Source organism: Tiliqua scincoides, chromosome 11, assembly GCF_035046505.1.
Source record: "Tiliqua scincoides isolate rTilSci1 chromosome 11, rTilSci1.hap2, whole genome shotgun sequence".
Lineage (NCBI taxonomy): Eukaryota > Metazoa > Chordata > Lepidosauria > Squamata > Scincidae > Tiliqua > Tiliqua scincoides.
In genome coordinates this window covers 7504547-7648054 of record NC_089831.1, presented here as the reverse complement: position 1 = coordinate 7648054, position 143508 = coordinate 7504547, and the positions used below count along the sequence as shown (strand labels likewise).

Genomic DNA, 143508 nt, shown 5'->3' with positions numbered 1-143508 from the left:
CAGAAGGCTCTGGGGAAGGCTGCAGAGGGCTAAAGGAGGGTGACAGGGATGAACGGTGGTCAAGGCAAAGGAGCAAGGAGCTTTTGGGTTCGAGGCAGCAACCAGAGGAAACATCAGTGAAGAATCCTCAGCAATCCCTTCTCCTTTCCTACAAACTCTCCCCCTGTGTGGCACTTCCACCCTGATGGATTGGTGTTCACTGGAATGGCGTTGAACCCGCCTGCAAACTGAAGCTAGACCACCTCCTGGATGATTTCTGATTTCTCATTCCTGATGTTTAATTTCTGCTTTCCGTTTCCTCTCCTGAACTCGGATCTCAGGGGGCCTGACTGCAGAGGGTCAGCCCAATGAAGAGACCAACCTCTGTTTTGACCTGCAGGTGCACCTTTGGGCGTACGTTGAGGAGCGTGAAACAGACGAGCCCCCTGCCAAGAAGAAAAAGCTGGAAGAGGTATGGCTGCAGATGCTCTAAGACAGGGGTCTCCAAACCCTGGCTTGGGGGGGCCACATGCAGCCCGTGGTGAGCCTCTATCCAGCCCACAGCCAGCCTCTGGTCCCCTGAGAACCTGTGGTTCACTCAACCGAACGTGACGAGAGCTGTGCTCCGGTCCAATCCGGAGGGTGTTCCGAGGGCTGCATGCAGCCTCCCTGGCCATGAGAAGGCCTTGGAAAGGTCTGAAAACCTCACTTCCTGCTTTTCCTGAAAAACCAGAAGTAACGTTTGGTGCCCTCTGAAGGCCTTCGAAGGCTTGCTGAGGGTCGGGAGACCTCCTGTCAATTGAAGTAAGCTGCCTGGGAGGTGGGGAAAGGGGTCCATTTGTCCATATGCTTCATTTGTGTGGTCTGTGTTGGTGCTTGGAGAAATCCTGGGAACGTCCTGTGATAGGCTTTTCTATTTTCTCCTGTACATTGAAGTAAGCTGCTTGTGGGGTGAGGAAATGGGAGTCCGTTTAAGTGTGTGATTTATTTCTCTAGTGTGTGTTGGTGCTTGGAGAAATCCTGGAAATTGAGCCCATTCATTCATTCGTTCATCAAAGTTCCACCTCTAATGTGTTTATTTAAATTTTTTATTTTTTTTTTAAAATTTTTTTCTGGCCCTCAACACCATGCCAGATATTTGATGCAGCCCTCGGGCTGAAAAGCTTGCAGACCCCACTCTAAGAGACAGCTCAAGAGTGGGGTGAGAAGCTGCCAGCACTTCCAGGCTCAGAAGCCTGAGTCTGGTCAAAGTGGCCCTGGGGTGGGCTTAGGATGGGGTAGGGAAGGGTCTCCAGGAAAGGTTATCCAGCACAAAAATCTTTGGACTTCTCTTCCCAGTTCCATAGCTAAGGGAGTGCTGGAGGTAGCAAATTTTTTTTTTTTGGGGGGGGGGGGGAACAAGCAGAGCTTGACACTCATGGCCAACATTGTGAAAACCTTGGTATGTACAAATAATACCTTCATGTTCTATATCGGGGTGCCCAAACCTGGGCCCTAATGTGGACCTCAGGAAGCCCCCGTCTCCAATGAGCCTCTGGCCCTCCACTGGCTCGATGCAACTGCTCGCAACGTGAGGGTGACTGTTTGACCTGTCACATGAGCTGTGGGATGAGGGCTCCCTCCACTTCTTGCTGTTTCACGTCTGTGATGCAGCAGCGGCAGCAAAAGAAATGTCAGCCTTGCTTTGTGCAAGGCCTTTTATAGGCCTTGAACTATTGCAAGACCTTCATTCATTCATATAAGTTTGCCTTTCATATATTCATTTATGTTAACTTATGTAAATTTATTCAAATTTTAAATGTAAATTAATCCTTTTTACCCGGCCCCCGACACGGTGTCGGAGAGCTGATGTGGCCCTCCTGCCAAAAACTTTGGACACCCCTGTTCTATATCGTAGGAAAAGTCATTTAATGCAGAATGCAATCAGACCAACCACACTGGAATATCTGCATTCAATCAGAAGTCAAGATCAATTAACCAGAATGTGAAAACACAACTGCCTTATGGAACAGAAAGTGGATTTTTAAAACTCAAATCTGACCTATGAAGCTGATAGATCTGAGAGCCAATGAGATGTTGTTACAATGCAGCATGGAACCAATAAGGTGTTTCTATGAGTTAGCTCTCATTTCCATGCGCCTTAATGCAGTTACCCCTGTGAACTGTGTAGAGGCGCTTTGTCATGTGTTGCTCCTCTTATATTATATATTTATATTTATATTTCATGTGTTGCTCCTCTTATTATAGCCAGGGGGAATAACTGTCCTTTTCATCCCAGGACAGTGTCTCTAACCAATGAGCACACTTTTTATTGATTTACTTAATTAATTTGATATGATTTTGTCATGGAGGGGGGTGCTACAAAATCTTCTTTCATCCCAGGAAGCAGATCAAAGTCTTAGCTATACCGCTGGCTGGGGGGAAGTGGCAGAACTAGTGGGTTGTGATCTACTGGGGGGGGGGTAGTAGGTCTTCCCCTGTGGGACTGCCCTGCCCTGTGGGACCAACTCCTCCCCTTCCTCTCTCTGTTTCCCTCCCACCTCCTCTCACCTGGAGCTGCCAGGGTTGTTCCTGAGAGGGCTGGGAAGGCTGCTGCCTCTGCTCTGGTGTCTGGCTTTGGGGGGTGGGCTGGCCCTGCCCACCTGGGTCCTGTAGCACTGCAGACGATGTCGGCAGGTCCAGTTGTGGGCCCCCGATGTCATAGCCAGGTGCCCTGCCCGGCAAGGCAGGTCCCAGCTGGCTGGGCGAGGGAGTGCTCCCCTTTTCCCAGGAGGTGGGGGAGGGGTGGCTGCCCAGCAGCCAAATGGCCTGCGTCCTGACTCCCCCCTCCCTCCTCCAAGGTGGAGGGAGAAACGGGGGGTTCAGCGTGCCGTGTTCCTCTGCTGCGCTTTGCCACCTACAGGAATGCCCAGGCAGCATATGGGGAGGTGGCCCCCATGTTTCACCGGCTTCCTCCCTGATCCTCTGGCCCAGAAGCCTTCTCCCCGCGTAAGCTGGGGACTTGTGGGAGGAGGGGAACCCCGACAATTCATTTATGTAAACTTATGTAAATTTATTCAAATTTTAAATGAATAATTCTTTTTTTCCCCCGGCCCCCGACACTTCCTCAGTACACTTCCTCTGACAGAGCTGATGTGACCCTCCTGCCAAAAACTTTGGACACCCCTGTTCTGTATCGTTGGAAAAGTCATTTAATGCAGAATGCAATCAGACCAACCACATTGGAATATCTGCATTTGATCAGAAGTTAAGATCAATTAACCAGAACGTGAAAACACAACTGCCTTATGGAACAAAAAGTGGATTTTTTAAACTCAGATCTGACCTATGAAACTGATAGATCTGAGAGCCAATGAGATGTTGTTACGATGCAGCATGGAAGCAATAAGGTGTTTCTATGAGTCAGCTCTCATTTCCATTCGCCTTAATACAGTTACCCCTGTGAACTGGGTAGAGGCGCTTTTTCATGTGTTGCTCCTCTTATATTATATGTTTATATTTATATTTCATGTGTTGATCCTTTGGCCCAGAAGCCTTCTCCCTGCGTAAGCTGGGGACTTGTGGGAGGAGGGGAACCCCGACAATTCATTTATGTAAACTTATGCCCCCGACACAGTGTTGGAGAGCTGATGTGACCCTCCTGCCAAAAACTTTGGACACCCCTGTTCTGTATCGTTGGAAAAGTCATTTAATGCAGAATGCAATCAGACCAACCACATTGCAATATCTGCATTTGATCAGAAGTTAAGATCAATTAACCAGAACGTGAAAACACAACTGCCTTATGGAACAAAAAGTGGATTTTTTAAACTCAGATCTGACCTATGAAACTGATAGATCTGAGCGCCAATGAGATGTTGTTATGATGCAGCATGGAACCAATAAGGTGTTTCTGTGAGTCAGCTCTCATTTCCATGTGCCTTAATACAGTTACCCCTGTGAACTGGGTAGAGGCGATTTTTCATGTGTTGCTCCTCTTATATTATATTGCTATATATATATAGCAACACATGAACTATATATATTTCATGTGTTGCTCCTCTTATTATAGCAAGGGGGAATAACTGTCCTTTTCATCCCAGGACAGTGTCTCTAACCAATAAGGAGCACACTTTTTATTGATTTACTTAATTAATTTGATATGATTTTGTCATGGAGGGGGGTGCTACAAAATCTTCTTTCATCCCAGGAAGCAGATCAAAGCCTTAGCTATACCACTGGCTGGGGGGAAGTGGCAGAACTAGTGGGTGGTGATCTGCTGGGGGGGGGGGGCAGGTCTTCCCCTGATTTTCACTCTTTTAAAAGCCTGGGCATGACATCACTTCCGGTTGTGACCATGACTCCCAGGGCATCATTTTGAGCTTGGCACCTGGTTACATGATCATCAGCTACCCCACTGCCCGAGAGTTATATTTCTGAAGAACAGGAGAGAACTCTCCCTTGGCAGAACTCTCCCATGGAAGAGGCATGTCACAAACAGAACCCGACCAGCTCGAAATTAGCGGGGCCATAAACCCACCAGCCCCCACCAAGCACGCTTGGCTTCTGTTTACTTTCCCCCAATTTCTTAATTACCTTGACCAATAACGCCCTGCAACCAAATGATGAAAAATCCAAGATTGTGGTTTTGGGGCACTCTTGGAAACCATAGTCTTGGTTTTACCATGGAAAATCAATACAGCAGGTCAGGGAATTCCAGTATCTTGGTCTCCGGTTTCACTACCGGCACTCCTGGACTTCCCATTGTCTTGCTATAATTAATTCATCTAAACTAGTTGTTGGGGCTGTAACCCGTTTTCTCTTCTCCTGGGGCAACTCATTCATCCCAGCTGCTCTCCAAGCTTTTAATGCCAAAGTTACACCTCAAATTTTGTACGGCATCCCTGTATGGATGCCAGAATTAATTGATTAGATTGAAAAGCTCCATTCAAACTTTCTGTGCAAAATTCTCGGCCTACCGCACTGCGTCCCCAATGCTGCACTCTGCCTGGAGACAGACCAATATAGGCTGGAGTTTCTAGCCTGGTTCAGTTTCTTAAAATACTGGGCCAAAGTGTGCTTCAGGGCTGACCAAAACCCATTGTTAAAGGGGCTACTGGCTGACCTGTTGTCATCTCCTTGCCTAGCTCTATTCTATAAGAAAATTAGACAAATGGGTCTTGATGAGGATCTACAAGGATCTTCTACTCTTGTGGCTTCCATTAGGCTCCTGACAACTAACCGAGATAGAAAGGCAAGAGATTTTGGGTGCAGCACAGAAAAAATGTTCCCCTCTGAATGTTCATCTCAGCAATACATTTGGTCAACAGACAAAGTATCTGACCTTTCTAGAGTGCCCCTTTGCGAGGAGGGCTTTCACATGAGCCCACTGCAGTGTGTTGCCTTCTAAAGAGCAGGTTGAGAAATGCCCCAAGGAAGAAGGCTTCTGTAGTTGTGGCCTTGGAGAGGTGGACTCCCTCACTCACCTTGTTTTGCACTGTGTTGGTAATCAAGTGCTTAGAAACCAGTATCTTTCCCCATTGCTAAGAATTCAAAAAGGTCTTTGAATTCTTTGTACAATTCTTTGTACAACAATGCTTTGTACAAATTCTGCTGGCAGGTAATTCTGAGCCTCTATACTTTGCAGTTGCAAAATTTTGATATTTGAGCAGTTTGAAGAGGGCTGTTGGTCTTAAGCAACATGGAGTCAGTTTGCAAGCAAACGGTTGTGTTTTTAACTTTATTTTTTATTTTTAACATCTATCTATATATTAGACTGTCTGGAGTTGTTATCTGTAAAACTCTATGTTTGATAAATGTTTGTTGAGTTGAGTTAATTACCTTCTGGGTAGCTGAGAACTGAGCCAAAAATGAATCAAGATATAACCAGAGCCCCTCTATGTTTCCAATGAAAACACATTTGTGGATAGAAGGGATTTATTTTAGAAATAACTCGAACACTCAGCAAAGTATAACTTACATCTAGTCCAAAGATCAGAGCTGCCTAGGCCAAGATGTGTGGCCAAAGCTCAGGTCGACAAAGCGAGACACAAGCTAGGATGAAGAGGGTAGCAAAAGGGACCCAAAAGACTCTCCAAAAGATGACTCCTGCACCTGAGGCTGGCCCATTAGCCAATCAAAAGTCAGGCCCGCCCACCATTCGAGAATGACTATGTACTACAGCACTGTCCACTCTTGGTGGCATTCCTCCCTTTCTGAAATGCACAGCGACTGCATATCAGGCCATCAAGGTGTCCTTGAGCCAGTTAACTGTCATCTATGTACTGGCTAGTTGCAGAGAATGGGATGGCTGCTCCCAATCTGCCAGCAACAAGTCTACTGTGATGTACCTACTGAGGAACTTTCTCACCCTTTAACGACACCCAACTAGTTAACAGGATGGCTCTGTGCAGAGGCCTACAATTGCCTTTACCCGTTTTGGTCACAGGCAGCATCAAGACTCCTCCAGTCATCCCTCAGACATTAGTCATCCTAAATGTTTTCTCCATAACATCGCACCCTAGTTCCTGGGGTGTCCATGGGGCCTTGGGAGCCCACAGCAAGTTGAAGAAAGAATGCAAGGTGTCTTTTGGCAGAAAAGCTTGGCTGTGGCATAGGTGCCACCAAGACGTTCCGTCCCGTTCTCCTAACTCATGTTTTGGAATGAATTCAGGGGGTGGGAACAGGTAGAGAGTAGCTGCCCAAACCCCAAGAGTTCGAATCCATCAGGCACAGACACCCAGCCACCCCCTGCAGGAGCAGACGGAACGATCATTCCTGTGACACGTACTTAGGGTGGAGGGACTAGACTTGCCTTGAAGAGGGAGTTGTCGGGTTCAGATCGTCAATATCAGGGAACAGGATCTTGCTGAAACCGAACGAAGGCCAACCAATGAGGGTGGATAGTGAAGCGAGAGCTCCTCACAGATGTCTTCCATTTCCCAGGTCCCTGTGCAAACCCAGAGGCTGAAGCCGTGGCAGATTCCTCTTCTGCCCTTGAAGAAACAGGAAGAGGTAAGGAACAGCATCCAGTCTGTGCCTGCCTGGGAGGAAATTGGTTGTGAACTGAAGGGAGGTCACTTCACAGGTGCCTTTCCTTTCTTCTCTTGAACGCAGGTTCATGAAGAGGCAGTAGCCGAATGGCTGGAGAAGATGAGGCAGAGAGAGAAGAGGGTAAGACCATGGATGCTGCCCACCTTCAGCCACACTGCATTGCTTTGACTGGGACAGGTCCTCCTTTCCTTTTCTGGATTTTCCTGGCCAATCTGGCTGATGCCGCCAGAGCCTTCGAACAGCCTGCAGTAGCAGAAGAGCCCCTTAGAAAATGCCACTCGGATGAGGAGTGGACAACCAGCCAGCTTCAGATTCTTCCAAGAGGATGGAGGGAAAAGTTGGCCTCAGTTGAACCAAACATGCTTTTGTGAACAGCCTCAATAGCTGTTTTTATGATATCCACTTGCCCCAAAACACTCCGTGGGCTGCAGGAGATTCCTTGCCTCGCCTTGTGGCAGTTTCCCTGCCTCACCTTTCTGGCTGTGGAGGGGCAGAATTCTGGTCGCTCCCTACCCCTGCCCCCCAAACACCTTCTCTTCCTGCCTCCCAACACTTGCAACTTCCTGTCAAGGCTCTTGTGCCCCCAAGTACTGGTGCCTCTCCCTTGCCCCCTGCTGCTCTCACCCGCTCCTTATCTTTCTGATGCATTCAGGCCTCAGAGAAGATCAGGTCTGCAAGACTGAGAAGGTCTTGGAAGCGCCCCCAGGTTGAGGCCGAGGTAAGGAACTGCTCCTTTCCGTCTGCAGCACATCACAAAGACATGTGAGACGTCTTCCTGCACTCGCTCAGGAACACACATGGGCAGCCCCGAAACAGACACTGTACAAAGGGACGCACACGCTCAGCAACCATGTCAGCGCCGAGCAACCGCTAAGTCAGAACTCCAGTGGCTCGTCTGCTGAGGGCAGTTCTGAGGAGGAGGAGAACGAATGGGGGGAAGCCCCCTGGGATGGGCGTTCACCCGTATCCGGGGTTTCCGGTATCTGCAGGGGTTCCTGAAAAGAACCCCTGTGGAGAAGGGGGCATGCCCGTGCATGGATTTGGCTTGTTGGTTTGAATCCCCTTCACTGATGTTGTTTCCACTGTGAATCTACAGCAGCACCGGTGGGCATCCTTGGAGGAGCACGAAGCAGAGGGGCCCCCAGCCAAGCCAGTGAGGCAGAAAAGGTATGGCTGTGGAAGCTGCAAGAGGCGTCTCCTCAGTGTGGGGACGGGGGAGAAATGGCCCACCCTTCCAGACCCAGAAATCTGAGTTTTACCCAAGGCTAGATCCTGAAAAATGACCTGCCAGGAATTATTCCTGAAGAACTGTACAGTCTCTAATTTAGTAACAATATAATGAAAGATCATAAGATATATTTTTATGTATTAACTTTCTATTCTGACACTGAGGAAGTGTCAGAGGAAGTGTCAGAGGAAGTGTACACTGTCAGAGGAAGTGTACTGTAAACAGCGAATCAGTAGAACCCTCAATCAAATCCTTTTTGAAGGTGCCTGGTGTGTTAAGCCAGAGGCTGAACGTATAACGTACAACATAACTGGGAGTGTGCAATTCAATTCGCAGCAGAGAGAGAAGCAACAAGGAATGAGCACCAGCAAGTGCAGCTACACATCGTTGCAAACCAATTTACTCAGAAGTAGACCCACTGCTTTCCATAGGTGTTCTTCTTAAGTAATGGTGCACTGAATTCTCGCCTGGCACTTTTGTTTCCGATGGAAATGGGGCAGTGTGAAGGGTCTTCTCTTTGGAAGTGGAAGCTGGTGGTGATGGAGGAAGGAGGCTGGTGGGAGAGAGATGTTTCAAGCAGGGGCCATGAGGAGCCTTGTCTGTGGCAAGAGGGACTTCTTAGGGAAAGCTGCGTATTCCCGTGATGTGTGTGAGTATTCCCCTGAAGGGTCTGAGTTCCCCTTTGGGGAAGCTTGGAGGAATCCTCAGATCTCTGGCTCCGTATTCCTCTTCTTCCTTGAAACGTGGACATCTTCTGAGCAAACAGTGGTTCAACCCTCCAGTTGCTGACTACAACTTTCGTTCACAGAGCACAACCAAACACGGGAATCTGGACCTGGGCCGCCCCAGCCATGCAGCCAAGCAGCTGTTCCACAAGATCTGGCAGGTAAATGCTCTTGCTTCCAGTGCTCTGGTATTCTGTTCAGAAGAGAAGCAGCCAAGGGAGCAGAGCCCCAAAGGAGGTGGTTTCCTCTCCGGAGTGTTCTGGAGTTGAGACAGAAGGGGGCACTTTCTCCAGGGCCTTTATCTAGCAGGGGGAGAGTAACTGTCCCCCCCTCGCCCCGGCACCATCTCTGCTGGTGGCTGCTGCTGGGGCTTCTTTGGCACCTCTTTGGAGATGGTGAGCTTTGTGGGACAGGAAGCCAATGATTTCTTGGTTGGGGTCTGGAAACTGCTTTGTGAACATTTTATTGAAGAAGCAATATGAAATATGATTGTTATCCAATGGTGGTAAAACACCTGGGTGAAGGAGGGGAATTAACCCATCAGGGACTGAAAAGGGAGCTGGAAATCGAAACGCAGGAGCAGACAGCTCTGCGTAGATCCCAGCGGAGCACAGAGAACGTACCTCCTAAGCGGTACAGCCCAAGCGAGGCCACCCAGGTCACAATTTACAATTTGTTTAACAAAATACCAGGAGGTGTTGCAGTTGCCCAAGGCTGAGAGGCAGAAGTGGGCATCTGCCAGGGAGGAGGGACCTGAGTGCAAAGGCAAGGTGCCGGGTCATCCCTGTGTGTCCAAAAAGGTCTGGAAGTTCCCAAGCTCGGCATGAGAGTCGTACTCAGACAGACATTTGGAGGGGTGTCAGGATTATTGGGTCAAAGACCCCTGGGGAATTTACTGTCTGAACAGAGCAAGGCCTATGAATGCAGACCCATGTATATGCATGTGCGACCGCGTGTAACTCTTTGTGTCCCACGTGAGTCCTGTGTGTCCAATGGAATGCAGCTGTTGTCAAAGTGTCCAGCTGTTTCACTGGGTTCTGCCCACTACTGATCTGCCCTCCATTGCTCCAGGCAGGGGCCCAGGAGGAGACTTGTCTGTGACAGGGGCGCGTTCTTTGGAAATGCTGAGCGTTCCCATGATGTCTCCGCAGTTTCCCCTTTGGGAAGCTTGGGGGAATCCTGAAATTCTGTGGCTCATCCTTCCTCTTCTTCCATGAGATGCTGACGTCTTCTGTCCCAGTGATGGCACATTTGTTCACAGGTTGGTAGCAGATGCTGGAACCTGTGCCTCGACTGCACCAAACATCTTGTGGAAAAGATCCAGCAGGTAAATCTTCCGGTTCTCCAATGTGCTTGAAGGGGAGAGAATCAGTCGAGGTGGCAAACCCAAAACAAGGAGGCTTCTTTTCCATTGCGTTTTGGGGTTGAAATAGAAATGGGTCTCCCAAAGGGAGAGCGGTTTAGCACATTCTTATCCCCAGAGGGCTCTGGGAAGTTCACTAGTACCTCTTGTGAGTTTCATTTCCCAGTTTCAACAGGTCTAAGCTCACTGAGAGGAAAGACAGAGCCGACTCTCCTGTGAACTGACCAAGTATTGATCCTTTTGATCACAGACGAAGTGGCGACAGAGGAGGCTGCGGTCTGCCGGATCAAGAAAAGGGGCCCAGCAACCAAGTGCACGGCCGGCCACCCGCAGTCCTTCCCAGGTAACACCTTAGAGGAATTCACACACCTTACAGAGCAGGAAGCCAAAGGCCAACCCTAAGGAGGTGGCCGCTGCCTTTCAATAGAACTCACCATGTTTTTTCCCTTTCCATATCTTAAACCCCCCCCCCCTTATATAGGGGCTATACAATGCCACACACAATTTCTGGCAGACATCTCAAGAGACCCTCCCCCAGTCAGATTCTCCCAGTCTGAAAGGGACATTTAACTATTGAAATGCGGTTCTAAGGATAGTGAGTGAGAGAGTACTCACTAAGAGAGTGAGAAGTCGCATCAGAAACAAGAAAACACACCAGAATAGTGCTAGATACATCATACTATGAGAGAGCCTCACACTCCATCACAAACCACTATGTCCTCCATGCTCTCCAAAAGGGGATCAGGGAGGGGTGGGCCTCCCTTCGGAGAGCATCTCACTGTGATGCTGCCATGACCCCAAAGTCCCTGCTTGCTGGCCCACCATATTCGGAAAGGGGCAGGAGAACCTGGAGCTGGAGCTTGGAAGCCATGGGAGGAAAGCTGGTGCAAAAGCACCATAGATAGGCCGGGCCCTTAGAGATCTATACCATTTTGACCATGAGCCTCCTGTGGAAGCGCAGTCACGGCTTTTGTAACACACACTGCATCTCCCACTCTGGCTGAAGCTCTGGGGGATTCTGGGGGACACCTAAGCCAGATCTCCTCTCAGTGTCTTCCATTTCCTCTTAGGTTCAAGAAGACGTGCCAGGAGAGAGGAGTGCTGACGACCTGGTGGCACTCCTTTGTCAGAGGCCTAGAGTGCCCCTGATAAATTTAACGGGCTGCAGAGAAAAGAAAGAGGTAAGGTTGTTGGTGCCCCGAGAGGTAGGTGTGAGACAGTGGGCAAGAGGTGGCCAACGCCTCCGGGCTCAGAAATTGGCGTGGTGTCAGAGAGAATTCCTGCTCATCTCCCATATAGCAATGTGGGGGGGGGGGCGAGGGGGGGGAAGATTTCCCAGCCAAGGTCCGAGCTGTCTGAGCCATTTGGGGCAGTGACAGCAACACATTGCATGTTGCCGGTGCTGCCCCAATGGCAAGAGGGGTGGGCTGCTTACACAGCATGTGGCAGCGCTGGCCGTACTTCCTGCACTTAGAGGGGGTTGCTTTGAAGGACATCAGGCTCACCCCCCTGCTTTCAAAAATGATGTCTTTGCACCAGGAAAGGCCGGCCAAAGAGTTGGCATCCCAGTCAGTGCCTGGGAGGGTCACTGCTGCACGCTGGACGAAGATGGCCTCACAGGTGTCTGTTCTTTCTCCTCTTGAACCCAGGCCCGTGAGAAAAGACTCCTCAGCCAACAGGAAGACAGGGGGAAGATGGAGGCGACAGAAGGTAGGATGATTCCACCTGTCCTGCAATGGAGACTGCGAGGAAAGCAGAAGGTAAGACATGGATGCTCCAGGAGGTGGGCCTGACTGTGGTGGGGAAAGGACAGCAGCAGCCCAACAAGATGAGTGCACTTGGAGAAAGAACCACCATCTCTTCCTGGCTTCTTGCCACGGATCTTCCCAGCCTCGAGAGCCATTCTCACTCTTTCCGACCTTCCCCCAGCTCCTTCCTCTCTTCCGCTGCTTCCAGGGTCACTTCCCCCCGGAATCCCTTCTCCTTTCTCTACATCTCCTCTCCCCCTTCATGCTTGCACCGTTACACCAGAGGTATCACAAGCGTGTATTGCACCTCGTGCAGCGCTTGTCTTGCGGAGCTCAGGGTTCCGGAAGCTTAAAGGTGACCTGCAACATCATCACCCTGCGGCCCCAACTCATCCTTCTTTTTCTGTTTGTGAATTCAGGCATCAGAAAAGGAAACACCTGCAGGAGTGGGAGGGTCTCTGCCCCTGCCCATAAAACACCATCCCTGCCTGCCTCCCATTCCTCAGGCAGTCGGAACTTCCCGGCAAGTCACCTGTGCTTTTCCCTCACCCCCTGGGCTGAGGAGTTCAAGGAAGCGACCCCTAGATGAGGCCAAGGTAAGGAACCGCTTGCTCTTCTCAATCTTTAGCACTGCCGCAATGACCTCTGAGACATTTTGCTTCACTTACTCTAGAATACAATGAGTGGCCCCCAAACAGGCACCTTAGAAAGCATCTCTATCCATTAGTCATAGCAAACTTAGGAGGAATGGGTGGTTAGAGGGATGGTTAGGTCTTCTTCAGGGACCCACACTCTTGGCAAAGATGTCATGCTGAGCAAGCCACAAGATGGCTCTCCAGCGGCTCACCAGCTGATAGAGATTATGAAGAAGAGGAGAATGGGATGTGGAGGTGGAGGATAGAAAAAAGGAGGACTGAGACCGTTCTAGGAAGAGGCCAGGAAGGGAGAGAGAGCAGGTTGGAAGTGGCAGGGAGATCAAGCAGTACCCCCAGGGTGGCAACGTGGCATTCCATGTGCCTTTCCCTGATTTTGCTCTGTCACTTTCTTCCTTGTACATAGTCAGAGGCCAGCTGTGCAACTAAGTACAGTTTAGTGGCCAGCACCAATAGGCATTCTAGAAAAGCCTCCTTGCCCCCAAACCCCCACTGGGGTGCAGGAGAGACAGCACTTCACGTTGAGCAGGGACAGAAGAGCAAATATGCCTCTCCCTCACCCCCGGCTGCCCCAACTCATTCCTTATCTTCCTATGTGTGGATTCAGGCATCAGGGAAGAACACGCTGGCAGGACGGAGGCAGTCAATGAAGCGAACCCTGAATGAGACCGAGGTAAGGAACTGCCTGCTCTTTTCAAATCATAGGCACGGTTGCATTGGGATCGGCTTCTCACTGCACTTGCCCAAGAATATGAAGGGGCCCAAATGAAGGGACCCAAAACAGACACTTCCAAAGGATCTCTACCCATTAGTCCTGGTACACTCGGGAGGAATGGGTGATTTAGAGGGATGGCAGCCACTTGACATGGCCTCTTCAGGGACCCAGGCTATTCCAGAAGGATGGCTGCGGAAGCTACAAGAGATGGTTCAACAGGGGGTTGAGATGTTGCCACTCCTTCCAGGCTCAGAAATCCAAATCCAAGTGGTTCTGGAGTGTGCTTAGGATGGGGTAGGGAATGTTCCCAGGAAAGGTCGCTCTTCCAAGGGGTTATGTGCCTGAAGCAGAGAAGGGAGCGCACCGACGGAGGCAGCATCAGGACTCCTCCACCCATTTCTTTGTCCCCTTAATATCAATCCCCGTAAAGCTCTTCCCCATAACATCACACCCCAGTTAATGGGGTGGCACCTCCTGGCCATGGGATCCCACAGTAAGTTGGATCAAGCAAGTAGAGACAAGCTGTTGAAATCCCAAGAGTTCCTCCACAGTGAACCAAACTCCTTTTCCCTCTTCCCAAAGGTTGTACCATCACCCAAGAAGAAGAAGCCCGACGACACAAGAGCCCTGGATGACATCGAGGACCTGTGTCAGAAGCTCAGGAAGCTGACACTGCGGGTTCTGCCCGCAGGTTTCTGAAACTTGGGTTCCCTCGGTCCCTGGGGGGAGTTGTGTGGGGGTCAAGACACTTGGGTATGCCCCTCCCAGTCAAGACCCTTGGGTATGCCCCTCCCACTCCAATGTGACTCCTCCCCATGGAAGGAGGGGGGCCTTGCCTATTCCAGAGCTAGTCCCCTAGTCCGGCCCTACCTATTCAGGAGCTCAGTCAGTTATTGGCCGTGCTCTGAACCACAGCCCTTTTTAAGTCCAAGAGAAGTTTTATAGAGATCCTTCTGTTCTTCGGAAGTAGGATTGTTGAGGCATGGAGGAGGCCACAGCCATTCCAGCGTAGGGCCCTGTAGCTGGGCGGACTGAGCAGCAGTTTGTGTGCCTTGGTCCCTCCCCAAGATTGCAGGTAGCCGAGGGAAGAGGGTGGAGTGGAGAGAGGCCGAAAGCTGAGGGGCAGAGAGGATTTGTGGTTGTTGGCGGAGGAGCACGCCTCCTTGTAGTCCAGTGACACAAGTGCATGCCAGCAGCCAGGCTCCAAGAGGCTTGGCGTCCAGAGCGTGGTGAGCTCTGACCACTCCCTGCATGAGGGTGGCGGAGGGGTTTGGAGGGGTGCTTGTGCTCCTGTCTCCCTGACTGACCTGCTGACCGTCTTAGAGCAGCAGGGAGGGTGCTTGGCGAACCTTTATTTTCCCACCATTTGGATGCAGTGCTGGAGCCTGAGGCAGCAGGAAGGGCACCCCAGGAAGAGGGCGAGGGGTGTTCCACTGCTGGAGAGCAAGCAGGGGAGGGCATCTGTAGGGAACCTCCTGCAGAGCTGGCAGAAGCACCAGATTTGGGAACTGGTCAAGGAAGCATTTGAGGAGGATCAGACCAAGGAGTTGGGACAACTCGGAAAGAGGCACCCGAGAAGGGGGGCAAGACTTGAAATCCCTGCTGACGAGGCTTCCTCTTACATGGAGGGAGGAAACTGCAGGCTTTCAGGCCTCTGCCCTTCAGAGACTTGAAAGACTTGCTGCCCTTCTTGGGTGCCTCTCTGTGAGTTGTCTCTAACTTCTCCAGTGCTTCCTTGAGCAGTTCACAAGTCTGGTCCTTCTGCAAGCTCTGCTGGAGGTTCTCTTTCGTTAAGAGCCCTTCCCCGCTTGTTCCGTAGCAGTTGAACGCCCCCCGCCTTCCTCCTTGGATGCCCATCCTGTTACCTCGAGCTCCAGCACCGCATCCAAAATACTGGGAAGATGAACGTTCGCCAAGCACCCTCCCTGCTGCGCCAAGATGGTCGGCTGCTCAGTCAGGGAGACAGGAGCACGATCGCCCCCACCGCCACCCTAGCACAGGGCCCAGTCAGAGCTCACCACGCTCTGGACCCAAGGCCCTCGGAGGCTCGCTGGCAGCACAGACCTGCGGGGGTGGCCTACTGAAAGGCATGCTCCTCTGCCAGCAGCTGCAAATCCTCTCCTCAGCTCCCAGCCTCTCTCCACACTGCCCTCTTCTCTCAGCACCACCCACAATCTCAGAGAGGCACCGAGACACAAAAACCACCACTCAGTCCGGAGCCTCAGTCCAGAGGGTAACACCAGGTAATCTGGGGCAGGTGCTGCTGGAGGAAGGCTGAGAGGACAGGGAAGGTTGAAGGGACAGGCAAGGAGGGCAAGGAAGGAATGGAAAAGATCTCCTCAAAAACTTCTCTTGGAATTTAAAAAGGGCTGTTGATCAGAGCACAGAGTGTTTCTCCCCAAGTTTAGTTGTTTGATTCAATAAAGTGACCTTTTCTTCCAAAGCCTCTGCCTTGTGTGCTTCTTGAGGGTTGTGTGGGAAAGACATCGGAGGTTTTGTGGGCTCCAGGAAAACGTGGAAGCAGGCAAACCCATGGAGAGTATATATCTGGACTTTCAGAACACATACCGTCCCTCACCAAAGGCTGCTGAGCAAACTCCATAGGGAATAAGAGGGCAGGTCCTCTTATGGATGAAGAACTGGCTGAGGACCAGGAAGCAGAGAGTGGGTGTCAATCGGCTGTTTTCACAGTGGAGAGAGGTGAAAAGCAGTGTGCCCCAGGGATCTGTCCTGGGACCGGTGCTTTGGAACCTGTTCAGAAAGGACCTAGAGACAGGGATAAGCAGTGAGGTGGCTAAGTCTGTGGATGACACTGAATGTATCTGGGTGGTGAAGACCAGAAGGGACTGTGAAGAGCTCCAGAAGGATCTCTCCAGACTGGGAGAATGGGCAGCAAAATGGCAGATGCATTTCTATGTCATTAAGAAGAAAGTAATGCCCATTGGGAGAAAACATCATAACTTCCCCTATAGACTAATGAAGCGATTCGTAAACCTTTAGCACTGGGACCCACTTTTCAGAGTGACAGTGTGCCCGGGACCCACTGGAAGTGATGTCATTAGCCTGGAAGTGGTGTTATGCCCAGAAGTGACATCATAAGGCAGGAAGCGCTTTTGGCTGAATGAACACCTTGCACGCCTCTTCGCCTGACCTTCCACAGGAGCCAATGACACGTTCACTTACTCACAAGGAAGCGTGAATGTGTAGCTTGGTTTTGCTTTTCAGAGGACTCAATGTATTCATCAGCATGGAGGGAGGGACTTCCTTCTCAGTTGTTTTTGGATGGCTGTGTTTATCGGATTGGGACCATTCTGGTGACAGTGGATTCCTCTCCGCCTGTCCTCTGCATTGGACCCAGGCATGCTGACCTACTCACAAGTAAATGCACAGTATCGCTCAGTTTCACTTTCTGTAGGGCTCAATGCATTTTGCTTGTCTGCTCTCGGCTTGTCAGTTGCAGCTTCGTGACCCACCCACAATCAGGTTGCAAGCCACCAAGTGGGTCGTGCCCCACAGTTAGAGAAACTGTGGGTTCTGAGCTGTCTGTGAAGGATCAGGAAAGGGTTCTTGGGGTGCTGCTAGGCAGCTCAATAACAGTGTCGACCCAGCATGCAGCAGCAGTGGAGAAGGTCAGTTCATATGCTCAGGGTAATTAAGAAGGGGATGGAGAATAAAACGGTCAGTTATTATTGTTATTCTAATGCTATTGTAACAAATGGATGGTAAGGCCACATCTGGGGTATTGTGTCCCATTCTGGTTGACACATCTCAAAAAAGGTCATAGTGTAAAAGAGAATGACCACAATCTGCAAAGTCATTTAAGAAGTTTGCAAAAACATTTATTTTCCTGTTTTAAAACACCTTATGAATACCTCAATTTCCATATATACAAACATACATACATGCACAATGCGTGACCAGTTGGCCATATAAATATAGAGAGCCCGCCCTGTGTGTGAAGGCAGTGGCGGTGTGCTCAAGGATAAGATCAAGAGTGTCAAATCACTAGTCCGAAAGGCAAAAAATAATACCAAAATCAGGCATGACCATTAAATCATTTCACAGTCTGCAACACAGGGATTTCCTGCTGGAGATGAGGTGGCAGAAGACTCTAGGAAGAAAAATCTCAGCGCCTTCTTCCTTGCTGACTTGCAGCTTCCTGAAGTAGTGGGTGCCCATGGTCCCAGCTAGCCAATGAGAATGCAGCCTCAGGAAAGCAGCACAATGAAGGGAAACCTGCCCTAGTTATAGTACAGTAGGGATGCCTGTAGAATAACATGTGGGGAGGGCATGTCTGAGGCACACCTAAAACCAGCTCACTCTAGTGGACCAGCCTCAGGTGGGAACTGCCCCAAACAGAGTGCAGAGGATTAAAAAAACAAAAAAACACAATGGTTGGTGAGGATTAGCCAGGAAGAAGGGATGGAAAAGGAAGAGAACAATTGCCCCTGAAACTCAGAGGAGGGAGCACAAGCTCACAAGGTTAGCTCCCAATTTGCAAACCACAGCTTCCGGGGTCAGCAATGCATCTATCTGCATTCTATGGGATGAAACCAACTAGAGACGTCTGAATTGGGCTCTTGCTTCCCTAACTTGCCTGGAAGTCTCTTCCTCCTTTTTTCCTCCTCTCACACTGCAAAGGACTTAAATCCCACAAACATCACCGAATCTAACAGAGTGCCTTAGATCCGGACCGGTACATAAGGAAGGACAGTTAGTTCCAACTTGAGTTTGCAAATCCATTGTGTCTCCAAGAGGTCCTGCTGCTTCACCACATGGAAAGAGGATTCGATCTGTGTTTCTTTGCCCCCAGGGTGGGCAGAAAATGCCGTCTGGGGTGGGATCCTTGTCTGTCCGTCACAATGTCTGTTCTATAAGGGAAACAGAGAAGGGTGAGGAAGATAGATGGCAGAACATCCCTTCTATGGGGATTTTGCAACATGCAAACTGCTAGACAGTCACTCGTAGAATTTCATCCCTTACACCTGGGTGAGCTTAAAAGGCAGCAGTTCACCCAAAATGAAACACAGAATCAGCTAAGAAAAAGAGAGCTCATGTTTCCAATCATGGATGAATATGGACTCGATTTAGAGTCCCTTCCTACTTTTATTTCTAATGAATTCAAGCAGCTGCTTAAAGAAATAATTAGCCTTTACTCTAAGAGCATGGATTTAGGTATTATTTCCCAAATGTCATCTGCCCTTTGGTTTCAAGTTTATAAACATCTTTTGGTTTGGAAAATTATTTTATGAATTTCACTGCTGCTCCGTTACGAAAAGCATCGATGGCCCTCCGCTTTCAATGTATGCCATCGACCTGGCTAGAGGGAAGATATAGTAAAATCTCCTTTCATCAAAGAGTTTGTTGATGTGGAGTAGGGGGAATTGATATCTTTCACTATTTATTCAGTTGCTCTTTGTATGAACATCCTAGGAACCAATTTCTTGCCAGTACACTTAGATTATTGTATGATAGACCCTTGCGAGTTCAGCTCGTCATCCATCTGGTGACTTTGGGGACTTTGGTTGGAAAGCAATATATAAATCTTCTCACTCATGGAAATGATTTGATCATAACTCTGCTGCTGTTTCATTGCACTGAACCCAAGAAGAGCCCTGCTGGGTCAGGCCAAAGGCCCCTCTAGTCCAGCTTGTTTGCTGGAGTCTCTTTTTCTAAATAAAAATTGGAAGTCTTTTGGGGCAGGGAACCAGGCTTTCATTCATCCGGTCATATCAACCAATTTGTGGACTTTGGCTGGAAAGCGCTATATAAATCCTCTTACCAATACAGGTGGGACCTCGACATCCACTGATTTGGTATCCACTGATTTGACTCACCACTACTACCAAGGTCCACCTTTAAATGCCTTGTCTTGTTACTTTGGAGAAAAGTATGCTTTCCCATACGCAGAGGTGCCCACGTCCCTGATCCGCAATCTTCTCCACATATCTAAAGGAGAGACCTGGTTTCCCAAGAGCCAGGGTTCAGGGAGCCTTCAGGGTTCAGGGGAGGCTAACTGAGGGATGCTCAGTGCCAGGGAAGGACCTCAAGCAATACTGCCTGGTCCCTTTGACCAGGGTCTGGCCAAGGGCTCTGTTGGAGGGAATCTGGTTCCACTCTACCAGATGGTTTTTTGGGCTGTACAACTCTTTGTCCAGTTCCATTGCCAGGCTCTTGGGTCATTCAAGAGTTTGCCCTCTACACAAAGTTCCCATGAGGCTCTGTGTTCCCCACCTTCAGATTGCTCCTCGCCAGGTGTAAAGGTGTTGCAACATCAATACGCAGTTTCTGCTTTTGCGTTACAGGTTTCTTGGCTGCCTCCTGGATCTCCATCCTCTTGCGGACGAAGTTCAGATCCGGCTTACGTCCAAAACCAGCAAATCCATGAGGGCCTGAGACTCTGCGACTAGCTCATGAATTCTCTTTGGTGGGACCTTGTCTGCCATCTTTTCAGTCCTCGTCACGGGGTCAGCGAGGGAGGCGGCTGGGTCTGTGGAGCAAGCAGAGTCAGATTCAGAGACCAGGAACCCCCTTCGTTCCCCCCGCCACTCACTCTTTTGCAAAGGCAAGCCTTCCAGAGACAGGAGAGACAGCTCCCCCTCTGCCCGGGTCTTCTCCTTCTCCAGGACAGGTGGAAAGACTTCTCCGTCTTCAAGAGAAAACAAAGTTATTTCCGGTACATGGATTTCACCTAGTTGTTAAAATCATCTCTCTTGATTTAGTCTGTTGTTTCATTCAATATTACTGACAACTTCAGACTTGCTCTCCAGCAACTCTGGGGAAAACTTCTCGTCCACCCAGGCCTGCAAGTCCAAAGCAGACATCAAGGTGACCCAGACTCTGTGGCTCCCTCCATGCCTTTGTCATCCTCTGATCACCCTCCCTAACACACAATGAGAACCCTACGAGGGCTCCACGAGGGCCTGAGACTCTGCGAGCAGCTCACAGATTCTCTGTGGTGGGACCTTGCCTGCCGTCTTTTCAGTCCTCGTCACTGGGTCAGTGACGGAGGCGGCTGGGTCTGTGGAGTAAGCAGGCACTTCCGGGAGGGGTCCATCATAGACGGTGGCATTCCAGGTCTCGGTGGAGAAGCTGTTCCATATGGAGGACCCGAGAGGGGCCCACTTGCAACCCTGCCACAGGCATCCGGACACCAGACCGCATCCCAGGGTGTTGGAACTGAGCTCCAATCCCCACAGGTCAGTACGGGGTGGCCCCGGCCAGGCTGGGTCCTCGCAGGAACTCACCTCCTCCCAGCCCCAGTCGGAGCAGCCTGTGAAGAAACAGAGACAGAGCTCCTGTTAGAAGGACTTTCTACAGGGGGTGAAGACCTCATCAAGATTCAGCTGTTTTCGCTCAGCAACCCATAAGTCCCTGCACTTCTCCCGGCACCCAGGGCAGGGCAGGGCCGGAACCGGGAGACAGGTGCACTCAGCTTGACACCCCCCAGAGCCCACCCCCATGCCCTCAGACTTTCCATGATCCTTCCTCTCTTCTTCGGCCTCCACTTTCCCTTCGTCCACCCACAGCCTCCTTAAGCAGCTCCCCTAGGGCACCACCACAGAACCAAAGGCAGGCTCCCTGGATCCCTCCCGATATTCCACCTCAGTGCTCTCTCTCTCTCTGTATGTGTGTGTATGTGTGTGTGGGGGGGTTTCTTTCTCACCTGGGGTGCTTGCCTCCTGTTCTCCAGTGCCAGCCACTTGGCCTCCGCTCTCCTCACACAGAACTTGGACCTCCTATTCTTTTCAAATAGGAGGCCCAAATCCTCTGCCTGGGGGACCTGCATGAGATAGAAGAGAAACTGGTCAGGAAAGAGACAGAGGCAGTGCCCTCCAACAGAGAAGTGCCCCCCCAGAGCCCTTGGCCAGACCCGGCAGTAGTGCTTGAATACTCACTGGAGGTGCCCAGCCGAGGTGGAGTTTCCACTTCCAGGTCCCTCCACCCGAACGGCCGCAGAGTTGTTTACACAGCAGGCTGCATCTGCTCTCCGGCTCGGAAGTCTGCAAGGGGAAACAGAAGCCATTTTTGCCATATTTACTGAGTGTAATATTTACCCTCCCCCTTCAGAAGAAGAGCCCTGCTGGATCAGGCCCAGGGCCCATCTAGTCCACAAATCTGCCCAACCCCATTTTCAAGGTATCTAGGCCAGATGGCATCACCACATCCTGTGGCAAGGAGTTCCACAGACTAATTACACGCTGGTTAAAGAAATATTTTCTTTTGTCGGTCCTAACTCTCCAAACACTCAATTTTCAGGGACGTCCCCTGGTTCTGGTGTTCTGTGAGAGGGAAAACAGCATCTCTATCCACTCTATCCATCCCCTGCATAATTTGGAATGTCTCAATCATGTCCCCGTCCCCCCCCGGCACCTCTTTTCTAGTCTGAAGAGCCTCAAACTCCACAGCCTTTGCTCATAAGGGAGTGCCCCTAACCAGAGACTTGTTAGGATTGCGCCCTTCATTTCTCTGCAAGTCCTCTTTTGTCTGTCCCTTTCCTCTCTCGCCATCTAGTGGGCCAACGGCCTCTCCAGCAGATTTCCTTCTAAGATGCTTGAAGAGGTTTTGTTCCTCCCCTTCATGTTGCTGGCCGTGTGTTCCTCAGAGTCTTTCTTGGCCTTCTGAATCACCTTCCTACATTTCTTTTGCCCAGTTTCTGTTCCTGTTTATTCTCCTCCTCTGGGCAAGACTTCCCCTGATGGAAGGAAGCTTCCTTGCCTTTTACAGACTCTCATTAGCCGTGCCGGCATCCTCTTGGACTCAGTCGAGCACTTCTTTCTATGCGGTACACACGTCTGCTGGGCCTCTACCACCGCTATTCTCAACAGCCTCCCTGCACTCTGGAGGGACTGGACTCTTTGGACCTTTCCCTTTCTTTCCAACAGCCTCCTCATCTGGGGCAAGCCCTCCCTTTGGGATTTGCTTGGCTCTCTTCCCCAGACATGCCTGACAAAACGGATTGCAGCAGCGTCACTGTTCCCCAACGGCTCAGTAACCATTACAGCTCTAACCAGGTCCTGAGTACTGCACAATATGAAATCCACAGTCACCTCGTGGCTCTTTGGTGGGCTCCATGACTAGCTGCTCCAAGGCACAGCCAGTTAGTGTGTCAAGCAACCCGGTCTCTCTTTTGTGACCAGAGCAGGCATTGACTCAGTCGGTATGAGGATAAATTGAAGTCCCCCATGATGACAACCCTGTCCCTCCTCGACACCTCCCTGATCTGTTTTCTCTTTCTGAGGTCCCCTTCAGGTTTTTGGTCTAGAGGACAATCGCACGCCCTATGACATCGCTCTTCAGGCCTGGTATTTTACCCCCCAGCAGTTCTGTGGTGGAGGCAGTCCCGCCTTCCATTGCAACCCTGCTAGATTCTACCCCTTCTTGGACATACATGGCCACCCCATCTCCATCACGCTCCTCCCTGTCCCTCCCATAGGGTTGATAACCTGGGATTGCTGTATGTCATTGGTTCTCCACATTCCACCAGGTTTCCATTCTGCCCACTATATCAATGTTCTCCCCGGCCACCAAACATTCCCGCTCTCCCATCTCTGCTCGGAGACTTCAGGCATTTGCATAAAAGCACCTGTATACAGAGTCCCAGAAATATTTGTGCCTTGATCCCCACAGCGTCTCATTTTGCTGGCCTGGTTGTCAATGACCATCACGCTTCCATCCTGATTCGCACTCTGTCATTTGCTTGTTGTTCTCTAACCGCCATAACCCCTACAGATGAGGAGTCCGGAACCAGCCGCCCCTCGGCTCTTGTCGGCTTTCCCCCAGGGTTCAGCAGAAAAGCTGCTCTGCCACCTTTTTCATGTTACGTGCCAGCGGTCCGGCTCCATTTTGGTCCAAGTGAAGACCTTCCCTTTTGTACAGGCCCAACTTGACCCACAATGCTCCCCAGTGCCCAGCAAATCTGAACCCTCCTACCAACACCACTGTCTCAGCCATGCATTAAGACCCCTGAGCTCCGCCTGCCTAACTGGCCCTGCACGTGGAACAGGTCGCACTTGCAAGAATGCTACCTTTGAGGTCCTGGCTTTGAGCTGACACTGGGCTAGCTCCAGCGCTCCGCCAGCGCTGAGGACTCGCAAATGTGCTTTACAGCACATTTCCTACTGTGCGTGGTGGAATTGGCACTCAGTCACTTACCTGGGCACTTGGTCCCAATGAGGCACTTGGTCCCAGGAGGCACCCAATGCTCGTCTTTCCAGCACCTCCACAGAACCACTCAGTCCACCCAGAACCTCCTTAGGCAGCTCCCATGCAGCACCTCCACAGAACCCAAAGGCAGGCTCTCTGGCTCCCTACCGATTTTCTACTGAAATTCCATTTCGGTGCACTCTCTCCTTCCGTATGTCTGTGCAGGAGGGTTTTCCTTCCTCACCTGGGGTGTTTCCCTCCTGCGCTCGAGCAGCAGCCACCGCGCCTTGACGCTCCGGAGTCTGCACTTGGACCTCCGTTCCTTTATGAAAAGGAGGCCCAGCTCATCACCCTGGGGAACCTGCAGGTGACAGAAGATAATCTGGTCAGGGAACAGACAGAGGCAGCGCCCTCTAGCAGGGAATTGCCCCCCAAAAGACTCCTTAGCCAGACCTGGTCAAAGAGACCCAGCAGTATTGCTTGAGGTCTTCCCCGGGCTCTGAGCACCCTTGGGCAGCCTCCCCCAAACCCTGAGCCCTGGCTCTTGGGAAACCAGGTCTCTCCTTTAGATGTGGTGAGACGATTGCTCCCCAGGGGTGTGCACACTTGTGTGTGTAGGAACGTGTTCACTACCCATCCTAGGGAGATGCTGGAGAGGAAAATCTCCCTTGAGGTCCCCGGCATGTCCAGCATTTCCAGAACATCCAGTATAAGCATACTTACTGGTGGTGCCCAGCCGAGGTGGAGTTTAGTTCTCCACGTTCGGCCACCCGACCGGCCGCACAGTCTTGGTCCCGGGTGGCCCCTTTGCTGCCTGGAAGACTGCAAGAGGAAAGAGAAGCTGAGCCGTTTTTGCCAAATTTCTGAGTGTAATTTTTACACACTCCTTCCCAGAGGCAGACCCACCTCCCTGGCTGTGTCCAAGACCAGCAGTCCCTCCGTTATCAGGCGCTCCGGGACCCTGGCCCTCAGGACACAGCACTGGGTAGGGAGTCACTGTCAAACCTTCCCAGCTCCTGCTCTGTGAGCTATACCTATGGGTGGCGACAAAGGCTGCAGTCCTGACCTCACTGTCCTGGAAGTAAGTCCCATTGAACACTAGAGGACTTACTTCTGAGCAGACCTGCTTAGGATTGTGCCCAAATGAGTCAGACTGCTCCCCACCTTTCCCCTGGGGGCACCTCTGCTGCTCCTTCCTCCTGGCTTTGAAAAGAAAGAAAGAGGAGAGGAGGATAGCTTGCTAGGGCAGGGGTCTGCAGACTTTTCACAAAGAGGGCCACACCGTGTATTTTACTCATTTTCTTGGGCCACCAAAAACCCTGCATTCTATGGGGAGGAGAGGAGGGATGTAAAGCACACATTGCAGAACCTGGATGGTGAGGACTTGTTGACGTGAGGAAAAGGACACTCTTTCCTCATTACCATCCTTTTAAAGCACTGTTGGAAAGTCAACCTGCGGAAACCTGATTTGAGGCAGGCAGAACTGCACATGTCAACTTTCTGACCATGTGGCTGGGAAAAAAATGGCTGTGGGCCCAATCAAATTTGGTGGCAGGCCAGCTGTAGCCTGCCACAGCTGTAGGCCCTGGTTTGGAGACCCTTGGCTAGGGTCAAGGGTGTCGCTTCATCTCCACCCTCCTCTTGGCTTGCTCTTCCATTCCATCCCCTGTTCAGGGCTCAGTGCAACGCCATGTGCAGGACCCTGAGGGGCAGCAGGCAGGGGGGCCAGATGCTGCCTCTCTGCTCCACTCGGATCTGTGGAGGCGCTTCCCACGTGGCCACCTTCCTCTTTCTCTCCCGTCCTGGTTTGCACTGTCAGGCACCTTCCCCAGGAGCACTGCCCGGCCAGCATGGAGTCCGCCAAGCCAGGAGGTTTCACACAGCAGTGCTCCCAATTCTGGGACAGGCATTCTTCGTTGGGGATATGCGTACTACTTGGTGATCTGTGGTGACCAAATGATGGGACTATAGGAGGACTCCATCTCTGACCAAACTGTCAAAAATGGTTGTTAGCTTAGATCAGGGTCTCCAAACTTTTCGGTTCGTGGGCCACATTGTATATTTTACACATTTTAAAGAGTAAAAAAAAAAATCAGTTTTATAAATGAATGAATTAAAAAGTAATGAATGAAGAAGTTTTACTTGGATCTTTTTTTAATGGGCATGATGTGATTCAGAACCAAAGAGGAATGTGGCAATGACAAAGAAAAAACACCTGCTTAAACCGAGAAATAAACCATGAGTACAAATGTACATTAGCAATTAGTACATTAGCAAATGCTGAGAAAAAGTTAAGTTTGTCGCATGGTGGAGCAAATCTTGCGGAGGGCCAGATTAGGCCCCCAGCCGTAGTTTGGAGACCCCTGGGATAGATGATTAACCTTCAGCATTCTCAATACGGATTGAGGCGTTCTGTTCCCTACTATCCATACGGAACCTAAAACCAAGCTAAGCTACTGAGATGTTTTTAAGTCATACTGGCATCAAATAGGACTGGTGGTGATGATGGTTTTGACAGTCTGGTGAAGAGGATATTATTGGGCACTGTATTGGGGAGGGGGGGGTCCTGTAAATCATAAGAGGTTGAGGACCCCGGTCTAGGTCCTGTGCTACTACCAACTGAGCTGTGTATTTTGCAAAGTGTATTCAAGGTTTTTCTTTGAAAACTTCTTACTTCCTGGGTTCGCATTTTAGTTTAAGGGGCAAAGGAATAGAGATGGATGAGGAGGAATCGAAAGAGCCCTGTGACTCTGCTTCAGGTTGTTTTGGACATCTTCCAGAGACAGGAGGGTGATGTTCACCACCCTGACCCTTCAAGCATGGTAAACAGAGGGCCTTTTTACAACCACCACATAGAGCAGTGGTGCTCAAACATTTGAACACTGGGAACCACTTTTTAAAATGACACTCCATTGGAAACCACCTAGCTTGATGCAACTTTCAAAAAGGGTGATCTAGTATGAAAATATTTTTATTTATTTACAAATCATATTTATTTATCTACGAGTTAAAAACCTTGATCTATATCTCGTGATGAGGCAGCCCTAATGAACAGCCTCAAGGCTTGAGGGGCTTCCTTCTGTGACCCAGCCTTCTCCTGCCCTGACGACCTGTCCTGGACAGACTTGGAACAAAAAACACACCAGAAAAAAAGACGCTCCAACATTGATCTTCCTACATTTCCAACAAACTTGAAACTGAGCAGCAGCCCAGTTCTTTGCACGGCTGTTAGCAGCTATCTGGTTACTGAATAGCCTCAGGGCTTGAGGCAATGAAGAAACTTTCAGTCGCCCGTGTGTTCACTGGAGGCTCTGAGGAACCCACCAGAAATTGGATCACGACCCTCCAAGTGGGTCCTGACCCACAGTGTAAGAAACACTGAATAGAGTACTTGGTCTGGTAACACACTTCCTTCTAAAACACTCAGTGCACTCTGAGTAAGTGATTGAACGTGTATCTGTGTGTGTCTGTTTGTGTCTGTCTGGGGGGGCGTTTCTTCTTACTCACCTTTGGTGCTTGCCTCCTTGCTTCAAAGGAGAGCAACCGGGCCTCCGCTCTCTCTGTGGCGAACTTGGATCTCCTACTGTTTTGAAGTAGGAGGTCCAAGTTGTCAGCCTGGGGGACCTGCAGGTGATAGAAGAGAAACTGGTCAGGGAACAGCAGAAGTAGCGCCCTCCAACAGAGTAGTGCCCCCCCCCCACAGAGCCCTGGGCCAGACCTGGTCAAAGAGACCCAGCAGTATTGCTTGAGGTTCTCCCCGGGCTCTGAGCACCCCTCGCCCAGCCTCCCCGAAACCCTGAAGGATCCCCGAGCCCTGGCTCTTGGGAAACCAAGTCTCTCCTTTAGATGTGGGGAGAAGATTGCTCCCCAGGGGTGTGGGCACTTCTGTGTGTAGGAAAGTGTTCACTACCCATCCTAGGGAGATGCTGGAGAGGAGAATCTCCCTTTCATGTCCAGCATTTCCAGAACATCCAGTATAAGCATACTTACTGGTGGTGCCCAGCCGAGGTGGAGTTTAGTTCTCCACGTTCGGCCACCCGACCGGCCGCACAGTCTTGGTCCCGGGTGGCCCCTTCGCTGCCTGGAAGACTGCAAGAGGAAAGAGAAGCTGAGCTGTTTTTGCCAAATTTCTGAGTGTAATTTTTACACACTCCTTCCCAGAGGCAGACCCACCTCCCTGGCTGTGTCCAAGTCCAGCAGTCCCTCCGTTATCAGGCGCTCCAGGACCCTGGCCCTCAGGACACAGCACTGGGTAGGGAGTCACTGTCAAACCTTCCCAGCTCCTGCTCTGTGAACTATACCTATGGGTGGTGACAAAGGCTGCAGTCCTGACCTCACTGTCCTGGAAGTAAGTCCCACTGAACACTAGAGGACTTACTTCTGAGCAGACCTGCTTAGGATTGTGCCCAAAGAGAGGCGGGCTAAGGCCAACTGCTCCCCACCCTTTCCCCTGGGGGCACCTCTGCTGCTCCTTCCTCCTGGATTTGAAAAGGAAGAGGGAAACGGAGTGAAAGAGGAGGACAGATGCTGAGGGCAGGGCTCTGCAACCTTTTCAGAACGAGGGCCACACGGTGTATTTCACTCATTATCTTGAACCACAAGAAGTCTGCTTTCTATAGGACAAAGAGGAGCACTGCAAGGCGCACAGCCTGAGCGTTGCAGAAGCCTGGATTGCGATGATACGTTTACGTGAGGAAAAGGACACTCTTTCCTCACTGCAATCGTTGTACAGCATGGTTGAAAAAATCAACCTGCAGAAACCTGATTTGTTTCCTCGGCAGGGGTGAGACGAACCGTGACAATTTACGATTGGATGGTCTTAAAGCTTATGGCCCATCCGACTGGCAACGGGTCGCCAGCCTGACACCACTCTGGCCATTTGGAAAGGAATGCGGCAGACAGAACTGCACACGTCAACTTTCCGATCACGTGGTTGGGAAAAAGTATTTTAAGTTGCTGCAGACCGTGGCAGGTCAGATCTGGCCCCTGGGCCATAGTTTGGAGACCCCTGGGTTAGATGGTTCACCATTACCAATGCGGATTGAGGCATTCTGTTCCCTACCATCCATATGGAAAGGAAAACCCACTGAGTAAAAGCCACTGAGATGTTTTGAACTCATACTGGGACCTAGTAGGACTGGGGTGATGATGGTTTGACAGTCTGGTGAAGGGGGTGTCATTGGGGACATTGTAGGTACTGTGTTGGGGAGGGGTCTGTGAATCATAAAGAGGGGAAGGACCCCAGTCCAGGACCTGTGCTACTCCCAGCCGAGCTGTGTACATTGCAAACTGTAGTCAAGGTTTTTCTTTGAGACCTTGCTATTGCCTGGGCTCCTAGTTTATTTTTAGGGGCAAAGGAGTAGTGGAGGAATCGGAAAAATATTCTTCTGCTCTGTGACTCTGCTTCAGCTTGTGTTGGGCGCTGTCCTGAGACAGGAGGACGATGTTCACTGCCCTGATCCTTAAAGAGTGGTAAACAGAGGGCCTTTGCACAATAAGCAAACAGAGCAGTGGTACTCAAAGATTTTGGCACCAGGACCCCATTTTTAAAATGACACTCTATGACAGTGATGGCAAACCTTTTAGAGACCGAGTGGCCAAACCACAACCCAAAACCCACTTATTTATCGCAAAGTGCCAACACGGCAATTTAACCTGAATACTGAGGTTTTAGTTGAGAAAAAAACTTTTACCTACTATTACTTGTAACCCATAATGAACATTTCCTCTGGAAATTTGTCCAATCCCTTCTTAAAGGCATCTAGGCAAGTTGTCATCACTGCTTTCTGTGGCAAAGAGTTCCACAGACTAATTACATGCTGGGTAAAGAAATATTGGCAGGGAGGGAGTGACTGCAAGACCTAGCCACTGCTCATTTTCTCAAACAATAAAATATATATTTTTTAAAAAAAAAACCACCCACAGAAGTGGGCTCTAAGGCTGCAATCCCAGCCACTCTTTCCTGGGAGTAAGCCTCATTGACTCTAATGGGGCTGACTCCTGAGTAGACACACACAGGAGCGGGCTCCAAGGCTGCAATCCCAGCCACTCTTTCCTGGGGGTAAGCCTCATTGACACTAATGGGGCTTACTTCTGAGTAGACACACACAGGAGCGGGCTCCAAGGCTGCAATCCCAGCCACTCTTTCCTGGGGGTAAGCCTCATTGACACTAATGGGGCTTACTTCTGAGTAGACACACACAGGAGCGGGCTCCAAGGCTCTACTCTCAGGCTCTCTTTCCTGGGAGTAAGCCTCATCCACTGTAATGCGGCTTACTTCTGAGTAGACACGCAGGACTTGTCTCTGGCTGCGCTGCTCCCCCCCCAGCTGTGCCTGTGCTGTGGAGGAAAAGCCTCTCCTGGCGCTGAGTGGGGACCTGCTCAGGGAAAGGCGGGCTGCAAGGGCTCACAATGGCTGAGGAGGAGGGCGGCTCAGGATTGGCTGGTGGTCAGCCAGTGAAGGGCCCTGAGCCATTCCAACTGAAAAAGCCAGGAGCCTGCTGGATGCTGATTGGCTGAGCCTGCTGGAGAGTTGGGGAAGGGAAAAGCAGGGACCTTAAGCCTGCAGAGCGGGCAAAACTGAAAAGGGAAACAAACTTGGGGCAACGGAGCGAAGGGAGAGGAGGGCAGTGAGCTCAGGGGGCAGAGGGAAGCAGCCCGCCCTCCCTGCCCACACAAGGAGTCTCAGAGAGAGCCTCCATTTTCTTTAGAGCGACAACAGCTTCAGTGCCCCTCTCCAGGCTGTCTGGCTCAGAGGCGTGCCCACAGAGACGGCTCGGAGTGCCCTCTCTGGCACACGTGCCATAGGTTCGCCACCTCTGCTCTATGAGAACCCACTCGATGAGACTTACCAAAGGGGTGATCTCGAAAAAAGTAATGTCTTTATTTATTTGCTAAAACCTTGATCCATTTCTCCTAATGAAGCAGCCCTAATGAATAGTCTCAAGGCTTGAGGGGCTTAGTTCTCCTTCCCCCACCACCTGGCACTGATGGAAAACACACGCCAGAAAAAAGACTTTCCAGCATTGATCTCCCAAAATTGACTCAGGCCTGAAAACTGCAGGAGCTCAGCTCTTTGCAGGGCACACAGCAGCTATCTGGTTTTGGAACAGCCTCAGGGCTGGAGGCGTGAGTTATCTTTCGCTCACCCGTGTTTTCTTTGTAGGATCTGAGGGACCCAGCAGAATAGGGTCACACCCACCAAGGGGGTCCCGACCCACAGTTTGAGAAACAATGAATAGAATACTTAGGCAGGGAACACATTTCCATTCAAGACATAAGAACAAGAAAGCCCAAACAAGCAATAGTGTCCACTTCAGGTCCTCTGGCACTTTCCCAGCCCAATCTGGCATCCATGACCACCAATCTCCAAACCAGTTCTCTGCCTTAGCCATCCATCCCAGAGATGGCTTGAGGCCCAAAAGGGAGTGACAAGGGCCAGGGCAGGGCAAAGACTGCGGGGCAGAGGTTTGGCACATCACATGAGCAAAACCACCAGAGCAGTTCTGGTGAGGGCCAGTATAAAGTGGAGTGGCACATACACGATTCTGTACTTCAAAAGTGCCATGTGGCCTGCTGGGGATTTGCCACTCCTGATATACCGTAACAGACGAAGGTTGCAGTCATGAAATTGTAAGACGCTTGCTTCTTGGGAGGAAAGCTATGGGAAGCCTAGACAACTTAGTGCAAAGCCGAGGCATCACCTTGCCGACAAAGGTCGGTATAGTCAAAGCTATGGTTTTCCCAGTAGTAATGTTTGGCTGTGAGAGCTGGACCATAAGGAGGGCTGAGCGCTGAAGAACAGACGCTTTCAAATGATGGTGTTGGAGAAGACTTTTGAGAGTCCCCTGGACTGCAAGGAGACCAAATCAGTTCATCCTACAGGAAATCAACCCTGACTGTTCACTGGAAGGACAGATGCTGAAGCTGAAGCTTCAACGCTTTGGCCATCTCATGAGAAGGGAGGACTCCTTAGAAAAGACCCTGATGCTGGGAGAAATTGAAGGCAAAGGGAGAAGGGGACGGCAGAGGATGAGACGGTTAGATAGTGTCACGGAGTCAATGAACAGGAAAGGACAAATTCTGGCAGTTAGTGGTAGACGGGGGGCCTGATGTGCTGTGGTCCATGGGGTTACGCAGAGTTGGACACGACTTAACGACTGAACAACAAGTTCCAATTTGAAAAGAAAATCAACTCTTTTCCCCCTGCCCCCAACCTAGTGTCAGAGAGATGATGTGGCCCTCCTGCTAAATATTTGCCCGCCCCTGCGAAAGGCCATTCCACGTCATCGGACTCACCTCCATGATCCCCGATGACCGTTTCTTGGCCCACCAGTATTCAGAAATGACTGCTAGTACTGGACAGGACCGGACCAACTGCCAGGACTGATGGCACTGGAGTGAGCTCACTGCCCAGTGATCTCCTGTAGCATCGTTTGAAGTTCTTGGTCTCCATGGATGTCGGAATCCTCGCATTGTGACACGGGTCTCTGTCAGAGCTGGGGGGGAGGCTGAACTCTGGCATCAGAGGCTTTGTTCGGGGCTGCTTGAATTGAAGCGGAAATGCCCCTTTGGACAGGGAGGGGAAAGAGGCAGTGACCAACCCATTCTCCTTTCATGGAGACTTTGAGTTTGCCTACATTGTGAAGCCTCAGGGTAGCCCCTGCGGCCTGGAACTTTGGTTCTGCGTTGCAGAGTCCACTCTCCTCGGGGCTGAGTTTGGTTATCTGAGCAATGAACTCTTCTATGCGGAAGACCAAATGACCCACCACCTGACTCCATTCCTGCCACCCCCAGTGCCACCCCTTCAACCTCCCTTGGCTGACAGCTGGGGGGGGGCAAATCCTCCAGATCGGGCCTCCTGTTGCCATTTCACAGCACCCAGAGTTGTTCAGATGCCCGATCCCTGCCAAGCGAGCAGAGTTGGGTTCCCAGGGTAGAAAAGGATGGGAGATCTGGTGATATTTAATAAAACATCAGAACTCCTCCCACCCCCGAAAAAAAATAGTTGCCTGTATGTCTCTGAGGATGTTCAGATGAGCTGAATTGCCCCCAAAGCTACCAGGGGAGCGATGGTTTTGTACCGGATCAGGTGCTGAGAGTCTTCTTCCAAACCAGTCACATACTCACTGAAAGAGGCAGAAAGCAAGCAGGCTTACAGCACAAGCCTAGGCATGTCTACTCAGAAGTAAGTCCCATTGTGCTCAATTGCACTTACTCCTAGGAAAGTGGGCATAGGATTGCAGCCATAGATGGCAATCCCAACCATGCTAATTTGGGAATAAGCCCCATTAAACATCATGGGACTTTCTTTCAATGGGGGTTGCAAATCACACCCACACACACATTGTATTTTGCATGTTTTGGTTCCATGACTGGGTTGCATGTTTGTTACTGAGACTTTAAAAAATTCACTTTGGGCACAATCCTAACCCACTTTCCAGCACTGTGCCAGTGGGGCATGTGCTGCATCCTGCACTTGGGGGGGGCAGTCATGGAGGCCCCCTCAAGGTAACACAACATTTGTTCCCTTACCTCGGAGGTGCATTGCCCTTCTCTCAGTCAGTTGGTTAGGATTGCAGCCTTTGTCTCTCTGCCTCACCAGCCTCCGCTTCCCACACACACACACACCCTCCCAGGATGGCATCCATCATAACACAAACACACCTGTGTTCAGATTTGGGACTCTCCAAAAGTCTCCAACAGACTCAGCCCCACCCAAGTGAGAGTGAAAGCTGGTTTCATGATGTGGATGGATTCAGATCCCTTGGCCAAAGCAATCTGGGGCAAGGCTGGCATTCACTAGCCATCTAAAACAGCCATTTTCATCTCACAGCACACTCTGAAGGCGCTCAAAATGCTCAAGGCACATCATCGGTTTTAGGACACCGCACTGCCGGTGGGGGGCTCACATCCCCCCGTGACCCTACTAATAAATGACCCTCCTACAAACTCCCATGGCACACCAGCAGACCATTCTCCGCACACTTATGTGCCGCAGTAGTGTGGCTGAAAATCACTGATCTAAAAGCTCAAAGGGGTGAAGCCCAAGAACCATGTGGTTTTCTGCATCAAAGGTGCCCATCTGTCCCAGCTTCTGACCTCTGCTCATCGGTCTCCGGCTCCACCAGGATGTTCTCTTGCTCCTCCTTCACCCGCAGGGACACAAAGGAGTCCTGGTCAGGCTTGGGAACTGCAAGGAAGAGCGAGGAGCACAAACACACACGCACATGGGGAAGAAGGTTCTGCTGTTTCACTGCATTGACCCAAAGAAGAACCCTGTTGGCTCAGGCCAAAGGCCCCTTTTGTCCAGCTTGTTTGCTGGAGTCTCTTCTTCTAAAAAAAAAAAATTGGAAGCCATTCAGGGCAGGGAACCAGGCTTTCATTCTTCTGGTCATATCAACCACTTTGTGGACTTTGGTTGGAAAGCAATATATAAATCCTCTTACCAATACAGGTGGGACCTCGGCATCCACTGATTTGACTCACCACTGCTACTGGGATCCACCTTTAAATGCCTTGTAACAAGGAGAAAAAATCCCTTGTTTTTCCCATTTGCCAAAATTTCCCATTTCCCATTTCACAAAATCCCATTTCCTACCTTTGTGCTGTGAAATAATTAGAATTTCATTCCACTAGATTCCATTATTCACCCCATCTAGTGGCTGAATGCAGTTTCTCAAACTGTGGGTTAGGACCCACTAGGCTTCCAAGTGGCTAGAGCCCAGGGGGGTGGGTATCTTGGTCTTTTTTTCCTATGTCTTTTGCCTTGTCTCTTGGTGGTAAAGGTGGTGGGTGCACATCCTGCCCCACCAGGACCATGTGGCCTCATAGGTAACTGGGCTAAAGATCTACAAAAGAAGCTGACCCGGGCGAGAGTTAGAGAATAATAGAGATAGCCAGTTAGTTTTATTATTTTAATGCTGATATGTTTCTAAGAAGTTTTTATGCCTCTAGCATTTGCTGACTTTTGTAACTTTTGTAACCCTATGTACTTAATAAAGTAAAAATCCTTTTACTATGTTGTTTCATTGTCTGTTGGGGACAAAGGTTCAGAATCCTGCCTAGCCGTTCAGCAAGCTAACAAAAATCCTCATTGTGGACTAGTAACTTGAGGACTGAGACTTTAAGTAAAGAAAGTGTTCAGTGCCTACAAGGGATATAGTTAAGCCTAGAGGGTCTCAGTGTTCCTGGACTGAGGCACTAGCACATACAGGGTGGTGGCAGTTCTACCAAACAGGGGTTCTTGAGGCTCTAGGATTCAGGAATCAAGAACTCTGAGCACCCAAAACCCTGGGAGTGTAAGACGAAATATATGACACACATGTTATCATTCATACAGGCACCATGTGAGCCTGTGGGGCAACGTTCTGTATGGTGTCTTGACTGTTTTTTATTAGGCTAATAAAGTTTAAAAAATAAAAAAAAAATATTTTAGTGCTTCTGGAGAAGACCTGGGCTGCATTTCCACTACAGCTTTAATCCATGGTCAGTGCACTTCTCTCCCTCCAATGCATTCTGGGGGGACTGTAGTTTGTTGAGGAATCTGAGACAGTGGCAGACCACCCAGCTCCGTGCCTCGGGGCAAAGGCCCATGATGCTGCCCCCCACAGGATGCTGCTGCCCCCCAAGCGTAAATTAGCTCTCATTTCCATCCACCCAGCCAGAATTGTGCAACAATCAAATTCCAAACCAGTCTTTGTGGATACAAAAAACTTGGGAGCCTCCGAACTGACTTGAAGTCAATCGGACCCACATCCACTCCCGGCAGCCCAGACAGAGACCCTCTCAATGTGGGTCTCCTCACCCAACGGCCTCTGTTCAGGGGTTATTTCTTACAGGAAGCGCTCTCTGCTCACGCCCCAGGTGACATCCTGCTAATTACCTAGACAGGTCAGCCTTCCCTACATTAGACCATGGCTGCAATCCTAACCACACTTTCCTGAGAGTAAACCCCATTGAACAAAATTGGTCTTACTTCTGAGTAGACCTGGTTAGGATTGTGCCCCATCTCTCTGACTACCCTTTCCTGCTTCTTGGGTAAGATGAATTCTGAAATGTTACATGTTCAAGGGGGGTTATGTCCTTGCAGAGGTGGATCTGGAAGGGAGCAAGTGGGGCAAAATCCCCAGGTGTGAGGCCAGGCTAACTGGAGAGGGGTGCTGATGCAATGCACCCCCCCCCACCAGCGTGGATCCCAGTTTAAAACAAAAAAAAATTGGTTGTGTTGGCGAAGCGCTTGTCTTTGCAGCTTTTTTTTACAAGCCGCAGCATGTTTGGGGCTTAGGGAGGCCAATTTGCTTTTCCCCGGCCCCTGAGCCACGGAGCTTCCATCCTGCAGCCTCACTGGCCCTCCTCAGCCTTCTTTGCAGCTTTCTTCCAAGCCACAGTGTGTTGAGGGTTGCCTTTCCTGCTCCTCCTTCACCTGGATGGTCCAGTGTTTGCTTTTTTGTCAGTGCTCAGGTGCTCCTCTGTTCATCAGCCAATGACATGTATTCAGACGTGCTTTCCCCTGCCCCCTGACCTCCTGTTCCCATCCTGCTGGCATCCTTTTTTACTTCCTGGCACCAGAGCATTGCTGGAGTTCAACAGAAAGCATCACCCATCCTGTAAGCAGGAGGAAAGAAACCTGTATTTCCTTTCTTGGGAAGCGGGTAGAGGCAAGATGGAGCAGTGCTTTCCATGCTGGTGTCTCTGGACACTCAGTGCTTTTCCATGCTGGAGTCATCTAGCAGGACTCTTCCTCTGTCTTATGTCTACTGCTGGACTAGATGGGCCTTGGCCTGATCCTGCTGGGCTCGTCCCTCTGCTCTTCAGTGAACCATCCACACAGATCCGTGTTGCTCTCAGTCTAGGTGCTTTCCAATGCTGGTGTCTGTGGACCAATCCAGCAGGGCTCTACCAATGCTCTGATGTGAACTGTTCAGGCCTATTATTTGGTGCTCTCAGTGCTTTCCAAGCTGGTGTCTGCACCAATCCAGCAGGGCTCTTCCTATGTCTACTGCTGCAAATCTAGCCTTTGGTGCTGTTGTGCTGCTTTTCAGTGCTGCGCTGTGTCCCTTTGGCAGCTCTATGTGGGAAACCTCTGCAGCTGCAAAACACAGGACCATGTTGATGTTTTCCCCAATATTAACATTAACAGCACATGCATGCTGGAGAATAATGCAACTACTCAGAAGAATTCTCATTATGTACGCATCCTGCAGACATCTATTCGTGATACTCAACAGAAGGGTCCATCAAGTTCCATATTCTTCATTTTATTCATTGAAAATTAACTTAACATCATACATGGTGTGTTTTTAAAAAAATAAAATCACATAGTTTTAAATCACAGTAACACAAAGAAAACATTTAATTAATTAATTAAATGGAGGACTCCAAAATTTTCCACTCCACAAGTGACACTGCCCCAGCCGACAAAAGGGTCCCCTATATCACCAATAAAAATAACCCATAACCCAGGTAAATGAGAGAGGCCATCTGATTGCGCAGAGCAGAAATGGCCAGTGGAACGGAGAGGTCGACATCTGTAGCCAGCTTCCAGTGTTGATCTTGAAAAACTTGGACCTATTCAGAATGCATCAGAGGAAGAAGTTCAAAGAACGGAGGATGGAGGCCAGGTGGCTCAGAACTGCGGTGCGAAGAGAAATGAGTGAGGTGAGGAAGATATGGAGTTCCTAAGAACTAAGAGAGTCAGGGACCATCTTGCATGTGGCCGGCGAGGGGGGGGCGGGGGAATGCTACATTTGATCAAGAGGGCAAAGAAGGCTAAACATCTGTTTCCTCTGCCAGTGTTCCAGACCCAAAAAAACCAAAAGCCAGGTGGGTCATCAGAGTGCAGCTGGTCTGGTGGGGGAACCTAGGGTTCTTTTCTCCACCTCGGTGGGCACCACCACTGAGTCTGGTATGCTACAGGGTAAGGGGGCATCATTTTGCATACCACCTCAGGCACTGGGTGCTCTTCAGCAAGCCCCCTGCATGCTCTGCTATTCACCATCCATTTGCCCGTCCTCACAGAGGCGCAAAATCATTACTTTGCGATGCATGGACTCAAGTTAGGTTTGGGGGAACAGTGTGCATGACCATGTGCGCTATGGGCAATTGCACAACTGTGAGCTATGGACCAGCGAGTGTGGAACAGGATAGGCATCATGTGGGGTGTCCTCTACTCAAAGATTCTCTTCTCCAGCATCCAAGAGCTCTCAAAGGGGCAGGATGCAAACCCTTTCCTGGACAGGAGAAGACAGTGCTGCTGGGGGAGGCAGTGTTCTCCTCACAGCTAAAAGTCCTGGTTTCCCAAGAACCAGTGACCGAGGCCCCTGGCTGAATATCCAGCTTTCAGCGTACGGGAGAGGGTGGCAAAGAGGTAGCCTGTGCCAGACATTGCCCTCAAGCAAGAATGCTGGGTCTCGTTGTCCCAGGAGTCCTCTCTCCTGTTCCATACCCTCAAATTTCCCATGGCAGGAGTTGTGGTCTGGAGGTTGAGTTGTTGCCCTGCCTGAAGGAGCTAAGTGGGAGTAACTCTTGTCACAGCTTGGATGGGGGACTGAATCTGCAGAGTGGCCTTTTTTAGAGAACAGAGCCATGAGGAGTCCCTGTGATAAGCTGCCAGGAGACGGTGGAGTGTGGTGGTCCTCAGCTGCCAAGACTGAATAACAGCCTGGCTGATTTGCCACTGCTCCCGCAGGAAGCTTGCTAGGCATGTGAGCTCTGCAGCAAAAAGAAGGATGACCCCACCCTGAAGGGAAACATCTGGAAATGAAGGGATCTCGGAAGTTCTCTTGCCAGCCAGGGGGAGGAAGGAGGAATCTGTGACTCTGCCTCTGGAAAGGGGTGGTCAAATTCATACTCGATCAATACAGCAAAAATGGCTCAACTCCTGTTTGCTCCTGCAGACTTCCTGGGAGCAGAGCAAATGCGAACCCCTGTGCAAAAGACTGTGCATAGAATGGGAAATGAACACTTTCCCATACGCAGAGGTGCCCACGTCCCTGATCCGCAATCTTCTCCACATATCTAAAGGAGAGACCTGGTTTCCCAAGAGCCAGGGTTCAGGGAGCCTTCAGGGGAGGCTGACTGAGGGATGCTCAGTGCCAGGGAAGGACCTCAAGCAATACTGCCTGGTCCCTTTGACCAGGGTCTGCCCAAGGGCTCTGTTGGAGGGCATCTGGTTCCACTCTACCAGATGGTTTTTTGGGCTGTACAACTCTTTATCCAGTTCCATTGCTAGGCTGTTGGGTCATTCAAGAGTTTGCCCTCCACACAAAGTTTCCATGAGGCTCTGTGTTCTCCACCTTCAGATTCCTCCTTGCCAGGTGTAAAGGTGTTGCAACGTCAATACGCAGTTTCTGCTTTTGCGTTACAGGTTTCTTGGCTGCCTCCTGGATCTCCATCCTCGGAGATCTCCCTCCTCCATGGAGATCTCCATCCTCCATGCCACAGGAGAGGGTGGCAAAGAGGTAGTCTGTGCCAGACACTGCCCTCAAGCAAGAATGCTGCGTCTCGTTGTCCCAGGAGTCCTCTCTCCTGTTCCATACCCTCAAATTTTCCATGGCAGGAGGTGTGGTATGGAGGTTGAGTTGTTGCCCTGCCTGAAGGAGCTAAGTGGGAGTAACTCTTGTCACGGCTTGGATGGGGGACTGAATCTGCAGAGTAGCCCTTGTTAGAGAACAGAGCCATGAGGAGTCCCTGTGATAAGCTGCCAGGAGACGGTGGAGGAGTGTGGAAGTCCTCAGCTGCCTGAATAACAGCCTGGCTGATTTGCCACTGCTCCCGTAGGAAGCTTGGAAGGCATGTGAGCTCTGCAGCAAAAAGAAGGATGACCCCACCCTGAAGGGAAACATCTGGAAATGAAGGCATTTTGGAATTTCTCTTGCCAGCCAGGGGGAGGAAGGAGGAATCTGTGACTCTGCCTCTGGAAAGGGGTGGTCAAATTCATACTCGATCAATACAGCAAAAATGGCTCAACTCCTGTTTGCTCCTGCAGACTTCCTGGGAGCAGAGCAAATGCGGCCCCCTGTGCGAAAGACTCTGGGGCTAACCAGGTGGAAGAATGTGGAAATCATTACTCCACCTTGGCTGGGCGACACCAGTGAGTATGCTGATGCCCGATGTTATGGTAATGAGTGGGATAAGCTGAGGACAGACAGGAAGACTCTTCTCTCCAGCATCTCCATAGAATGGGAAATGAAGACTTTCCCATACACAGAGGTGCTCACATCCCTGATCCGCAATCTTCTCCACATATCTAAAGGAGAGACCTGGTTTCCCAAGAGCCAGGGTTCAGGGAGCCTTCAGGGGAGGCTGACTGAGGGATGCTCAGTGCCAGGGAAGGACCTCAAGCAATACTGCCGGGTCCCTTTGACCAGGGTCTGCCCAAGGGCTCCGTTGGAGGGCATGCAGGTCCCCCAGGCAGATGACTTGGATCTCCTATTCCAAAAGGATAGGAGGTCCAACTTCACAGCAAGGAGGGCGGAGACCCAATGGCTGGCATTCAAGGGCAGGAGGCAAGCACCAAAGACATGGAAGAAAAAACATCCCCCCCCCCCCACACACACACACATTCACTCACTTGCTTAGAATGCACTGAGAGTCTTGGATCAAAACTTGTTACCCGACCAAGTACTCTGTGTCAGAGCTAGAAAAGATAACCGCCTCTATGCCTTTATTTCTACTGGTAGGAACACGGTAGCCTCCATGTAATTGGTTTTAATTACTCTTGTATGACTGGACACCATTTTGTCATTTTTCAAAAGAACCGCACTAGAAGCATGCTTGAGGCATGCTAGAAGTGTCACTTCCTCCTATCTCTGACCTATCTCTCCAGCATCTCCATAGGACAGGAAATGAACAATTTCCCATAAACGGAGGTGCCCCCATCCCTGATCCGCAATCTTCTCTTCACATCTAAAGGAGAGACCTGGTTTCCCAAGAGCCAGGGCTCGGGGAGCCTTCAGGGTTCAGAGGAAGCTGGCTGAGGGGTGCTCAGTGCCAGGGAAGGACCTCAAGCTGTACTGCCGGGCCCCTCTGAGTGGGTCTGGTCAAGGGATCTGTTGGGAGGCACTGCCTCTTTCTCTTCCCTGATCTGTTTTTCTTCTATCACCTGCAGATCCCCCAGGCTGACCTGGGCACCCCAGGTATATATATATATATACCTCCAGGTATATACCACCCATAGGTATAGTTCACAGAGCAGGAGCTGGGAAGGTTTGACAGTGACTCCCTACCTAGTGCTGTGTCCTGAGGGCCAGGGTCCTGGAGCGCCTGATAATGGAGGGACTGCTGGACTTGGACACAGCCAGGGAGGTGGGTTTGACTCTGGGAAGGAGTGTGTAAAAATTACACTCAGAAATTTGGAAAAAATGGCTCAGCTTCTCTTTCCTCTTGCAATCTTCCAGGCAGCAAAGGGGCCACCTGGGACCAAGACTGTGCGGCCGGTCGGGTGGCAGAAAGTGGAGAGCTAAACTCCACCTCAGCTGGGCACCACCAGTAAGTATGCTTATGCTTGATGTTCTGGAAATGCTGGACATGCTGGGGAGCTAAAGGGAGATTCTCCTCTCCAGCATCTCCATAGGATGGGTAGTGAACACTTTCCTACACACAGAAGTGCCCACACCCCTGGGGAGCAATCTTCTCCCCACATCTAAAGGAGAGACCTGGTTTCCCAAGAGCCAGGGCTCAGGGGATCCTTCAGGGTTCGGGGGAGGCTGATCGATGGGTGCTCACAGCCCGGGGAAGACCTCAAGCAATACAGCTGGGTCTCTTTGACCAGAGTCTGGCTAAGGAGTCTTTTGGGTGGCAATTCCCTGCTGGAGGGCGCTGCCTCTGTCTGTTCCCTGACCAGTTTCTCTTCTATCCCCTGCAGGTCCCCCAGGGTGATGAGCTGGGCCTCCTTTTCGTAAAGGAAAGGAGGTCCAAGCGCAGACTCAGGAGCATCAAGGCGCGGTGGCTGCCGCTCGAGCGCAGGTGGGAAACACCCCAGGTGAGGAAGAAAAACGCTCCTGCACAGACGTACGGAAGGAGAGAGTGCACTGAAATGGAATTTCAGTAGAGAATCAGTAGGGAGCCAGAGAGCCTGCCTTTGGGTTCTGTGGAGGTGCTGCATGGGAGCTGTCCCTTGGGGACCTCAAGGGAGATTCTCCTCTCCAGCATCTCCATAGCATGGGTAGTGAACACTTTCCCACACACAGAAGTGCCCACACCCCTAGGGAGCAATCTTCTCCCCACATCTAAAGGAGAGACTTGGTTTCCCAAGAGCCAGGGCTCAGGGGATCCTTCAGGGTTCTGGTGAGGCTGGTCAGAACCCGGGGAGGACCTCAAGCAATACAGCTGGGTCTCTTTGATCGGGTCTGGCCCAGAGCTCTGTGGGGGAGGCACTGCTCTTTTGGGGGGCCCTTCTCTGTTGGAGGGCACAGCCTCTGTCTGTTCACTGACCAGTTTCTCTTCTATCATATGCAGGTCCCCCAGGCTGACGACTTGGACCTCCTACGTCTAAAGAGTAGGAGATCCAAGTTCGCAGCACAGAGAGCGGAGGCCCGGTTGCTCTCATTTGAAGAAAGGAGTCAGTCACCAAAGGATTATGAAGAAACGCCCCCCACACAGACACACATAGAGCCTTCAGAGTACAGGAGAGGCAGGCTGTGGGGTGCCCAGTGGCAGGGAAAGACCTCAAGTCTCCCTGCATCTTCAGCTGGTAATAGATTCAATTGTCTCATGGATCTTGACATCCATGGATGCTGTTTCCTGCTGCTTAGAGGTGGAGCCAAGAAGTTGCTCATTTGGGCCTTCAAAGGATCATCCACCTCCACACCACTGTCTCAGCAGGCTGGCTTTGTTGATCATTACGGTCCACACTGATCACATAACTGATGGGATCTGGGTGTTGTGGGAGCCCCACCGGTTTCCTGGGGATCTCAGAGAATCACATGCAAATACAGCCAGAGATCTGGTCAAACTCCTTCTCAAAACTGTCTTGGAGCTTGTTGTGTTTGATGTCGAGCCAGAGGGCCTGCATGATGCTGGCACGTGTCTGAGTGTGAACGCCCAGCAAGCGAGCCAGACAGGTTCCTGTTTGTACTGTGCAGGCTGGTGGTCCAGCCTGAGCAGCAGGGTGCATTAAACCTTGACACTGCCTGGGCACTTGCCCTGGAACCCATCTGTCTCTTGTGGGCATCTGGTTCCACTCTACCAGATGGTTTTTTGGGCTGTACAACTCTTTGTCCAGTTCCATTGCTAGGCTGTTGGGTCATTCAAGAGTTTGCCCTCCACACAAAGTTCCCATGAGGCTCTGTGTTCCCCACCTTCAGATTGCTCCTCGCCAGGTGTAAAGGTGTTGCAATGTCAATACACAGTTTCTGCTTTTGCGTTACAGGTTTCTTGGCTGCCTCCTGGATCTCCATCCTCCTGCAGAAGATGTTCAGATCCAGCTTCCATCCAAAATCAGCAAATCCATGAGGGCCTGGGACTCTGCGACTAGCTCACGAATTCTCTGTGGTGGGACCTTGTCTGCCATCTTTTCAGTCCTCGTCACTGGGTCAGCGATGGAGGCCGCTGGATCTGTGGAGCAAGCAGGTACTTCCGGAAGGGATCCATCACAGACGGTGGCATTCCAGGTCTCGGTGGAGAAGCTGTTCCATATGGAGGACCTGAGGGAGACCCCACTTGCAATCCTGCCATCCGGACACCAGACAGCATCCCAGGGTGTTGGAACTGAGCTCCATTCCCCACAGGTCAGTATGGGCTGGCCCCGGCCAGGCTGGGTCCTCACAGGAACTCACCTCCTCCCAACCACAGTCGGAGCAGCCTGTGAAGAAACAGAGACAGAGCTCCTGTTAGAAGGACTTTCTACAGGGGGTGAAGGAACAAGACCCCATCAAGATTCAGCTGTTTTTGCTCAGCAACCCATAAGTCCCTGCACTTCTCTTGGCAACCTGGGCAGGGCACGGCTCGAACTGGGAGACAGGCGCACTCAGCTTGACACCCCCCCAGAGCCCAGCATCTGGGATGCAGCCCCTCAGAGACCCCCATGCCCTCAGTCTTTCCATGATCCTTCTTCTCTTCTTCGGCTCCACTTTCCCTTCGTCCACCCACAGCCTCCTTAAGCAGCTCCCCTAGGGCACCACCACAGAATCAAAGGCAGGCTCCCTGGATCCCTCCCGATTCCCTGCTGATATTCCGCCTCAGTGTACTCTCTCTCTCTCTCTCTCTCTCTGTATGTGTGTGTGTGGGGGGGGGGGGGCTTTTTCTTTCTCACCTGGGGTGCTCGCCTCCTGTTTTCCAGTGTCAGCCACTTGGCCTCCGCCCTCCTCACAGAGAACCTAGACCTCCTATTCTTTTCAAATAGGAGGTCCAATTCCTCTGCCTGGGGAACCTGCATGAGATAGAAGAGAAACTGGTCAGGAAAGAGACAGAGGCAGTGTCCTCCAACAGAGAAGTGCCCCCCCCCCACTGAGCTCTTGGCCAGACCCGGCAGTAGTGCTTGAATACTCACTGGTGGTGCCCAGCTGAGGTGGAGTTTCCGCTTCCAGGTCCCTCCACCCTGCTAGATTCTACCCCTTCTTTGACATACATGGCCACCCTATCTCCATCACGCCCCTCCCTGTTCCTCCTATAGGGTTGATAACCTGGGATCGCTTTATGTCATTGGTTCAAGAGACATAAGAACAAGAAACCCCAAACAAACAATAGTTTCCACTTCAGTTCCTCTAGCACTTTCCCAGCCCAATCTGGCATCCATGACCATCAATCTCCAAACCAATTCTCTGCCTTAGCCATCCATCCCAGAGATGGCTTGAGGCCAAAAAGGGAGTGACAAGGGCCAGGGCAGGGCAGGGTAAAGACTGCACAGGTTCAGCACATCACATGAGCAAAACCACCGGAGCAGGTCTGGTGAGGGCCAGTATAAAGTGGAGTGGCACAAACACATTTGCCCAGTGTTTTTGCACCTGTTTACTTCAGTCAGCCAGCCTCCCCTGAACCCTGATGGCTCCGCAAGCCCTGGCTCTTGGGAAACCAGGTCTCTCCTTCAGATGTGAGGAGAAGATTGCTCCTCAGGGATGTGGGAACCTCCATAGATGGGAAAGTGTTCATTCCCATTCTATGGAGATGCTTGAGAATAGTCTCGGGGCTTGAGGCAATGAGTAATCTTTCACTCACACGTGTTTTCATTGGAGGCTCTGTGGGACCCACCAGAACTTGGGTCAGGACCCACTTTGTGAGAAATCCACAGTGTGAGAAACCCTGACACCCACAGTGACCCACAGTGTGAGAAACCCTGACATCAAGTACTTGGTCAGGTAACACATTGCAATCCAAAACTCTCAGTGCACTCTGAGTGATTGATTGAATATGTATGTCTGTTGGGGAGGGGGGGGGCGTTTCTTCTTCCTTACCTTTGGTGCTTGCCACCCACCAGGCCTCTGCCCTTCTTGCTGTGAACTTGGACATAAGAACATAAGAACGGCCCCACTGGATCAGGCCATAGGCCCATCTAGTCCAGCTTCCTGTATCTCACAGCGGCCCACCAAATGCCCCAGAGATTCATATTCATTTATGAATATGAACCCCAGGGAGCACACCTGAGATAACAAGAGACCTCATTCTGGTGCCCTCCCTTGCATCTGGCATTCTGACATAGCCCATTTCTAAAATAAGGAGGTTGCGCATACACATCATGGCTTGTACCCCATCATGGATTTTTCCTCCAGAAACTTGTCCAATCCCCTTTTAAAGGCATCCAGGCTAGACGCCAACAACAACAACTACAGTATTCATATACCGCTTTTCAACAAAAAGTTCACAAAGCGGTTTACAGAGAAAATCAAATATCTAATGGCTCCACATTATAACGCCAGCACCACATCCTGTGGCAAGGAGTTCCACAGACCGTCCACCTGCTGAGTAAAGAAATATTTTCTTTTGTCTGTTCTAACCCACCCAACACTCAATTTTAGTGGATGTCCCCTGGTTCTCGTATTATGTGAGAGTGTAAAGAGCATCTCTCTATCCACTCTGTCCATCCCCTGCATAATTTTGTATGTCTCAATCATTTCCCCCCTCAGGCGTCTCTTTTCTATGCTGAAGAGGCCCAAACACCGTAGCCTTTTCTCATAAGGAAGGTGCCCCAGCACCATAATCATCTTAGTCGCTCTCTTTTGAACCTTTTCCATTTTCACTATGTCTTTTTTGAGATGCGGCGACCAGAACTGGACACAATACTCCAGGTGTGGCCTTACCATAGATTTGTACAACGGCATTATAATACTAGCCGTTTTGTTCTCAATACCCTTCCTAATGATCCCAAGCATAGAATTGGCCTTCTTCACTGCCACTGCACATTGGGTCAACACTTTCATCGACCTGTCCACCACCACCCCAAGATCTCTCTCCTGATCTGTCACAGACAGCTCAGAGCCCATCAGCCTATATCTAAAGTTTTGATTTTTTGCCCCAATGTGCATGACTTTACACTTACTGACATTGAAGCGCATCTGCCATTTTGCTGCCCATTCTGCCAGTCTGGAGAGATCCTTTTGGAGCTCCTCACAATCACTTCTGGTCTTCACCACTCGGAAAAGTTTGGTGTCGTCTGCAAACTTTGCCACCTCACTGCTCAACCCTGTCTCCAGGTCATTTATGAAGAAGTTGAAAAGCACCGGTCCCAGGACAGATCCTTGGGGCACACCACTTTTCACCTCTCTCCATTGTGAAAATTGCCCATTGATACCCACTCTCTGTTTCCTGGCCTCCAACCAATTCTCAATCCATGAGAGGACCTGTCCTCTATTTCCCTGACTGTGGAGTTTTTTCAGTAGCCTTTGGTGAGGGACCGTGTCAAACGCCTTCTGAAAGTCCAGATATATAATGTCTACGGGTTCTCCCACATCCACATGCCTGTTGACCTTTTCAAAGAATTCTATAAGGTTTGTGAGGCAAGACTTAGCCTTACAGAAGCCATGCTGACTCTCCCTCAGCAAGGCCTGTTTGTCTATGTGTTTTGAGATCCTATCTTTGATGAGGCATTCCACCATCTTACCCGCTATGGATGTTAGGCTGACCGGCCTATAGTTTCCCGGGTCCCCCCTCTTTCCCTTTTTAAAGATAGGCGTGACATTTGCTATCCTCCAATCTTCTGGCACCGTGGCCATTTTGAGGGACAAGTTGCATACCTTAGTCAAGAGATCTGCAACTTCATTCTTCAATTCCTTAATAACTCTTGGGTGGATGCCATCAGGCATTATTGATCTTTAATTTATCAATGAGGTCTGAAACATCTTCTCTTTTAACCTCTATCTGACTTAACTCCTCGGTCAGGAGGGGCTGTTCGGGCAGCGGTATCTGCCCGAGGTCTTCTGCCGTGAAGACAGATGCAAAGAACTCATTTAATTTCTCTGCCATCTCTAAGTCTCCTTTTATCTCCCCTTTCCCTCCCTCACCATCCAGAGGGCCAACCGCTTCTCTGGCGGGTTTCCTGCTTCTAACATATTTGAAGAAGCTTTTATTATTCCCCTTAATGTTGCTGGCCATACGTTCCTCATAGTCTCGCTTGGCCTCCCGTATCACCTTCTTACATTTCTTTTGCCACAGTTTATGTTCCTTTTTATTCTCCTCATTAGGGCAAGACTTCCATTTACGGAAGGAAGCTTCCTTGCCCTTCACAGCCTCTCTAACTTGGCTGGTTAGCCATGCGGGCACCCTCCTGGATTTAGTGGAACCCTTCTTTCTTTGCGGTATACACCTCTGCTGGGCCTCTATTACTGTTGTTTTAAGCAGCCTCCATGCACTCTGGAGAGATTGGACTCTTTTTACCCTCCCTTTCAACCTCCTTCTAACCAGCCTCCTCATTTGAGGGAAGTCCGCCCGTCGGAAGTCAAGGGTTTTTGTTAGAGATTTGCCTGGTATTCTTCCCCCAACGTGCATGTCAAAACGGATGGCAGCATGATCACTGTTCCCCAATGGCTCAGTAACGTTTACATCTCTAACCAGGTCCTGCGTACCACACAATATTAAATCCAGAGTCACCTGCCCTCTTGACTAGCTGCTCTAAGCCACAGTCATTTAGCACGTCAAGAAATCCGGTTTCCTTATCATGACCAGAACACAAATTGACCCAGACAATATGAGGATAATTGAAGTCCCCCATGATTATAACCCCATCCCTCCTTGTCACCTCCCTGATCTGTTTCCTCATTTCAAGGTCCCCATCCGATTTCTGGTTTGGAGGACGATAGCACGCCCCCAGTATTACATCGCTGCACAAGCCTGGTAATTTAACCTACAGAGATTCTACGGTGGAGTCGGATCCACCTTCAGTCTCTACTTTGCTGGATTCTATCCCTTCCTTAACATAAACAGCCACCCCACCTCCAACACGCCCCTGCCTGTCCCTCCTGTAGAGTTTATAGCCCGGGATTGTGGTATCCCACTGATTCTCCGCATTCCACCAGGTTTCCGTTATGCCCACTATGTCAATGTTTTCCATTGTCACCAGACATTCCAGTTCTCCCACCTTTGCTCATAGACTTCAGGCATTCGCATAAAAGCATTTGTACACGGAATGCCCCAGGATGGGCTGCTTATTTGCTCCTTTGTCCCCGCATCCTCTCATTGTGCCAAACCGTCTATCACATCCCATCACTCTACCTTTCCCAATTTCTTCTCCTACTCTGCCTTTCTCTTGTTGTTCTCTAACCTCCCCATCCTCATCCCATAGGGATGAGGAGTCCCGAACCGGATGCCCCTCGGCTCCTGTCGGCCTTCCCCCAGGGATCAGTTTAAAAGCTGCTCTGCCACCTTTTTAATGTTATGCGCCAGCAGTCTGGTTCCATTCTGGTTCAAGTGGAGCCCGTCCCTCTTGTACAGGCCCCGCTTGTCCCAAAACGTTCCCCAGTGCCTAACGAATCTAAACCCCTCCTCCCTACACCACCGTCTCATCCACGCATTGAGACCCCTTATCTCCGCCTGCCTAGCTGGCCCTGCGCGTGGAACAGGTAGCACTTCAGAGAACGCTACCTTTGAGGACTTTGAGGTCCTGGCTTTCAGCTTCCTGCCTAAAAGACTAAATTTGGCCTCCAGGACCTCCCAGCTACACTTGCCCACGTCGTTGGTACCGACATGCACCACAACCGCTACCTCTGCCCCAGCACTGTCTACCAGCCTGTCTAGATGAGAAGTGATGTCCGCCACCTTCGCACCAGGCAGGCAAGTCACCATGCGGTCCTCACATCCGTCGCAAACCCCCCCTCTCTATGTTTCTAATAATCGAATCCCCCACTACAAGAAGCCCCTGACCCCCTCCCGCCGAGGGGGATGATGTCCTCCAGCACCAAGACTTCCCACCCGGGCAGCTGAGGAGCTGCACGCCTGAGGTTGGGACGAAGCCTGATCGTCCCCGGAAGTCTCCCCATGGTCCTCCTCTGCCTGCCTGCGCTTCTTCAGGTTGCCCACCAAGGCTTCAAGGGAGCGGATGCGTTGCCTGAGACCCTGGAGCTCCTTGCACCGAGGACACACCCATGACTTATGCCCCAGAGGCATATAATCATACATGTGGCACTCGATGCAGAACACTGGATAGCCCCCACCCTGCTGCTGGCTGTCTAACTGCATAGCTTTTTTGTTGTTGTTGTTTTATTTAGGGGTACTTTTAAAAAACCCTACACTGGTTAGCAGCCCTTTTCTCAAGGGAAGAGGAAGGGCAGTGTATGGGGCCCTGGCCTCCTCGCCTTGCTGCTGAACCCGCCCAGATGCTAAACTCTCAGTTTACCTGGTACTTAGTTCCCAGAGGCACTTGGGGTCCCTGAGGCCCCACACGTCTGCAGAGAGCCTCACGCGATGGCAGGCCTAGCTTTATACTCCTGGCTGGCTCCTCCTCCCTCCTTCCTTCCTGATTGAAAGGGGGGGCTGGTCTTCCCAGGTGAACTTACAAAAGCTCAGGAAGACAAAAGGCTGCTGATGGGCATAACCTACTCTGCAGGCTCCTGAGTGGAGTGCTTGGATTAGCCTAATGGGGCTCTTATCACCTCCTAAAGGTGGTGATGCTGAATTTCTAAAATGGACTCTGCCTGGGTGGTTGGGAATTGGCCCTTACTAGGTTCTTTCCCTCCTGTTCTCTTAGGCTGGACTGTTTTGTAACCTCAAGCTAGTTTTTATTTGAGTTTGTTTAATTATTTATTGCTCTCTAGATCCTGTGTCCCAATTTGCTGAACTGTTTAGGTTATGTTCTAACTTAGATTAAGTTTAACTTGGGTTAAGTATAGGTTTAATTTAAAACAAAGTAGAAAAACCTGCTTTCCACTTTATCCTCCTCCCTTCCTTCGATTAGGTGCTAACTTAGGTGCAGCTAACTTTCAACTTTGATTTAAGTGCCTGACCCTTGGACTCTGCTCCTGCTCAGAGTAGACCTATGTACCTCCCTTAGGTGCTAACTTTCAATTTTGATTTAAGGTTGATTTAAAGTTAAAGTTAAGGTTAGAAGACAGGGAGTTAGAAAGACAAAGAGTAGAAAGAGTACACTTACCCTCTTGTCGTCTTCCTCGTCTCCTTCTCCAAAACTCAGAGGTCTACTTGCCTTCTCCTTGCCCAGATGCTAAACTCTCGGTTTACCTGGCACTTAGTTCCCAGAGGCACTTGGGGTCCCTCCTATTCTTTTGAAATAGGAAGTCCAAGTCATCAGCCTGTGGGACCTGCATGTGATAGAAGAGAAACTGGTCAGGAAAGAGACAGAGGCAGTGCTCTCCAACCAAGAGGTGAGCCCCCCCCCCCCACAGAGCCCTTGGCCAGACCTGCTGAAAGGGACCCGGCAGTATTGCTTGAGGTCCTTCCCTGGCACTGAGCACCCCTCAGCCAGCCTTCCCTGAAGGCTCCCCAAGCCCTGGCTCTTGGGAAACCAGGTCTCCCCTTCAGATGTGAGGAGAAGATTGCTCCTCAGGGACTTGGGAATCTCTGTATATGGGCAAGTGTTCATTTCCCGTTCTATGGAGATTTTGGAGAGGAGAGTCTCCCTATATATCCCCAGCGCATCCCATACCTTTCCATAACGTCTGGCATTGGCATACTCACTGGTGGTGCCCAGCCAAAGTGGAGTAACAATTTCCTCATTCCTTCACCTGGCCAGCCACAGAGTCTTTTGCACAGGGGGTCGCATTTTCTCTGCTGCCAGGAAGTCTGCAAGAGCCAACAGAAGTTGAGCCATTTTTGCTATATTTACTGAGTGTAATATTTATGCCCTCAGACTTTCCCTCCTCCTTTCTCTCTTCTTTCTGCCTTCACTTTCCCCTAAGTCCATTCAGAACCTCCTTAGGCAGCTCCCCTACAGCACCACCACAGAACCCTATGGCAGGCTCTCTGGTTCCCTACTGATTCCCTACCAATATTCCTTCTCAGTGCAAACTATCGGAGTAGTCAAACATAAGGCTCATGAACCGAATGTGGCCCCCGGAAGCAATTTATCTGTCCCCTGTTATAATTGGGCTGTCCCAGCTTGATAATTGGGCTCTCTCATACAAGATTTGCACATTTTCTCTTTTGTCATTTGCAGATAATGAGTTTCTATTTGAGAACAAAAAGTTTATTTCTGGCCACCATCTGCTTAATGACAACACTTTCTCCTTAATGACATCACTTCCAGCCCTCAGCAGGCACCATGAATGCTAACTTTGGCCCTCTATATGAAATGCTTTTGACATCCAAGCCTTATATCAGTGGTTCCCAACCTGGGGTACGGATACCCCTGGGGGTACTTGCCAGGACCTTTAAGGGTACTTCAAAAGGAAATGAATAATGGCGGGAAAAGGCAGGTCTGAATTAGAATGCCTTGAAAGGCTGGCAAGGAAGGAAGATAAGGAAACAGATCAGGGAGGTGTCAAAGAGGGACAGGGTTGTAATCATGGAGGAATTCAATTATCCTCACATCAACTGGGTCAATTTGTGTTCTGGTCACGAAAGAGGGACCAGATTTCCTGACATTCTAAATGACTGTGCCTTAGAGCAGCTAGTTATGGAGCCCACCACTCTGGATTTAATATTGTGCAGTACTCAGGAATTGGTTAGAGAGGTAAACGTTACTGAGCCATTGGGGAAAAGTGACCATGCTGCGATATGTTTTGACATGCACGTCAGGGGAAGAGTACCAAGCAAATCTGATGCAAAACTCTTTACTTCCGACGAGTGGACTTCCCTCAAATGAGGAGGATGGTTAAAAGGAGGTTGAAAGGAAAGGTAAAAAGAGTTAAATCTCTCCAGAGTGCACGGAGGCTGCTTAAAACAACAGTAATAGAGACCTAGTAGAAGTGTATACCGCAAAGCAAGAAGGGCTCAACTAAGTCCAGGAGGGTGCCCGCATGGCTAACGAGCCAAATTAGAGAGGCTATAAAGGGCAAGGAGGCTTCCTTCCATAAATGGAAGGCTTGCCCTAATGAGGAGAATAAAAAGGAACATAAACAGTGGCAAAAGAAATGTAAGAAGGTGATATGGGAGGCCAAGAGAGACTATGGGGAACACATGGCCAGCAACATTAAGGGGAATAATAAAAGCTTCTTCAAATATGTTCGAAGGAGGAAACCCACCAGAGAAGCAGTTGGTCCTCTGGATGGTGAGGGAGGGAAAGGGGAGATAAAAGGAGATTTAGAGATGGCAGAGAAATTAAATGAGTTATTTGCATCTGTTATTTGCATCTGCAAATGAGTTATTTGCAGATGTTGGGCAGATACTGCTGCCTGAACGGCCCCTCCTGACCAAGGAATTAATTAGGATAGAGGTTAAAAGAGAAGATGTTTCAGACCTAATAGACAAATTATAAGACACTGGGCCCTGATGGCATCCACCCAAGAGTTATTAAGTAACTGAAGAATGAAGTTGCTGATCTCTTGACAAAAATATGCAACTCATCCCTTAAAATAGACACGGTACCAGAGGAGGATAGCAAATGTCACACCGATCTTTAAAAAGGGAAGGAAGGGGGACCGGGAAACTATTGGCTGGTCAGCCTAACATCTATTCCAGGTAAGATGGTGGAATATCTCATCAAAGATAGAATCTCAAAACACATAGATGAACAAACCTTACTGAGGAAGAATCAGCATGGCTTCTGTAAGGGTAAGTCTTGCCTCACAAACCTTTTAGAATTCTTTGAAAAGGTCAACAGGCTTGTGGATGCAGGAGAACCCATGGATATTATATATCTGGACTTTGAGAAGGTGTTCGACACAGTCTCTCACCAAAGGCTACTGAGAAAACAGTCAGGGAATTAAAGGGCAGGTCCACTCATGGATTGGGAACTGGTTGAAGACCAGGAAACAGAGAGTGGGTATCAATGGACAATTTTCACAGTGGAGGGAGGTGAAAAGCAGTGTACCCCAAGGATCTGTCCTGGGACCAGTACTTTTCAACCAGGTTCATAAATGACCTGGAGCCAGGATTAAGCAGCAAGGTGGCTAAGTTTGCGGACGACACCTGACTTTTCCGAGTGGTGAGGACCAGAAGCGATTGTGAGGAGCTCCAGAAGGATATCTCCAAACTAGGACAAAGGGCAGCAAAATAGCAGATGTGTTTCAATGTCAGTAAGTGTAAAGTAATGCACAATGGGGGCAAAAAATCAAAACTTCATATATAGGCTAATGGGTTCTGAGCTGTCTGTGACAGATCAGGGGAAAGATCTTGGGGTGGTGGTGGACAGCTCGATGAAAGTGTTGACCCAATGTGCAGTGGCAGTGAAGAAGGCCAATTCTATGCTTGGTAAGAAAAGCATAGCATCTTTCCTATGCCAGAGCAAATGCTCAAGTTGGCTTACAGTTCAAGAACTAAAAATATACAATATATGAAACAAGAAATAAAATCATATGGTAGAGGGCAACTATTTCTACTGAAGCACTGCTATATAGACACAGGGGACAGCCAATGGCACATCACCCTAATGCAGGATGCAACACAATGGTTTTGAGCTCTCACCAAAAGACCAGGAGGTCTTAGTTCCCCCAGTAGAGAATTTCAGAGTTTTGGCTCCACTATAGTCTCATCCCCCATCCCTTTAACTTGGGATAATGGCAGCACTTGAAGGATGACCTAAAAGAGTGGGCTGGAATGTATAGCAGACCACGAGGGAATGGGGAAGTTCTTCGTTCCCCTGGTAGGGAATTGCATTGCTGTGATGCCACTATAGAGAAGTCTCACCCCCTGTGCCACCATCCCTCTAACTTGGGATAATGGCAGCACTTGAAAGAGAATCCGTCAGAGAGGGATTCTCTCCCTAAGAGAGCAGGCTGTAATGTATGGACGAAGGCTGTCTCTCAGATAACCTGGACCTAAACCATGAAGGGCTTTAAAGGCCAATGCCAATACCAAATCTATTTGGTAAAATTTGGTGATTTTACTGATGTTTTATGTGCCTGTGTTTCTGCAGCCATCAGTGCCTGCAGTTTCATGTGCCAGCAATGTTTCTGCAGCCTGACCATGCCATGGCAGTCCCATGCTGAGATATTGTGATTATTCCACACCCAGCTGTGCCAAGCTTATGGTTAGGATGAAACAGGCATGTCATTTAAAGCCCCCTTTTGTTCAGAATGAGATGTCCAATGGGTGCACAAACGCACCACTGCTGCATCTAGCCTATGGTGACATTCAAAATGTTGGGGGTGGTGCATAGCACCTCCCCTAATTGTCTCCCCTAATTTTTATTTATTTGAAAGATTTCGATTCCATCTTTCCTTTAACAGAGCAAACGGTTCACAATTCAAGATTTAAAATGTACAATAATGTACATAAATGTACAATATATAAAACAACTTTTAAAAAAATCAGAAAAGCAATAGCAACTTGGAGGAGGGCAATGATTTAAACCAAAGCACTGTTGTGGTTGTGGCGGCACTACAGAGGCTTGCTGTAAATATATACATATAAATATATATTTCAAATATAAATTTGAAATAACAGCAACTTTATGAATTACAAACATTTCACTAATATGAGGAGTACACAGGGGAAAAAACATTGGGAACCACTGCCTCATGTGATGCACTGAGTGCCGGACCTTTCATTCTAAGCCTTCAGTTTGGTTCTCCCTCAATGCCCCCTCTCTCTTAACGGTTTTTCCCGCCCTTTTGAGCCTGAGGCAACAGGCCTGCCTATACTGCACTCCTGAGGGGAAAGGCAGCCATTTTGGACCAAGGTGTGCCTTCTGGGTTTAACCAACACCTGTGCAAAACTCAAAAACTTCTCCCAAAGCAACCGTTTTCCATAGTCAAAGAAAAACACAGCTCTGTGGAACAATTGATTGATTGAATGATTGATTGATTGATTGATGTCCTGCCTTTCCTATGGCATAGCAAATGCGACCTTGAAGCAGCTGACAAGCTGAGCCGAGTTATTCCATCTGCTCTGAGTGTGGGAGGATGGAGGCCAGAATGTGAAACCAGATCAGAAAGAAACATCTGAATGTTGTGGTTCTTGAAAGATAGAACCTTCTTTCAATTTGTAAAAATCCCTACGGGGATTTAAATAGCCTGCCTATGTAGACCGCCTTGAATAAAGTCTGAGGAGAAATCTGACGACCAAGAAAGGCAGTATATAAATACCTGTATTATTATTAGTAAAATGCTCGAGGCGGCTTGCAATTCAAGAACTAAAGATATACAATATATAAAACAAGAAATAAAATCATATGGGCAACATATAAGTTTCTGTGTGAGAACAAAGAGCTTATTTCTGACCATCATTTGCTTAATGATGTCACTTTTTGTTTAATGACATCACTTCCGGGCCTCAGCAGGCACCATGAATGCTAACTTCAGCCCTCTGTATAAAACGTGTTTGACATCCATGCCTTATATCAGTGGTTCCCAACCTGGGGTACCTGTACCGCAGGGGTACTTGCCAGGACCTTTAGGGGTACTTGAAAAAGTACTGAGTAATGGCGGAAAAAGGCAGGTCAGCATTAGAATGCCTTGCGGGGCTGGCAAGGAAGGAAGGAAGGAAGGAAGGAAGAGAGGGGGCTGCAAAAGCCTGAGCAAGTGCTAGTTTCTGGACATCAATTCGTGTATTATCAGATATAGATCAGCTGTAAAAAACATAAATTTGATGTATTGGTAACTATATTAATTACGAACATTTTGCTAATATGGAGGATACACATGTGAAAAAACATTGGGAATCACTGCCTCATGTTAATTAATCTTAACATGATTAATTAACACTGCCTTAATTAATCACTGCCACTGAGTGCCGGACCTTTCATTCTAAGCCTTCAGTTTGGTTCTCCCTCAATGCCCCCTCTCTCTTAACGGTTTTTCCCGCCCTTTTCAGCCTGAGGCAACAGGCCTGCCTATGCTGCACTCCTGAGGGGAAAGGCAGCCATTTTGAACCAAGGTGTGCCTTCTGGGTTTAACCAACAAAGGCACTGTACACTCATGCAAACACTCAAAAAGTTCTCCCAAAGCAACTGCTTGCCATAGTCAAAGAGAAACACAACTCTGGGGAACAACAAGTCTGTGATTTCACCCAGAGGTGTAACTAGGTCATTTGACACACAGAGCCCATACAATTTTGTCACCCCATATGATATAATTCATTCATTCATTCATTCATTCACATTTGTGATTGTGGGGGGATCCAGGCTTGGAGGGGGGAGGAAGGGAGATTGTGGGGGGACCCAGGCTTGGAGGGGGGAGAAAGGGAGATTGTGGGGGGACCCAGGATTGGAGGGGGGGGAAAGGGAGATTTGTGGGGGAACCCAGGCTAGGAGGGGGGAGAAAGGGAGATTGTGGGGGGACCCAGGATTGGAGGGGGGAGAAAGGGAGATTGTGGCGGAATCCATGCTTGGAGGGGGGTAAGGGAGATTGTGGGGGGACCCAGGCTTGTAGGGGGGGAAAGTGAGATTGTGGGGGAATCCAGGCTTGGAGGGGGGGAAAGGGAGATTGTGGGGGGACCCAGGATTGGAGGGGGGAGAAAGGGAGATTGTGGGGGGACCCAGGCTTGGAGGGGGGAGAAAGGGAGATTGTGGCGGAATCCATGCTTGGAGGGGAGAAAGGGAGATTGTGGGGGGACCCAGGCTTGGAGGGGGGAGAAAGGGAGATTGTGGGGGCACCCAGGCTTGGAGGGGGGGAAAGGGAGATTGTGGGGGAACCCAGGCTTGGAGGGGGGAGAAAGGGAGATTGTGGTGGAATCCAGGCTTGGAGGGGGGAGAAAGGGAGATTGTGGCGGAATCCATGCTTGGAGGGGAGAAAGGGAGATTGTGGCGGAATCCATGCTTGGAGGGGAGAAAGGGAGATTGTGGCGGAATCCAGGCTTGGAGGGGGGAGAAAGGGAGATTGTGGGGGCACCCAGGCTTGGAGGGGGGAGAAAGGGAGATTGTGGGGGCACCCAGGCTTGGAGGGGGGAGAAAGGGAGATTGTGGGGAGACCCAGGCTTGGAGGGGGGAGAAAGGGAGATTGTGGGGGGACCCAGGCTTGGAGGGGGGAGAAAGGGAGATTGTGGGGGGACCCAGGCTTGGAGGGGGGAGAAAGGGAGATTGTGGGGGCACCCAGGCTTGGAGGGGGGAGAAAGGGAGATTGTGGGGGCACCCAGGCTTGGAGGGGGGAGAAAGGGAGATTGTGGGGGAACCCAGGCTTGGAGGGGGGAGAAAGGGAAATTGTGGGGGGACCCAGACTTGGAGGGGGGAGAAAGGTGCAGCAAGAAGGTGCAAATCTACTGCTGCAAATCTACTGCTGCAACAGCCTTTTGTGCTGTTGTGCTGCTTTTCAGTGCTGCGCTATGTCCCTTTGGCAGCTCTATGTGGGAAACCTCTGCAGCTGCAAAACACAGGACCATGTTGATGTTTTCCCCAATATTAACATGAACAGCACATGCATGCTGGAGAATAATGCAACTACTCAGAAGAATCCTCATTATGTACGCATCCTGCAGACATCTATTCATGATACTCAACAGAAGGGTCCATCGAGTTCCATATTCTTCATTTTATTCACTGAAAATTAGCATCATACATGGTGTGTTTTTAAGAAAATAAAATCACATAGTTTTAAATCACAGTAACACAAAGAAAACATTCAATTAATTAAAATGGAGGACTCCAAAATTTTCCACTCCTCGAGTGACACTGCCCCAGCTGACAAAAGGGTGCCCTATATAACCAATAAAAATAACCCACAACCCATGTAAATGAGAGAGACCATCTGATTGCGCAGAGCAGAAATGGCCAGTGGAACGGAGAGGTCAGCATCTGCAGCCAGCTTCCAGTGTTGATCTTGAAAAACTTGGACCTATTCAGAATGCATCAGAGGAAGAAGTTCAAAGAAAGGAGGATGGAGGCCAGGTGGCTCAGAACTGCAGTGTGAAGAGAAATGAGTGAGGTGAGGAAGATATGGAGCTCCTAAGAACTAAGAGAGCCAGGGACCATCTTGCATCTGGCCGGGGAGGGGGGGCAGGGGAATGCTACATTTGATCAAGAGGGCAAAGAAGGCTAAACATCTGTTTCCTCTGCCAGTGTTCCAGACCCAAAAAAACCAAAAGCCAGGTGGGTCATCAGAGTGCAGCTGGTCTGGTGGGGGAACCTAGGGTTCTTTTCTCCACCTCGGTGGGCACCACCACTGAGTCTGGTATGCTACAGGGTAAGGGGGCATCATTTTGCATACCATCTCAGGCACTGGGTGCTCTTCAGCAAGCCCCCTGCATGCTCTGCTATTCACCATCCATTTGCCCGTCCTCACAGAGGCGCAAAATCATTACTTTGCGATGCATGGCCTCAAGTTAGGTTTGGGGGAACAGTGTGCATGACCATGTGCGCTATGGGCGATTGCACAACTGTGAGCTATGGCGCCCCCTGCAGGATGCTGCTGCCCCCCAAGCATAAATCAGCTCTCATTTCCATCCACCCAGCCAGAATTGTGCAAATTCCAAACCAGTCTTTGTGGCTTTCCACATGCGCTGCCTCCGACGCTTTCTCGGCATCACCTGGCAGGACAAGGTTCCAAACAACACAGTCCTGGAACATGCTGGAATCCCTAGCATGTATGCACTGCTGAAACAGAGACGCCTGTGTTGGCTCGGTCATGTCGTGAGAATGGATGATGGCCGGATCCCAAAGGATCTCCTCTATGGAGAACTCGTGCAAGGAAAGCGCCCTACAGGTAGACCACAGCTGCGATACAAGGACATCTGCAAGAGGGATCTGAAGGCCTTAGGAGTGGACCTCAACAAGTGGGAAAATCTGGCCTCTGAGCGGCCCGCTTGGAGGCAGGCTGTGCAGCATGGCCTTTCCCAGTTTGAAGAGACACTTGGCCAACAGTCTGAGGCAAAGAGGCAAAGAAGGAAGGCCCATAGCCAGGGAGACAGACCAGGGACAGACTGCACTTGCTCCCAGTGTGGAAGGGATTGTCACTCCTGAATTGGCCTTTTCAGCCACACTAGACGCTGTTCCAGAACCACCTCTCAGAGCGCGATACCATAGTCTTTCGAGACTGAAGGTTGCCAACACTTTGTGGGTACGAAAACTTCGGGAGCCTCCGAACTGACTTGAAGTCAAACGAACCCACATCCGCTCCCGTCAGCCCAGCCAGAGACCCTCTCACTGTGGATCTCCTCACCTCTGTTCAGGGGTTCACCTCTGCAGACGCGTGTGGCCTCTGGGACACCAAGTGCCTCTGGGAACTAAGTGCCAGGTAAGGCACAAGAGTTTAGCATCTGGGCGAGGAGAAGGCAAGGAGACCTCTGAGTTTTGGAGAAGGAGAGGAGGAGGAGCAGGAGGAGGAGGTAAGTGTACTCATTCTAACGCTTTGTCTTTCTAACTCCCTGTCTTCTAACCTTAACCTTACCTTTAAAGCAACCTTAAATCAAAATTGAAAGTTAGCACCTAAGGGAGGTACATAGGGCTACTCGTGAGCAGGAGCAGAGTCCTACTCGTGAGTAAGAGCAGAGTCCTACTCGTGAGTAAGTGCCCAAGGGTCAGGCATTTAAATCGAAATTGAAAGTTAGCTGCACCTAAGGTAGCACTTAATCGAAGGAAGGGAGGAGGATAAAGTGAAAAGCAGGTTTTCTACTTGTTTAAATTAAACCTATACTTAACCCAGGTTAAACCTAATCTAAGTTAGAACATAACCTAAACAGGTCAGTAAATTGGGACACAGGATCTAGAGAGCAATAAATAATTAAACAAACCCAAATAAAAACTAGCTTGAGGTTACAAAAACAGTCCAGCCTAAGAGAACAGAACTAGGAGGGAAAGGACCTAGGAAGGGCCAATTCCCAACCCATTAAGAGCCCCATTAGGCTAATCCAAGCAGTCCATTCAGGAGCCTGCAGAGTAGGTCACGCCCATCAGCAGCCATTTGCCTTCCTGAGCTTTTGTAAACTCACCTGGGAAGGCCAGCCCCCTTTCAATCAGGAAGGAAGGAGGGGGGAGGAGCCAACCAGGAGTATAAAGCTAGGCAGGCCATCGCGTGAGGCTCTCTGCAGACGCGTGTGGCCTCTGGGACACCAAGTGCCTCTGGGAACTAAGTGCCAGGTAAGGCACAAGAGTTTAGCATCTGGGCGAGTTCAGCAGCAGGGCGAGGAGGCCAGGGCCCCATACACTGCCCTTCCTCTTCCCTTGAGAAGAGGGCTGCTATCCAGTGTACGGTTTTTAAAAGGACCCCTAAATAAAACAACAAAACAATAACAAAAAAGCTATGCAGTCAGACAGCCAGCAGCAGGGTGGGGGCTATCCAGTGTTCTGCATCGAGTGCCACATGTATGATTATATGCCTCTGGGGCATAAGTCATGGGTGTGTCCTCGGTGCAAGGAGCTCCAGGCTCTCAGGGAACGCGTCCGCTCCCTTGAAGCCTTGGTGGCCAACCTGGAGAAGCGCAGGCAGCCAGAGGAGGACCGTGGGGAGACTTCCGGGGACGATCAGGCTTCGTCCCAACCTCAGGCGTGCAGCTCCTTGGCTGCCCGGGTGGGAAGTCTCGGGACTGGAGGACGTCATCCTGGAGAGGAGGGAAACAATCCCCTAGGTGGGATCCCTTCTCCAGGGGATGGGCCCGTATCCGAGTGCACTCGGGATACTCCTCGGCGGGAGGGGGGTCGGGGGCTTCTTGTAGTGGGGGATTCGATTATTAGAAACATAGAGAGGGGGATTTGCGACGGATGTGAGGACCGCATGGTGACTTGCCTGCCTGGTGCGAAGGTTGCGGACATCACTTCTCGTCTAGACAGGCTAGTAGACAGTGCTGGGGGAGAGGTAGCGGCTGTGGTGCATGTCGGCACCAACGACGTGGGCAAGTGTAGCTGGGAGGTCCTGGAGGCCAAATTTAGGCTTTTAGGCAGGAAGCTGAAAGCCAGGACCTCAAAGGTAGCGTTCTCTGAAGTGTACCTGTTCCACGCGCAGGGCCAGCTAGGCAGGCGGAGATCAGGGGTCTCAATGCGTGGATGAGACGGTGGTGTAGGGAGGAGGGGTTTAGATTCGTTAGGCACTGGGGAACGTTTTGGGACAAGCGGGGCCTGTACAAGAGGGATGGGCTCCATTTGAACCAGAATGGAACCAGACTGCTGGCGCATAACATTAAAAAGGTGGCAGAGCAGCTTTTAAACTGATCCCTGGGGGAAGGCCGACAGGAGCCGAGGGGCATCCGGTTCGGGGCTCCTCATCCCTATGGGATGAGGATGGGGAGGTTAGAGAACAACAAGACAAAGGCAGGGTAGGAGAAGAAATTGGGAAAGGTAGGGTGATGGGATGTGATAGACGGTTTGGCACAATGAGAGGATGCGGGGACAAAGGAGCAAATAAGCAGCCCATCCTGGGGCATTCCGTGTATAAATGCTTTTATGCAAATGCCCGAAGTCTACGAGCAAAGGTGGGAGAACTGGAATGTCTGGTGACAAGGGAAAATATTGACATAGTGGGCATAACGGAAACCTGGTGGAATGCGGAGAATCAGTGGGATACCGCAATCCCGGGCTATAAACTCTACAGGAGGGACAGGCAGGGGCGTGTTGGAGGTGGGGTGGCCCTTTATGTTAAGGAAGGGATAGAATCCAGCAAAGTAGAGATTGAAGGTGGGTCCGACTCCACCGTAGAATCTCTGTGGGTTAAATTACCAGGCTTGTGCAGCGATGTAATACTGGGGGCGTGCTATCGTCCTCCAGACCAGAAATCTGATGGGGACCTTGAAATGAGGAAACAGATCAGGGAGGTGACAAGGAAGGACAGGGTTGTAATCATGGGGGACTTCAATTATCCTCATATTGACTGGGTCAATTTGTGTTCTGGTCACGATAAGGAAACCGGATTTCTTGACGTGCTAAATGACTGTGGCTTAGATCAGCTAGTCAAGGAGCCCACCAGAGGACAGGTGACTCTGGATTTAATTTTGTGCGGTACGCAGGACCTGGTTAGAGATGTAAACGTTACTGAGCCATTGGGGAACAGTGATCATGCTGCGATCCGTTTTGATGTGCACGTTGGGGGAAGAATACCAGGCAAATCTCTAACAAAAACCCTTGACTTCCGACGGGCGGACTTCCCTCAAATGAGGAGGCTGGTTAGAAGGAGGTTGAAAGGGAGGGTAAAAAGAGTCCAGTCTCTCCAGAGTGCATGGAGGCTGCTTAAAACAACAGTAATAGAGGCCCAGCAGAGGTGTATACCGCAAAGAAAGAAGGGTTCCACTAAATCCAGGAGAGTGCCCGCATGGCTAACCAGCCAAGTTAGAGAGGCTGTGAAGGGCAAGGAAGCTTCCTTCCGTAAATGGAAGTCTTGCCCTAATGAAGAGAATAAAAAGGAACATAAACTGTGGCAAAAGAAATGTAAGAAGGTGATAGGGGAGGCCAAGCGAGACTATGAGGAACGCATGGCCAGCAACATTAAGGGGAATAATAAAAGCTTCTTCAAATATGTTAGAAGCAGGAAACCCGCCAGAGAAGCGGTTGGCCCTCTGGATGGTGAGGGAGGGAAAGGGGAGATAAAAGGAGACTTAGAGATGGCAGAGAAATTAAATGAGTTCTTTGCATCTGTCTTCACGGCAGAAGACCTCGGGCAGATACCGCTGCCCGAACGGCCCCTCCTGACCGAGGAGTTAAGTCAGATAGAGGTTAAAAGAGAAGATGTTTCAGACCTCATTGATAAATTAAAGATCAATAAGTCACCGGGCCCTGATGGCATACACCCAAGGGTTATTAAGGAATTGAAGAATGAAGTTGCAGATCTCTTGACTAAGGTATGCAACTTGTCCCTCAAAACAGCCACGGTACCAGAAGATTGGAGGATAGCAAATGTCACGCCTATTTTTAAAAAGGGAAAGAGGGGGGACCCAGGAAACTATAGGCCGGTCAGCCTAACATCCATAGCGGGTAAGATGGTGGAATGCCTCATCAAAGATAGGATCTCAAAACACATAGACGAACAGGCCTTGCTGAGGGAGAGTCAGCATGGCTTCTGTAAGGGTAAGTCTTGCCTCACAAACCTTATAGAATTCTTTGAAAAGGTCAACAGGCATGTGGATGCGGGAGAACCCGTGGACATTATATATCTGGACTTTCAGAAGGCATTTGACACGGTCCCTCACCAAAGGCTACTGAAAAAACTCCACAGTCAGGGAATTAGAGGACAGGTCCTCTCGTGGATTGAGAACTGGTTGGAGGCCAGGAAGCAGAGAGTGGGTGTCAATGGGCAATTTTCACAATGGAGAGAGGTGAAAAGCGGTGTGCCCCAAGGATCTGTCCTGGGACCGGTGCTTTTCAACCTCTTCATAAATGACCTGGAGACAGGGTTGAGCAGTGAAGTGGCTAAGTTTGCAGACGACACCAAACTTTTCCGAGTGGTAAAGACCAGAAGTGATTGTGAGGAGCTCCAGAAGGATCTCTCCAGACTGGCAGAATGGGCAGCAAAATGGCAGATGCGCTTCAATGTCAGTAAGTGTAAAGTCATGCACATTGGGGCAAAAAATCAAAACTTTAGATATAGGCTGATGGGTTCTGAGCTGTCTGTGACAGATCAGGAGAGAGATCTTGGGGTGGTGGTGGACAGGTCGATGAAAGTGTCGACCCAATGTGCGGCGGCAGTGAAGAAGGCCAATTCTATGCTTGGGATCATTAGGAAGGGTATTGAGAACAAAACGGCTAATATTATAATGCCGTTGTACAAATCGATGGTAAGGCCACACCTGGAGTATTGTGTCCAGTTCTGGTCGCCGCATCTCAAAAAAGACATAGTGGAAATGGAGAAGGTGCAAAAGAGAGCGACTAAGCTGATTACGGGGCTGGGGCACCTTCCTTATGAGGAAAGGCTACGGCGTTTGGGCCTCTTCAGCCTAGAAAAGAGACGCTTGAGGGGGGACATGATTGAGACATACAAAATTATGCAGGGGATGGACAGAGTGGATAGGGAGATGCTCTTTACACTCTCACATAATACCAGAACCAGGGGACATCCACTAAAATTGAGTGTTGGGCGGGTTAGGACAGACAAAAGAAAATATTTCTTTACTCAGCGCGTGGTCAGTCTGTGGAACTCCTTGCCACAGGATGTGGTGCTGGCGTCTAGCCTAGACGCCTTTAAAAGTGGATTGGACGAGTTTCTGGAGGAAAAATCCATTATGGGGTACAAGCCATGATGTGTATGCGCAACCTCCTGATTTTAGGAATGGGTTAAGTCAGAATGCCAGATGTAGGGGAGAGCACCAGGACGAGGTCTCTTGTTATCTGGTGTGCTCCCTGGGGCATTTGGTGGGCCGCTGTGAGATACAGGAAGCTGGACTAGATGGGCCTATGGCCTGATCCAGTGGGGCTGTTCTTATGTTCTTATGTTCTTATGTTATGTTCTTATGGGTTATTTCTTACATGAAGCGCTCTCTGCTCAGGCCCCAGGTGACATCCTGCTAATTGCCTCGTCAGGTCAGCCTTCCCAACATTAGACCATGGCTGCAATCCTAACCACACTTTCCTGAGAGTAAGCCCCATTGACCAAAATTGGTCTTACTTCTGAGTAGACCTGGTTAGGATTGTGCCCCATCTCTCTGACTCCCCTTTCCTGCTTCTCGGGTAAGATGAATTCTGAAATGTTACATGTTTGAGGGGGGATTAAAGTGATATGTCCTTGCAGAGGTGGATCTGGAGGGGGGCAAATTCCCCAGCTGATTGCACAGAGCAGAAATGGCCAGTGGATCAGAGAGGTCGGCATCTGCTGGCAGCTTTTCCAATGACGATCCTGAAGAACCCCAAACTACAGCAGCAGAGACACCAAGTGGGAGGAAAGTCACCCAGGAAATGGGAAGGAAGGAGGACAGTGCTGGACTTGATGCCTGTGGTGTCTCCTCCCAAAAGGGCAGGCCTATCCTATGGTTCTGATGCATGGCCCTCAGGTGGGGGTGCAGGAGCACATGTGCTCCATAAACTACTCCCAGTGCCCCAGAGCTTTTAGTCCGTCAGGTGGCCCTTCCTCCTTCTCATTCTGCTCAGAAGCCAGTGGCTGCCCTGCCAGGGGCTGTTCCCTGACCAGCTGCTCTCCTGTTCACACAGGGCCCCCAGGAGAAGGACTTGAACGTCCTATTCCGATCTCTGCAGTGCTCTGTGCAGCACAGACAAAATTTGGGAGGAACACAGGTTGTGAGCTTCTGTGCTGGAGGATGAATCTTCTCCCCATCACCACTCAAGACATAAATACCCAAATGTGCGTTCCTGCTGCCCCCACACCTCACCCCTTTACCCCCGTGGAGAGTTAACATCTGGTGATGGCCAGAAAATGGCAGCTCTTCTCCAAATGGCTGCAAAATATTGCTCAGGGCAAGTGGGCTTGACACACAGAGGTGGCGCTCAGCATGTTTCAGGTGAGGCACCAGGGAAGGCTGTGCCACAGACAAAGACCCTTTTTCTGTGGTCTTGTTCTGCACTCTGGGCAACAAGTCTCATGGCACAATCCTTTGACCATGGTGGGATGCAAAGAAGATGGCACGACTGCCATGCCATTTTGAGGAAGGGCCACAGAGCGGTTGGAGGTGATGACCCCAGCGCTGTGGATCCCCGACTGTGCCAGGACAGGAGAGGCGGGGGCAAGGGTGCGATGTGGTGGGGAGGGGGAGTTTCAGGGCGAGGAGGGGTAAATCTTGGCAACACTGCCTCCTGGCTCTCCCTAGACTTACAATAGAAATATGGCTGGCAAAGGTCCTCGGAGACCCATCCTTAGAGGTCTCTGACAATAGTAAATGCAAAATAACACCATATAATACAACATTCACCCCCCCCCCCAAAAAAGGAGAAATAAAATCATCTGAAGTAATAAAATGAAATTTTGCTCCCTCAACACTGACACTTGGTCCTGTTTCCTTCCCAAAAAAGTTGCAGAGGCCTCTTCGTGGCCTCTGAAGGCAGGAGAGATCCAGCAGGGCATCAGGGGTTCCTTCACCTTCTTGGCGCAATACCGGTTTCCAGCGCTACATACCTTCAGCTGGCATTTCCCAGAAGGCACCATTCCTCTCCAGGGGCTAATTCTTATCACCCCATTCCCCAGCGGCAAGAAGATGAGGTGCTGGGCCTTGCAAGCAAGCGCACAAGCTATGGTTGTAGGATGAAGAGAGCATGACCACTTGATGCTGGAACAATTCTGGGCTGTGGGCCACTGTGAGACACAGGAAGCTGGACAAGATGGGCCTCTGGCTTGATCCAGTGGGGCACTTCTTATGTTCTTATGATGCGTGCTGTGAATTCCCCCAATAAATACTGAAGAATGTGGTGTTGGCTGATGTTCTGGGTCTCAATCTGGGCTGTCCTCTGGGATGTTGTTCTTGCGGCTTGCCTGCTTTGGCTCCTGTTGGACTTGATGATCCTGAAGTTTGCTGCCACATGCCATTCTTTGAGTCACAAGATGGGGCACATGTACAAGGCAAGGAACAGTGAATCCCCCATTGTCCAGGTCATCTCACCCCAGAGCCATCTTTGGTGCAGAGAGACAAATGGGCCCACGTACCTCCAAAGGGAAGGGCCTCAGTCCCCCACTTCTGCTGTTCAGCCAATTATCCCTTTGTTGCCCTTCATGCGGCCTGAGTCGGGCCAAGCGCTTCTCAGAGAGTGTCAGACTGTGGCCAAGGCTTCCAGAGATTTGCAACACCTCTGAAGGTCCCAGTTTTCTGCTCAGTCAGCCTCCAGGATGGGCCAGCCCTGTGTGCCCCTCAGAGAAGAAGCACTTAATGAGAAGTCTCTGCACAAATCCTGTTCAGCTGATGTACCATCTGTGCACAGTGGTACAGGTGACAGTCAATATGGATGCACATGTGCTTATGTTATGTCAAAGACATAGGCGTTCTATCGATGTTGAAGAAGCACATGTAGTCTCTAGATGCTTGGAAGGTCTAGTCTCCATGTTAACTGGTGCAATGAACACAGACAGACATTCATGCAAAAGAAACACATTGACCAGGTGTCTCCCACATAAGCGCACGTGACACTGTATTGGATGGACATGAAGACCATACTTACTTATTGTACAGCCGGACAACAATCTCACTGCCCAAAGATTGGGGTGCACTGCCAAAATTCTATTCAGAGCACATCTGAGTAGGCTACCCAGCCTGGGTGCCACCCCAGGGTTCCGACACCCATGGCGACAGGAATTCCAAATGATGCTTCAGGAGGCTTTTGGCTTCAGAGCGGAATCCGCATCCCAGACAGGGAGACGGAGATGGGGACGGTCAGGCAGTCCCAAAACGGCCCTGGAAAGCCTTCACAGGCGGTAAGAAGGATCACATTTTGGGAAGTGGAAGCTACTGGTGTTGGAGGCTGCTGGGAGAGAGGGAGGTGGGCACCGGGAAAGGAGGAGGGGATCCGGTTCCCAGTGGAAGCAGGCGACTGAATCGGATTTCCCGTGGACTTAAATTGAACTTCTGGGAAACTAGAAGTACTGTCTCCGATTGTGTCGGGAGTCTCAGTAGGGTACCCATGTGTATGGTAGGGTAGGGTACCCTGCAGTTGTGTGGGCTCAGCGCCGTGCCAAGTCCACCGCTGTGCGTGGAACCCTCAGACCCTTCTGCAGCTCCCCCTGAGACGCTAGACTGCCCCAATTTGTGATCAAGAGCTACTTCTGGACCCAACTGAAAGTAGCTCCTGAGTGCGTTTGGAGGGATCAGAAGCAACATCTGATAATCATTTGTGTGAAACCTATCACACTACTAGAGGAGTAGGAAAATGTGTAGGTGGGAAGACAAAGAAAGGGGGACCAAGACTGTTAGAGGAGGTGGCCCCAGAAGGGAGAATCTAAGGAGACAAGTCAGTTGGCAGTGGAAGGGGAGGTGAAGGAATGTGAGGTCCAACTGGAGCTGAGAGGAGAATGAGGAAGTGGGAGGAAGATGGACAACAGCCGCTGAAGACCCAATGAGATAGAAGAGGTGGAATCAGGACCGAATTTGAGGAATAAGAGGCCAGATTTGGGGCAAGGGTGGTGCTGGTGAAGAGGAGAGGGCCCAAATGCAGAAGGCTCTGGGGGAGGCTGCAGAGGGCTAAAGGAGGGTGACAGGGATGAACGGTGGTCAAGGCAAAGGAGCAAGGAGCTTTTGGGTTCGAGGCAGCAACCAGAGGAAACATCAGTGAAGAATCCTCTGCAATCCCTTCTCCTTTCCTACAAACTCTCCCCCTGTGTGGCACTTCCACCCTGATGGATTGGTGTTCACTGGAATGGCGTTGAACCTGCCTGCAAACTGAAGCTAGACCACCTCCCGGATGATTTCTGATTTCTCATTCCTGATGTTTGATTTCTGCTTTCCGTTTCCTCTCCTGAACTCAGGATATCCCCTGATCTCAGGGGGCCTGACTGCAGAGGGTCAGCCCAATGACGAGGCCAACCTCTGTTTTGACCTGCAGGTGCACCTTCGGGCATACGTTGATGAGCGTGAAACAGACGAGCCCCCTGCCAAGAAGAAAAAGCTGGAAGAGGTATGGCTGCAGATGCTCTAAGACAGGGGTCTCCAAACCCTGGCTTGGGGGCCACATGCGGCCCGTGGTGAGCCTCTATCCAGCCTACAGCCAGGCTCTGGTCCCCAGAGAACCACTGGTTCACTCAACCGAACCTGACGAGAGCTGTGCTCCGGTCCCATTTGGAGGGTGTTCCGAGGGCTGCATGCAGCCTCCCTGGCCATGAGAAGGCCTTGGAAAGGTCTGAAAACCCCACTTCCTGGTTTTCCTGAAAAACCAGAAGTAAAGTTTGGTGCCCTCTGAAGGCCTTCGAAGGCTTGCTGAGGGTCGGGAGACCTCCTGTCAATTGACGGAAGCTGCTTGGGAGGTGGGGGAAAGGGGTCCATTTGTCCATATGTTTCATTTGCGTGGCCCATGTTGGTGCTTGGAGAAATCCTGGGAACGTCCTGTGATGGGCTTTTCTGTTTTCTCCTGTACATTGAAGTAAGCTGCTTGTGGGGCGAGAAAATGGGAGTCTGTTTAAGTGTGTGATTTATTTCTCTAGTGTGTGTTGGTGCTCGGAGAAATCCTGTAAATTGAGCCCATTCATTCATTCGTTCATCAAAGTTCCACCTCTAATGTATTTAAGTTTTTTATTTAAAAAATTTTTTTGTCTGGCCCTCAACACCATGCCAGATATTTGATGCAGGCCTCGGGCTGAAAAGTTTGCAGACCCCACTCTAAGAGACGGCTCAAGAGTGGGGTGCGAAGCTGCCAGCACTTCCAGGCTCAGAAGCTCAAGTCTGGTCAAGTGGCCCTGGGGTGTGCTTTGGGTGGGGTAGGGAAGAGTTCCCAGAAAAGGTCATCCGGTGCAAGTATCGTTGGACAACTCTTCCAGGAGCAGTGGCATAGCTAAGAGGGTGCAGGGGATAGCAAGTTTAGCGGAGCTTGACACTCATGGCCAAAATTGTGAAAACCTTGGTATGTTCAAATGATACCATCAAGTTATATATCATTGGAAATGTCATTTAATGCAGAATGCAGTGAAACTAACCACATTGGAGTATCTGCATTCTCTCAGAAGTTAAGGTCAATTAACCAGAACATGAAAACACAACTGCCTTAAGGAACAAAAAGTGGATTTTAAAAACTCAGATCTGATCTATGAGACTACTAGCCCACACTAAGCCTGGTTGGCTTCTGTTTCTTTTCCCAACTTGCTTTATTAACTTTTGGGTAGCTGAGAACTGAGCCAATAATGAATCCAGATATAACCAGAGCCCCTCTACAAAAGCATATTTATGGAAAGAAGAAATTTATTTTAGACCTTAGAGAGGTTACACAGACTAAAGGAAAGGCACTTATAAGATTTTAAGAGCATAAAGAACATAATCCCAAACAGCAACTTAAAATAATAAAAACTCTGACTCCTAACTCTAACACTCACCAAAGTATAACGTATATCGAGTAAAAATCAGAGCTGCCTAGGCTAAGATCAGTGGCCAAAGCTGTGCTCCAGTCACATCCAGAGGGTGTTCCGAGGGCTGCATGCAGCCTCTCTGACCCTGAGAACGCCTTTGAAAGGTCTACAAACATCACTTCCTGGTTTCCCCCCAAACCAGAAGTAACGTTTTGTGCCCTCTGAAGGCCTTTGAAGGCTTTCTGAGAGTCAAGGAGACCTATCAATTTCAGTAAGCTGCTCTGGAGATGGGGGTCCATTTGAGCATGTGCTTCATATGTGGGGTGTGTGTTGGTGCTTGGAGATATCCTGGGAACTTTCCTGTGATGGGCTTGTTCTGAGATATTTACCAGTGTACATTTAAGTAATCTGCTTGGGGGTGGGGGAATGGAAGTCCATTTTAGTGTGTGCTTTATTTCTATACTGTGTTGGTGCTTGGAGAAATCCTGGACATTTGAGCCCATTCATTCATTCATTCATTCATTCATTCATTCATTCATTCATTCATTCATTCATCAAAGTTCCATCTCTAATATAAACCTTGGTATGTCCAAATAATACTTTCATGTTCTATATCGGTGTGCCCAAACCCCGGCCCTGGGGCCTCGAGGCCTCTCAATGCGGCCCTCAGGAAGCCCCAGTCTCCAATGAGCCTCTGGCCCTCCAGAGATTTGTTGGAGCCCACACTGTCCCGATGCAACTGCTCGCAGCGTGAGGGTGACTGTTTGACCTCCCACATGAGCTGTGGGATGAGGGCTCCCTCCACTTCTTGCTGTTTCACGTCTGTGATGCAGTAGCGGCAGCAAAGGAAAGGCCGGCCTCGCTTTGTGCAAGGCCTTTTATAGGCATTGAGCTATTGCAAGACCTTCATTCATTCATTTAAGTTCCTCTTTAATATATTCATGTGAGGCCTCCCTGTGGGGGGAGGGGAGGGCCCGCCCAGCCTTTCCGAGGGGGACCCCCTTGTGAAGGCCTCAGAACAGTTCACCAGAAGAAGGGGGGGTTGTGTCACCTGGTTCCCCCTCTTTGGGTTGGCAGCATTTGCCAGTCAGGAGCAGGGGCTGCTAGTAGCAGATCCTCCAGCCTGCTCCTCTAACTCCCAACTGCCTTGTCATCCCTGGCCTCCAGGTTTATGTAGGGCAGACCCCTCCCCTTTGGCCCCTCCCCTTCCCTCACAGGGATGGTACAAAAGGGCGTGTCTGTGGGACTGCCCTGCCCTGTGGGACCAACTCCTCCCCTTCCTCTCTCTGTTTCCCTCCCACCTCCTCTCACCTGGAGCTGCCAGGGTTGTTCCTGAGAGGGCTGGGAAGGCTGCTGCCTCTGCTCTGGTGTCTGGCTTTGGGGGGTGGGCTGGCCCTGCCCACCTGGGTCCTGTAGCACTGCAGACGATGTCGGCAGGTCCAGTTGTGGGCCCCCGATGTCATAGCCAGGTGCCCTGCCCGGCAAGGCAGGTCCCAGCTGGCTGGGCGAGGGAGTGCTCCCCTTTTCCCAGGAGGTGGGGGAGGGGTGGCTGCCCAGCAGCCAAATGGCCTGCGTCCTGACTCCCCCCTCCCTCCTCCAAGGTGGAGGGAGAAACGGGGGGTTCAGCGTGCCGTGTTCCTCTGCTGCGCTTTGCCGCCTACAGGAGTGCCCAGGCAGCATATGGGGAGGTGGCCCCCATGTTTCACCGGCTTCCTCCCTGATCCTCTGGCCCAGAAGCCTTCTCCCTGCGTAAGCTGGGGACTTGTGGGAGGAGGGGAACCCCGACAATTCATTTATGTAAACTTATGTAAATTTATTCAAATTTTAAATGAATAATTCTTTTTTCCCCCCGGCCCCCGACACTTCCTCAGTACACTTCCTCTGACAGAGCTGATGTGACCCTCCTGCCAAAAACTTTGGACACCCCTGTTCTGTATCGTTGGAAAAGTCATTTAATGCAGAATGCAATCAGACCAACCACATTGGAATATCTGCATTTGATCAGAAGTTAAGATCAATTAACCAGAACGTGAAAACACAACTGACTTATGGAACAAAAAGTGGATTTTTTAAACTCAGATCTGACCTATGAAACTGATAGATCTGAGCGCCAATGAGATGTTGTTATGATGCAGCATGGAACCAATAAGGTGTTTCTGTGAGTCAGCTCTCATTTCCATGTGCCTTAATACAGTTACCCCTGTGAACTGGGTAGAGGCGATTTTTCATGTGTTGCTCCTCTTATATTATATTGCTATATATATATAGCAACACATGAACTATATATATTTCATGTGTTGCTCCTCTTATTATAGCAAGGGGGAATAACTGTCCTTTTCATCCCAGGACAGTGTCTCTAACCAATAAGGAGCACACTTTTTATTGATTTACTTAATTAATTTGATATGATTTTGTCATGGAGGGGGGTGCTACAAAATCTTCTTTCATCCCAGGAAGCAGATCAAAGCCTTAGCTATACCACTGGCTGGGGGGAAGTGGCAGAACTAGTGGGTGGTGATCTGCTGGGGGGGGGGGCAGGTCTTCCCCTGATTTTCACTCTTTTAAAAGCCTGGGCATGACATCACTTCCGGTTGTGACCATGACTCCCAGGGCATCATTTTGAGCTTGGCACCTGGTCACATGATCATCAGCTACCCCACTGCCCGAGAGTTATATTTCTGAAGAACAGGAGAGAACTCTCCCTTGGCAGAACTCTCCCATGGAAGAGGCACGTCACAAACAGAACCCGACCAGCTCGAAATTAGCGGAGCCATAAACCCACCAGCCCCCACTAAGCACGCTTGGCTTCTGTTTACTTTCCCCCAATTTCTTAATTACCTTGACCAATAACGCCCTGCAACCAAATGATGAAAAATCCAAGATTGTGGTTTTGGGGCACTCTTGGAAACCACAGTCTTGGTTTTTCAATGGAAAATCAATACAGCAGGTCAGGGAATTCCAGTATCTTGGTCTCCGGTTTCACTACCGGCACTCCTGGACTTCCCATTGTCTTGCTATAATTAATTCATCTAAACTAGTTGTTGGGGCTGTAACCCGTTTTCTCTTCTCCTGGGGCAACTCATTCATCCCAGCTGCTCTCCAAGCTTTTAATGCCAAAGTTACACCTCAAATTTTGTACGGCATCCCTGTATGGATGCCAGCATTAATTGATTAGATTGAAAAGCTCCATTCAAACTTTCTGTGCAAAATTCTCGGCCTACCGCACTGCGTCCCCAATGCTGCACTCTGCCTGGAGACAGACCAATATAGGCTGGAGTTTCTAGCCTGGTTCAGTTTCTTAAAATACTGGGCCAAAGTGTGCTTCAGGGCTGACCAAAACCCATTGTTAAAGGGGCTACTGGCTGACCTGTTGTCATTTCCTTGCCTAGCTCTATTCTATAAGAAAATTAGACAAATGGGTCTTGATGAGGATCTACAAGGATCTTCTACTCTTGTGGCTTCCATTAGGCTCCTGACAACTAACCGAGATAGAAAGGCAAGAGATTTTGGGTGCAGCACAGAAAAAATGTTCCCCTCTGAATGTTCATCTCAGCAATACATTTGGTCAACAGCCAAAGTATCTGACCTTTCTAGAGTGCCCCTTTGCGAGGAGGGCTTTCACATGAGCCCACTGCAGTGTGTTGCCTTCTAAAGAGCAGGTTGAGAAATGCCCCAAGGAAGAAGGCTTCTGTAGTTGTGGCCTTGGAGAGGTGGACTCCCTCACTCACCTTGTTTTGCACTGTGCTGGTAATCAAGTGCTTAGAAACCAGTATCTTTCCCCATTGCTAAGAATTCAAAAAGGTCTTTGAATTCTTTGTACAATTCTTTGTACAACAATGCTTTGTACAAATTCTGCTGGCAGGTAATTCTGAGCCTCTATACTTTGCAGTTGCAAAATTTTGATATTTGAGCAGTTTGAAGAGGGCTGTTGGTCTTAAGCAACATGGAGTCAGTTTGCAAGCAAATGGTTGTGTTTTTAACTTTATTTTTTATTTTTAACATCTATCTATATATTAGACTGTCTGGAGTTGTTATCTGTAAAACTCTATGTTTGATAAATGTTTGTTGAGTTGAGTTAATTACCTTCTGGGTAGCTGAGAACTGAGCCAAAAATGAATCAAGATATAACGAGAGCCCCTCTATGTTTCCAATGAAAACACATTTGTGGATAGAAGGGATTTATTTTAGAAATAACTCGAACACTCAGCAAAGTATAACTTACATCTAGTCCAAAGATCAGAGCTGCCTAGGCCAAGATGTGTGGCCAAAGCTCAGGTCGACAAAGCGAGACACAGGCTAGGATGAAGAGGGTAGCAAAAGGGACCCAGAAGACTCTCCAAAAGATGACTCCTACACCTGAGGCTGGCCCATTAGCCAATCAAAAGTCAGGCCCACCCACCATTCGAGAATGACTATGTACTACAGCACTGTCCACTCTTGGTGGCATTCCTCCCTTTCTGAAATGCACAGCTACTGCATATCAGGCCATCAAGGTGTCCTTGAGCCAGTTAACTGTCATCTATGTACTGGCTAGTTGCAGAGAATGGGATGGCTGCTCCCAATCTGCCAGCAACAAGTCTACTGTGATGTACCTACTGAGGAACTTTCTCACCCTTTAACGACACCCAACTAGTTAACAGGATGGCTCTGTGCAGAGGCCTACAATTGCTTTTACCCATTTTGGTCACAGGCAGCATCAAGACTCCTCCAGTCATCCCTCAGACATTAGTCATCCTAAATGTTTTCTCCATAACATCGCACCCTAGTTCCTGGGGTGTCCATGGGGCCTTGGGAGCCCACAGCAAGTTGAAGAAAGAATGCAAGGTGTCTTTTGGCAGAAAAGCTTGGCTGTGGCATAGGTGCCACCAAGACGTTCTGCCCCGTTCTCCTAACTCATGTTTTGGAATGAATTCAGGGGGTGGGAACAGGTAGAGAGTAGCTGCCCAAACCCCAAGAGTTCGAATCCATCAGGCACAGACACCCTGCCACCCCCTGCAGGAGCAGACGGAACGATCATTCCTGTGACACGTACTTAGGGTGGAGGGACTAGACTTGCCTTGAAGAGGGAGTTGTCAGGTTCAGATCGTCAATATCAGGGAACAGGATCTTGCTGAAACCGAACGAAGGCCAACCAATGAGGGTGGATAGTGAAGCGAGAGCTCCTCACAGATGTCTTCCATTTCTCAGGTCCCTGTGCAAACCCAGAGGCTGAAGCCGTGGCAGATTCCTCTTCTGCCCTTGAAGAAACAGGAAGAGGTAAGGAACAGCATCCAGTCTGTGCCTGCCTGGGAGGAAATTGTCTGTGAACTGAAGGGAGGTCACTTCACAGGTGCCTTTCCTTTCTTCTCTTGAACGCAGGTTCATGAAGAGGCAGTAGCCGAATGGCTGGAGAAGATGAGGCAGAGAGAGAAGAGGGTAAGACCATGAATGCTGCCCACCTTCAGCCACACTGCACTGCTTTGACTGGGACAGGTCCTCCTTTCCTTTTCTGGATTTTCCTGGCCAATCTGGCTGATGCCGCCAGAGCCTTCGAACAGCCTGCAGTAGCAGAAGAGCCCCTTAGAAAATGCCACTCGGATGAGGAGTGGACAACCAGCCAGCTTCAGATTCTTCCAAGAGGATGGTGGGAAAAGTTGGCCTCAGTTGAACCAAACGTGCTTTTGTGAACAGCCTCAATAGCTGTTTTTATGATATCCGCTTGCCCCAAAACACTCCGTGGGCTGCAGGAGATTCCTTGCCTCGCCTTGTGGCAGTTTCCTTGCCCCACCTTTCTGGCGGTGGAGGGGCAGAATTCTGCTCGCTCCCTACCCCTGCCCCCCAAACACCTTCTCTTCCTGCCTCCCAACACTTGCAACTTCCTGTCAAGACTCTTGTGCCCCCAAGTACTTGTGCCTCTCCCTTGCCCCCTGCTGCTCTCACCCGCTCCTTATCTTCTGTGTGCATTCAGGCCTCAGAGAAGATCAGGTCTGCAAGACTGAGAAGGTCTTGGAAGCGCCCCCGGGTTGAGGCCGAGGTAAGGAACTGCTCCTTTCCGTCTGCAGCACATCACAAAGACATGTGAGACATCTTCCTGCACTTGCTCAGGAACACACATGGGCGGCCCCGAAACAGACACTGTACAAAGGGACGCACACGCTCAGCAACCATGTCAGCGCCGAGCAACCCCTAAGTCAGAACTCCAGTGGCTCGCCTGCTGAGGGCAGTTCTGAGGAGGAGGAGAACGAATGGGGGGGAAGCCCCCTGGGATGGGCGTTCACCGGTATCCGGGGTTTCCGGTATCTGCAGGGGTTCCTGAAAAGAACCCCTGTGGAGAAGGGGGCATGCCCGTGCATGGATTTGGCTTGTTGGTTTGAATCCCCTTCACTGATGTTGTTTCCACTGTGAATCTACAGCAGCACCCGTGGGCATCCTCGGAGGAGCACGAAGCAGAGGGGCCCCCAGCCAAGCCAGTGAGGCAGAAAAGGTATGGCTGTGGAAGCTGCAAGAGGCGGCTCCTCAGTGTGGGGATGGGGGAGAAATGGCCCACCCTTCCAGACCCAGAAATCTGAGTTTTACCCAAGGCTAGATCCTGAAAAATGACCTGCCAGGAATTATTCCTGAAGAACTGTACAGTCTCTAATTTAGTAACAATATAATGAAAGATCATAAGATATATTTTTATGTATTAACTTTCTATTCTGACACTGAGGAAGTGTCAGAGGAAGTGTCAGAGGAAGTGTACACTGTCAGAGGAAGTGTACTGTAAACAGCGAATCAGTAGAACCCTCAATCAAATCCTTTTTGAAGGTGCCTGGTGTGTTAAGCCAGAGGCTGAAGGTATAACGTACAACATAACTGGGAGTGTGCAATTCAATTCGCAGCAGAGAGAGAAGCAACAAGGAATGAGCACCAGCAAGTGCAGCTACACATCGTTGCAACCCAATTTACTCAGAAGTAGACCCACTGCTTTCCATGGGTGTTCTTCTTAAGTAATGGTGCACTGAATTCTCGCCTGGCACTTTTGTTTCCGATGGAAATGGGGCAGTGTGAAGGGTCTTCTCTTTGGAAGTGGAAGCTGGTGGTGATGGAGGAAGGAGGCTGGTGGGAGAGAGATGTTTCAAGCAGGGGCCATGAGGAGCCTTGTCTGTGGCAAGAGGGACTTCTTAGGGAAAGCTGCGTATTCCCGTGATGTGTGTGAGTATTCCCCTGAAGGGTCTGAGTTCCCCTTTGGGGAAGCTTGGAGGAATCCTCAGATCTCTGGCTCCGTATTCCTCTTCTTCCTTGAAACGTGGACATCTTCTGAGCAAACAGCGGTTCAACCCTCCAGTTGCTGACTACACTTCCTTTCGTTCACAGAGCACAACCAAACACGGGAATCTGGACCTGGGCCGCCCCAGCCATGCAGCCAAGCAGCTGTTCCACAAGATCTGGCAGGTAAATGCTCTTGCTTCCAGTGCTCTGGTATTCTGTTCAGAAGAGAAGCAGCCAAGGGAGCAGAGCCCCAAAGGAGGTGGTTTCTTCTCCGGAGTGTTCTGGAGTTGAGACAGAAGGGGGCACTTTCTCCAGGGCCTTTATCTAGCAGGGGGAGAGTAACTGTCCCCCCCTCGCCCCGGCACCATCTCTGCTGGTGGCTGCTGCTGGGGCTTCTTCGGCACCTCTTTGGAGATGTTGATCTTTGTGGGACAGGAAGCCAATGATTTCTTGGTTGGGGTCTGGAAACTGCTTTGTGAACATTTTATTGAAGAAGCAATATGAAATATGATTGTTATCCAATGGTGGTAAAACACCTGGGTGAAGGAGGGGAATTAACCCATCAGGGACTGAAAAGGGAGCTGGAAATCGAAACGCAGGAGCAAACAGCTCTGCGTAGATCCCAGCGGAGCACAGAGAACGTACCTCCTAAGCGGTACAGCCCAAGCGAGGCCACCCAGGTCACAATTTACAATTTGTTTAACAAAATACCAGGAGGTGTTGCAGTTGCCCAAGGCTGAGAGGCAGAAGTGGGTATCTGCCAGGGAGGAGGGACCTGAGTGCAAAGGCAAGGTGCCGGGTCATCCCTGTGTGTCCAAAAAGGTCTGGAAGTTCCCAAGCTCGGCATGAGAGTCGTACTCAGACAGACATTTGGAGGGGTGTCAGGATTATTGGGTCAAAGACCCCTGGGGAATTTACTGTCTGAACAGAGCAAGGCCTATGGATGCAGACCCATGTATATGCATGTGCGACCGCGTGTAACTCTTTGTGTCCCACGTGAGTCCTGTGTGTCCAATGGAATGCAGCTGTTGTCAAAGTGTCCAGCTGTTTCACTGGGTTCTGCCCACTACTGATCTGCCCTCCATTGCTCCAGGCAGGGGCCCAGAAGGAGACTTGTGTGTGACAGATGGGCGTTCTTTGGAAATGCTGAGCGTTCCCATGATGTCTCCGCAGTTTCCCCTTTGGGAAGCTAGGGGGAATCCTGAAATTCTGTGGCTCATCCTTCTTGTTCCGTGAGATGCTGACATCTTCTGTCCCAGTGATGTCACATTGATTCACAGGTTGGTAGCAGATGCTGGAACCTGGGCCTCGACTGCACCAAACATCTTGTGGAAAAGATCCAGCAGGTAAATTTTTCGGTTCTCCAATGTGCTTGAAGGGGAGAGAATCAGTCGAGGTGGCAAACCCCAAAACAAGGAGGCTTCTTTTCCATTGCGTTTTGGGGTTGAAATAGAAATGGGTCTCCCAAAGGGAGAGCGGTTTAGCACATTCTTATCCCCAGAGGGCTCTGGGAAGTTCACTAGTATCTCTTGTGAGTTTCATTTCCCAGTTTCAACAGGTCTAAGCTCACTGAGAGGAAAGGCAGAGCCGACTCTCCTGTGAACTGACCAAGTATTGATCCTTTTGATCACAGACAAAGTGGCGACAGAGGAGGCTGCGGTCTGCTGGATCAAGAAAAGGGGCCCAGCAACCAAGTGCACGGCCGGCCACCCGCAGTCCTTCCCAGGTAACACCTTAGAGGAATTCACACACCTTACAGAGCAGGAAGCCAAAGGCCAACCCTAAGGAGGTGGCCGCTGCCTTTCAATAGAACTCACCATGTTTTTTCCCTTTCCATATCTTAACCCCCCCCCCTTATATAGGGGCTATACAATGCCACACACAATTTCTGGCAGACATCTCCTCCTCCAGTCAGATTCTCCCAGTCTGAAAGGGACATTTAACTATTGAAATGCGGTTCTAAGGATAGTGAGTGAGAGAGTCACTCACTAAGAGAGTGAGAAGTCGCATCAGAAACAAGAAAACACACCAGAATAGTGCTAGATACATCATACTATGAGAGAGCCTCACACGCCATCACAAACCACTATGTCCTCCATGCTCTCCAAAAGGGGATCAGGGAGGGGTGGGCCTCCCTTCGGAGAGCATCTCACTGTGATGCTGCCATGACCCCAGAGTCCCTGCTTGCTGGCCCACCATATTCGGAAAGGGGCAGGAGAACCTGGAGCTGGAGCTTGGAAGCCATGGGAGGAAAGCTGGTGCAAAAGCACCATAGATAGGCCGGGCCCTTAGAGATCTATACCATTTTGACCACGAGCCTCCTGTGGAAGCGCAGTCACGGCTTTTGTAACACACACTGCATCTCCCACTCTGGCTGAAGCTCTGGGGGATTCTGGGGGACACCTAAGCCAGATCTCCTCTCAGTGTCTTCCATTTCCTCTTAGGTCCAAGAAGACGTGCCAGGAGAGAGGAGTGCTGAAGACCTGGTGACACTCCTTTGTCAGAGGCCTAGAGTGCCCCTGATAAATTTAACGGGCTGCAGAGAAAAGAAAGAGGTAAGGTTGTTGGTGCCCCGAGGGGTAGGTGTGAGACAGTGGGCAAGATGTGGCCAACGCCTCCGGGCTCAGAAATTGGCGTGGTGTCAGAGAGAATTCCTGCTCATCTCCCATATAGCAATGTGGGGGGGGCGAGGGGGGGGGAAGATTTCCCAGCCAAGGTCCGAGCTGTCTGAGCCATTTGGGGCAGTGACAGCAACACATTGCATGTTGCCGGTGCTGCCCCAATGGCAAGAGGGGTGGGCTGCTTACACAGCATGTGGCAGCGCTGGCCGTACTTCCTGCACTTAGAGGGGGTTGCTTTGAAGGACATCAGGCTCACCCCCCTGCTTTCAAAAATGATGTCTTTGCACCAGGAAAGGCCGGCCAAAGAGTTGGCATCCCAGTCAGTGCCTGGGAGGGTCACTGCTGCACGCTGGACGAAGATGGCCTCACAGGTGTCTGTTCTTTCTCTTCTTGAACCCAGGCCCGTGAGAAAAGACTCCTCAGCCAACAGGAAGACAGGGGGAAGATGGAGGCGACAGAAGGTAGGATGATTCCACCTGTCCTGCAATGGAGACTGCGAGGAAAGCAGAAGGTAAGACATGGATGCTCCAGGAGGTGGGCCTGACTGTGGTGGGGAAAGGACAGCAGCAGCCCAACAAGACGAGTGCACTTGGAGAAAGAACCACCATCTCTTCCTGGCTTCTTGCCACGGATCTTCCCAGCCTCGAGAGCCATTCTCACTCTTTCCGACCTTCCCCCAGCTCCTTCCTCTCTTCCGCTGCTTCCAGGGTCACTTCCCCCCGGAATCCCTTCTCCTTTCTCTACATCTCCTCTCCCCCTTCATGCTTGCACCGTTACACCAGAGGTATCACAAGCGTGTATTGCACCTCGTGCAGCGCTTGTCTTGTGGAGCTCAGGGTTCCGGAAGCTTAAAGGTGACCTGCAACATCATCACCCTGCGGCCCCAACTCATCCTTCTTTTTCTGTTTGTGAATTCAGGCATCAGAAAAGGAAACACCTGCAGGAGTGGGAGGGTCTCTGCCCCTGCCCATAAAACACCATCCCTGCCTGCCTCCCATTCCTCAGGCAGTCGGAACTTCCCGGCAAGTCACCTGTGCTTTTCCCTCACCCCCTGGGCTGAGGAGTTCAAGGAAGCGACCCCTAGATGAGGCCAAGGTAAGGAACCGCTTGCTCTTCTCAATCTTTAGCACTGCCGCAATGACCTCTGAGACATTTTGCTTCACTTACTCTAGAATACAATGAGTGGCCCCCAAACAGGCACCTTAGAAAGCATCTCTATCCATTAGTCATAGCAAACTTAGGAGGAATGGGTGGTTAGAGGGATGGTTAGGTCTTCTTCAGGGACCCACACTCTTGGCAAAGATGTCATGCTGAGCAAGCCACAAGATAGCTCTCCAGCGGCTCACCAGCTGATAGAGATTATGAAGAAGAGGAGAATGGGATGTGGAGGTGGAGGATAGAAAAAAGGAGGACTGAGACCGTTCTAGGAAGAGGCCAGGAAGGGAGAGAGAGCAGGTTGGAAGTGGCAGGGAGATCAAGCAGTACCCCCAGGGTGGCAACGTGGCATTCCATGTGCCTTTCCCTGATTTTGCTCTGTCACTTTCTTCCTTGTACATAGAGGCCAGCTGTGCAACTAAGTACAGTTTAGTGGCCAGCACCAATAGGCATTCTAGAAAAGCCTCCTTGCCCCCAAACCCCCACTGGGGTGCAGGAGAGACAGCACTTCACGTTGAGCAGGGACAGAAGAGCAAATATGCCTCTCCCTCACCCCCGGCTGCCCCAACTCATTCCTTATCTTCCTATGTGTGGATTCAGGCATCAGGGAAGAACACGCCGGCAGGACGGAGGCAGTCAATGAAGCGAACCCTGAATGAGGCCGAGGTAAGGAACTGCCTGCTCTTTTCAAATCTTAGGCACGGTTGCATTGGGATCGGCTTCTCACTGCACTTGCCCAAGAATATGAAGGGGCCCAAATGAAGGGACCCAAAACAGACACTTCCAAAGGATCTCTACCCATTAGTCCTGGTACACTAGGGAGGAATGGGTGATTTAGAGGGATGGCAGCCACTTCACATGGCCTCTTCAGGGACCCAGGCTATTCCAGAAGGATGGCTGCGGAAGCTACAAGAGATGGTTCAACAGGGGGTTGAGATGTTGCCACTCCTTCCAGGCTCAGAAATCCAAGTCCAAGTGGTTCTGGAGTGTGCTTAGGATGGGGTAGGGAATGTTCCCAGGAAAGGTTGCTCTTCCAAGGGGTTATGTGCCTGAAGCAGAGAAGGGAGCGCACCGGCAGAGGCAGCAGCAGGACTCCTCCACCCATTTCTTTGTCCCCTTAATATCAATCCCCGTAAAGCTCTTCCCCATAACATCACACCCCAGTTAATGGGGTGGCACCTCCTGGCCATGGGATCCCACAGTAAGTTGGATCAAGCAAGTAGAGACAAGCTGTTGAAATCCCAAGAGTTCCTCCACAGTGAACCAAACTCCTTTTCCCTCTTCCCAAAGGTTGTACCATCACCCAAGAAGAAGAAGCCCGACGACACAAGAGTCCTGGATGACATCGAGGACCTGTGTCAGAAGCTCAGGAAGCTGACACTGAGGGTTCTGCCCGCAGGATTCTGAAACTTGGGTTCCCTCGGTCCCTGGGGGGAGTTGTGTGGGGGTCAAGACACTTGGGTATGCCCCTCCCAGTCAAGACCCTTGGGTATGCCCCTCCCACTCCAATGTGACTCCTCCCCATGGAAGGAGGGGGGCCTTGCCTATTCCAGAGCTAGTCCCCTAGTCCGGCCCTACCTATTCAGGAGCTCAGTCAGTTATTGGCCGTGCTCTGAACCACAGCCCTTTTTAAGTCCAAGAGAAGTTTTATAGAGATCCTTCTGTTCTTCGGAAGTAGGATTGTTGAGGCATGGAGGAGGCCACAGCCATTCCAGCGTAGGGCCCTGTAGCTGGGCGGACTGAGCAGCAGTTTGTGTGCCTTGGTCCCTCCCCAAGATTGCAGGTAGCCGAGGGAAGAGGGTGGTGTGGAGAGAGGCCGGGAGCTGAGGGGCAGAGAGGATTTGTGGTTGTTGGCGGAGGAGCACGCCTCCTTGTAGTCCAGTGACACAAGTGCATGCCAGCAGCCAGGCTCCAAGCGGCTTGGCGTCCAGAGCGTGGTGAGCTCTGACCACTCCCTGCACGAGGGTGGCGGAGTGGTTTGGAGGGGTGCTTGTGCTCCTGTCTCCCTGACTGACCTGCTGACCGTCTTAGAGCAGCAGGGAGGGTGCTTGGCGAACCTTTATTTTCCCACCATTTGGATGCAGTGCTGGAGCCTGAGGCAGCAGGAAGGGCACCCCAGGAAGAGGGCGAGGGGTGTTCCACTGCTGGAGAGCAAGCAGGGGAGGGCATCTGTAGGGAACCTCCTGCAGAGCTGGCAGAAGCACCAGATTTGGGAACTGGTCAAGGAAGCATTTGAGGAGGATCAAACCAAGGAGTTGGGACAACTCGGAAAGAGGCACCCGAGAAGGGGGGCAAGACTTGAAATCCCTGCTGACGAGGCTTCCTCTTACACGGAGGGAGGAAACTGCAGGCTTTCAGGCCTCTGCCCTTCAGAGACTTGAAAGACTTGCTGCCCTTCTTGGGTGCCTCTCTGTGAGTTGTCTCTAACTTCTCCAGTGCTTCCTTGAGCAGTTCACGAGTCTGGTCCTTCTGCAAGCTCTGCTGGAGGTTCTCTTTCGTTAAGAGCCCTTCCCCGCTTGTTCCGTAGCAGTTGAAAGCCCCCCGCCTTCCTCCTTGGATGCCCATCCTGTTACCTCGAGCTCCAGCACCGCATCCAAAATACTGGGACGATGAACGTTCGCCAAGCACCCTCCCTGCTGCGCCAAGATGGTCGGCTGCTCAGTCAGGGAGACAGGAGCATGATCGCCCCCACCGCCACCCTAGCACAGGGCCCAGTCAGAGCTCACCACGCTCTGGACCCAAGGCCCTCGGAGGCTCGCCGGCAGCACAGACCTGCGGGGGTGGCCTACTGAAAGGCATGCTCCTCTGCCAGCAGCTGCAAATCCTCTCCACTCCTCAGCTCCCAGCCTCTCTCCACACTGCCCTCTTCTCTCAGCACCACCCACAATCTGAGAGAGGCACCGAGACACAAAAACCACCACTCAGTCCGGAGCCTCAGTCCAGAGGGTAACACCAGGTAATCTGGGGCAGGTGCTGCTGGAGGAAGGCTGAGAGGACAGGGAAGGTTGAAGGGACAGGCAAGGAGGGCAAGGAAGGAATGGAAAAGATCTCCTCAAAAACTTCTCTTGGAATTTAAAAAGGGCTGTTGATCAGAGCACAGAGTGTTTCTCCCCAAGTTTAGTTGTTTGATTCAATAAAGTGACCTTTTCTTCCAAAGCCTCTGCCTTGTGTGCTTCTTGAGGGTTGTGTGGGAAAGACATCGGAGGTTTTGTGGGCTCCAGGAAAACGTGGAAGCAGGCAAACCCATGGAGAGTATATATCTGGACTTTCAGAACACATACCGTCCCTCACCAAAGGCTGCTGAGCAAACTCCATAGGGAATAAGAGGGCAGGTCCTCTTATGGATGAAGAACTGGCTGAGGACCAGGAAGCAGAGAGTGGGTGTCAATCGGCTGTTTTCACAGTGGAGAGAGGTGAAAAGCAGTGTGCCCCAGGGATCTGTCCTGGGACCGGTGCTTTGGAACCTGTTCAGAAAGCACCTAGAGACAGGGATAAGCAGTGAGGTGGCCAAGTCTGTGGATGACACTGAATGTATCTGGGTGGTGAAGACCAGAAGGGACTGTGAAGAGCTCCAGAAGGATCTCTCCAGACTGGGAGAATGGGCAGCAAAATGGCAGATGCATTTCTATGTCATTAAGAAGAAAGTAATGCCCATTGGGAGAAAACATCATAACTTCCCCTATAGACTAATGAAACGATTTGTAAACCTTTAGCACTGGGACCCACTTTTCAGAGTGACAGTGTGCCCGGGACCCACTGGAAGTGATGTCATTAGCCTGGAAGTGGTGTTATGCCCAGAAGTGACATCATCAGGCAGGAAGCGCTTTTCGCTGAACGAACACCTTGCACTCCTCTTCGCCTGACCTTCCACAGGAGCCAATGACACGTTCGCTTACTCACAAGGAAGCGTGAATGTGTAGCTTGGTTTTGCTTTTCAGAGGGCTCAATGTATTCATCAGCATGGAGGGAGGGACTTCCTTCTCAGTTGTTTTTGGATGGCTGTGTTTATCGGATTGGGACCATTCTGGTGACAGTAGATTCCTCTCTGCCTGTCCTCTGCATTGGACCCAGGCACGCTGATCTACTCACAAGTAAATGCACAGTATCGCTCAGTTTCACTTTCCGTAGGGCTCAATGCATTTTGCTTGTCTGCTCTCGGCTTGTCAGTTGCAGCTTCGTGACCCACCCACAATCAGGTTGCAAGCCACCAAGTGGGTCATGCCCCACAGTTTGAGAAACTGTGGGTTCTGAGCTGTCTGTGAAGGATCAGGAAAGGGTTCTTGGGGTGCTGCTAGGCAGCTCAATAACAGTGTCGACCCAGCATGCAGCAGCAGTGGAGAAGGTCAGTTCCATGCTCAGGGTAATTAAGAAGGGGATGGAGAATAAAACAGTCAGTTATTATTGTTATTCTAATGCTATTGTAACAAATGGATGGTAAGGCCACATCTGGGGTATTGTGTCCCATTCTGGTTGACACATCTCAAAAAAGGTCATAGTGTAAAAGAGAACGACCACAATCTGCAAAGTCATTTAAGAAGTTTGCAAAAACATTTATTTATTTTCCTGTTTTAAAACACCTTGTGAATACCTCAATTTCCATATATACAAACATACATACATGCACAATGCGTGACCAGTTGGCCATATAAATATAGAGAGCCTGCCCCGTGTGTGAAGGCAGTGGCTGTGTGCTCAAGGATAAGATCAAGAGTGTCAAATCACTAGTTGGAAAGGCAAGAAATAATAACAGAATCAGGCATGAGCGTTAAATTATTTCACATTTTGCAACACAGGGATTTCCTGCTGGAGAAGAGGTGGCAGAAGACTCTAGGAAGAAAAATCTCAGCGCCTTCTTCCTTGCTGACTTGCAGCTTCCTGAAGTAGTGGGTGCCCATGGTCCCAGCTAGCCAATGAGAATGAAGCCTCAGGAAAGCAGCACAATGAAGGGAAACCTGCCCTAGTTATAGTACAGCAGGGATGCCTGTAGAATAACATGGGGAGGGCATGTCTGAGGCACACCTAAAACCAGCTCACTCTAGTGGACCAGCCTCAGGTGGGAACTGCCCCAAACAGAGTGCAGAGGATTAAAAAAACAAAAAAACACAATGGTTGGTGAGGATTAGCCATATAGTTGAGTGCTGATGCAGGCAAAATGGGAGCCAGCTTCATTTCAAAGGCAGTCTTGCAAACGATGGTTACTACAAACCATGGTTACAAGGGGACCTGGTTTTTCATCTGCTTTGAACCACGGACCTACGTGTTGGTATCAATTCAATGTGAAACTGTGATTATTGCCAAGAAGGGATGGAAAAGGAAGAGAACAATTGCCCCTGAAACTCAGAGGAGGGAGCACAAGCTCACAAGGTTTGCTCCCAATTTGCAAACCACAGCTTCCGGGGTCAGCAATGCATCTATCTGCATTCTATGGGATGAAACCAACTAGAGACGTCTGAATTGGGCTCTTGCTTCCCTAACTTGCCTGGAAGTCTCTTCCTCCTTTTTTCCTCCTCTCACACTGCAAAGGATTTAAATCCCACAAACATCACCGAAGCTAACAGAGTGCCTTAGATCCGGACCGGTACATAAGGAAGGACAGTTAGTTCCAACTTGAGTTTGCAAATCCATTGTGTCTCCAAGAGGTCCTGCTGCTTCACCACATGGAAAGAGGATTCGATCTGTGTTTCTTTGCCCCCAGGGTGGGCAGAAAATGCCGCCTGGGGTGGGATCCTTGTCTGTCCGTCACAATGTCTGTTCTATAAGGGAAACAGAGAAGGGTGAGGAAGATAGATGGCAGAACACCCCTTCTATGGGGATTTGGCAACATGCAAACTGCTAGACAGTCACTCGTAGAATTTCATCCCTTACACCTGGGTGAGCTTAAAAGGCAGCAGTTCACCCAAAATGAAACACAGAATCAGCTAAGAAAAAGAGAGCTCATGTTTCCAACCATGGATGAATATGGACTCGATTTAGAGTCCCTTCCCACTTTTATTTCTAATGAATTCAAGCAGCTGCTTAAAGAAATAATTAGCCTTTACTCTAAGAGGATGGATTTAGGTATTATTTCCCAAATGTCATCTGCCCTTTGGTTTCAAGTTTATAAACATCTTTTGGTTTGGAAAATTATTTTATGAATTTCACTGCTGCTCCGTTACGAAAAGCATCGACGGCCCTCCGCTTTCAATGTATGCCATCGACCTGGCTAGAGGGAAGGTATAGTAAAATCCCCTTTCATCAAAGAGTTTGTTGATGTGGAGTAGGGGGAATTGATATCTTTCACTATTTATTCAGTTGCTCTTTGTATGAACATCCTAGGAACCAATTTCTTGCCAGTACACTTAGATTATTGTATGATAGACCCTTGCGAGTTCAGCTCGTCATCCATCTGATGACTTTGGGGACTTTGGTTGGAAAGCAATATATAAATCTTCTCACTCATGGAAATGATTTGATCATAACTCTGCTGCTGTTTCATTGCACTGAACCCAAGAAGAGCCCTGCTGGGTCAGGCCAAAGGCCCCTCTAGTCCAGCTTGTTTGCTGGAGTCTCTTTTTCTAAATAAAAATTGGATGTCTTTTGGGGCAGGGAACCAGGCTTTCATTCATCTGGTCATATCAACCAATTTGTGGACTTTGGCTGGAAAGCGATATATAAATCCTCTTACCAATACAGGTGGCACCGCGACATCCACTGATTTGGTATCCACTGATTTGACTCACCACTACTACCAAGGTCCACCTTTAAATGCCTTGTCTTGTTACTTTGGAGAAAAGTACTTGTGCTTTCCCATACGCAGAGGTGCCCACGTCCCTGATCCGCAATCTTCTCCACATATCTAAAGGAGAGACCTGGTTTCCCAAGAGCCAGGGTTCAGGGAGCCTTCAGGGTTCAGGGGAGGCTAACTGAGGGATGCTCAGTGCCAGGGAAGGACCTCAAGCAATACTGCCTGGTCCCTTTGACCAGGGTCTGGCCAAGGGCTCTGTTGGAGAGAACCTGGTTCCACTCTACCAGATGGTTTTTTGGGCTGTACAACTCTTTGTCCAGTTCCATTGCCAGGCTCTTGGGTCATTCAAGAGTTTGCCCTCCACACAAAGTTCCCATGAGGCTCTGTGTTCCCCACCTTCAGATTGCTCCTCGCCAGGTGTAAAGGTGTTGCAACATCAATACGCAGTTTCTGCTTTTGCGTTACAGGTTTCTTGGCTGCCTCCTGGATCTCCATCCTCTTGCGGACGAAGTTCAGATCCGGCTTACGTCCAAAACCAGCAAATCCATGAGGGCCTGAGACTCTGCGACTAGCTCATGAATTCTCTGTGGTGGGACCTTGTCTGCCATCTTTTCAGTCCTCGTCACGGGGTCAGCAAGGGAGGCGGCTGGGTCTGTGGAGCAAGCAGAGTCAGATTCAGAGACCAGGAACCCGCTTCGTTCCCCCCGCCACTCACTCTTTTGCAAAGGCAAGCCTTCCAGAGACAGGAGAGACGGCTCCCCCTCTGCCCGGGTCTTCTCCTTCTCCAGGACAGGTGGAAAGACTTCTCCGTCTTCAAGAGAAAACAAAGTTATTTCCGGTACATGGATTTCACCTAGTTGTTAAAATCATCTCTCTTGATTTAGTCTGTTGCTTCATTCAATATTACTGACAACTTCAGACTTGCTCTCCAGCAACTCTGGGGAAAACTTCTTGTCCACCCAGGCCTGCAAGTCCAAAGCAGACATCAAGGTGACCCAGACTCTGTGGCTCCCTCCATGCCTTTGTCATCCTCTGATCACCCTCCCTAACACACAATGAGAACCCTACGAGGGCTCCACGAGGGCCTGAGACTCTGCGACCAGCTCACAGATTCTCTGTGGTGGGACCTTGCCTGCCGTCTTTTCAGTCCTCGTCACTGGGTCAGTGACGGAGGCGGCTGGGTCTGTGGAGTAAGCAGGCACTTCCGGGAGGGGTCCATCATAGACGGTGGCATTCCAGGTCTCGGTGGAGAAGCTGTTCCATATGGAGGACCCGAGGGGGGCCCACTTGCAACCCTGCCACAGGCATCCGGACACCAGACCGCATCCCAGGGTGTTGGAACTGAGCTCCAATCCCCACAGGTCAGTACGGGGTGGCCCCGGCCAGGCTGGGTCCTCGCAGGAACTCACCTCCTCCCAGCCCCAGTCGGAGCAGCCTGTGAAGAAACAGAGACAGAGCTCCTGTTAGAAGGACTTTCTACAGGGGGTGAAGACCTCATCAAGATTCAGCTGTTTTCGCTCAGCAACCCATAAGTCCCTGCACTTCTCCCGGCACCCAGGGCAGGGCAGGGCCGGAACCGGGAGACAGGTGCACTCAGCTTGACACCCCCCAGAGCCCACCCCCATGCCCTCAGACTTTCCATGATCCTTCCTCTCTTCTTCGGCCTCCACTTTCCCTTCGTCCACCCACAGCCTCCTTAAGCAGCTCCCCTAGGGCACCACCACAGAACCAAAGGCAGGCTCCCTGGATCCCTCCCGATATTCCACCTCAGTGCTCTCTCTCTCTCTCTGTATGTGTGTGTATGTGTGTGTGTGGGGGGGTTTCTTTCTCACCTGGGGTGCTCGCCTCCTGTTCTCCAGTGCCAGCCACTTGGCCTCCGCTCTCCTCTCACAGAACTTGGACCTCCTATTCTTTTCAAATAGGAGGCCCAAATGCTCTGCCTGCGGGACCTGCATGAGATAGAAGAGAAACTGGTCAGGAAAGAGACAGAGGCAGTGCCCTCCAACAGAGAAGTGCCCCCCCAGAGCCCTTGGCCAGACCCGGCAGTAGTGCTTGAATACTCACTGGAGGTGCCCAGCCGAGGTGGAGTTTCCACTTCCAGGTCCCTCCACCCGAACGGCCGCAGAGTTGTTTACACAGCAGGCTGCATCTGTTCTCCGGCTCGGAAGTCTGCAAGGGGAAACAGAAGCCATTTTTGCCATATTTACTGAGTGTAATATTTACCCTCACCCTTCAGAAGAAGAGCCCTGCTGGATCAGGCCCAGGGCCCATCTAGTCCACAAATCTGCCCAACCCCATTTTCAAGGTATCTAGGCCAGATGGCATCACCACATCCTGTGGCAAGGAGTTCCACAGACTAATTACACGCTGGTTAAAGAAATATTTTCTTTTGTCGGTCCTAACTCTCCAAACACTCAATTTTCAGGGACGTCCCCTGGTTCTGGTGTTCTGTGAGAGGGAAAACAGCATCTCTATCCACTCTATCCATCCCCTGCATAATTTGGAATGTCTCAATCATGTCCCCGTCCCCCCCGGCACCTCTTTTCTAGTCTGAAGAGCCTCAAACTCCACAGCCTTTGCTCATAAGGGAGTGCCCCTAACCAGAGACTTGTTAGGATTGCGCCCTTCATTTCTCTGCAAGTCCTCTTTTGTCTGTCCCTTTCCTCTCTCGCCATCTAGTGGGCCAACGGCCTCTCTGGCAGATTTCCTTCTAAGATGCTTGAAGAGGTTTTGTTCCTCCCCTTCATGTTGCTGGCCATGTGTTCCTCAGAGTCTTTCTTGGCCTTCTGAATCACCTTCCTACATTTCTTTTGCCCAGTTTCTGTTCCTGTTTATTCTCCTCCTCTGGGCAAGACTTCCCCTGATGGAAGGAAGCTTCCTTGCCTTTTACAGACTCTCATTAGCCGTGCCGGCATCCTCTTGGACTCAGTCGAGCACTTCTTTCTATGCGGTACACACGTCTGCTGGGCCTCTACCACCGCTATTCTCAACAGCCTCCCTGCACTCTGGAGGGACTGGACTCTTTGGACCTTTCCCTTTCTTTCCAACAGCCTCCTCATCTGGGGCAAGCCCTCCCTTTGGGATTTGCTTGGCTCTCTTCCCCAGACATGCCTGACAAAACGGATTGCAGCAGCGTCACTGTTCCCCAACGGCTCAGTAACCATTACAGCTCTAACCAGGTCCTGAGTACTGCACAATATGAAATCCACAGTCACCTCGTGGCTCTTTGGTGGGCTCCATGACTAGCTGCTCCAAGGCACAGCCAGTTAGTGTGTCAAGCAACCCGGTCTCTCTTTTGTGACCAGAGCAGGCATTGACTCAGTCGGTATGAGGATAATTGAAGTCCCCCATGATGACAACCCTGTCCCTCCTCGACACCTCCCTGATCTGTTTTCTCTTTCTGAGGTCCCCTTCAGGTTTTTGGTCTAGAGGACAATCGCACGCCCTATGACATTGCTCTTCAGGCCTGGTATTTTACCCCCCAGCAGTTCTGTGGTGGAGGCAGTCCCGCCTTCCATTGCAACCCTGCTAGATTCTACCCCTTCTTGGACATACATGGCCACCCCATCTCCATCACGCTCCTCCCTGTCCCTCCCATAGGGTTGATAACCTGGGATTGCTGTATGTCATTGGTTCTCCACATTCCACCAGGTTTCCATTCTGCCCACTATATCAATGTTCTCCCCGGCCACCAAACATTCCCGCTCTCCCATCTCTGCTCGGAGACTTCAGGCATTTGCATAAAAGCACCTGTATACAGAGTCCCAGAAATATTTGTGCCTTGATCCCCACAGCGTCTCATTTTGCTGGCCTGGTTGTCAATGACCATCACGCTTCCATCCTGATTCGCACTCTGTCATTTGCTTGTTGTTCTCTAACCGCCATAACCCCTACAGATGAGGAGTCCGGAACCAGCCGCCCCTCGGCTCTTGTCGGCTTTCCCCCAGGGTTCAGCAGAAAAGCTGCTCTGCCACCTTTTTCATGTTACGTGCCAGCGGTCCGGCTCCATTTTGGTCCAAGTGAAGACCTTCCCTTTTGTACAGGCCCAACTTGACCCACAATGCTCCCCAGTGCCCAGCAAATCTGAACCCTCCTACCAACACCACTGTCTCAGCCATGCATTAAGACCCCTGAGCTCCGCCTGCCTAACTGGCCCTGCACGTGGAACAGGTCGCACTTGCAAGAATGCTACCTTTGAGGTCCTGGCTTTGAGCTGACTGGGCTAGCTCCAGCGCTCCGCCAGCGCTGAGGACTCGCTGTGCGTGGTGGAATTGGCACTCAGTCACTTACCTGGGCACTTGGTCCCAATGAGGCACTTGGTCCCAGGAGGCACCCAATGCTCGTCTTTCCAGCACCTCCACAGAACCACTCAGTCCACCCAGAACCTCCTTAGGCAGCTCCCATGCAGCACCTCCACAGAACCCAAAGGCAGGCTCTCTGGCTCCCTACCGATTTTCTACTGAAATTCCATTTTGGTGCACTCTCTCCTTCCGTATGTCTGTGCAGGAGGGTTTTCCTTCCTCACCTGGGGTGTTTCCCTCCTGCGCTCGAGCAGCAGCCACCGCGCCTTGACGCTCCGGAGTCTGCACTTGGACCTCCGTTCCTTTATGAAAAGGAGGCCCAGCTCATCACCCTGGGGGACCTGCAGGTGACAGAAGATAATCTGGTCAGGGAACAGACAGAGGCAGCGCCCTCTAGCAGGGAATTGCCCCCCAAAAGACTCCTTAGCCAGACCTGGTCAAAGAGACCCAGCAGTATTGCTTGAGGTCTTCCACGGGCTCTGAGCACCCCTTGGGCAGCCTCCCCCAAACCCTGAGCCCTGGCTCTTGGGAAACCAGGTCTCTCCTTTAGATGTGGTGAGACGATTGCTCCCCAGGGGTGTGCACACTTGTGTGTGTAGGAACGTGTTCACTACCCATCCTAGGGAGATGCTGGAGAGGAAAATCTCCCTTGAGGTCCCCGGCATGTCCAGCATTTCCAGAACATCCAGTATAAGCATACTTACTGGTGGTGCCCAGCCGAGGTGGAGTTTTGCTCTCCACGTTCGGCCACCCGACCGGCCGCACAGTCTTGGTCCCGGGTGGCCCCTTCGCTGCCTGGAAGACTGCAAGAGGAAAGAGAAGCTGAGCTGTTTTTGCCAAATTTCTGAGTGTAATTTTTACACACTCCTTCCCAGAGGCAGACCCACCTCCCTGGCTGTGTCCAAGTCCAGCAGTCCCTCCGTTATCAGGCGCTCCGGGACCCTGGCCCTCAGGACACAGCACTGGGTAGGGAGTCACTGTCAAGCCTTCCCAGCTCCTGCTCTGTGAGCTATACCTATGGGTGGCGACAAAGGCTGCAGTCCTGACCTCACTGTCCTGGAAGTAAGTCCCATTGAACACTAGAGGACTTACTTCTGAGCAGACCTGCTTAGGATTGTGCCCAAATGAGTCAGACTGCTCCCCACCTTTCCCCTGGGGGCACCTCTGCTGCTCCTTCCTCCTGGCTTTGAAAAGAAAGAAAGAGGAGAGGAGGATAGCTTGCTAGGGCAGGGGTCTGCAGACTTTTCACAAAGAGGGCCACACCGTGTATTTGACTCATTTTCTTGGGCCACCAAAAACCCTGCATTCTATGGGGGGGAGAGGAGGGATGTAAAGCACACATTGCAGAACCTGGATGGTGAGGACTTGTTGACGTGAGGAAAAGGACACTCTTTCCTCATTACCATCCTTTGAAAGCACTGCTATCTGTGTGTGTCTGTGTGTGTCTGTCTGGGGGGGCGTTTCTTCTTACTCACCTTTGGTGCTTGCCTCCTTGCTTCAAAGGAGAGCAACCGGGCCTCCGCTCTCTCTGTGGCGAATTTGGATCTCCTACTGTTTTGAAGTAGGAGGTCCAAGTTGTCAGCCTGGGGGACCTGCAGGTGATAGAAGAGAAACTGGTCAGGGAACAGACAGAAGTAGCGCCCTCCAACAGAGTAGTGCCCCCCCCACAGAGCCCTGGGCCAGACCTGGTCAAAGAGACCCAGCAGAATTGCTTGAGGTTCTCCCCGGGCTCTGAGCACCCCTCGCCCAGCCTCCCCGAAACCCTGAAGGATCCCCGAGCCCTGGCTCTTGGGAAACCAAGTCTCTCCTTTAGATGTGGGGAGAAGATTGCTCCCCAGGGGTGTGGGCACTTCTGTGTGTAGGAAAGTGTTCACTACCCATCCTAGGGAGATGCTGGAGAGGAGAATCTCCCTTTCATGTCCAGCATTTCCAGAACATCCAGTATAAGCATACTTACTGGTGGTGCCCAGCCGAGGTGGAGTTTAGTTCTCCACGTTCGGCCACCCGACCGGCCGCACAGTCTTGGTCCCGGGTGGCCCCTTCGCTGCCTGGAAGACTGCAAGAGGAAAGAGAAGCTGAGCTGTTTTTGCCAAATTTCTGAGTGTAATTTTTACACACTCCTTCCCAGAGGCAGACCCACCTCCCTGGCTGTGTCCAAGTCCAGCAGTCCCTCCGTTATCAGGCGCTCCGGGACCCTGGCCCTCAGGACCCAGCACTGGTAGGGAGTCACTGTCAAACCTTCCCAGCTCCTGCTCTGTGAACTATACCTATGGGTGGTGACAAAGGCTGCAATCCTGACCTCACTGTCCTGGAAGTAAGTCCCATTGAACACTAGAGGACTTACTTCTGAGCAGACCTGCTTAGGATTGTGCCCAAAGAGAGGCGGGCTAAGGCCAAGCGCTCCCCACCCTTTCCCCTGGGGGCACCTCTGCTGCTCCTTCCTCCTGGATTTGAAAAGGAAGAGGGAAACGGAGTGAAAGAGGAGGACAGATGCCGAGGGCAGGGCTCTGCAACCTTTTCAGAACGAGGGCCACACGGTGTATTTCACTCATTATCTTGAACCACAAGAAGTCTGCTTTCTATAGGACAAAGAGGAGCACTGCAAGGCGCACAGCCTGAGCGTTGCAGAAGCCTGGATTGCGATGATACGTTTACGTGAGGAAAAGGACACTCTTTCCTCACTGCAATCGTTGTACAGCATGGTTGAAAAAATCAACCTGCAGAAACCTGATTTGTTTCCTCGGCAGGGGTGAGACGAACCGTGACAATTTACGATTGGATGGTCTTAAAGCTTATGGCCCATCCGACTGGCAACGGGTCGCCAGCCTGACACCACTCTGGCCATTTGGAAAGGAATGCGGCAGACAGAACTGCACACGTCAACTTTCCGACCACGTGGTTGGGGAAAAGTATTTTAAGTTGCTGCAGACCGTGGCAGGTCAGATCTGGCCCCTGGGCCATAGTTTGGAGACCCCTGGGTTAGATGGTTCACCATTACCAATGCGGATTGAGGCATTCTGTTCCCTACCATCCATATGGAAAGGAAAACCCACTGAGTGAAAGCCACTGAGATGTTTTGAACTCATACTGGGACCTAGTAGGACTGGGGTGATGATGGTTTGACAGTCTGGTGAAGGGGGTGTCATTGGGGACATTGTAGGTACTGTGTTGGGGAGGGGTCTGTGAATCATAAAGAGGGGAAGGACCCCAGTCCAGGACCTGTGCTACTCCCAGCCGAGCTGTGTACATTGCAAACTGTAGTCAAGGTTTTTCTTTGAGACCTTGCTATTGCCTGGGTTCCTAGTTTATTTTTAGGGGCAAAGGAGTAGTGGAGGAATCGGAAAAATATTCTTCTGCTCTGTGACTCTGCTTCAGCTTGTGTTGGGCGCTGTCCTGAGACAGGAGGACGATGTTCACTGCCCTGATCCTTAAAGAGTGGTAAACAGAGGGCCTTTGCACAATAAGCAAACAGAGCAGTGGTACTCAAAGATTTTGGCACCAGGACCCCATTTTTAAAATGACACTCTATGACAGTGATGGCAAACCTTTTAGAGACCGAGTGGCCAAACCACAACCCAAAACCCACTTATTTATCGCAAAGTGCCAACACGGCAATTTAACCTGAATACTGAGGTTTTAGTTGAGAAAAAAACTTTTACCTACTATTACTTGTAACCCATAATGAACATTTCCTCTGGAAATTTGTCCAATCCCTTCTTAAAGGCATCTAGGCAAGTTGTCATCACTGCTTTCTGTGGCAAAGAGTTCCACAGACTAATTACATGCTGGGTAAAGAAATATTGGCAGGGAGGGAGTGACTGCAAGACCTAGCCACTGCTCATTTTCTCAAACAATAATATATATATTTTTTTTAAAAAAACCACCCACAGAAGTGGGCTCTAAGGCTGCAATCCCAGCCACTCTTTCCTGGGAGTAAGCCTCATTGACTCTAATGGGGCTGACTCCTGAGTAGACACACACAGGAGCGGGCTCCAAGGCTCTAATCTCAGGCTCTCTTTCCTGGGGGTAAGCCTCATTGACACTAATGGGGCTTACTTCTGAGTAGACACACACAGGAGCGGGCTCCAAGGCTCTAATCTCAGGCTCTCTTTCCTGGGAGTAAGCCTCATCCACTGTAATGGGGCTTACTTCTGAGTAGACACGCAGGACTTGTCTCTGGCTGCGCTGCTCCCCCCCAGCTGTGCCTGTGCTGTGGAGGAAAAGCCTCTCCTGGCGCTGAGTGGGGAGCTGCTCAGGGAAAGGCGGGCTGCAAGGGCTCACAATGGCTGAGGAGGAGGGCGGCTCAGGATTGGCTGGTGGTCAGCCAGTGAAGGGCCCTGAGCCATTCCAACTGAAAAAGCCAGGAGCCTGCTGGATGCTGATTGGCTGAGCCTGCTGGAGAGTTGGGGAAGGGAAAAGCAGGGACCTTAAGCCTGCAGAGCGGGCAAAACTGAAAAGGGAAACAAACTTGGGGCAACGGAGCGAAGGGAGAGGAGGGCAGTGAGCTCAGGGCGGAGGGAAGCAGCCCGCCCTCCCTGCCCAGACAAGGAGTCTCAGAGAGAGCCTCCATTTTCTTTAGAGCGACAACAGCTTCAGTGCCCCTCTCCAGGCTGTCTGGCTCAGAGGCGTGCCCACAGAGACGGCTCGGAGTGCCCTCTCTGGCACACGTGCCATAGGTTCGCCACCTCTGCTCTATGAGAACCCACTCGATGAGACTTACCAAAGGGGTGATCTCGAAAAAAGTAATGTCTTTATTTATTTGCTAAAACCTTGATCCATTTCTCCTAATGAAGCAGCCCTAATGAATAGTCTCAAGGCTTGAGGGGCTTAGTTCTCCTTCCCCCACCACCTGGCACTGATGGAAAACACACGCCAGAAAAAAGACTTTCCAGCATTGATCTTCCAAAATTGACTCAGGCCTGAAAACTGCAGGAGCTCAGCTCTTTGCAGGGCACACAGCAGCTATCTGGTTTTGGAACAGCCTCAGGGCTGGAGGCGTGAGTTATCTTTCGCTCACCCGTGTTTTCTTTGTAGGATCTGAGGGACCCAGCAGAATAGGGTCACACCCACCAAGGGGGTCCCGACCCACAGTTTGAGAAACAATGAATAGAATACTTAGGCAGGGAACACATTTCCATCCAAGACATAAGAACAAGAAAGCCCAAACAAGCAATAGTGTCCACTTCAGGTCCTCTGGCACTTTCCCAGCCCAATCTGGCATCCATGACCACCAATCTCCAAACCAGTTCTCTGCCTTAGCCATCCATCCCAGAGATGGCTTGAGGCCCAAAAGGGAGTGACAAGGGCCAGGGCAGGGCAAAGACTGCGGGGCAGAGGTTTGGCACATCACATGAGCAAAACCACCTGAGCAGTTCTGGTGAGGGCCAGTATAAAGTGGAGTGGCACATACACGATTCTGTACTTCAAAAGTGCCATGTGGCCTGCTGGGGATTTGCCACTCCTGATATACCGTAACAGACGGAGGTTGCAGTCATGAAATTGTAAGACGCTTGCTTCTTGGGAGGAAAGCTGTGGGAAGCCTAGACAACTTAGTGCAAAGCCGAGGCATCACCTTGCCGACAAAGGTCGGTATAGTCAAAGCTATGGTTTTCCCAGTAGTAATGTTTGGCTGTGAGAGCTGGACCATAAGGAGGGCTGAGCGCTGAAGAACAGACGCTTTCAAATGATGGTGTTGGAGAAGACTTTTGAGAGTCCCCTGGACTGCAAGGAGACCAAATCAGTTCATCCTACAGGAAATCAACCCTGACTGTTCACTGGAAGGACAGATGCTGAAGCTGAAGCTTCAACGCTTTGGCCATCTCATGAGAAGGGAGGACTCCTTAGAAAAGACCCTGATGCTGGGAGAAATTGAAGGCAAAGGGAGAAGGGGACGGCAGAGGATGAGACGGTTAGATAGTGTCACGGAGTCAATGAACAGGAAAGGACAAATTCTGGCAGTTAGTGGTAGACGGGGGGCCTGATGTGCTGTGGTCCATGGGGTTACGCAGAGTTGGACACGACTTAACGACTGAACAACAAGTTCCAATTTGAAAAGAAAATCAACTCTTTTCCCCCTGCCCCCAACCTAGTGTCAGAGAGATGATGTGGCCCTCCTGCTAAATATTTGCCCGCCCCTGCGAAAGGCCATTCCACGTCATCGGACTCACCTCCATTATCCCCAATGACCGTTTCTTGGCCCACCAGTATTCAGAAATGACTGCTAGTACTGGACAGGACCGGACCAACTGCCAGGACTGATGGCACTGGAGTGAGCTCACTGCCCAGTGATCTCCTGTAGCATCGTTTGAAGTTCTTGGTCTCCATGGATGTCGGAATCCTCGCATTGTGACACGGGTCTGTGTCAGAGCTGGGGGGGGGAGGCTGAACTCTGGCATCAGAGGCTGTGTTTGGGGCTGCTTGAATTGAAGCAGAAATGCCCCTTTGGACAGGGAGGGGAAAGAGGCAGTGACCAACCCATTCTCCTTTCATGGAGACTTTGAGTTTGCCTACATTGTGAAGCCTCAGGGTAGCCCCTGCGGCCTGGAACTTTGGTTCTGCGTTGCAGAGTCCACTCTCCTCGGGGCTGAGTTTGGTTATCTGAGCAATGAACTCTTCTATGCCAAAGACCAAATGACCCACCACCTGACTCCATTCCTGCCACCCCCAGTGCCACCCCTTCAACCTCCCTTGGCTGACAGCTGGGGGGTGGCAAATCCTCCAGATCGGGCCTCCTGTTGCCATTTCACAGCACCCAGAGTTGTTCAGATGCCCGATCCCTGCCAAGCGAGCAGAGTTGGGTTCCCAGGGTAGAAAAGGATGGGAGATCTGGTCACCCAGCAGTCCTGGTGATATTTAATAAAACATCAGAACTCCTCCCACCCCCGAAAAAATATAGTTGCCTGTATGTCTCTGAGGATGTTCAGATGAGCTGAATTGCCCCCGAAGCTACCAGGGGAGCGATGGTTTTGTACCGGATCAGGTGCTGAGAGTCTTCTTCCAAACCAGTCACATACTCACTGAAAGAGGCAGAAAGCAAGCAGGCTTACAGCACAAGCCTAGTCATGTCTACTCAGAAGTAAGTCCCATTGTGCTCAATTGCACTTACTCCTAGGAAAGTGGGCATAGGATTGCAGCCATAGATGGCAATCCCAACCATGCTAATTTGGGAATAAGCCCCATTAAACATCATGGGACTTTCTTTCAATGGGGGTTGCAAATCACACCCACACACACATTGTATTTTGCATGTTTTGGTTCCATGACTGGGTTGCATGTTTGTTACTGAGACTTTAAAAAATTCACTTTGGGCACAATCCTAACCCACTTTCCAGCACTGTGCCAGTGGGGCATGTGCTGCATCCTGCACTTGGGGGGGGCAGTCATGGAGGCCCCCTCAAGGTAACACAACATTTGTTCCCTTACCTCGGAGGTGCATTGCCCTTCTGTCAGTCAGTTGGTTAGGATTGCAGCCTTTGTCTCTCTGCCTCACCAGCCTCCGCTTCCCACACACACACACCCCCTCCCAGGATGGCATCCATCATAACACAAACACACCTGTGTTCAGATTTGGGACTCTCCAAAAGTCTCCAACAGACTCAGCCCCACCCAAGTGAGAGTGAAAGCTGGTTTCATGATGTGGATGGATTCAGATCCCTTGGCCAAAGCAATCTGGGGCAAGGCTGGCATTCACCAGCCATCTAAAACAGCCATTTTCATCTCACAGCACACTCTGAAGGCGCTCAAAATGCTCAAGGCACATCATCAGTTTTAGGACACCGCACTGCCGGTGGGGGGCTCACATCCCCCCGTGACCCTACTAATAAATGACCCTCCCACAAACTCCCATGGCACACCAGCAGACCATTCTCCGCACACTTATGTGCCACAGTAGTGTGGCTGAAAATCACTGATCTAAAAGCTCAAAGGGGTGAAGCCCAAGAACCATGTGGTTTTCTGCATCAAAGGTGCCCATCTGTCCCAGCTTCTGACCTCTGCTCATCGGTCTCCGGCTCCACCAGGATGTTCTCTTGCTCCTCCTTCACCCGCAGGGACACAAAGGAGTCCTGGTCAGGCTTGGGAACTGCAAGGAAGAGCGAGGAGCACAAACACACACGCACATGGGGAAGAAGGTTCTGCTGTTTCACTGCATTGACCCGAAGAAGAGCCCTGTTGGCTCAGGCCAAAGGCCCCTTTTGTCCAGCTTGTTTGCTGGAGTCTCTTCTTCTAAAAAAAAAAAAAATTGGAAGCCATTCAGGGCAGGGAACCAGGCTTTCATTCTTCTGGTCATATCAACCACTTTGTGGACTTTGGTTGGAAAGCAATATATAAATCCTCTTACCAATACAGGTGGGACCTCGGCATCCACTGATTTGACTCACCACTGCTACTGGGATCCACCTTTAAATGCCTTGTAACAAGGAGAAAAATCCCTTGTTTTTCCCATTTGCCAAAATTTCCCATTTCCCATTTCACAAAATCCCATTTCCTACCTTTGTGCTGTGAAATAATTAGAATTTCATTCCACTAGATTCCATTATTCACCCCATCTAGTGGCTGAATGCAGTTTCTCAAACTGTGGGTTAGGACCCACTAGGCTTCCAAGTGGCTAGAGCCCAGGGGGGTGGGTATCTTGGTCTTTTTTTCCTATGTCTTTTGCCTTGTCTCTTGGTGGTAAAGGTGGTGGGTGCACATCCTGCCCCACCAGGACCATGTGGCCTCATAGGTAACTGGGCTAAAGATCTACAAAAGAAGCTGACCCGGGCGAGAGTTAGAGAATAATAGAGATAGCCAGTTAGTTTTATTATTTTAATGCTGATATGTTTCTAAGAAGTTTTTATGCCTCTAGCATTTGCTGACTTTTGTAACTTTTGTAACCCTATGTACTTAATAAAGTAAAAATCCTTTTACTATGTTGTTTCATTGTCTGTTGGGGACAAAGGTTCAGAATCCTGCCTAGCCGTTCAGCAAGCTAACAAAAATCCTCATTGTGGACTAGTAACTTGAGGACTGAGACTTTAAGTAAAGAAAGTGCTCAGTGCCTACAAGGGATATAGTTAAGCCTAGAGGGTCTCAGTGTTCCTGGACTGAGGCACTAGCACATACAGGGTGGTGGCAGTTCTACCAAACAGGGGTTCTTGAGGCTCTAGGATTCAGGAATCAAGAACTCTGAGCACCCAAAACCCTGGGAGTGTAAGACGAAATATATGACACACATGTTATCATTCATACAGGCACCATGTGAGCATGTGGGGCAACGTTCTGTATGGTGTCTTGACTGTTTTTTATTAGGCTAATAAAGTTTAAAAAATAAAAAAAAAATATTTTAGTGCTTCTGGAGAAGACCTGGGCTGCATTTCCACTACAGCTTTAATCCATGGTCAGTGCACTTCTCTCCCTCCAATGCATTCTGGGGGGACTGTAGTTTGTTGAGGAATCTGAGACAGTGGCAGACCACCCAGCTCCGTGCCTCGGGGCAAAGGCCCATGATGCTGCCCCCCCACAGGATGCTGCTGCCCCCCAAGCGTAAATTAGCTCTCATTTCCATCCACCCAGCCAGAATTGTGCAACAATCAAATTCCAAAGCAGTCTTTGTGGATACAAAAAACTTGGGAGCCTCCGAACTGACTTGAAGTCAATCGGACCCACATCCGCTCCCGGCAGCCCAGACAGAGACCCTCTCAATGTGGGTCTCCTCACCCAACGGCCTCTGTTCAGGGGTTATTTCTTACAGGAAGCGCTCTCTGCTCAGGCCCCAGGTGACATCCTGCTAATTACCTAGACAGGTCAGCCTTCCCTACATTAGACCATGGCTGCAATCCTAACCACACTTTCCTGAGAGTAAACCCCATTGAACAAAATCGGTCTTACTTCTGAGTAGACCTGGTTAGGCTTGTGCCCCATCTCTCTGACTACCCTTTCCTGCTTCTTGGGTAAGATGAATTCTGAAATGTTACATGTTCAAGGGGGGTTATGTCCTTGCAGAGGTGGATCTGGAAGGGAGCAAGTGGGGCAAAATCCCCAGGTGTGATGCCAGGCTAACTGGAGAGGGGTGCTGATGCAATGCACCCCCCCCCAGCGTGGATCCCAGTTTAAAACAAAAAAAATTGGTTGTGTTGGCGAAGCGCTCGTCTTCGCAGATTTTTTTTACAAGCCGCAGCATGTTTGGGGCTTAGGGAGGCCAATTTGCTTTTCCCCGGCCCCTGAGCCACGGAGCTTCCATCCTGCAGCCTCACTGGCCCTCCTCAGCCTTCTTTGCAGCTTTCTTCCAAGCCACAGTGTGTTGAGGGTTGCCTTTCCTGCTCCTCCTTCACCTGGATGGTCCAGTGTTTGCTTTTTTGTCAGTGCTCAGGTGCTCCTCTGTTCATCAGCCAATGACATGTATTCAGATGTGCTTTCCCCTGCCCCCTGACCTCCTGTTCCCATCCAGCTGGCATCCTTTTTTACTTCCTGGCACCAGAGGGTTGCTGGAGTTCTACAGAAAGCATCACCCATCCTGTAAGCAGGAGGAAAGAAACCTGTATTTCCTTTCTTGGGAAGTGGGTAGAGGCAAGATGGAGCAGTGCTTTCCATGCTGGTGTCTCTGGACACTCAGTGCTTTTCCATGCTGGAGTCATCTAGCAGGACTCTTCCTCTGTCTTATGTCTACTGCTGGACTAGATGGGCCTTGGCCTGATCCTGCTGGGCTCGTCCCTCTGCTCTTCAGTGAACCATCCACACAGATCCGTGTTGCTCTCAGTCTAGGTGCTTTCCAATGCTGGTGTCTGTGGACCAATCCAGCAGGGCTCTACCAATGCTCTGATGTGAACTGTTCAGGCCTATTATTTGGTGCTCTCAGTGCTTTCCAAGCTGGTGTCTGCACCAATCCAGCAGGGCTCTTCCTATGTCTACTGCTGCAAATCTAGCCTTTTGTGCTGCTTTTCAGTGCTGCGCTGTGTCCCTTTGGCAGCTCTATGTGGGAAACCTCTGCAGCTGCAAAACACAGGACCATGTTGATGTTTTCCCCAATATTAACATGAACAGCACATGCATGCTGGAGAATAATGCAACTACTCAGAAGAATTCTCATTATGTACGCATCCTGCAGACATCTATTCGTGATACTCAACAGAAGGGTCAATCGAGTTCCAAATTCTTAATTTTATTCATTGAAAATTAACTTAACATCATACATGGTCTGTTTTTAAAAAAATAAAATCACATAGTTTTAAATCACAGTAACACAAAGAAAACATTCAATTAATTAATTAGATGGAGGACTCCAAAATTTTCCACTCCCCAAGTGACACTGCCCCAGCCGACAAAAGGGTCCCCTATATCACCAATAAAAATAACCCATAACCCATGTAAATGAGAGAGGCCATCTGATTGCGCAGAGCAGAAATGGCCAGTGGAACGGAGAGGTCGACATCTGTAGCCAGCTTCCAGTGTTGATCTTGAAAAACTTGGACCTATTCAGAAAGCATCAGAGGAAGAAGTTCAAAGAACGGAGGATGGAGGCCAGGTGGCTCAGAACTGCGGTGCGAAGAGAAATGAGTGAGGTGAGGAAGATATGGAGCTCCTAAGAACTAAGAGAGCCAGGGACCATCTTGCATCTGGCCGGGGAGGGGGGGGCGGGGGAATGCTACATTTGATCAAGAGGGCAAGGAAGGCTAAACATCTGTTTCCTCTGCCAGTGTTCCAGACCCAAAAAAACCAAAAGCCAGGTGGGTCATCAGAGTGCAGCTGGTCTGGTGGGGGAACCTAGGGTTCTTTTCTCCACCTCAGTGGGCACCACCACTGAGTCTGGTATGCTACAGGGTAAGGGGGCATCATTTTGCATACCACCTCAGGCACTGGGTGCTCTTCAGCAAGCCCCCTGCATGCTCTGCTATTCACCATCCATTTGCCCGTCCTCACAGAGGCTCAAAATCATTACTTTGCGATGCATGGCCTCAAGTTAGGTGTGGGGGAACAGTGTGCATGACCATGTGCGCTATGGGCAATTGCACAACTGTGAGCTATGGACCAGCGAGTGTGGAACAGGATAGGCATCATGTGGGGTGTCCTCTACTCGAAGATTCTCTTCTCCAGCATCCAAAAGCTCTCAAAGGGGCAGGATGCAAACCCTTTCCTGGACAGGAGAAGACGACAGTGCCGCTGGGGGAGGCAGTGTTCTCCTCACAGCTAAAAGTCCTGGTTTCCCAAGAACCAGTGACCGAGGCCCCTGGCTGAATATCCAGCTTTCAGGGTACGGGAGAGGGTGGCAAAGAGGTAGTCTGTGCCAGACATTGCCCTCAAGCAAGAATGCTGGGTCTCGTTGTCCCAGGAGTCCTCTCTCCTGTTCCATACCCTCAAATTTCCCATGGCAGGAGTTGTGGTCTGGAGGTTGAGTTGTTGCCCTGCCTGAAGGAGCTAAGTGGGAGTAACTCTTGTCACAGCTTGGATGGGGGACTGAATCTGCAGAGTGGCCTTTTTTAGAGAACAGAGCCATGAGGAGTCCCTGTGATAAGCTGCCAGGAGACGGTGGAGTGTGGAGGTCCTCAGCTGCCAAGACTGAATAACAGCCTGGCTGATTTGCCACTGCTCCCGCAGGAAGCTTGCTAGGCATGTGAGCTCTGCAACAAAAAGAAGGATGACCCCACCCTGAAGGGAAACATCTGGAAATGAAGGGATCTCGGAAGTTCTCTTGCCAGCCAGGGGGAAGAAGGAGGAATCTGTGACTCTGCCTCTGGAAAGGGGTGGTCAAATTCATACTCGATCAATACAGCAAAAATGGCTCAACTCCTGTTTGCTCCTGCAGACTTCCTGGGAGCAGAGCAAATGCGAACCCCTGTGCAAAAGACTGTGCATAGAATTGGAAATGAACACTTTCCCATACGCAGAGGTGCCCACGTCCCTGATCTGCAATCTTCTCCACATATCTAAAGGAGAGACCTGGTTTCCCAAGAGCCAGGGTTCAGGGAGCCTTCAGGGGAGGCTGACTGAGGGATGCTCAGTGCCAGGGAAGGACCTCAAGCAATACTGCCTGGTCCCTTTGACCAGGGTCTGCCCAAGGGCTCTGTTGGAGGGAATCTGGTTCCACTCTACCAGATGGTTTTTTGGGCTGTACAACTCTTTATCCAGTTCCATTGCTAGGCTGTTGGGTCATTCAAGAGTTTGCCCTCCACACAAAGTTTCCATGAGGCTCTGTGTTCTCCACCTTCAGATTCCTCCTTGCCAGGTGTAAAGGTGTTGCAACGTCAATACGCAGTTTCTGCTTTTGCGTTACAGGTTTCTTGGCTGCCTCCTGGATCTCCCTCCTCCATGGAGATCTCCATCCTCCATGCCACAGGAGAGGGTGGCAAAGAGGTAGTCTGTGCCAGACACTGCCCTCAAGCAAGAATGCTGGGTCTCGTTGTCCCAGGAGTCCTCTCTCCTGTTCCATACCCTCAAATTTTCCATGGCAGGAGGTGTGGTCTGGAGGTTGAGTTGTTGCCCTGCCTGAAGGAGCTAAGTGGGAGTAACTCTTGTCACGGCTTGGATGGGGGACTGAATCTGCAGAGTAGCCCTTGTTAGAGAACAGAGCCATGAGGAGTCCCTGTGATAAGCTGCCAGGAGACGGTGGAGGAGTGTGGAAGTCCTCAGCTGCCTGAATAACAGCCTGGCTGATTTGCCACTGCTCCCGCAGGAAGCTTGGAAGGCATGTGAGCTCTGCAGCAAAAAGAAGGATGACCCCACCCTGAAGGGAAACATCTGGAAATGAAGGCATTTTGGAATTTCTCTTGCCAGCCAGGGGGAGGAAGGAGGAATCTGTGACTCTGCCTCTGGAAAGGGGTGGTCAAATTCATACTCGATCAATACAGCAAAAATGGCTCAACTCCTGTTTGCTCCTGCAGACTTCCTTGGAGCAGAGCAAATGCGGCCCCCTGTGCGAAAGACTCTGGGGCTAACCAGGTGGAAGAATGTGGAAATCATTACTCCACCTTGGCTGGGCGACACCAGTGAGTATGCTGATGCCCGATGTTATGGTAATGAGTGCGATAAGCTGAGGACAGACAGGAAGACTCTTCTCTCCAGCATCTCCATAGAATGGGAAATGAAGACTTTCCCATACACAGAGGTGCTCACGTCCCTGATCCGCAATCTTCTCCACATATCTAAAGGAGAGACCTGGTTTCCCAAGAGCCAGGTTTCAGGGAGCCTTCAGGGGAGGCTGATTGAGGGATGCTCAGTGCCAGGGAAGGACCTCAAGCAATACTGCCGGGTCCCTTTGACCAGGGTCTGCCCAAGGGCTCTGTTGGAGGGCATGCAGGTCCCCCAGGCAGATGACTTGGATCTCCTATTCCAAAAGGATAGGAGGTCCAACTTCACAGCAAGGAGGGCGGAGACCCAATGGCTGGCACTCAAGGGCAGGAGGCAAGCACCAAAGACATGGAAGAAAAAACATTCCCCCCCCCCCCACACACACACACATTCACTCACTTGCTTAGAATGCACTGAGAGTCTTGGATCAAAACTTGTTATCTGACCAAGTACTCTGTGTCAGAGCTAGAAAAGATAACCACCTCTATGCCTTTATTTCTACTGGTAGGAACACAGTAGCCTCCATGTAATTGGTTTTAATGACTCTTGTATGATTGAACACCATTTTGTCATTTTTCAAAAGAACCGCACTAGAAGCATGCTTGAGGCATGCTAGAAGTGTCACTTCCTCCTATCTCTGACCTATCTCTCCAGCATCTCCATAGGACAGGAAATGAACAATTTCCCATAAACTGAGGTGCCCCCATCCCTGATCTGCAATCTTCTCTTCACATCTAAAGGAGAGACCGGGTTTCCCAAGAGCCAGGGCTCGGGGAGCCTTCAGGGTTCAGAGGAAGCTGGCTGAGGGGTGCTCAGTGCCAGGGAAGGACCTCAAGCTGTACTGCCGGGCCCCTCTGAGTGGGTCTGGTCAAGGGATCTGTTGGGAGGCACTGCCTCTTTCTCTTCCCTGATCTGTTTTTCTTCTATCACCTGCAGATCCCCCAGGCTGACCTGGGCACCCCAGGTATATATATATACCTCCAGGTATATACCACCCATAGGTATAGTTCACAGAGCAGGAGCTGGGAAGGTTTGACAGTGACTCCCTACCTAGTGCTGTGTCCTGAGGGCCAGGGTCCTGGAGCGCCTGATAATGGAGGGACTGCTGGACTTGGACACAGCCAGGGAGGTGGGTTTGACTCTGGGAAGGAGTGTGTAAAAATTACACTCAGAAATTTGGAAAAAATGGCTCAGCTTCTCTTTCCTCTTGCAATCTTCCAGGCAGCAAAGGGGCCACCTGGGACCAAGACTGTGCGGCCGGTCGGGTGGCAGAAAGTGGAGAGCTAAACTCCACCTCAGCTGGGCACCACCAGTAAGTATGCTTATGCTTGATGTTCTGGAAATGCTGGACATGCTGGGGAACTAAAGGGAGATTCTCCTCTCCAGCATCTCCATAGGATGGGTAGTGAACACTTTCCTACACACAGAAGTGCCCACACCCCTGGGGAGCAATCTTCTCCCCACATCTAAAGGAGAGACCTGGTTTCCCAAGAGCCAGGGCTCAGGGGATCCTTCAGGGTTCGGGGGAGGCTGATCGATGGGTGCTCAGAGCCCGGGGAAGACCTCAAGCAATACAGCTGGGTCTCTTTGACCAGAGTCTGGCTAAGGAGTCTTTTGGGCGGCAATTCCCTGCTGGAGGGCGCTGCCTCTGTCTGTTCCCTGACCAGTTTCTCTTCTATCCCCTGCAGGTCCCCCAGGGTGATGAGCTGGGCCTCCTTTTCGTAAAGGAAAGGAGGTCCAAGCGCAGACTCAGGAGCATCAAGGCGCGGTGGCTGCCGCTCGAGCGCAGGTGGGAAACACCCCAGGTGAGGAAGAAAAACACTCCTGCACAGACGTACGGAAGGAGAGAGTGCACTGAAATGGAATTTCAGTAGAGAATCAGTAGGGAGCCAGAGAGCATGCCTTTGGGTTCTGTGGAGGTGCTGCATGGGAGCTGTCCCTTGGGGACCTCAAGGGAGATTCTCCTCTCCAGCATCTCCATAGCATGGGTAGTGAACACTTTCCCACACACAGAAGTGCCCACACCCCTAGGGAGCAATCTTCTCCCCACATCTAAAGGAGAGACTTGGTTTCCCAAGAGCCAGGGCTCAGGGGATCCTTCAGGTTTCTGGCGAGGCTGGTCGAGGGGTGCTCAGAGCCCGGGGAGGACCTCAAGCAATACAGCTGGGTCTCTTTGATCGGGTCTGGCCCAGGGCTCTGTGGGGGAGGCACTGCTCTTTTGGGGGGCCCTTTTCTGTTGGAGGGCACAGCCTCTGTCTGTTCACTGACCAGTTTCTCTTCTATCATATGCAGGTCCCCCAGGCTGACGACTTGGACCTCCTACGTCTAAAGAGTAGGAGATCCAAGTTCGCAGCACAGAGAGCGGAGGCCCGGTTGCTCTCATTTGAAGAAAGGAGTCAGTCACCAAAGGATTATGAAGAAACGCCCCCCACACAGACACACATAGAGCCTTCAGGGTACAGGAGAGGCAGGCTGTGGGGTGCCCAGTGGCAGGGAAAGACCTCAAGTCTCCCTGCATCTTCAGCTGGTAATAGACTCAATCGTCTCATGGATCTTGACATCCATGGATGCTGTTTCCTGCTGCTTAGAGGTGGAGCCAAGAAGTTGCTCATTTGGGCCTTCAAAGGATCATCCACCTCCACACCACTGTCTCAGCAGGCTGGCTTTGTTGATCATTACGGTCCACACTGATCACATAACTGATGGGATCTGGGTGTTGTGGGAGCCCCACCGGTTTCCTGGGGATCTCAGAGAATCACATGCAAATACAGCCAGAGATCGGGTCAAACTCCTTCTCAAAACTGTCTTGGAGCTTGTTGTGTTTGATGTCGAGCCAGAGGGCCTGCATGATGCTGGCACGTGTCTGTGTGTGAACGCCCAGCAAGCGAGCCAGACAGGTTCCTGTTTGTACTGTGCAGGCTGGTGGTCCAGCCTGAGAAGCAGGGTGCATTAAACCTTGACACTGCCTGGGCACTTGCCCTGGAACCCATCTGTCTCTTGTGGGCATCTGGTTCCACTCTACCAGATGGTTTTTTGGGCTGTACAACTCTTTGTCCAGTTCCATTGCTAGGCTGTTGGGTCATTCAAGAGTTTGCCCTCCACACAAAGTTCCCATGAGGCTCTGTGTTCCCCACCTTCAGATTGCTCCTCGCCAGGTGTAAAGGTGTTGCAATGTCAATACACAGTTTCTGCTTTTGCGTTACAGGTTTCTTGGCTGCCTCCTGGATCTCCATCCTCCTGCAGAAGATGTTCAGATCCAGCTTCCATCCAAAATCAGCAAATCCATGAGGGCCTGGGACTCTGCGACTAGCTCACGAATTCTCTGTGGTGGGACCTTGTCTGCCATCTTTTCAATCCTCGTCACTGGGTCAGCGATGGAGGCCGCTGGATCTGTGGAGCAAGCAGGTACTTCCGGAAGGGATCCATCATAGACGGTGGCATTCCAGGTCTCGGTGGAGAAGCTGTTCCATATGGAGGACCTGAGGGAGACCCCACTTGCAATCCTGCCATCCGGACACCAGACAGCATCCCAGGGTGTTGGAACTGAGCTCCATTCCCCACAGGTCAGTATGGGCTGGCCCCGGCCAGGCTGGGTCCTCGCAGGAACTCACCTCCTCCCAACCACAGTCGGAGCAGCCTGTGAAGAAACAGAGACAGAGCTCCTGTTAGAAGGACTTTCTACAGGGGGTGAAGGAACAAGACCCCATCAAGATTCAGCTGTTTTTGCTCAGCAACCCATAAGTCCCTGCACTTCTCTTGGCAACCTGGGCAGGGCAGGGCTCGAACTGGGAGACAGGCGCACTCAGCTTGACACCCCCCCAGAGCCCAGCATCTGGGATGCAGCCCCCAGAGGCCCCCATGCCCTCAGTCTTTCCATGATCCTTCTTCTCTTCTTCGGCTCCACTTTCCCTTCGTCCACCCACAGCCTCCTTAAGCAGCTCCCCTAGGGCACCACCACAGAACCAAAGGCAGGCTCCCTGGATCCCTCCCGATTCCCTGCTGATATTCCGCCTCAGTGTACTCTCTCTCTCTCTCTCTCTCTCTCTCTGTATGTGTGTGTGTGTGGGGGGGGCTTTTTCTTTCTCACCTGGGGTGCTCGCCTCCTGTTTTCCAGTGTCAGCCACTTGGCCTCCGCCCTCCTCACAGAGAACCTAGACCTCCTATTCTTTTCAAATAGGAGGTCCAATTCCTCTGCCTGGGGAACCTGCATGAGATAGAAGAGAAACTGGTCAGGAAAGAGACAGAGGCAGTGCCCTCCAACAGAGAAGTGCCCCCCCCCCCCACTGAGCTCTTGGCCAGACCCGGCAGTAGTGCTTGAATACTCACTGGTGGTGCCCAGCTGAGGTGGAGTTTCCGCTTCCAGGTCCCTCCACCCTGCTAGATTCTACCCCTTCTTGGACATACATGGCCACCCTATCTCCATCACGCCCCTCCCTGTTCCTCCTATAGGGTTGATAACCTGGGATTGCTTTATGTCATTGGTTCAAGAGACATAAGAACAAGAAACCGCAAACAAACAATAGTTTCCACTTCAGTTCCTCTAGCACTTTCCCAGCCCAGTCTGGGATCCATGACCATCAATCTCCAAACCAATTCTCTGCCTTAGCCATCCAACCCAGAGATGGCTTGAGGCCAAAAAGGGAGTGACAAGGGCCAGGGCAGGGCAGGGTAAAGACTGCACAGGTTCAGCACATCACATGAGCAAAACCACCGGAGCAGGTCTGGTGAGGGCCAGTATAAAGTGGAGTGGCACAAACACATTTGCCCAGTGTTTTTGCACCTGTTTACTTCAGTCAGCCAGCCTCCCCTGAACCCTGATGGCTCCGCAAGCCCTGGCTCTTGGGAAACCAGGTCTCTCCTTCAGATGTGAGGAGAAGATTGCTCCTCAGGGATGTGGGAACCTCCATAGATGGGAAAGTGTTCATTCCCATTCTATGGAGATGCTTGAGAATAGTCTCGGGGCTTGAGGCAATGAGTAATCTTTCACTCACACGTGTTTTCATTGGAGGCTCTGTGGGACCCACCAGAACTTGGGTCAGGACCCACTTTGTGAGAAATCCACAGTGTGAGAAACCCTGACACCCACAGTGACCCACAGTGTGAGAAACCCTGACATCAAGTACTTGGTCAGGTAACACATTGCAATCCAAAACTCTCAGTGCACTCTGAGTGATTGATTGAATATGTATGTCTGTTGGGGAGGGGGGGGGCGTTTCTTCTTCCTTACCTTTGGTGCTTGCCACCCACCAGGCCTCTGCCCTTCTTGCTGTGAACTTGGACATAAGAACATAAGAACGGCCCCACTGGATCAGGCCATAGGCCCATCTAGTCCAGCTTCCTGTATCTCACAGCGGCCCACCAAATGCCCCAGAGATTCATATTCATTTATGAATATGAACCCCAGGGAGCACACCTGAGATAACAAGAGACCTCATTCTGGTGCCCTCCCTTGCATCTGGCATTCTGACATAGCCCATTTCTAAAATCAAAAGGTTGCGCATACACATCATGGCTTGTACCCCATCATGGATTTTTCCTCCAGAAACTTGTCCAATCCCCTTTTAAAGGCATCCAGGCTAGACGCCAACAACAACAACAACAGTATTTATATACCGCTTTTCAACAAAAAGTTCACAAAGCGGTTTACAGAGAAAATCAAATATCTAATGGCTCCACATTATAACGCCAGCACCACATCCTGTGGCAAGGAGTTCCACAGACCGTCCACACCCTGAGTAAAGAAATATTTTCTTTTGTCTGTTCTAACCCACCCAACACTCAATTTTAGTGGATGTCCCCTGGTTCTCGTATTATGTGAGAGTGTAAAGAGCATCTCTCTATCCACTCTGTCCATCCCCTGCATAATTTTGTATGTCTCAATCATTTCCCCCCTCAGGCGTCTCTTTTCTAGGCTGAAGAGGCCCAAACGCCGTAGCCTTTCCTCATAAGGAAGGTGCCCCAGCACCATAATCATCTTAGTCGCTCTCTTTTGAACATTTTCCATTTCCACTATGTCTTTTTTGAGATGCGGCGACCAGAACTGGACACAATACTCCAGGTGTGGCCTTACCATCGATTTGTACAACGGCATTATAATACTAGCCGTTTTGTTCTCAATACCCTTCCTAATGATCCCAAGCATAGAATTGGCCTTCTTCACTGCCACTGCACATTGGGTCAACACTTTCATCGACCTGTCCACCACCACCCCGAGATCTCTCTCCTGATCTGTCACAGACAGCTCAGAGCCTATCAGTCTATATCTAAAGTTTTGATTTTTTGCCCCAATGTGCATGACTTTACACTTACTGACATTGAAGCGCATCTGCCATTTTGCTGCCCATTCTGCCAGTCTGGAGAGATCCTTTTGGAGCTCCTCACAATCACTTCTGGTCTTCACCACTCGGAAAAGTTTGGTGTCGTCTGCAAACTTAGCCACCTCACTGCTCAACCCTGTCTCCAGGTCATTTATGAAGAAGTTGAAAAGCACCGGTCCCAGGACAGATCCTTGGGGCACACCACTTTTCATCTCTCTCCATTGTGAAAATTGCCCATTGATACCCACTCTCTGTTTCCTGGCCTCCAACCAATTCTCAATCCATGAGAGGACCTGTCCTCTATTTCCCTGACTGTGGAGTTTTTTCAGTAGCCTTTGGTGAGGGACCGTGTCAATCGCCTTCTGAAAGTCCAGATATATAATGTCCACGGGTTCTCCCACATCCACATGCCTGTTGACCTTTTCAAAGAATTCTATAAGGTTTGTGAGGCAAGACTTACCCTTACAGAAGCCATGCTGACTCTCCCTCAGCAAGGCCTGTTCGTCTATGTGTTTTGAGATCCTATCTTTGATGAGGCATTCCACCATCTTACCCGCTATGGATGTTAGGCTGACCGGCCTATAGTTTCCCGGGTCCCCCCTCTTTCCCTTTTTAAAGATAGGCGTGACATTTGCTATCCTCCAATCTTCTGGCACCGTGGCCGTTTTGAGGGACAAGTTGCATACCTTAGTCAAGAGATCTGCAACTTCATTCTTCAATTCCTTAATAACTCTTGGGTGGATGCCATCAGGCATTATTGATCTTTAATTTATCAATGAGGTCTGAAACATCTTCTCTTTTAACCTCTATCTGACTTAACTCCTCGGTCAGGAGGGGCCGTTCGGGCAGCGGTATCTGCCCGAGGTCTTCTGCTGTGAAGACAGATGCAAAGAACTCATTTAATTTCTCTGCCATCTCTAAGTCTCCTTTTATCTCCCCTTTCCCTCCCTCACCATCCAGAGGGCCAACCGCTTCTCTGGCGGGTTTCCTGCTTCTAACATATTTGAAGAAGCTTTTATTATTCCCCTTAATGTTGCTGGCCATGCGTTCCTCATAGTCTCGCTTGGCCTCCCCTATCACCTTCTTACATTTCTTTTGCCACAGTTTATGTTCCTTTTTATTCTCCTCATTAGGGCAAGACTTCCATTTACGGAAGGAAGCTTCCTTGCCCTTCACAGCCTCTCTAACTTGGCTGGTTAGCCATGCGGGCACCCTCCTGGATTTAGTGGAACCCTTCTTTCTTTGCGGTATACACCTCTGCTGGGCCTCTATTACTGTTGTTTTAAGCAGCCTCCATGCACTCTGGAGAGATTGGACTCTTTTTACCCTCCCTTTCAACCTCCTTCTAACCAGCCTCCTCATTTGAGGGAAGTCCTACCCGTCGGAAGTCAAGGGTTTTTGTTAGAGATTTGCCTGGTATTCTTCCCCCAACGTGCATGTCAAAACGGATGGCAGCATGATCACTGTTCCCCAATGGCTCAGTAACGTTTACATCTCTAACCAGGTCCTGCGTACCACACAATATTAAATCCAGAGTCACCTGCCCTCTTGACTAGCTGCTCTAAGCCACAGTCATTTAGCACGTCAAGAAATCCGGTTTCCTTATCATGACCAGAACACAAATTGACCCAGTCAATATGAGGATAATTGAAGTCCCCCATGATTACAACCCCATCCCTCCTTGTCACCTCCCTGATCTGTTTCCTCATTTCAAGGTCCCCATCCGATTTCTGGTTTGGAGGACGATAGCACGCCCCCAGTATTACATCGCTGCACAAGCCTGGTAATTTAACCTACAGAGATTCTACGGTGGAGTCGGATCCACCTTCAGTCTCTACTTTGCTGGATTCTATCCCTTCCTTAACATAAACAGCCACCCCACCTCCAACACGCCCCTGCCTGTCCCTCCTGTAGAGTTTATAGCCCGGGATTGCGGTATCCCACTGATTCTCCGCATTTCACCAGATTTCCGTTATGCCCACTATGTCAATGTTTTCCATTGTCACCAGACATTCCAGTTCTCCCACCTTTGAACATAAGAACATAAGAACAGCCCCACTGGAGCAGGCCATAGGCCCATCTAGTCCAGCTTCCTGTATCTCACAGCGGCCCACCAAATGCCCCAGGGAGCACACCAGATAACAAGAGACCTCATCCTGGTGCCCTCCCCTACATCTGGCATTCTGACTTAACCCATTCCTAAAATCAGGAGGTTGCGCATACACATCATGGCTTGTACCCCATAATGGATTTTTCCTCCAGAAACTTGTCCAATCCCCTTTTAAAGGCGTCTAGGCTAGACGCCAGCAACACATCCTGTGGCAAGGAGTTCCACAGACCGACCACACGCTGAGTAAAGAAATATTTTCTTTTGTCTGTCCTAACCCGCCCAACACTCAATTTTAGTGGATGTCCCCTGGTTCTGGTATTATGTGAGAGTGTAAAGAACATCTCCCTATCCACTCTGTCCATTCCCTGCATAATTTTGTATGTCTCAATCATGTCCCCCCTCAAGCGTCTCTTTTCTAGGCTGAAGAGGCCCAAACGCCGTAGCCTTTCCTCATAAGGAAGGTGCCCCAGCCCCGTAATCATCTTAGTCGCTCTCTTTTGCACCTTTTCCATTTCCACTATGTCTTTTTTGAGATGCGGCGACCAGAACTGGACACAATACTCCAGGTGTGGCCTTACCATCGATTTGTACAACGGCATTATAATACTAGCCGTTTTGTTCTCAATACCCTTCCTAATGATCCCAAGCATAGAATTGGCCTTCTTCACTGCCGCCGCACATTGGGTCGACACTTTCATCGACCTGTCCACCACCACCCCAAGATCTTTCCTGATCTGTCACAGACAGCTCAGATCCCATCAGCCTATATCTAAAGTTTTGATTTTTTGCCCCAATGTGCATGACTTTACACTTACTGACATTGAAGCGCATCTGCCATTTTGCTGCCCATTCTGCCAGTCTGGAGAGATCCTTCTGGAGCTCCTCACAATCACTTCTGGTCTTTACCACTCGGAAAAGTTTGGTGTCGTCTGCAAACTTAGCCACTTCACTGCTCAACCCTGTCTCCAGGTCATTTATGAAGAGGTTGAAAAGCACCGGTCCCAGGACAGATCCTTGGGGCACACCGCTTTTCACCTCTCTCCATTGTGAAAATTGCCCATTGATACCCACTCTCTGTTTCCTGGCCTCCAACCAATTCTCAATCCACGAGAGGACCTGTCCTCTAACTCCCTGACTGTGGAGTATTTTCAGTAGCCTTTGGTGAGGGACCGTGTCAAACGCCTTCTGAAAGTCCAGATATATAATGTCCACGGGTTCTCCCGCATCCACATGCCTGTTGACCTTTTCAAAGAATTCTATAAGGTTCGTGAGGCAAGACTTACCCTTACAGAAGCCATGCTGACTCTCCCTCAGCAAGGCCTGTTCGTCTATGTGTTTTGAGATCCTATCTTTGATGAGGCATTCCACCATCTTACCCGCTATGGATGTTAGGCTGACCGGCCTATAGTTTCCCGGGTCCCCCCTCTTTCCCTTTTTAAAAATAGGCGTGACATTTGCTATCCTCCAATCTTCTGGCACCGTGGCCGTTTTGAGAGACAAGTTGCATACCTTAGTCAAGAGATCTGCAACTTCATTCTTCAATTCCTTAATAACTCTTGGGTGGATGCCATCAGGCATTATTGATCTTTAATTTATCAATGAGGTCTGAAACATCTTCTCTTTTAACCTCTATCTGACTTAACTCCTTGGTTAGGAGGACTCCTTGGTTAGGAGGACTTCGCTCATAGACTTCAGGCATTCGCATAAAAGCATTTGTACACGGAATGCCCCAGGATGGGTTGCTTATTCGCTCCTTTGTCCCCGCATCCTCTCATTGTGCCAAACCGTCTATCACATCCCATCACTCTACCTTTCCCAATTTCTTCTCCTACTCTGCCTTTGTCTTGTTGTTCTCTAACCTCCCCATCCTCATCCCATAGGGATGAGGAGTCCCGAACCGGATGCCCCTCGGCTCCTGTCGGCCTTCCCCCAGGGATCAGTTTAAAAGCTGCTCTGCCACCTTTTTAATGTTATGCGCCAGCAGTCTGGTTCCATTCTGGTTCAAGTGGAGCCCGTCCCTCTTGTACAGGCCCCGCTTGTCCCAAAACGTTCCCCAGTGCCTAACGAATCTAAACCCCTCCTCCCTACACCACCGTCTCATCCACGCATTGAGACCCCTTATCTCCGCCTGCCTAGCTGGCCCTGCGCGTGGAACAGGTAGCACTTCAGAGAACGCTACCTTTGAGGACTTTGAGGTCCTGGCTTTCAGCTTCCTGCCTAAAAGCCTAAATTTGGCCTCCAGGACCTCCCAGCTACACTTGCCCACGTCGTTGGTACCGACATGCACCACAACCGCTACCTCTGCCCCAGCACTGTCTACCAGCCTGTCTAGATGAGAAGTGATGTCCGCCACCTTCGCACCAGGCAGGCAAGTCACCATGCGGTCCTCACATCCGTCGCAAACCCCCCCTCTCTATGTTTCTAATAATCGAATCCCCCACTACAAGAAGCCCCCAACCCCCTCCCGCCGAGGGGGATGATGTCCTCCAGCCCCAAGACTTCCCACCCGGGCAGCTGAGGAGCTGCACGCCTGAGGTTGGGACGAAGCCTGATTGTCCCCGGAAGTCTCCCCATGGTCCTCCTCTGCCTGCCTGCGCTTCTCCAGGTCGCCCACCAAGGCTTCAAGGGAGCGGACGCGTTCCCTGAGACCCTGGAGCTCCTTGCACCGAGGACACACCCATGACTTATGCCCCAGAGGCATATAATCATACATGTGGCACTCGATGCAGAACACTGGATAGCCCCCACCCTGCTGCTGGCTGTCTGACTGCATAGCTTTTTTGTTGTTGTTGTTTTATTTAGGGGTACTTTTAAAAAACCCTACACTGGTTAGCAGCCCTTTTCTCAAGGGAAGAGGAAGGGCAGTGTATGGGGCCCTGGCCTCCTCGCCTTGCTGCTGAACTCGCCCAGATGCTAAACTCTCAGTTTACCTGGTACTTAGTTCCCAGAGGCACTTGGGGTCCCTGAGGCCCCACACGTCTGCAGAGAGCCTCACGCAATGGCAGGCCTAGCTTTATACTCCTGGCTGGCTCCTCCTCCCTCCTTCCTTCCTGATTGAAAGGGGGGCTGGTCTTCCCAGGTGAGCTTACAAAAGCTCAGGAAGACAAAAGGCTGCTGATGGGCATAACCTACTCTGCAGGCTCCTGAATGGAGTGCTTGGATTAGCCTAATGGGGCTCTTATCACCTCCTAAAGGTGGTGATGCTGAATTTCTAAAATGGACTCTGCCTGGGTGGTTGGGAATTGGCCCTTACTAGGTTCTTTCCCTCCTGTTCTCTTAGGCTGGACTGTTTTGTAACCTCAAGCTAGTTTTTATTTGAGTTTGTTTAATTATTTATTGCTCTCTAGATCCTGTGTCCCAATTTGCTGAACTGTTTAGGTTATGTTCTAACTTAGATTAAGTTTAACTTGGGTTAAGTATAGGTTTAATTTAAAACAAAGTAGAAAAACCTGCTTTCCACTTTATCCTCCTCCCTTCCTTCAATTAGGTGCTAACTTAGGTGCAGCTAACTTTCAACTTTGATTTAAGTGCCTGACCCTTGGACTCTGCTCCTGCTCAGAGTAGACCTATGTACCTCCCTTAGGTGCTAACTTTCAATTTTGATTTAAGGTTGATTTAAAGTTAAAGTTAAGGTTAGAAGACAGGGAGTTAGAAAGACAAAGAGTTAGAAAGAGTACACTTACCCTCTCGTCGTCTTCCTCCTCTCCTTCTCCAAAACTCAGAGGTCTACTTGCCTTCTCCTCGCCCAGATGCTAAACTCTCAGTTTACCTGGCACTTAGTTCCCAGAGGCACTTGGGGTCCCTCCTATTCTTTTGAAATAGGAAGTCCAAGTCATCAGCCTGTGGGACCTGCATGTGATAGAAGAGAAACTGGTCAGGAAAGAGACAGAGGCAGTGCTCTCCAACCAAGAGGTGAGCCCCCCCCCCACAGAGCCCTTGGCCAGACCTGCTGAAAGGGACCCGGCAGTATTGCTTGAGGTCCTTCCCTGGCACTGAGCACCCCTCAGCCAGCCTTCCCTGAAGGCTCCCCAAGCCCTGGCTCTTGGGAAACCAGGTCTCCCCTTCAGATGTGAGGAGAAGATTGCTCCTCAGGGACTTGGGAATCTCTGTATATGGGCAAGTGTTCATTTCCCGTTCTATGGAGATTTTGGAGAGGAGAGTCTCCCTATATATCCCCAGCGCATCCCATACCTTTCCATAACGTCTGGCATTGGCATACTCACTGGTGGTGCCCAGCCAAAGTGGAGTAACAATTTCCTCATTCCTTCACCTGGCCAGCCACAGAGTCTTTTGCACAGGGGGTCGCATTTTCTCTGCTGCCAGGAAGTCTGCAAGAGCCAACAGAAGTTGAGCCATTTTTGCTATATTTACTGAGTGTAATATTTATGCCCTCAGACTTTCCCTCCTCCTTTCTCTCTTCTTTCTGCCTTCACTTTCCCCTAAGTCCATTCAGAACCTCCTTAGGCAGCTCCCCTACAGCACCACCACAGAACCCTATGGCAGGCTCTCTGGTTCCCTACTGATTCCCTACCAATATTCCTTCTCAGTGCAAACTATCGGAGTAGTCAAACATAAGGCTCATGAACCGAATGTGGCCCCCGGAAGCAATTTATCTGTCCCCTGTTATAATTGGGCTGTCCCAGCTTGATAATTGGGCTCTCTCATACAAGATTTGCACATTTTCTCTTTTGTCATTTGCAGATAATGAGTTTCTATTTGAGAACAAAAAGTTTATTTCTGGCCACCATCTGCTTAATGACAACACTTTCTCCTTAATGACATCACTTCCAGCCCTCAGCAGGCACCATGAATGCTAACTTTGGCCCTCTATATGAAATGCTTTTGACATCCAAGCCTTATATCAGTGGTTCCCAACCTGGGGTACGGATACCCCTGGGGGTACTTGCCAGAACCTTTAAGGGTACTTCAAAAGGAAATGAATAATGGCGGGAAAAGGCAGGTCTGAATTAGAATGACTTGAAAGGCTGGCAAGGAAGGAAGATAAGGAAACAGATCAGGGAGGTGTCAAAGAGGGACAGGGTTGTAATCATGGAGAAATTCAATTATCCTCACATCAACTGGGTCAATTTGTGTTCTGGTCACGAAAGAGGGACCAGATTTCCTGACATTCTAAATGACTGTGCCTTAGAGCAGCTAGTTATGGAGCCCACCACTCTGGATTTAATATTGTGCAGTACTCAGGAATTGGTTAGAGATGTAAACGTTACTGAGCCATTGGGGAAAAGTGACCATGCTGCGATATGTTTTGACATGCACATCAGGGGAAGAGTACCAAGCAAATCTGACGCAAAACTCTTTACTTCCGACGAGTGGACTTCCCTCAAATGAGGAGGATGTAAAGGAGGTTGAAAGGAAAGGTAAAAAGAGTTAAATCTCTCCAGAGTGCACGGAGGCTGCTTAAAACAACAGTAATAGAGACCTAGTAGAAGTGTATACCGCAAAGCAAGAAGGGCTCAACTAAGTCCAGGAGGGTGCCCGCATGGCTAACGAGCCAAATTAGAGAGGCTATAAAGGGCAAGGAGGCTTCCTTCCATAAATGGAAGGCTTGCCCTAATGAGGAGAATAAAAAGGAACATAAACAGTGGCAAAAGAAATGTAAGAAGGTGATATGGGAGGCCAAGAGAGACTATGGGGAACACATGGCCAGCAACATTAAGGGGAATAATAAAAGCTTCTTCAAATATGTTCGAAGGAGGAAACCCACCAGAGAAGCAGTTGGTCCTCTGGATGGTGAGGGAGGGAAAGGGGAGATAAAAGGAGATTTAGAGATGGCAGAGAAATTAAATGAGTTATTTGCATCTGTTATTTGCATCTGCAAATGAGTTATTTGCAGATGTTGGGCAGATACTGCTGCCTGAACGGCCCCTCCTGACCAAGGAATTAATTAGGATAGAGGTTAAAAGAGAAGATGTTTCAGACCTAATAGACAAATTATAAGACACTGGGCCCTGATGGCATCCACCCAAGAGTTATTAAGTAACTGAAGAATGAAGTTGCTGATCTCTTGACAAAAATATGCAACTCATCCCTTAAAATAGACACGGTACCAGAGGAGGATAGCAAATGTCACACCGATCTTTAAAAAGGGAAGGAAGGGGGACCAGGAAACTATTGGCTGGTCAGCCTAACATCTATTCCAGGTAAGATGGTGGAATATCTCATCAAAGATAGAATCTCAAAACACATAGATGAACAAACCTTACTGAGGAAGAATCAGCATGGCTTCTGTAAGGGTAAGTCTTGCCTCACAAACCTTTTAGAATTCTTTGAAAAGGTCAACAGGCTTGTGGATGCAGGTGAACCCATGGATATTATATATCTGGACTTTGAGAAGGTGTTCGACACAGTCTCTCACCAAAGGCTACTGAGAAAACAGTCAGGGAATTAAAGGGCAGGTCCGCTCATGGATTGGGAACTGGTTGAAGACCAGGAAACAGAGAGTGGGTATCAATGGACAATTTTCACAGTGGAGGGAGGTGAAAAGCAGTGTACCCCAAGAATCTGTCCTGGGACCAGTACTTTTCAACCTGTTCATAAATGTCCTGGAGCCAGGATTAAGCAGCAAGGTGGCTAAGTTTGCGGACGACACCTGACTTTTCCGAGTGGTGAGGACCAGAAGCGATTGTGAGGAGCTCCAGAAGGATATCTCCAAACTAGGACAAAGGGCAGCAAAATAGCAGATGTGTTTCAATGTCAGTAAGTGTAAAGTAATGCACAATGGGGGCAAAAAATCAAAACTTCATATATAGGCTAATGGGTTCTGAGCTGTCTGTGACAGATCAGGAGAAAGATCTTGGGGTGGTGGTGGACAGCTCGATGAAAGTGTTGACCCAATGTGCAGTGGCAGTGAAGAAGGCCAATTCTATGCTTGGTAAGAAAAGCATAGCATCTTTCCTATGCCAGAGCAAATGCTCAAGTTGGCTTACAGTTCAAGAACTAAAAATATACAATATATGAAACAAGAAATAAAATCATATGGTAGAGGGCAACTATTTCTACTGAAGCACTGCTATATAGACACAGGGGACAGCCAATGGCACATCACCCTAATGCAGGATGCAACACAATGGTTTTGAGCTCTCACCAAAAGACCAGGAGGTCTTAGTTCCCCTAGTAGAGAATTTCAGAGTTTTGGCTCCACTATAGTCTCATCCCCCATCCCTTTAACTTGGGATAATGGCAGCACTTGAAGGATGACCTAAAAGAGTGGGCTGGAATGTATAGCAGACCATGAGGGAATGGGGAAGTTCTTCGTTCCCCTGGTAGGGAATTGCATTGCTGTGATGCCACTATAGAGAAGTCTCACCCCCTGTGCCACCATCCCTCTAACTTGGGATAATGGCAGCACTTGAAAGAGAATCCGTCAGAGAGGGATTCTCTCCCTAAGAGAGCAGGCTGTAATGTATGGACGAAGGCTGTCTCTCAGATAACCTGGACCTAAACCATGAAGGGCTTTAAAGGCCAATGCCAATACCAAATCTATTTGGTAAAATTTGGTGATTTTACTGATGTTTTATGTGCCTGTGTTTCTGCAGCCATCAGTGCCTGCAGTTTCATGTGCCAGCAATGTTTCTGCAGCCTGACCATGCCATGGCAGTCCCATGCTGAGATATTGTGATTATTCCACACCCAGCTGTGCCAAGCTTATGGTTAGGATGAAACAGGCATGTCATTTAAAGCCCCCTTTTGTTCAGAATGAGATGTCCAATGGGTGCACAAACGCACCACTGCTGCATCTAGCCTATGGTGACATTCAAAATGTTGGGGGTGGTGCATAGCACCTCCCCTAATTGTCTCCCCTAATTTGTATTTATTTGAAAGATTTCGATTCCATCTTTCCTTTAACAGAGCAAACGGTTCACAATTCAAGATTTAAAATGTACAATAATGTACATAAATGTACAATATATAAAACAACTTTTAAAAAAATCAGAAAAGCAATAGCAACTTGGAGGAGGGCAATGATTTAAACCAAAGCACTGTTGTGGTTGTGGCGGCACTACAGAGGCTTGCTGTAAATATATACATATAAATATATATTTCAAATATAAATTTGAAATAACAGCAACTTTATGAATTACAAACATTTCACTAATATGAGGAGTACACAGGGGAAAAAACATTGGGAACCACTGCCTCATGTGGTGCACTGAGTGCCGGACCTTTCATTCTAAGCCTTCAGTTTGGTTCTCCCTCAATGCCCCCTCTCTCTTAACGGTTTTTCCCACCCTTTTGAGCCTGAGGCAACAGGCCTGCCTGTACTGCACTCCTGAGGGGAAAGGCAGCCATTTTGGACCAAGGTGTGCCTTCTGGGTTTAAGCAACACCTGTGCAAAACTCAAAAACTTCTCCCAAAGCAACCGTTTTCCATAGTCAAAGAAAAACACAGCTCTGTGGAACAATTGATTGATTGAATGATTGATTGATTGATGTCCTGCCTTTCCTATGGCATAGCAAATGCGACCTTGAAGCAGCTGACAAGCTGAGCCGAGTTATTCCATCTGCTCTGAGCGTGGGAGGATGGAGGCCAGAATGTGAAACCAGATCAGAAAGAAACATCTGAATGTTGTGGTTCTTGAAAGATAGAACCTTCTTTCAATTTGTAAAAATCCCTACGGGGATTTAAATAGCCTGCCTATGTAGACCGCCTTGAATAAAGTCTGAGGAGAAATCTGACGACCAAGAAAGGCAGTATATAAATACCTGTATTATTATTAGTAAAATGCTCGAGGTGGCTTGCAATTCAAGAACTAAAGATATACAATATATAAAACAAGAAATAAAATCATATGGGCAACATATAAGTTTCTGTGTGAGAACAAAGAGCTTATTTCTGACCATCATTTGCTTAATGATGTCACTTTTTGTTTAATGACATCACTTCCGGGCCTCAGCAGGCACCATGAATGCTAACTTCAGCCTCTGTATAAAACGGAGGGGGTTTGGAGGGGTGCTTGTGCTCCTGTCTCCCTGACTGACCTGCTGACCGTCTTAGAGCAGCAGGGAGGGTGCTTGGCGAACCTTTATTTTCCCACCATTTGGATGCAGTGCTGGAGACTGAGGCAGCAGGAAGGGCACCCCAGGAGGAGGGCGAGGGGTGTTCCACTGCTGGAGAGCAAGCAGGGGAGGGCATCTGTAGGGAACCTCCTGCAGAGCTGGCAGAAGCACCAGATTTGGGAACTGGTCAAGGAAGCATTTGAGGAGGATCAAACCAAGGAGTTGGGACAACTCGGAAAGAGGCACCCGAGAAGGGGGGCAAGACTTGAAATCCCTGCTGACGAGGCTTCCTCTTACACGGAGGGAGGAAACTGCAGGCTTTCAGGCCTCTGCCCTTCAGAGACTTGAAAGACTTGCTGCCCTTCTTGGGTGCCTCTCTGTGAGTTGTCTCTAACTTCTCCAGTGCTTCCTTGAGCAGTTCACGAGTCTGGTCCTTCTGCAAGCTCTGCTGGAGGTTCTCTTTCGTTAAGAGCCCTTCCCCGCTTGTTCCGTAGCAGTTGAACGCCCCCCGCCTTCCTCCTTGGATGCCCATCCTGTTACCTCGAGCTCCAGCACCGCATCCAAAATGCTGGGACGATGAACGTTCGCCAAGCACCCTCCCTGCTGCGCCAAGATGGTCGGCTGCTCAGTCAGGGAGACAGGAGCACGATCGCCCCCACCGCCACCCTAGCACAGGGCCCAGTCAGAGCTCACCACGCTCTGGACCCAAGGCCCTTCGAGGCTCACCGGCAGCATAGACCTGCGGGGGTGGCCTACTGAAAGGCATGCTCCTCTGCCAGCAGCTGCAAATCCTCTCCTCAGCTCCCAGCCTCTCTCCACACTGCCCTCTTCTCTCAGCACCACCCACAATCTGAGAGAGGCACCGAGACACAAAAACCACCACTCAGTCCGGAGCCTCAGTCCAGAGGGTAACACCAGGTAATCTGGGGCAGGTGCTGCTGGAGGAAGGCTGAGAGGACAGGGAAGGTTGAAGGGACAGGCAAGGAGGGCAAGGAAGGAATGGAAAAGATCTCCTCAAAAACTTCTCTTGGAATTTAAAAAGGGCTGTTGATCAGAGCACAGAGTGTTTCTCCCCAAGTTTAGTTGTTTGATTCAATAAAGTGACCTTTTCTTCCAAAGCCTCTGCCTTGTGTGCTTCTTGAGGGTTGTGTGGGAAAGACATCGGAGGTTTTGTGGGCTCCAGGAAAACGTGGAAGCAGGCAAACCCATGGAGAGTATATATCTGGACTTTCAGAACACATACCGTCCCTCACCAAAGGCTGCTGAGCAAACTCCATAGGGAATAAGAGGGCAGGTCCTCTTATGGATGAAGAACTGGCTGAGGACCAGGAAGCAGAGAGTGGGTGTCAATCGGCTGTTTTCACAGTGGAGAGAGGTGAAAAGCAGTGTGCCCCAGGGATCTGTCCTGGGACCGGTGCTTTGGAACCTGTTCAGAAAGCACCTAGAGACAGGGATAAGCAGTGAGGTGGCCAAGTCTGTGGATGACACTGAATGTATCTGGGTGGTGAAGACCAGAAGGGACTGTGAAGAGCTCCAGAAGGATCTCTCCAGACTGGGAGAATGGGCAGCAAAATGGCAGATGCATTTCTATGTCATTAAGAAGAAAGTAATGCCCATTGGGAGAAAACATCATAACTTCCCCTATAGACTAATGAAGCGATTCGTAAACCTTTAGCACTGGGACCCACTTTTCAGAGTGACAGTGTGCCCGGGACCCACTGGAAGTGATGTCATTAGCCTGGAAGTGGTGTTATGCCCAGAAGTGACATCATCAGGCAGGAAGCGCTTTTCGCTGAACGAACACCTTGCACTCCTCTTCGCCTGACCTTCCACAGGAGCCAATGACACGTTCGCTTACTCACAAGGAAGCGTGAATGTGTAGCTTGGTTTTGCTTTTCAGAGGGCTCCATCAGCATGGAGGGAGAGACTTCCTTCTCAGGTGTTTTTGGATGGCTGTGTTTATCGGATTGGGACCATTCTGGTGACAGTGGATTCCTCTCCGCCTGTCCTCTGCAATGGACCCAGGCATGCTGATCTACTCACAAGTAAATGCACAGTATCGCTCAGTTTCACTTTCCGTAGGGCTCAATGCATTTTGCTTGTCTGCTCTCTGCAGACAGTTGCAGCTTCGTGACCCACCCACAATCAGGTTGCAAGCCACCAAGTGGGTCGTGCCCCACGGTTTGAGAAACACTGGGCTAGTGGGTTCTGAGCTGTCTGTGAAGGATCAAGAAAGGGTTCTTGGGGTGCTGCTAGGTAGCTCAATAACAGTGTCGACCCAGCATCAGCGGCAGTGGAGAAGGTCAGTTCCATGCTCAGGGTAATTAAGAAGGGGATGGAGAATAAAACGGTCAGTTATTATTGTTATTCTAATGCTATTGTAACAAATGGATGGTAAGGCCACATCTGGGGTATTGTGTCCCATTCTGGTTGACACATCTCAAAAAGGTCATAGTGTAAAAGAGAATGACCACAATCTGCAAAGTCATTTAAGAAGTTTGCAAAAACGTTTATTTTCCTGTTTTAAAACACCTTATGACTACCTCAATTTCCATATATACAAACATACATACATGCACAATGCGTGACCAGTTGGCCATATAAATATAGAGAGCCCGCCCCGTGTGTGAAGGCAGTGGCTGTGTGCTCAAGGATAAGATCAAGAGTGTCAAATCACTATTTGGAAAGGCAAGAAATAATAACAGAATCAGGCATGAGCGTTAAATTATTTCACATTTTGCAACACAGGGATTTCCTGCTGGAGAAGAGGTGGCAGAAAACTCTAGGAAGAAAAATCTCAGCGCCTTCTTCCTTGCTGACTTGCAGCTTCCTGAAGTAGTGGGTGCCCATGGTCCCAGCTAGCCAATGAGAATGCAGCCTCAGGAAAGCAGCACAATGAAGGGAAACCTGCCCTAGTTATAGTACAGTAGGGATGCCTGTAGAATAACATGTGGGGAGGGCATGTCTGAGGCACACCTAAAACCAGCTCACTCTAGTGGACCAGCCTCAGGTGGGAACTGCCCCAAACAGAGTGCAGAGGATTAAAAAAACAAAAAAACACAATGGTTGGTGAGGATTAGCCATACAGTTGAGTGCTGATGCAGGCAAAAGGGAGCCAGCTTCATTTCAAATGCAGTCTTGCAAACGATGGTTACTGCAAACCATGGTTACAAGGGGAGCTGCTTTGAACCACGGACCTACGTGTTGGTATCAATGCAATGTGAAACCGTGGTTATTGCCAGGAAGGGATGGAAAAGGAAGAGAACAATTGCCCCTGAAACTCAGAGGAGGGAGCACAAGCTCACAAGGTTAGCTCCCAATTTGCAAACCACAGCTTCCGGGGTCAGCAATGCATCTATCTGCATTCTATGGGATGAAACCAACTAGAGACGTCTGAATTGGGCTCTTGCTTCCCTAACTTGCCTGGAAGTCTCTTCCTCCTTTTTTCCTCCTCTCACACTGCAAAGGATTTAAATCCCACAAACATCACCGAAGCTAACAGAGTGCCTTAGATCCAGACCGGTACATAAGGAAGGACAGTTAGTTCCAACTTGAGTTTGCAAATCCATTGTGTCTCCAAGAGGTCCTGCTGCTTCACCACATGGAAAGAGGATTCGATCTGTGTTTCTTTGCCCCCAGGGTGGGCAGAAAATGCCGTCTGGGGTGGGATCCTTGTCTGTCCGTCACAATGTCTGTTCTATAAGGGAAACAGAGAAGGGTGAGGAAGATAGATGGCAGAACACCCCTTCTATGGGGATTTTGCAACATGCAAACTGCTAGGCAGTCACTCGTAGAATTTCATCCCTTACACCTGGGTGAGCTTAAAAGGCAGCGGTTCACCCAAAATGAAACACAGAATCAGCTAAGAAAAAGAGAGCTCATGTTTCCAACCATGGACTCGATTTAGAGTCCCTTCCTACTTTTATTTCTAATGAATTCAAGCAGCTGCTTAAAGAAATAATTAGCCTTTACTCTAAGAGGATGGATTTAGGTATTATTTCCCAAATGTCATCTGCCCTTTGGTTTCAAGTTTATAAACATCTTTTGGTTTGGAAAATTATTTTATGAATTTCACTGCTGCTCCGTTACGAAAAGCATCGACGGCCCTCCGCTTTCAATGTATGCCATCGACCTGGCTAGAGGGAAGATATAGTAAAATCCCCTTTCATCAAAGAGTTTGTTGATGTGGAGTAGGGGGAATTGATATCTTTCACTATTTATTCAGTTGCTCTTTGTATGAACATCCTAGGAACCAATTTCTTGCCAGTACACTTAGATTATTGTATGATAGACCCTTGCGAGTTCAGCTCGTCATCCATCTGGTGACTTTGGGGACTTTGGTTGGAAAGCAATATATAAATCTTCTCACTCATAGAAATGATTTGATCATAAATCTGCTGCTGTTTCATTGCACTGAACCCAAGAAGAGCCCTGCAGGGTCAGGCCAAAGGCCCCTCTAGTCCAGCTTGTTTGCTGGAGTCTCTTTTTCTAAATAAAAATTGGATGTCTTTTGGGGCAGGGAACCAGGCTTTCATTCATCTGGTCATATCAACCAATTTGTGGACTTTGGCTGGAAAGCAATATATAAATCCTCTTACCAATACAGGTGGGACCTCGACATCCACTGATTTGGTATCCACGGATTTGACTCACCACTACTACCAAGGTCCACCTTTAAATGCCTTGTCTTGTTACTTTGGAGAAAAGTACTTGTGCTTTCCCATACGCAGAGGTGCCCACGTCCCTGATCCGCAATCTTCTCCACATATCTAAAGGAGAGACCTGGTTTCCCAAGAGCCAGGGTTCAGGGAGCCTTCAGGGTTCAGGGGAGGCTAACTGAGGGATGCTCAGTGCCAGGGAAGGACCTCAAGCAATACTGCCTGGTCCCTTTGACCAGGGTCTGGCCAAGGGCTCTGTTGGAGGGAATCTGGTTCCACTCTACCAGATGGTTTTTTGGGCTGTACAACTCTTTGTCCAGTTCCATTGCCAGGCTCTTGGGTCATTCAAGAGTTTGCCCTCCACACAAAGTTCCCATGAGGCTCTGTGTTCCCCACCTTCAGATTGCTCCTCGCCAGGTGTAAAGGTGTTGCAACATCAATACGCAGTTTCTGCTTTTGCGTTACAGGTTTCTTGGCTGCCTCCTGGATCTCCATCCTCTTGCGGACGAAGTTCAGATCCGGCTTATGTCCAAAACCAGCAAATCCATGAGGGCCTGAGACTCTGCGACTAGCTCATAAATTCTCTTTGGTGGGACCTTGTCTGCCATCTTTTCAGTCCTCGTCACGGGATCAGCGAGGGAGGCGGCTGGGTCTGTGGAGCAAGCAGAGTCAGATTCAGAGACCAGGAACCCCCTTCGTTCCCCCCGCCACTCACTCTTTTGCAAAGGCAAGCCTTCCAGAGACAGGAGAGACGGCTCCCCCTCTGCCCGGGTCTTCTCCTTCTCCAGGACAGGTGGAAAGACTTCTCCGTCTTCAAGAGAAAACAAAGTTATTTCCGGTACATGGATTTCACCTAGTTGTTAAAATCATCTCTCTTGATTTAGTCTGTTGTTTCATTCAATATTACTGACAACTTCAGACTTGCTCTCCAGCAACTCTGGGGAAAACTTCTCGTCCACCCAGGCCTGCAAGTCCAATGCAGACAACAGACATCAAGGTGACCCAGACTCTGTGGCTCCCTCCATGCCTTTGTCATCCTCTGATCACCCTCCCTAACACACAATGAGAACCCTACGAGGGCTCCACGAGGGCCTGAGACTCTGCGACCAGCTCACAGATTCTCTGTGGTGGGATCTTGCCTGCCATCTTTTCAGTCCTCGTCACTGGGTCAGCGACGGAGGCGGCTGGGTCTGTGGAGTAAGCAGGCACTTCCGGGAGGGGTCCATCATAGACGGTGGCATTCCAGGTCTCGGTGGAGAAGCTGTTCCATATGGAGGACCCGAGGGGGGCCCACTTGCAACCCTGCCACAGGCATCCGGACACCAGACCGCATCCCAGGGTGTTGGAACTGAGCTCCAATCCCCACAGGTCAGTACGGGGTGGCCCCGGCCAGGCTGGGTCCTCGCAGGAACTCACCTCCTCCCAGCCCCAGTCGGAGCAGCCTGTGAAGAAACAGAGACAGAGCTCCTGTTAGAAGGACTTTCTACAGGGGGTGAAGACCCCATCAAGATTCAGCTGTTTTCGCTCAGCAACCCATAAGTCCCTGCACTTCTCCCGGCACCCAGGGCAGGGCAGGGCCGGAACCGGGAGACAGGTGCACTCAGCTTGACGCCCCCCAGAGCCCACCCCCATGCCCTCAGACTTTCCATGATCCTTCCTCTCTTCTTCGGCTCCACTTTCCCTTCGTCCACCCACAGCCTCCTTAAGCAGCTCCCCTAGGGCACCACCACAGAACCAAAGGCAGGCTCCCTGGATCCCTCCCGATATTCCACCTCAGTGCTCTCTCTCTCTCTCTGTATGTGTGTGTATGTGTGTGTGGGGGGGTTTCTTTCTCACCTGGGGTGCTCGCCTCCTGTTCTCCAGTGCCAGCCACTTGGCCTCCGCTCTCCTCACACAGAACTTGGACCTCCTATTCTTTTCAAATAGGAGGCCCAAATCCTCTGCCTGGGGGACCTGCATGAGATAGAAGAGAAACTGGTCAGGAAAGAGACAGAGGCAGTGCCCTCCAACAGAGAAGCGCCCCCCCCCCCAGAGCCCTTGGCCAGACCCGGCAGTAGTGCTTGAATACTCACTGGAGGTGCCCAGCCGAGGTGGAGTTTCCACTTCCAGGTCCCTCCACCCGAACGGCCGCAGAGTTGTTTACACAGCAGGCTGCATCTGCTCTCCGGCTCAGAAGTCTGCAAGGGGAAACAGAAGCCATTTTTGCCATATTTACTGAGTGTAATATTTGCCCTCCCCCTTTAGAAGAAGAGCCCTGCTGGATCAGGCCCAGGGCCCATCTAGTCCACAAATCTGTCCAACCCCATTTTCAAGGTATCTAGGCCAGATGGCATCACCACATTCTGTGGCAAGGAGTTCCACAGACTAATTACACGCTGGTTAAAGAAATATTTTCTTTTGTCGGTCCTAACTCTCCAAACACTCAATTTTCAGGGACGTCCCCTGGTTCTGGTGTTTTGTGAGAGGTAAAACAGCATCTCTATCCACTCTATCCATCCCCTGCATAATTTGGAATGTCTCAATCATGTCCCCCCCCCCCCGGCACCTCTTTTCTAGTCTGAAGAGCCTCAAACTCCACAGCCTTTGCTCATAAGGGAGTGCCCCTAACCAGAGACTTGTTAGGATTGCGCCCTTCATTTCTCTGCAAGTCCTCTTTTGTCTGTCCCTTTCCTCTCTCGCCATCTAGGGGGCCAACGGCCTCTCTGGCAGATTTCCTTCTAAGATGCTTGAAGAGGTTTTGTTCCTCCCCTTCATGTTGCTGGCCGTGTGTTCCTCAGAGTCTTTCTTGGCCTTCTGAATCACCTTCCTACATTTCTTTTGCCCCGTTTCTGTTCCTGTTTATTCTCCTCCTCTGGGCAAGACTTCCCCTGATGGAAGGAGCTTCCTTGCCTTTTACAGACTCTCATTAGCCGTGCCGGCATCCTCTTGGACTCAGTCGAGCACTTCTTTCTATGCGGTACACACGTCTGCTGGGCCTCTACCACCGCTATTCTCAACAGCCTCCCTGCACTCTGGAGGGACTGGACTCTTTGGACCTTTCCCTTTCTTTCCAACAGCCTCCTCATCTGGGGCAAGCCCTCCCTTTGGGATTTGCTTGGCTCTCTTCCCCCGACATGCCTGGCAAAACGGATTGCAGCAGCGTCACTGTTCCCCAACGGCTCAGTAACCATTACAGCTCTAACCAGGTCCTGAGTACTGCACAATATGAAATCCACAGTCACCTCGTGGCTCTTTGGTGGGCTCCATGACTAGCTGCTCCAAGGCACAGCCAGTTAGTGTGTCAAGCAACCCGGTCTCTCTTTTGTGACCAGAGCAGGCATTGACTCAGTCGGTATGAGGATAATTGAAGTCCCCCATGATGACAACCCTGTCCCTCCTCGACACCTCCCTGATCTGTTTTCTCTTTCTGAGGTCCCCTTCAGGTTTTTGGTCTAGAGGACAATCGCACGCCCTATGACATCGCTCTTCAGGCCTGGTATTTTACCCCCCAGCAGTTCTGTGGTGGAGGCAGTCCCGCCTTCCATTGCAACCCTGCTAGATTCTACCCCTTCTTGGACATACATGGCCACCCCATCTCCATCACGCTCCTCCCTGTCCCTCCCATAGGGTTGATAACCTGGGATTGCTGTATGTCATTGGTTCTCCACATTCCACCAGGTTTCCATTCTGCCCACTATATCAATGTTCTCCCCGGCCACCAAACATTCCTGCTCTCCCATCTCTGCTCGGAGACTTCAGGCATTTGCATAAAAGCACCTGTATACAGAGTCCCAGAAATATTTGTGCCTTGAACCCCACAGCGTCTCATTTAGCTGGCCTGGTTGTCAATGACCATCATGCTTCCATCCTGATTCGCACTCTGTCATTTGCTTGTTGTTCTCTAACCGCCATAACCCCTACAGATGAGGAGTCCGGAACCAGCCGCCCCTTGGCTCTTGTCGGCTGTCCCCCAGGGTTCAGCAGAAAAGCTGCTCTGCCACCTTTTTCATGTTACGTGCCAGCGGTCCGGCTCCATTTTGGTCCAAGTGAAGACCTTCCCTTTCGTACAGGCCCAACTTGTCCCACAATGCTCCCCAGTGCCCAGCAAATCTGAACCCTCCTACCAACACCACTGTCTCAGCCATGCATTAAGACCCCTGAACTCCGCCTGCCTAACTGGCCCTGCACGTGGAACAGGTCGCACTTGCAAGAATGCTACCTTTGGGGTCCTGGCTTTGAGCTGACACTGGGCTAGCTCCAGCGCTCCGCCAGTGCTGAGGACTTGCAAATGTGCTTTACAGCACATTTCCTACTGTGCGTGGTGGCACTCAGTCACTTACCTGGGCACTTGGTCCCAATGAGGCACTTGGTCCCAGGAGGCACCCAATGCTCGTCTTTCCAGCACCTCCACAGAACCACTCAGTCCACCCAGAACCTCCTTAGGCAGCTCCCATGCAGCACCTCCACAGAACCCAAAGGCAGGCTCTCTGGCTCCCTACCGATTTTCTACTGAAATTCCATTTCGGTGCACTCTCTCCTTCTGTATGTCTGTGCAGGAGGGTTTTCCTTCCTCACCTGGGGTGTTTCCCTCCTGCGCTCGAGCAGCAGCCACCGCGCCTTGACGCTCCGGAGTCTGCACTTGGACCTCCTTTCCTTTACGAAAAGGAGGCCCAGCTCATCACCCTGGGGGACCTGCAGGTGATAGAAGATAATCTGGTCAGGGAACAGACAGAGGCAGCGCCCTCCAGCAGGGAATTGCCCCCCAAAAGACTCCTTAGCCAGACCTGGTCAAAGAGACCCAGCAGTATTGCTTGAGGTCTTCCCCGGGCTCTGAGCACCCCTTGGGCAGCCTCCCCCAAACCCTGAGCCCTGGCTCTTGGGAAACCAGGTCTCTCCTTTAGATGTGGTGAGAAGATTGCTCCCCAGGGGTGTGCACACTTGTGTGTGTAGGAACGTGTTCACTACCCATCCTAGGGAGATGCTGGAGAGGAAAATCTCCCTTGAGGTCCCCGGCATGTCCAGTATTTCCAGAACATCCAGTATAAGCATACTTACTGGTGGTGCCCAGCCGAGGTGGAGTTTAGTTCTCCACGTTCGGCCACCCGACCGGCCGCACAGTCTTGGTCCCGGGTGGCCCCTTTGCTGCCTGGAAGACTGCAAGAGGAAAGAGAAGCTGAGCCATTTTTTCCAAATTTCTGAGTGTAATTTTTACACACTCCTTCCCAGAGGCAGACCCACCTCCCTGGCTGTGTCCAAGTCCAGCAGTCCCTCCGTTATCAGGCGCTCCGGGACCCCGGCCCTCAGGTCACAGCACTGGGTAGGGAGTCACTGTCAAACCTTCCCAGCTCCTGCTCTGGGAACTATACCTATGGGTGGTGACAAAGGCTGCAATCCTGACCTCACTGTCCTGGAAGTAAGTCCCACTGAACACTAGAGGACTTACTTCTGAGCAGACCTGCTTAGGATTGTGCCCAAATGAGTCAGACTGCTCCCCACCTTTCCCCTGGGGGCACCTCTGCTGCTCCTTCCTCCTGGCTTTGAAAAGAAAGAAAGAGGAGAGGAGGATAGCTTGCTAGGGCAGGGGTCTGCAGACTTTTCACAAAGAGGGCCACACCGTGTATTTTACTCATTTTCTTGGGCCACCAAAAACCCTGCATTCTATGGGGAGGAGAGGAGGGATGTAAAGCACACATTGCAGAACCTGGATGGTGAGGACTTGTTGACGTGAGGAAAAGGACACTCTTTCCTCATTACCATCCTTTTAAAGCACTGTTGGAAAGTCAACCTGCAGAAACCTGATTTGAGGCAGGCAGAACTGCACATGTCAACTTTCTGATCATGTGGCTGGGAAAAAAATGGCTGTGGGCCCAATCAAATTTGGTGGCAGGCCAGCTGTAGCCTGCCACAGCTGTAGGCCCTGGTTTGGAGACCCTTGGCTAGGGTCAAGGGTGTCGCTTCATCTCCACCCTCCTCTTGGCTTGCTCTTCCATTCCATCCCCTGTTCAGGGCTCAGTGCAACGCCATGTGCAGGACCCTGAGGGGCAGCAGGCAGGGGGGCCAGATGCTGCCTCTTTGCTCCACTCGGATCTGTGGAGGCGCTTCCCACGTGGCCACCTTCCTCTTTCTCTCCCGTCCTGGTTTGCACTGTCAGGCACCTTCCCCAGGAGCACTGCCCGGCCAGCATGGAGTCCGCCAAGCCAGGAGGTTTCACACAGCAGTGCTCCCAATTCTGGGAAAGGCATTCTTCGTTGGGGATATGCGTACTACTTGGTGATCTGTGGTGACCAAATGATGGGACTATAGGACTCCATCTCTGAACGAACTGTCAAAAATGGTTGTTAGCTTAGATCAGGGTCTCCAAACTTTTCGGTTCGTGGGCCACATTGCATATTTTACACATTTTCAAGAGTAAAAAAAATCAGTTTTATAAATGAATGAATTAAAAAGTAATGAATGAAGAAGTTTTACTTGGATCTTTTTTTAATGGGCATGATGTGATTCAGAACCAAAGAGGAATGTGGCAATGACAAAGAAAAAACACCTGCTTAAACCGAGAAATAAACCATGAGTACAAATGTACATTAGCAATTAGTACATTAGCAAATGCTGAGAAAAAGTTAAGTTTGTCGCATGGTGGAGCAAATCTTGCGGAGGGCCAGATTTGGCCCCCAGCCGTAGTTTGGAGACCCCTGGGATAGATGATTAACCTTCAGCATTCTCAATACGGATTGAGGCGTTCTGTTCCCTACTATCCATACGGAACCTAAAACCAAGCTAAGCTACTGAGATGTTTTTAAGTCATACTGGCATCAAATAGGACTGGTGGTGATGATGGTTTTGACAGTCTGGTGAAGAGGATATTATTGGGCACTGTATTGGGGAGGGGGGGGTCTGTAAATCATAAGAGGTTGAGGACCTGTGCTACTACCAACTGAGCTGTGTATTTTGCAAAGTGTATTCAAGGTTTTTCTTTGAAAACTTCTTACTTCCTGGGTTCGCATTTTAGTTTAAGGGGCAAAGGAATAGAGATGGATGAGGAGGAATCGGAAGAGCCCTGTGACTCTGCTTCAGGTTGTTTTGGACATCTTCCAGAGACAGGAGGGTGATGTTCACCACCCTGACCCTTCAAGCATGGTAAACAGAGGGCCTTTTTACAACCACCACATAGAGCAGTGGTGCTCAAACATTTGAACACTGGGACCCACTTTTTAAAATGACACTCTGTTGGAAACCACCTAGCTTGATGCAACTTTAAAAAAGGGTGATCTAGAATGAAAATATTTGTATTTATTTACAAATCATATTTATTTATCTACGAGTTAAAAACCTTGATCCATATCTCGTGATGAGGCAGCCCTAATGAACAGCCTCAAGGCTTGAGGGGCTTCCTTCTGTGACCCAGCCTTCTCCTGCCCTGACGACCTGTCCTGGACAGACTTGGAACAAAAAACACACCAGAAAAAAAGACGCTCCAACACTGATCTTCCTACATTTCCAACAAACTTGAAACTGAGCAGCAGCCCAGCTCTTTGCAAGGCAGTTAGCAGCTATCTGGTTACTGAATAGCCTCAGGGCTTGAGGCAATGAAGAAACTTTCAGTCTCCCGTGTGTTCACTGGAGGCTCTGAGGAACCCACCAGAAATTGGATCACGACCCTCCAAGTGGGTCCTGACCCACAGTGTAAGAAACACTGAATAGAGTACTTGGTCTGGTAACACACTTCCTTCTAAAACACTCAGTGCACTCTGAGTAAGTGATTGAACGTGTATCTGTGTCTGTGTGTGTCTGTTTGTGTCTGTCTGGGGGGGCGTTTCTTCTTACTCACCTTTGGTGCTTGCCTCCTTGCTTCAAAGGAGAGCAACCGGGCCTCCGCTCTCTCTGTGGCGAACTTGGATCTCCTACTGTTTTGAAGTAGGAGGTCCAAGTTGTCAGCCTGGGGGACCTGCAGGTGATAGAAGAGAAACTGGTCAGGGAACAGACAGAAGTAGCGCCCTCCAACAGAGTAGTGCCCCCCCACCCACAGAACCCTGGGCCAGACCTGGTCAAAGAGACCCAGCAGAATTGCTTGAGGTTCTCCCCGGGCTCTGAGCACCCCTCGCCCAGCCTCCCCGAAACCCTGAAGGATCCCCGAGCCCTGGCTCTTGGGAAACCAAGTCTCTCCTTTAGATGTGGGGAAAAGATTGCTCCCCAGGGGTGTGGGCACTTCTGTGTGTAGGAAAGTGTTCACTACCCATCCTAGGGAGATGCTGGAGAGGAGAATCTCCCTTTCATGTCCAGCATTTCCAGAACATCCAGTATAAGCATACTTACTGGTGGTGCCCAGCCGAGGTGGAGTTTAGTTCTCCACGTTTGGCCACCCGACCGGCCGCACAGTCTTGGTCCCGGGTGGCCCCTTCGCTGCCTGGAAGACTGCAAGAGGAAAGAGAAGCTGAGCTGTTCTTGCCAAATTTCCTGAGTGTAATTTTTACACACTCCTTCCCAGAGGCAGACCCACCTCCCTGGCTGTGTCCAAGTCCAGCAGTCCCTCCGTTATCAGGCGCTCCGGGACCCTGGCCCTCAGGACACAGCACTAGGTAGGGAGTCACTGTCAAGCCTTCCCAGCTCCTGCTCTGTGAACTATACCTATGGGTGGTGACAAAGGCTGCAATCCTGACCTCACTGTCCTGGAAGTAAGTCCCATTGAACACTAGAGGACTTACTTCTGAGCAGACCTGCTTAGGATTGTGCCCAAAGAGAGGCGGGCTAAGGCCAACCGCTCCCCACCCTTTCCCCTGGGGGCACCTCTGCTGCTCCTTCCTCCTGGATTTGAAAAGGAAGAGGGAAACGGAGTGAAAGAGGAGGACAGATGCCGAGGGCAGGGCTCTGCAACCTTTTCAGAACGAGGGCCACACGGTGTATTTCACTCATTATCTTGAACCACAAGAAGTCTGCTTTCTATAGGACAAAGAGGAGCACTGCAAGGCGCACAGCCTGAGCGTTGCAGAAGCCTGGATTGCGATGATACGTTTACGTGAGGAAAAGGACACTCTTTCCTCACTGCAATCGTTGTACAGCATGGTTGAAAAAATCAACCTGCAGAAACCTGATTTGTTTCCTCGGCAGGGGTGAGACGAACCGTGACAATTTACGATTGGATGGTCTTAAAGCTTATGGCCCAGCTGACTGGCAACGGGTCGCCAGCCTGACACCACTCTGGCCATTTGGAAAGGAATGCGGCAGACAGAACTGCACACGTCAACTTTCTGACCACGTGGTTGGGGAAAAGTATTTTAAGTTGCTGCAGACCGTGGCAGGTCAGATCTGGCCCCTGGGCCATAGTTTGGAGACCCCTGGGTTAGATGGTTCACCATTACCAATGCGGATTGAGGCATTCTGTTCCCTACCATCCATATGGAAAGGAAAACCCACTGAGTGAAAGCCACTGAGATGTTTTGAACTCATACTGGGACCTAGTAGGACTGGGGTGATGATGGTTTGACAGTCTGGTGAAGGGGGTGTCATTGGGGACATTGTAGGTACTGTGTTGGGGAGGGGTCTGTGAATCATAAAGAGGGGAAGGACCCCAGTCCAGGACCTGTGCTACTCCCAGCCGAGCTGTGTACATTGCAAACTGTAGTCAAGGTTTTTCTTTGAGACCTTGCTATTGCCTGGGTTCCTAGTTTATTTTTAGGGGCAAAGGAGTAGTGGAGGAATCGGAAAAATATTCTTCTGCTCTGTGACTCTGCTTCAGCTTGTGTTGGGCGCTGTCCTGAGACAGGAGGACGATGTTCACTGCCCTGATCCTTAAAGAGTGGTAAACAGAGGGCCTTTGCACAATAAGCAAACAGAGCAGTGGTACTCAAAGATTTTGGCACCAGGACCCCATTTTTAAAATGACACTCTATGACAGTGATGGCAAACCTTTTAGAGACCGAGTGGCCAAACCACAACCCAAAACCCACTTATTTATCGCAAAGTGCCAACACGGCAATTTAACCTGAATACTGAGGTTTTAGTTGAGAAAAAAACTTTTACCTACTATTACTTGTAACCCATAATGAACATTTCCTCTGGAAATTTGTCCAATCCCTTCTTAAAGGCATCTAGGCAAGTTGTCATCACTGCTTTCTGTGGCAAAGAGTTCCACAGACTAATTACATGCTGGGTAAAGAAATATTGGCAGGGAGGGAGTGACTGCAAGACCTAGCCACTGCTCATTTTCTCAAACAATAAAATATATATTTTTTTAAAAAAAACCACCCACAGAAGTGGGCTCTAAGGCTGCAATCCCAGCCACTCTTTCCTGGGAGTAAGCCTCATTGACTCTAATGGGGCTGACTCCTGAGTAGACACACACAGGAGCGGGCTCCAAGGCTGCAATCCCAGCCACTCTTTCCTGGGGGTAAGCCTCATTGACACTAATGGGGCTTACTTCTGAGTAGACACACACAGGAGCGGGCTCCAAGGCTCTACTCTCAGGCTCTCTTTCCTGGGAGTAAGCCTCATCCACTGTAATGCGGCTTACTTCTGAGTAGACACGCAGGACTTGTCTCTGGCTGCGCTGCTCACCCCCAGCTGTGCCTGTGCTGTGGAGGAAAAGCCTCTCCTGGCGCTGAGTGGGGAGCTGCTCAGGGAAAGGCGGGCTGCAAGGGCTGGCAATGGCTGAGGAGGAGGGCGGCTCAGGATTGGCTGGTGGTCAGCCAGTGAAGGGCCCTGAGCCATTCCAACTGAAAAAGCCAGGAGCCTGCTGGATGCTGATTGGCTGAGCCTGCTGGAGAGTTGGGGAAGGGAAAAACAGGGACCTTAAGCCTGCAAAGGCAAAATTGAAAAGGGAAACCAATGCGGGGCAGGTGGGGGAGAAGGGAGAGGAGGGCAGTGAGCTCAGGGGGCGGAGGGAAGCAGCCCGCCCTCCCTGCCCACACAAGGAGTCTCAGAGAGAGCCTCCATTTTCTTTAGAGCGACAACAGCTTCAGTGCCCCTCTCCAGGCTGTCTGGCTCAGAGGCGTGCCCACAGAGACGGCTCGGAGTGCCCTCTCTGGCACACGTGCCATAGGTTCGCCACCACTGCTCTATGAGAACCCACTCGATGAGACTTACCAAAGGGGTGATCTCGAAAAAAGTAATGTCTTTATTTATTTGCTAAAACCTGGATCCATTTCTCCTAATGAAGCAGCCCTAATGAATAGTCTCAAGGCTTGAGGGGCTTAGTTCTCCTTCCCCCACCACCTGGCACTGATGGAAAACACACGCCAGAAAAAAGACTTTCCAGCATTGATCTCCCAAAATTGACTCAGGCCTGAAAACTGCAGGAGCTCAGCTCTTTGCAGGGCACACAGCAGCTATCTGGTTTTGGAACAGCCTCAGGGCTGGAGGCGTGAGTTATCTTTCGCTCACCCGTGTTTTCTTTGTAGGATCTGAGGGACCCAGCAGAATAGGGTCACACCCACCAAGGGGGTCCCGACCCACAGTTTGAGGAACAATGAATAGAATACTTAGGCAGGGGACACATTTCCATCCAAGACATAAGAACAAGAAAGCCCAAACAAGCAATAGTGTCCACTTCAGGTCCTCTGGCACCTTCCCAGCCCAATCTGGCATCCATGACCACCAATCTCCAAACCAGTTCTCTGCCTTAGCCATCCATCCCAGAGATGGCTTGAGGCCCAAAAGGGAGTGACAAGGGCCAGGGCAGGGCAAAGACTGCGGGGCAGAGGTTTGGCACATCACATGAGCAAAACCACCAGAGCAGTTCTGGTGAGGGCCAGTATAAAGTGGAGTGGCACATACACGATTCTGTACTTCAAAAGTGCCATGTGGCCTGCTGGGGATTTGCCACTCCTGATATACCGTAACAGACAAAGGTTGCAGTCATGAAATTGTAAGACGCTTGCTTCTTGGGAGGAAAGCTATGGGAAGCCTAGACAACTTAGTGCAAAGCCGAGGCATCACCTTGCCGACAAAGGTCGGTATAGTCAAAGCTATGGTTTTTCCAGTAGTAATGTTTGGCTGTGAGAGCTGGACCATAAGGAGGGCTGAGCGCTGAAGAACAGACGCTTTCAAATGATGGTGTTGGAGAAGACTTTTGAGAGTCCCCTGGACTGCAAGGAGACCAAATCAGTTCATCCTACAGGAAATCAACCCTGACTGTTCACTGGAAGGACAGATGCTGAAGCTGAAGCTTCAACGCTTTGGCCATCTCATGAGAAAGGAGGACTCCTTAGAAAAGACCCTGATGCTGGGAGAAATTGAAGGCAAAGGGAGAAGGGGACGGCAGAGGATGAGACGGTTAGATAGTGTCACGGAGTCAATGAACAGGAAAGGACAAATTCTGGCAGTTAGTGGTAGACGGGGGGCCTGATGTGCTGTGGTCCATGGGGTTACACAGAGTTGGACACGACTTAACGACTGAACAACAAGTTCCAATTTGAAAAGAAAATCAACTCTTTTCCCCCTGCCCCCAACCTAGTGTCAGAGAGATGATGTGGCCCTCCTGCTAAATATTTGCCCGCCCCTGCGAAAGGCCATTCCACGTCATCGGACTCACCTCCATGATCCCCGATGACCGTTTCTTGGCCCACCAGTATTCAGAAATGACTGCTAGTACTGGACAGGACCGGACCAACTGCCAGGACTGATGGCACTGGAGTGAGCTCACTGCTCAATGATCTCCTGTAGCATCGTTTGAAGTTCTTGGTCTCCATGGATGTCGGAATCCTCGCATTGTGACACGGGTCTGTGTCAGAGCTGGGGGGGGGAGGCTGAACTCTGGCATCAGAGGCTGTGTTTGGGGCTGCTTGAATTGAAGCGGAAATGCCCCTTTGGACAGGGAGGGGAAAGAGGCAGTGACCAACCCATTCTCCTTTCATGAAGACTTTGAGTTTGCCTACATTGTGAAGCCTCAGGGTAGCCCCTGCGGCCTGGAACTTTGGTTCTGCGTTGCAGAGTCCACTCTCCTCGGGGCTGAGTTTGGTTATCTGAGCAATGAACTCTTCTATGCGGAAGACCAAATGACCCACCACCTGACTCCATTCCTGCCACCCCCAGTGCCACCCCTTCAACCTCCCTTGGCTGACAGCTGGGGGGGGGAAATCCTCCAGATCAGGCCTCCTGTTGCCATTTCACAGCACCCAGAGTTGTTCAGATGCCCGAACCCTGCCAAGCGAGCAGAGTTGGGTTCCCAGGGTAGAAAAGGATGGGAGATCTGGTCACCCAGCAGTCCTGGTGATATTTAATAAAACATCAGAACTCCTCCCACCCCCCAAAAAAAATAGTTGCCTGTATGTCTCTGAGGATGTTCAGATGAGCTGAATTGCCCCCGAAGCTACCAGGGGAGCGATGGTTTTGTACCGGGTCAGGTGCTGAGAGTCTTCTTCCAAACCAGTCACATACTCACTGAAAGAGGCAGAAAGCAAGCAGGCTTACAGCACAAGCCTAGGCATGTCTACTCAGAAGTAAGTCCCATTGTGCTCAATTGCACTTACTCCTAGGAAAGTGGGCATAGGATTGCAGCCATAGATGGCAATCCCAACCATGCTAATTTGGGAATAAGCCCCATTAAACATCATGGGACTTTCTTTCAATGGGGGTTGCAAATCACACCCACACACACATTGTATTTTGCATGTTTTGGTTCCATGACTGGGTTGCATGTTTGTTACTGAGACTTTAAAAAATTCACTTTGGGCACAATCCTAACCCACTTTCCAGCACTGTGCCAGTGGGGCATGTGCTGCATCCTGCACTTGGGGGGGGCAGTCATGGAGGCCCCCTCAAGGTAACACAACATTTGTTCCCTTACCTCGGAGGTGCATTGCCCTTCTCTCAGTCAGTTGGTTAGGATTGCAGCCTTTGTCTCTCTGCCTCACCAGCCTCCGCTTCCCACACACACACACCCCCTCCCAGGATGGCATCCATCATAACACAAACACACCTGTGTTCAGATTTGGGACTCTCCAAAAGTCTCCAACAGACTCAGCCCCACCCAAGTGAGAGTGAAAGCTGGTTTCATGATGTGGATGGATTCAGACCCCTTGGCCAAAGCAATCTGGGGCAAGGCTGGCATTCACTAGCCATCTAAAACAGCCATTTTCATCTCACAGCACACTCTGAAGGCGCTCAAAATGCTCAAGGCACATCATCGGTTTTAGGACACCGCACTGCCGGTGGGGGGCTCACATCCCCCCGTGACCCTACTAATAAATGACCCTCCCACAAACTCCCATGGCACACCAGCAGACCATTCTCCGCACACTTATGTGCCACAGTAGTGTGGCTGAAAATCACTGATCTAAAAGCTCAAAGGGGTGAAGCCCAAGAACCATGTGGTTTTCTGCATCAAAGGTGCCCATCTGTCCCAGCTTCTGACCTCTGCTCATCGGTCTCCGGCTCCACCAGGATATTCTCTTGCTCCTCCTTCACCCGCAGGGACACAAAGGAGTCCTGGTCAGGCTTGGGAACTGCAAGGAAGAGCGAGGAGCACAAACACACACGCACATGGGGAAGAAGGTTCTGCTGTTTCACTGCATTGACCCAAAGAAGAACCCTGTTGGCTCAGGCCAAAGGCCCCTTTTGTCCAGCTTGTTTGCTGGAGTCTCTTCTTCTAAAAAAAAAAAAAATTGAAAGCCATTCAGGGCAGGGAACCAGGCTTTCATTCTTCTGGTCATATCAACCACTTTGTGGACTTTGGTTGGAAAGCAATATATAAATCCTCTTACCAATACAGGTGGGACCTCGGCATCCACTGATTTGACTCACCACTGCTACTGGGATCCACCTTTAAATGCCTTGTAACAAGGAGAAAAATCCCTTGTTTTTCCCATTTCCCAAAATTTCCCATTTCCCATTTCACAAAATCCCATTTCCTACCTTTGTGCTGTGAAATAATTAGAATTTCATTCCACTAGATTCCATTATTCACCCCATCTAGTGGCTGAATGCAGTTTCTCAAACTGTGGGTTAGGACCCACTAGGCTTCCAAGTGGCTAGAGCCCAGGGGGGTGGGTATCTTGGTCTTTTTTTCCTATGTCTTTTGCCTTGTCTCTTGGTGGTAAAGGTGGTGGGTGCACATCCTGCCCCACCAGGACCATGTGGCCTCATAGGTAACTGGGCTAAAGATCTACAAAAGAAGCTGACCCGGGCGAGAGTTAGAGAATAATAGAGATAGCCAGTTAGTTTTATTATTTTAATGCTGATATGTTTCTAAGAAGTTTTTATGCCTCTAGCATTTGCTGACTTTTGTAACTTTTGTAACCCTATGTACTTAATAAAGTAAAAATCCTTTTACTATGTTGTTTCATTGTCTGTTGGGGACAAAGGTTCAGAATCCTGCCTAGCCATTCAGCAAGCTAACAAAAATCCTCATTGTGGTCTAGTAACTTGAGGACTGAGACTTTAAGTAAAGAAAGTGCTCAGTGCCTACAAGGGATATAGTTAAGCCTAGAGGGTCTCAGTGTTCCTGGACTGAGGCACTAGCACATACAGGGTGGTGGCAGTTCTACCAAACAGGGGTTCTTGAGGCTCTAGGATTCAGGAATCA

The 143508-nt window shown here is 50.3% G+C and overlaps 2 pseudogenes; both read right to left on the bottom strand.

The window, feature by feature from the left end:
• Positions 1-42276: 42276 nt before the first annotated feature.
• LOC136662441 (SWI/SNF-related matrix-associated actin-dependent regulator of chromatin subfamily D member 2-like) lies at positions 42277-88558 on the bottom strand (annotated as a pseudogene).
• A 19875-nt stretch (positions 88559-108433) lies between these two features.
• On the bottom strand, positions 108434-109423 carry LOC136662440 (SWI/SNF-related matrix-associated actin-dependent regulator of chromatin subfamily D member 2-like; annotated as a pseudogene).
• Between the last annotated feature and the right edge of the window lie 34085 nt (positions 109424-143508).